This window comes from Phocoena sinus, chromosome 10 (genome assembly GCF_008692025.1).
Source record: "Phocoena sinus isolate mPhoSin1 chromosome 10, mPhoSin1.pri, whole genome shotgun sequence".
Taxonomy (NCBI): Eukaryota; Metazoa; Chordata; class Mammalia; order Artiodactyla; family Phocoenidae; genus Phocoena; species Phocoena sinus.
Window position 1 is genome coordinate 59,521,083 of NC_045772.1, and position 138,823 is coordinate 59,659,905.

The window sequence follows — 138,823 nt, forward strand, 5'->3', positions numbered from 1 at the left end:
TAGGGGTACCACCCAGTCAAAAATCCTTATATAACTTTAGAGTTACCCCTTCTTATTTGCCTGTGCTTTCACCATCTGAGGAATCAAACAACTGTGGACTGTGTAGTATGTGTTTATTGAAAACAAAACAACCCACACAGTTAAACCCATGTTGTTCAAGGTTCAACTGTATATCCCTAGCCACTAACTTTCTAATTTCTGAATTCTGGAACAAATGAACCATTGTCACACAGATAAAATTAGGTACAGCCTTTTCCCATACTTTGCGTGGAAACGTCCTCTCTTGGAACTTCCACAAATTTCTAGGAACCCCTCGTGTCCTGTACATTTTCACCCCATAGAGCAATGTACCATAGAAAGATGCAGGCTGGGTGACAACTGGCTTACCAGCAGACCACAGTAGACAGGTGAATTTTATGAAGGATCTGAATACAGACCCCTTAAGCTATCCAAGTCATGGGCTCCTAGTAAATAAAGTCTTCTGTCCTCCACCAGGGGTATGCACACCTCAGTCTAAATCACTTCCTGATTCAATAACACTCCTTACCCTGCTAGTTCCTCCCTGTTTTGAAGACCCCAGCTTAAGCTACTTGCCAGGTTGAAATAATCTAACATTCACAGATGCCTTAACTCCTCTCCCCAACCTTCAGCTATGCAAACTAGGGAGGCCAAAGGCAGAAATACAAAAGGTTTAACTCACCCGGATAAGCTTTCTCACCCCATGAAAACATCACGTGGCACTCCACAACTGAATACTTGGTAAAAGTAATTAATTCTATGACATACACCCCCCCCCCACCTGACAATACATACTCAACATGCCATATAAAGTATAATTTCTACTTTATTGTCTTTCCAGGAAACAGTATTTCTTTAGTCTTTAAGAACTTAGATCCTTACATGGGCTTTGGTGGAGGTCGTGGGGCAGCACCCTGGAAGATAAAGAAATGAAGAATTTTCAAAAACCACGCACGGAAGAGTCCCCCCTCAAAGAACTTGACCACTACCCTCCCATCACTAACAATGTATTTGGGCCATAAAGTATGAATAAATGTGGAACAAGATTACACTACTCAATCTGTAACAAATTCTTACAGCTATTCTTCAAAAGTGTCTCTAAACAAATGTTTAGGTGTGGGTCTTTACAGACTTAGTTGATCCCACCCACAGGCAGAGATCTTAATTTGATATTCCTTGGGTCCTTCCTTATCTTTTATCCATTACCCCTCTGGCTTCCACATCTTTAAGATACTCACAGCAGGTCTAAATCGGGGTGGAGGTGTTCGGTCCTTCCGGGCTTCCCGAGAACGATTCCTGACTACCTTGCTGTGAATGGCACAACTCACGCAGTAATGCAGTTTCACATACAGTTTGGGAAGCACATAGGCTAAGAAACAAAAAATTAGAGGTGTGATATTAGGTATGGTACCACATTGCACTGTTCTTTCTTGTTCATTCTATCAGTCAAAAGTAAACTTACTCATGGGCTTCCTTGGTGGCGCAGTGGTTAAGTATCCGCCTGCCAATGCAGGGGACACGGGTTCGAGCCCTGGTCCAGAAGATCCTGCATGCCGCAGAGGAACTAGGCCCGTGCGCCACAACTGTTGGGCCTGCGCTCTAGAGCCTGAGCTCCGCAACAAGAGGAGCCACCGCTATGAGAGGCCGGCTCGCCATCACTAGAGAAGGCGGCGCGCAGCAACAAAGACCCAATGCAGCCAAAAATGAATAATAAATAAATTTTTTAAAAAAGCAAACTCACTTAAGTGTCTGTCAGACGTATCTACAAGATTTCACCCCCAAAGCCAAGTGTTCAGTTTCTGGTATCTAAATACATATATATATAAAACACAGTTCCACAAATGAATATTCCCTTACTGAGCGACCCTGTCACCATAGGAACTAAATCCACACCACAGATGTAATATCATCAAAAATCCAGTTCCTTCAGCAATTGCATCAGCCCTAATGCCTACTCCTGTTGCCTAAAAAAGTTAATTCGTCTTAAGAAAAAGAAACGATCAAAACGACATCATATTGCTCCAAACATCACCCTTGTCGACCAAACTGGACTGCTTTGACTCTTAAAAGTCTTCAAAAGACTTTCTACAACTACTCAAATGTTTGTCAACAATTCAAGAGTTGTTACATTTACATTTTCAGCTAGTACTCCCGAAATTTTGATACAGGATAAACACTATAAGTGCTTTTGGAATCTCATCCCCTACAGTCACAAAATAAGGCTCAAAGATTGTGCAGTACGACCAAAAGTCCCCTCTGTCCAGAGAAGACTCAAAACGGCAAACAACATAGCAAAAACATCATTCGCTTCTACCGACAACACTTCTAAAGGTGCAAGAAAATTGTTGGACACGCTCCAATGAACAGAGCCTGCGGATGGGGGGGTGGGGGGTGGGAGAGGAGGCAGGAAGTGGTTTTAGGTATTAAGATACTTGCACAGTTTGCGCGCCAGGAGCTCACTCACCATCGAAAACACTCGCTTCGGAAATGTCCCTGACGGCTGCGGCCTCTACGATGTTCCGAATGACGAACTTCTTAATGGCCTTATCCTTGGGCACGCAACGGGCACAGTTGGTACAGCGAATAGGCTGCACGTGGCCGCGGCCCTTTTTGGCACGACCATTGTTCCTTCTTTTCTTGGTCTGCGTGAAAATGAAAACCCCATTAGGAAAAAGACGCAACTTACCCAGCCTATCTCCTTTCTAGCCACATTCCGCGCCGGCAACTCCCAGAAAAGTGCCACTCAGATACCCAGTCCCTCCACAAATCCCCCCGAGCCTGGAACAAACATACGCTCTTTCCACTCCTCCACCGTGGCCCATGTTTTCAAACCCCCACAATCCAAAAATCTGCTCCTCTCAAGCCTCCACCCGGCCCGCACATTCACCACCAGACAGGACTCACCATCTTGGAAGCGAGGAGGCGAAAGAGGATCCGGCTCTCGGGCCGACTCTCCTATATAGCGCGAGATCCCTACGCTCACGCCGGGAGATTCCTCCTAGACGTCTACTGGAAGCACGCCAAGAACGGAAATCCACTTTACTCAAATTTTCTTTATTATTCAGCGTTTCCGCTGAAATTTAGGGCAGGAAAGTGTTTCTCGAGTTTCTTTTTCCGTGGCACACGGTGACGGTGGGACTATTTAACCAGTTGGCGGAAGAAAATTAGAGTTATACGTTTCCCAGCAACCCTTGCGACGCCCTACCCCGGAAGTAATTCTGGGCGGCTATAGTTATCCTTTTTTGCGATGCTGGGCGGGGAAGTTCCCCAGCGCAGGGCCGCAAGTCGCCTTCCCAGTTAGAGGCCGGAGGGCAAGAGATGCATGGTGGGAGTTGTAGTGCGAGGTTGGCAGGCCCCGGGCCCCAAGCACTGAGACCGAAGGCGACACTATGCCACCGGGGGACGCTCTCGGCTCGTTTCACTGACAGTCCTGTTACTTGGTGCTAGATTGAGAAATGGAAGAAGGCGGGGGTGGCGTGCGGTGGGGGTGGAATAAAGCATTTTGTTCCTTCCTCCTTTCAATATGGAGAAAACCTCACAACGAGGAGACATGGACAAGTGCGTTGGTGCTAGGGTTGTTCCTCGTTCGCTTTTTTATTCCTGGATCCCGATAGCTCAATGCTAGGCGCTGTAGTAAGCACTGTATAAATATTAACTCATTTAACCCTCAACAAGCCTTTAAGGTAGGTTCTATTATTGTCCTTACTTTACAGATTGAAAAACTGAGGTGTAGAGGTTAAAACTGAGGTTGTCTGAAGTCACGTCGTGCAAGTATGAGGTGTTCTGGCTCCACTATACTATGCTGTCTCTTACCTAACAAATGGATGGAGGTATATATAGCCTGGACTAGTGACTTAAGAGATTTGACTCAGACTCCTAGTAGAAATATATTTTACGTTGGTACTCAGTACATACACAAATGTACTCAGTACATAACACACAAAAGTGAAACATAAACTTCATGAAACAATGCCCTTATGACATAAGGTGCACTGTTATGTTCTATTTTCTTTTAATAAGTGTCGATCAATCCCCACCAAGGTGATTTCACCACTCATTGATGAATCTGGCCCCCTACTGAAACATACTTTGTTCTGTCTGAGTTCCATTTACCTCTGGAGAGCCTTCAGAGAGTCTTTAGCCTTGAGCAGGACTGGCTATTCATGGGTAGCCAACCACCCACTTGTCTCCAAAATTGAAGAAATTTGGGTGTCAAGGTGACCTCCCAGCATTCAGACCCAAGATGGTACAGATGGAGACTGACCCTTCATTCATGAGTCATTCTAGAGTCCGAATACACCAGATTCACTCTCCCTCCCACAACCCGTTATGGTTTCCGTTAATTTGTAACCCACTTTATTGGGGTTAAAATTTATTTTCTAACTTTAGTTTTGGCTTCAAAACAACTATGTTCATGGTCTTGAGTTTCAATTTGCTAGTTTCAATGGGTCATGGAAAATGACAGACTCTAGATGGAAGCATCTCCAGTTTTCACTTCAATATAGTCTTATGGAAAACACAAAGCAGACAATATCGTATAGAATGGCAATGAGGTAGACAGAACAGAAAACATTCAGTGAGGGGGACAGAAAATAGTTAATATTTAAGACAGAACCAAGTCAATGTTCCTATGTTGGCTTTTCTTTGGATTTTTATAGCCTGGGGGTTTCACTGGCTGGATTTCTGGGCTTTAAGGGATAAACACAGACTTTGGGTGAACACACCATATCCTTGGGTTCAAATCCAGGTTCTATCACTTACTGGCTTATAAGTCTTAGACAAGTTATTTATTCTCTCTTGGGCTTTTATTCTTCACTAGTAATGGTGACCGTTCTTTCATAGGTTGTCTCTACAATTAAATGAATACTTGGTACAGTGCTTGGCATTTATGAAATGCTCAAGAAGTGGTAGACCCTATTATCATCATTATTCATGCTATTGTATCTTGTATCTCCCTGGGAATATAGTGTGTTTTCACATAGTAGGTACTCAACAAATGTTTGATGAACCTCTGCTTTGGACAGATAGACAGGTTGGGTTTTCTCTCCTTTCCTGAAGGCACTCCTGGTGGGCAACTCTCCTCCACTTCCCATACTAGGTTGAAAATTCTTCTGTTCTTCTGTAGAAACAACTTGAGCACTCTTGTTTGGTTTCCTTTCAGTCTTATACTTGTTCACCTTCAAAATGTTTAGTAGCTGGTACAGTATGCTGCAAGGAGGTCCCCCTCCCTCCCAGCAGAAAAGCAAGGCAAAGGAAGTCTGCAAAAACAACCAGGGGTGTTAAATTACTCATGTTTATTTATAACAGACCTTCAGCCAGTACAGTACAAAACTTACAGTAGTATATCTCCGTTACACAAATATTTACTTACAATATATTACATATACAAAATGCTTTGCAATAAGTCTCAAAAGCTAGTTTAACTCCCCTTGAGAAAGGAGAAAAACTCTTTTAAAAAAAAAAGGGGGCGGGGGAAGGGGGAACCAGAGGAAAAGGAGGAGGTGAAGGGCTAAGGTCCAAGGAGACACCAAGCATAGGCTACAAATGAAACCCTGGGAGAGAGAGAAGAGAGGTGGTATTGCACTTGCTTCTGTGTTTTATTTTTTTTTTCTTTTTGTTCTTCATAACTTCTGATTAAAAATATATATTATATATATATTATGTACACAAGGAAAGAAGCTGCCGGAAGTATTACAAAATCCCATCTGCAGCTTGGACACTGACACGAAAAAACAAAGGTCTGGAAAAGTGTCTATTTAGAAATTTTTTTGTGTGGTGTTGATTTTAAATATCAATATAAAAGGAAAACACCTCTTTTCTCCATGTGGGTTTCAATGTATTTTTTTTTCTTTTTCTTTACTTTTTTTTTTTTTTTTTTTTTTTTATGCAAAAGGCTGCTGGGAGAGAACATGAGGATGTTTGAGGTTCCAGAGCTGGAAGGCTCTGGAAAGTAGGATTTTGTACCTAAGACCCTGGTTAAAGTGCAGTGATGGTCTGGAGAGAGACAGAGTGCCCTTCTCTCCCCTCCTTAGCACCTGGTCTTGCCCTTCCAGTCTCTGCTCTCATGGGCTCAGAGTATGGCCTCAGAGCATAGTCTTTCATGTTCCAGGAGGTTACAGGTGCCGAAACTGACTGGGGGAGGGGATAGGGCACCCTAAGGCTCTGATACCCCAGAAGGGACTAGTCCTTATGAGGTGTCACCAAATACACAGCAGCAGAAGAGGTGGTGAGGGCAGGTCTAACAGGAAGGGGCTCAATAACCAGGACAGTTGAGGGGAACCCCAGATATTAATCGCAGCTCTGCTGCCATTCTGAAACAAGAAGCCAGTTCCCTGGGGTGTTCTCAAGAAGACTCTCCCCTTCTCCAGAGACCACTCTCCTCCCAGATGACTCCCCGATCCTCTGCCCTTGGCAGCATCTGTTTATTGCTACATTGTCAAGGAGGAACAGTCAACCCACGTTGCCCCTCCTTGACAATCTGGTTCTCTTGGGGAGACCACATAGTGCGGGAGAAAAGGAGGAAGAAAAGTTTTTTAGGGTCTCCCTTCCCATAATAGGGTAAGGTAGACTCTCTTAGAGCCCTTAAGAGCCCCAATCCCAGGGTCTGTTCCTTAGCCAACCTTTTACCATCCCCCTAAATTATCCCTGATAGGGAGTGAGAAAAGTAGGAGGCAAAAGAGCCAATAAGGAAAGGACATGTGGAAAGAAAGATGGAAGGGAAGAGAAAAGGGGAGGGAGGGAGAGGGAGAGAGAGAGAGAGAGAGAGAGAGAGAGAGAGAGAGAGAGAGAGAGAGAGGGAAGGACGAAGTGTTACAACTTGTGAGGTGTTGTGTTTGGTTTTTACTTTTTTTATCTTTAAATATAGAAAAACAGGCTTTGGTTTGAATCTCAAGGAAGCAGAGAATGGGATGGCTGTGGCCTTGGGCAGGGAACTCTTGTAGAAAGAGACCTCCATTTGCAGTGGAGCTGTATCTCCTCCTGCCCCCTTCTCACTAACTAGGTTACCCAAATAGCCAGGGGTCTCTGCAGTAGCCAGGAGAGTGTCCCCTCCTGCCCTACATCTGGGAGCTGAGTGTAGAGGGGGCAGTAAAGGATGACCCCCCCAGTTCCGCTGTGCCCATCCCATTCTTGCTGGGACAAGAGTGGAATGGGGAGAGGGGCACAAGCCCTTGCTCATCCTGGGATAATTTTTGGTTATACAGAATATTAGGAGAGAGAAAAGAGACAGTCTTTTCTCCCTGCCACTGATCCTAAGAACAGGGCCCAGGAGCCCGGGAATGAGAGGGTGAATCCTGCTAGGGGGAAAGAAGAAGGCAGCGTGACGCGGGGGGCTGAGGGTACCCCCTTGTTATCAGGTAGCAACTCACCAGTTTCTCATAGGACAGGGACCACAGAGGTCCCTGAGAGCCCAGGAAGGTCACTAGAGTGAAGAAGTTTGAGAGGTGGGAGAGAAAGAGAAGAATTTTGACCCATTCCCTTCCCTGGTTCCCATTTAGGCACCTGTGGCTCCAAACGTGTCAGAGACAGAGGACTGCTGACCTAGCCTTGGCCCCTGAGAATATAAAATTGGGGCACTCCAAGGACAGAAAAACCACCACGGAGTAGACGGGCAGTTCGAGGAGAGAAGAGAGAGATATCACATCCTAGAGGCAGATCCTGAATGTGGGCTTTGGGGAACTCGTATTCCTAGGGGGATGTCAAGAGGACCCTCAGTCCCATGGTGCCTGGGGAGAATGTCTTCGGCCTCTCCTACTTCCAAATGAGGGATTTCTTCATTCGATCAGGAGTAGTGCAAGCTGCCTAAAGTGAGAGGGCACAAGAGGTATGGAGTACCAGGTTGAAGGGTCTCAGAGAGGAGATATAATGTCACAGAGCTAAGGCAGGGCCAGAGGGAGCTATCACCATCGAAACTGAAGAATCAGATGATGTAAAAGATGAGGACTTAAGTCAAGAAGCTCAGGGTCTCTTAGCACTAAGAGGAGCTTCCTACCCCTGGGGCTGTTGGAGTAAGCTGGATCAAAGAGAAAAATGAGGCCTAAAGCAGAAAGGGACTGTGGGCAGGAAGGTGGGGTGTGGTAAGTGACCGATATAAGTTAAAAAAAAAAAAAAGAAAAAGAAAACAAATTATATTAATAAATAACTCAGTGAGTATGGTGGGAGGAGAGGAGAAGAGAAAAAGGAGAAACATAAGCAAAAGACCTGTTTCATCACAATGCTTAGATCAGTCGGGGAAGAGGAGGCGCACAGGTGAGGAAGGGTCAGGGTCAGGTGTGAAGTCAGGTAGCCAGTAGCGGGGCTACACAACCCAACTCCTTGGGACGTGATGGGGACAGGGCTAGACTCCTGTAGGTAGGGCACTGGAGTGGTGGACCGAGGGGAGATGCTTGGTCGCTAGCCCACCTTGTGCTCCCCCCGGACAATGTGGGAAGAGAATTCGTACCGGTCCTGGCTGTGGTAACCACAGATGTTGCACTCGAAAGGGTCTCTGAAGCCGTGGCAGCCCATGTGGATAGTGAACATGACATGGTCCAGGAAGAGGATGCGGCAGTGCTCACATTTGAAGGCCTTCACCGGCTCACCGCTCTCGCCCACCACCCGAAGCACTTCCTTGGAGGGGCCTGGGGTGCCCCGCAGTAACCCCTCCTGTGGCTTGGGGTCCTCTTTGGCGTAGGCAGGACTGGGCCGGCCCACCACAATGGTGGGAGGAGGCTGGGGTGGGGGACCCTGAGGGAGGGATACCACTGCCCCAACCCGATCTTCGTGGTTGCTCTCTGTATCTGTGGAGTCCTGGCAGCCATTGCTGGGGGACGCCCCGGGGTCAGTCAGGGGGCCTCGGGCCCGGTAGAGGAGGGGACCTCCATCAGCCAGATCCTCGGGTCCCTCACCTGCTTCTCGGGACCCTGGAAGCTCCAGTCGACCAGGGAGGGGCTGCATCTGAGTGTAGACAGAGCTGATGACGGGCGTGAGTTCTGAGATGCAGTTGGTAGGTGGAAGGCGGAGGGGACGCAGATGTTCTGCCCCCACAAAGGCCAGAGAACCTCCAAAGCCAGGCTCCAGGCCGTGGTGTGCCACCAACTCCACATCCTTCTCATAGCCACCCGAGTTCACATCATAGGGGAGGTCCGAGAGGCTGAAGCGCATCTGCTTTTCGCCTGCGGAGAGAAGGGTCTCAGCAGGGCTGGCTTTGGATAATTCCTAAGCTCCCCCAGGATTACTTCTTCATTTTCTTTCCCCTGGGGATGGCTGTAACATTATTCACCACCCCTCATTTACTTCCCTCAAGGTCAGGTCCTCTGTGGGGCTACTCCCTGACTCTGGGCTATAATCTTAGGGAAGGACTCAGTCCCAGCCCACTGGTCTTGAATACTTCCTTCGTTGCTCTCTATAAAGCTCCAGGTCCTTAGAGAGCTAATGACCAGGGCCAGGTTAGGGGACTCCATACACACCTCCTCTCTCTGACTCTAAGGGTCCTTCACTCAGCCCCCGTAGACTGAGTCCTTACTATTTTCAAAAATTGGAAGAGCCTGAGCCCCTGACCCTCTCCTCTTACAACCAACCACCTGGAGAGACCTCAACTCTGACCCTTCTTACACCCTCACGATGCGCTCCCTCTTCACTCCCCTCCTATTCTGGGGATAGATTCTGAGCACCAAAGACCACCAGACCGCTTTCTTTCCCCCAAGCAAATCTCCAGACCCAGTTGATCTAAGGGCTACCAGTGCTCAGATTTAGATGAGCTGTGGCTTAAAGCTGATGTCTCCTCTCCAACTGGACTCTTACCTACAAACTTCTGGGGAGTGGAACGCTTGCGTTTGGTGAGGCTGTTGGCCAGACGATCAATGAAAGTTGGCCTCTCAGAGGATGAGTGCAGCATGGAGTCTGGCACCATCTCCAGGTCCCGTATCTCATCACCTAGTGGGAGGGAGGTGGGAACAGGTAGGAGCAGCTGAGTAGGGGTAGCAGGGGCCCAGCTACCTTTGCCTGGAGAAAACCAGCAGGTCAGTAGCTAAGTAAGGTCAAATCCCATGCCTGGGAAATGGGGCCCTGCTTACTTCACCCCATCTAGACCTCACCACAGCACATTTCTGATAATTTGGGGACAATTAAATACATGTGGCCCTTGATTGCATACTTCCTTGTACGCTCTCTCTCTCCCATTAGACTGAGGACATAGATCAAATCCTCCCCCTCCTCTGGATCTCCCTGCAGTACCCACCACAGGGCTCTGCACCAACTGGGATGCTCGGCACATTTACTGGGGTAACTGTCCCTGTTCCATAGACCCCATCCCTTTGTGGGGGAAGGTGCTGGGATTACCCTTGTCCTGCACTCCCTCCGGCCTTGTCCTCAACTCCCCGATGGTCCTACCTGCAGGCTCACCTGACTGGCCAGCCAGAGCTTGGGCTTCAGTGCTGAGACTCTGTAGGTAGTTGTGGCACCGCTCCTTGTGCTCCTCCAGGGTGCTCTGCTGTTTGTAGCTCCGGCCGCAGTAGTTACACTTGTAGGGCTTGCCCACCGTGGGAGAGGAGACTGTGTAGGAGAGAGAAGAGGAAGCACTGGAGTTACTTCTCCCTGTGCCCTGGCTCTGCAAAACCGCCCAGGAGCAAATGTGCACGGGCGTTGCTCAGTCGAGTTCTTCTGCTTGTCTTCCTTTCCCCAACTTCAGCTGCAAACACGGACAGACGACCAAACCTTGGAGAGGAAGGACAACGGGCAGCTATGGGAGGAGAGAGGGGACCCAGGGCACATAGCTTTGGACTGTTGGTGGGCCTCAAGATGGCCAAATTGTTGTTCAAAGGAAGGGAGGACCCAGGGACTTTGTAGGGGGTCATCCCTGGCAGGCAGGCTGGCCCCACCCCAAGATCTCAGAGTCTGGGGCCCAGACTGTGGTTTAACCTTTCTATGTGGCAGGCGGGTATAAGTGCTGTTTATCAGACAAGGGGATTTTTTGCTTACGAACTATCTGTTTCAGTTTGGGGGAAATTGGTGGGCTGGAGTGACAGAAACAAGAGCCCTTAGATCTGCCAATGTGGGGAGGGGCAGTTTTCACTGACCTTTACTTGTACTCTTACTTCCATCCCTGGCCTGGTTTTACTACTCATTTTTCTTTCTCTCTACACTGAGATACCAAAAGAGCCCTAGAAAAACCATCACTAATAGAGAAATTCTGAGAAGAGAAAAAAAAAAAAGAACAGAACAAGAGGAAAGTAAAGGCGAAGAATAAAAGGAAGAGAACACCAACTTTGGGGGTCTTTTTTTTAAAAACAAAGAACAGGTTATGAAGATTTTGTTTCCACTGAAGAGAAAAAGGTTGGAAAAACTGAGATCAACAGTTCCTTTAAAAACAACTTGAGGGCTTCCCTGGTGGTGCAGTGGTTGAGAGTCCGCCTGCTGATGCAGGGGACACGGGTTCATGCCCTGGTCCGGGAAGATCCCACATGCCGCGGAGCGGCTGGGCCCGTGAGCCATGGCCGCTGAGCCTGCACGTCTGGAGCCTGTGCTCTGCAGTGGGAGAGGCCACAGCGGTGAGAGGCCCGCGTACCGCAAAAAAAAAACACAAAAAACTTGAGAGATGATATTTGTGAAAGTATCATTCTACTCTTGAGCAGGGACTCAGGAGAAGGTATCTCCAGGAGGCTGGTAATTACTACCCACCCCCCAACGCCTAAACTGGGCCTAGTCTCAATCAATCTATTGCCCTTTTGCTCTGGCACTGTAAATCCGAGTGGTTGGGGGATGAGATGAATGCCGTGGTCCTCATCCATCCAAGACTCTTGGGGAAATGATCTAACATCTAGGGGAGAAACTCCTTTTTTCCTATAGTGTGGGCTGTGATAGAAAACATCTCACAGAGATGGGATCCAACAGTATATGTGTCCGCTTCCGTCCCTAATAATCTCCTACAGAGCAGCATCCAATATCCACCCAGCTGGCCCTGCTGTTTTGGTAAGAATTCTAGGGGGCCAAACCATCCTTGTCCCAAACCAGCAGGGGGAGCCACCCCTTTTCCTCAGAAAAGGAGCACAACTCCCTGGCACCTGCCGTTAACGGGATTCCAGCGAGGCTGCAGAAGAGCTCTGTGATAATAACATCTACCTTGGAATTGTTACGAGGATCACATGAGTGAGGAGACACACGTGAAATGCTTTGGAGATTATAAAGCATGAATCAATAATGATCCTTCTCCCTGGTTCTCCACATACATAGAGATAAAGAGGTCCCAGCTCCAAAGTGAGAGAATCTAGAACAAGGTAGGTGGCTGGGAGAAGCAGAGGGTGGTGAGGTGATTGCTCTGTCCCTTTAAATCCTGGCCTAGGAGAGTTTAAGAAAAGAGAAAAACAGCAAGGAAGGTTTCCAAGGACAGACCCTACTAATTATTTCCCCTCTGCCCTTCTTCCTTCCTTTTCCCAATCTTGAGCTCCCTCCTTCCTGCCAGCTCAGCTCCTGGCCTCTTCCCAAGTCCAAGCCAAAGCTTAAAAGTTAGCAAAATGCTTCAAAAGTGCTATCTGTCCAGCTGATTCAGAAAGACGTCGACTCAACCCGCCTTGGCTGGGGCTAGGAAACCTGGTTAGTCCAGTTCCCTGGCACTGTTCCAAACACTGACCTCCAGGCACCCTCTGGATTTGCTGTTGCCTCTGGGAAGGTGACAACCTCTTGGGATGGGAAACAGAAATGGGATACTCTTTTCCTAGGCTTCCTTTCTTCCAGTTTGGGAGGCCCATGAAAATTTTCAGGAACCAGCAGGAAGTCAAGGGGAGGACAGACAGAGGGGGGAGATGCAGATGGTGACAGGTGTGGGGCCTGGGGCACACGGGAGTAGAAGGAGGGGTTTCCCTGGTGCTCAGCAGTTGGGGGTGATGGGGCCCAGAGGGTTCTGGCATCAGCGTGAACTTTAAAAACCAAGTCGGGGGACTTCCCTGGTGGTCCAGCGGTTAAGACTCTGCGCTCCCAACACAGGGGGCCTGGGTTCAATCCCTGGTCAGGGAACTTGATCCCGCATGCCGCAACTAAGAGTCTGCATGCCACAACTAAAGATCCTGCATGCGGCAATGAAGATCTCGAGTGCTGCAACTAAGACCTGGTACAGCCAAATAAATAAATAAAAACCAAGTCAGGGAGGGTGACTGTTGAGAGCCAACAACGTCACCCAGGCTCCTTCTTGCTCCCTATTACAGAGAATGGCAGATGTAAAATACCCCATCAAAAAGCCCCAAATCCCCCATGGGGCCTGCTGCCCTGCTCTGTGAGTGCTCTGCCCTCCTCAGTGGCAGACACTGTAACTCCCCCAATACAAGAAAAGTGGCTGAGCTCTATTTGCTGGGTGTCCCGGTCAGGCCACCTACCCGAGTGTGTGCGGAGGTGGCCAGTGAGCGCATCACGCCGGCGGCAGGCGTAGTTGCAGAAGGGACACTTGAAGGGCTTCTCCCCAGAGTGCAGCTTGATGTGGCGCAGCAGGTTGCCCTTCTGGGTGAAGGAGGCACCGCACTGGTTGCAGTGGAAGGGCCTTTCCCCTGCGAGTGGAAGACAGAGCCCAGACGACCGGGCGTGAGGAACTGTGAAGGTTAAACCTAGTCCCTCACCCTCTGCTTCACCCCGCCCGGGGGGAAGGAAGGTGCTCAGAACACATTTCTGAGAGGCAGGGCTGTGCCACACACACAAATCCTGCTTTATAAGGACCCCTTGGGAACAGTCTCACCCTGAGATGTGGACGAGAGGTGTGTGGCAGGGGGAAGGGCACCAGCCCTGGAACTCTGGGCCAAAGACTGTTGTTAAGAACTGAGCCCCGCAGGTCCCACTCTGCCCCAGAAGTCTGAAGCCCAAAGCCCAAGAAAGCTGGGAAGAGGCTTCTGTGTTCCCTTTTTTAAAAAAATCATGAGACAGGGGCTTCCCTGGTGGCGCAGTGGTTGAGAGTCCGCCTGCCGATGCAGGGGACACGGATTCGTTCCCCGGTCCAGGAAGATCCCACATGCCGCGGAGCGGCTAGGCCCGTGAGCCATGGCCGCTGAGCCCGTGCGTCCGGAGCCTGTGCCCCGCAACGGGAGAGGCCACAACAGTGAGAGGCCCGCGTACCGCAAAAAAAAAAAAAAAAAAAAAAAAAAAAAAAAAAAAAATCATGAGACAGGGACTTCCCCGGTGGTCCAGTTGTTAAGACTCAGTGCTTCAACTGCAGGGAGCAAAGGTTCGATCCCTGGTCAGGGAACTAAGATCCCACATGCCTCGCAGCACGGCAAAAAAAAAACCAAAAATCATGAGACAGAAGGGCCCAAACAATACCCTGTTGGACTACAGGACCCTTCTTGAGGCTACCACACCTTCCCCTCCGTCACCTCCTGAGACAAATACCAGCTTTTCTTTGTAACAACAGCTGAGGAAAGTGCCAGGAAGTACAGGTGTTGAGGGAGTCCAAATTTCATCACCAGGCCTTTTTTCATCAGCTAGAAATGGTGCTGGGAGAGACCCTTCCCTTCCTGAGGCTACCCCACTGCGGCATGGCCTCGCAGCACAGCCTCTGCCTCGGAGCACCTGCTGTACTCACCCGTGTGGCTACGCTTGTGCACCATGAGCACGTTGGGTCCGATGCAGACCATGCCACAGACGTCACATTTGAGCTTGCCATTGGGCAGCCGGATGCCACCGGGGGAGTGAGGCTCTGGCCCGCTTCCATCACAGTAGCCCAGGGGCTCCGACAACGAGTCTTCCACGATCACACTGTCATCCTTTTCCAGGAGCCGCTCATCTGGCCCGAGCAGTCTGCTCGACTCCTCATCGCTGTACATCTCCACCTTGATGGAGTTGGCTGGAGGGTGGGAGGGTGTTTAGGATAGAGACAGGCAAAGGGGGGAACCTGCTCGTGGGCCAGAAAGGCCCTCCTAAAGTCGGAAAGGCTGTGTCCAAGCCCTGAGACATTGAGGCTTTAAAAAAGCCAATCCAGAACTTCCCTGGTGGCGCAGTGGTTAAGAATCCGCCTGCCAGTGCAGGGGACATGGATTCGAGCCCTAGTCTGGGAAGATCCCACATGCCGCGGAGCAACTAAGCCTGTGCGCCACAACTACTGAGCCTGCGCTCTGGCGGCTGTGAGCCACAACCACTGAAGCCCTTGCGCCTAGAGCCTGTGCTCCGCAACAAGAGAAGCCACGGCAGTGAGAAGCCTGCACACCGCAGTGAAGAGTGGCCCCTGCTTACCACAACTAGAGAAAGCCCGCGTGCAGCAACAAAGACCTAACGCAGCCAAAAATAAATAAATAAATTTTAAAAAAAAGAAAGAAAGAAGCCAATCCCCTAAGTATCCTGGGTGGTGATATGGGGTCCTGCTGGGACCTGAAACAACCTTTCCTCCTATTCCAGCCACCAGGAAAATAGGTTTCAAGAGAAAAAAAGTTGGGGTACATGGGGTGTCTTCAGTTACTGAGGAGAGGAGGAGGCTAAGGGGAGCTTTCTTCTCCACTCTCTTGTCATTAGGAAAGATGTCTGGCTTGGCCCTGGGCAGGAAGCCAGCGAGTAACAGTGGCGGGAAAATGGTCCTAGGAAGACCAAGACGGTGGGCTGAAGAAAGAGCAAAGCTGGAAGACAGAAATGGTTCACACTATCCTCCCACCCCATAGGACCAAACACCTCTACTCCCCTCCATAAAAATCTGGAGAGGGGGATGGAGAAGGGAGGAGCCATTGAGGAGAGAGCTTTGGCTCTAGCTCTGACCTACATTCCTGGCTATTCCAACCATTTAGAGAATGTCACAGATCCAGGGCCAGCTGAGGAGGGGCAGTCATGGGGACCCTGTCTGGCAGGAGACTGGGGGGTGGTGATGGGGGGATCCTTCTCATCTCTATTTCCTAACTCCAGCTCACGACCATTTCTATCTACTCATTTCTCCAGCTCCAGAATTCCTCTTTGGAGCCTTTACCTTAATCCCACCCGTGCCTCTTTTAATTCCACCCTAGTCACTAGGCAGTGACCATTCACTCTCCTCTCAGAAGTCAGGGAAACCCCGGACTGAGCTCCTGAGTCCTGTTAGAGACTCTGAGCCAGAAACCAGAGGAGGGCAGCGATGGGGAAGTGGCTGCCATGGAAGGCGAACTGAGGGCACGTAACGCCAGGGAGGGCAGGAGGCTGCACTTACCACTGAGTGAGCGGCTGGGAGAAGAGTGCTGGCTGTTGGGGCTGCTCACTGAGGGCCCCACTGGGGCCCCGAGGAATTCCTTCTCCAGAGATGAGTCCCCGCTACCTTGGAGGAGAGAACAAGAGGGGAGGTGAAGTTGCAGCGCGAGCCATTTACTGTCCATTGCCTAATCTCTTCAAAGTTCAGTTAAGTTTCACAAACATTTATCTCGTAGCCATGTACAAGTCAGTGTTGTATGCCTGGCACCATACCTTGTGCCCTCGCCAGCCTGGGTGCCCGGTGCTGACTTCCACGAGCTCAGTGGCTGCGCCTTGCCCACCCTACCTTCATCTAGGCCTGAGGGGAAGAGCATCATTGCCTGACGTCCACAGGAAGCAGGGCTGGGGCTGGGCGGGCCGGGATGGAGAGAAAAATGGGGCCTCAGGAGGGAGGTGGTTCAGGACAGACGTTCTTCCCTACTGTTCCTCTCCGGAGCCCCTGACACCAGGTTCGGGATCTGCAGGAAGGGCAGCTGAAATTGTCCCTGAATCTAATGATAATGATAGTAATCATAATAATAGTAGCTAACATTTTAATTAAAATTTTTTTCTTTTATTTTATGGCCACACCGCACGGCATGTGCGATCCTGATTCCCCGACCAGGGAGTGAACCCACGCCCCCTGCATTGGAAGCGCAGAGTCTTAACCACAGAACCACCAGGGAATTCACAATAGCAGCTAACATTAATTGAGTACTTACTACATGCCAGAAATTGTTCTATGCACTTTAAATGAATCATCTCATTTAATCTTCACAGCAACTCTGTGAAGTAGGTGCCAATATTTTCTTAATTTTACAGATGAGGAAACTGAAGCACAAAGAAGGCTATGTTACTTGTCTAAGGTCAAGTAGTGGTGGAACCCTGATCTGATCACAAACAGTAAGTACCCATGCCTTAACCAACACCTGTATAGCTAATTGGGAGTCACTGTTTCAGTAGGGAAGAGCTGGGCCCATTTGACTTTCTAAAATCAGCAAAAATGTGGCTACTCTAGAAAGCCTCCATCTGATATGATTCCAATCACATATTTACTACTTGATGGTCCCTTGACAGTGAAATAATCAGTTTATTCTCAATATATACATTTTAACTTGTTCACAAATTGCTTTGTAAAAATGCTTTTTAAGAGTGTCATATATGTTTTTAAAAATCAGATAACACACCTGAAGATACGAATCATATCTTTAAAAAAAATCCCTCCTCCCCATAGTCTTCTGCACAAATATACAGGTGAAATAAAACACATGTAGCATGTAGATAAACACACACAGACACGGACACATACCATATATGTAGAGACACATAAAGAGAACATACCTATTGGGAGAAACATAGTCATAGCCTTCAACATTATCTGCTAACATGAACATGCATAGATGTGTGCACACAGGCCTAAATATGGAAGACAGACAGAGAGAGAGAGAGAGAGAGAGAGAGACAAACCCTAAAATTCATCCCTAAAGTCCACCTATTAGTATTTTACCCAATTTCCCAGCTATGCACATACTTACTTTCACAAAATAAAGATTCCATTATAAAATGGTTGGAGTCTTGGGCCTGAGGCAAGAAATCCGGAACACACCCTCCTGAGGGATCCCTCTCCAGCTTTGGTCAGTGGGAAGAAAACAACCACTCAGGACTTTGGGACCATTTCCCATTCATATCCTCTACTAAAAGTCCCATTTCCCCCACTCTATCCCATCAAAGCCTGAGGAAATTTGTTCACTACCTATCGAAGAAGCCTTATGGCTTGAAACTGAGGTTCCCCAGCTGGGGCTCTTTGGATGAGCCATGGTTATCTAAAAAAAGTTGCCCCATATCAGGACCACACACATATCGTGAAGTGAGCATCTCAGAGCTGTGGGTTGAGACTTGTAGACTCAGACCCAGGTTTAAAATATGTCCTTTCAACTAAGAGTAGTGTTTGCTAAGGTTAGAAGGGCTGAAAGGTTATCTTCTCATTCTTTTTCAAATGTTAGTGCTGACTTGTCCTAAATCACTGGATGTTAGTAATGGGGGAAGAACAGGGCTCTGGGCCCTGGCGCTGAGTCCTTGACCCTAAAAGGATGAGTGAGCTTGCTGGAAATCCATTGCTGGTCCCAGCCTACCAGGCTGAGGCTGCCTCTTGGGGCCTGGGGCTTGATATATGGGGAAAATATCCTTAAAGGGAGATCTAGGGACACTAAGGGAAAAACACCCTTTGTGGCTCTCCCTCTTAAGGCCTGGGAACAGGAGGAAGAGCAGTTACCTCCAGAGTCACACCAGTAGTTCAATGGGCTCTTTGATGCCGTTGCCTTCCCTAGGATAAAGGTAAGAGGCAAAACAGGCTCAAGTCTACTTTTATGGGGCTAATACATAAAATAAATCCATTTCAGGGGTCAGAAAGCCTTTTGGGGCTCCAGGGATTTTGAGTTTTAGCTGGAAGGTGAAGAGAACTAGAGTCAGATTTAGGAAGTTCAGCAGTTCCTCTCTCAGCCCCAGAAACCCCAGTGAGGGAATTTCAAATGCCTGGGACTCTCAAGAAATCCCAGACTGTCAAAGCCAAGAATTAGGGCTGCTCTCAGGTCTCAGAGAAATTTTCTTGGTCAAAGTCATCACAGATTGGCTGAACCCCCAGAGGGCAAAGCCAAATCATGAGGTACACATCAGAGGAACCAGGAGGTGGGCAAAGGGCATAAAAGCAGGAGGAAGAGATAGGAACCAGAGCAACATCCCACCAGCTAAATGTGTTTCCCATGTTGAGGGGGTGCAGCCCTCCGCTCCTGCTGCCCTTCCTCCATCCCTTCAAAGAGTGGCCACCTAGGGAAGAGCCGTGAGGTCCGAGAGCCTCCACACTTCTCTGCAAGGGACCTCATCCTAACCGCCTTCCTCTTCTTGACCATGGGTTCCAGGGGGCAGGATGCTAGACTGCTAGCAGGGAAGAGTGGGGTCAGGAGCAAAGAAAGACGCCCATCCCCAGCTCTATTGTGGGGAGGAGGCTGAAGCCCCTCGGATCTCAGTTCCAGGCTGAGGCATCTGCTGCGAGGGCTTCTCTTTACCTCGATTCTTTCTATTGCCCATTCCCACCCCAGCCCGTCTCGGCATTGGCATTTCACCCCAGGCAGCTCTACATCTGTCCCCAAGGCCTAATCAAGATGTCACCACAAGCTCCCACTGTCCAAGTCGCAGCCTTCGCTTAGCAACACCAAACACCATTTCCCATCCTCCGCAAGTGTAAGGAGGAACGCCCCCTCCCCTGCTACACACACAGCCCCCGTCCTCTCCCTCTCCTCAGGCTTGGGAGCTGTTACTGAATTGGCTCCCTAGCCCCAGCGCCCCCCTTCCCCCCTCCACTAGCCACCTTCTGCCTGAACTTACATTATCCTTCCCTTGCCGGTGAGACCCTGGGGTGCGAACGCGGCCGCCGCCTTGGAAACGGCGAGGGAGTGCGGGTGGTGTGTGCATGTCTGCGTCTCGGTGGCAGGCAGGGGTGAGCCCAGCCACTCACCTTCCAGGAAGCGTGGATTCCTGGAAGTGAGGGGAACCGCCGTCATTTCGCAGGCAGCAGCAGCGGCACGGTGAGCAGGGGCCCACGGCTGCAGCCAGCAAGAGCTCAGCCCAGGGTGTGTGTGTGAGCGTGTGTGTGTGTGTGTGTGTGTGTGTGTGTGTGTGTGAGAGAGAGAGAGAGAGAGAGAGAGAGAGAGAGAGAGAGAGAGAGAGAGAGAACGAGGGAGAGAGAGAGGGAGGGAGAGAGAGGGAGAGAGAGAGGGAGGGAGAGAGAGAGAGGGAGAGGGGGAGAGGGGGAGAGGGGGAGAGGGGGAGAGGGGGAGAGGGAGAGAGGGAGAGAGAGAGAGAGAGGAGAGAGAGAGGAGAGAGAGGGAGAGAGAGGGAGAGAGAGGGAGAGAGAGGGAGAGAGAGGGAGAGAGAGGGAGAGAGAGAAGCAGCACAGCTTGGATGTGCCTGGGGAGGGGGCTGGAGAGAATGTGTATGTGGTGATGGGGGCTAGGCTACAGCATCCCTTTCTCAAGCCAGTGAAGGGCTGGGGTTGGGGAGTCCACAGGGAGGGAGGCAGATGCCGTTGCCCTCGTGCCCAGCAGACAAAGAGGAACTGCACAACAAATGCCTGAGAGAGACAAGAGTGTGTGCAAGAGAGAGAGAGATGGATGGGCCCACAGGGTTGGGGGAGAAAGGGGGGGCCCCCAGGGAAGGCCCAATCCTCTGCCAGCTGGGGAAGCCAAGGCCTCAGAGGTCATGGGGCCCAGGACAGCGGGCAGCTTCAAGGCTCTCAGATCGGCAGAGAGCCCCTCCCCCACAGAACTCAGGCTCTCGTATCCCTCCTTTCCTTCCTCCTCCAGGAGGGAGGTCGCTCTCCAGATCTGGGGACTGACAGCCTCCCCCTTCCCAGCAGCCAGAGGGCCCTGCACAGTCTGATCTCAGGCTCGTGTTGCTCTGTGGCCCTGAGCCCTTTCAGATTCCAGGCAAAGTACTGGTATAGTCTCCCCACCTCCCCTCCCCTCCTGTGCCCCTGGGGCCCCAGCAGCCGACAGCCCTGGCTGAATCCGCCCTCTATCAAGACAAGGCCTCTGCTCCCTTCCCTTCCAGAGGAGCTGCTCACTGACGTGCTGACCTACTTTGGAAGACTAGATTTTCTGATTCCAAGAATTTGGGGGTGGGAGGGGCCGTGAAACTTTGGGCTGTCTACCCCTGGATCCCTTTCTGCCAAGGTTCCCTTAAACATTTCAGTCCCAGAAAACTTGGGACAAGCACTGCTCAGTCAGTTAATTGCACGAGCTGCGTTTGAGCAACTCAGTTTCCCTTGAAAGATAGGGAATGGGGGTGGGGAGAGCACCTGTGTAGTAAATTAATGGATTCCTCCTTTCTTCCCTCTCTTCCCCAGGAGGGAATGACCTGCACCTTTAGAAAGAGATAGGGGAAGAAAAGGTGGATTTTCTGAAACAGGTTCTGTGCGGTGGGAAAACCTCTTCGAAGAACAGGAGAGATACCCGCTTCATCAACTGGCCAGGCAAGTGAAGGCCCCCAGGTGTGGAGGCGGAAGAGCTGTGATGACCGTGAGGGGGCCGCCGCATACTTTAGGAGGGGTGTGCACTGCAGCCTTTCCCACTGCTTCCACATCAGTCCGGGAGAGAAGGGTCAGCGACGGGCACTCAGGCACCCCTCCCGTGAACTGTCTCAGCCACGCCCAGTCCTGCAGGGGCTGCTTTTCAGTGCTAATGTTAACCCTGCCTTGATTTTATCCTGTCCCTCTCTAAGGTACAATAGCTGCTGACATCTAGAATTCTCAAAACACAGATGAGGGGTTTCTGGCCTCCACTTTCATTCAAAAACCATCCTGTGCAGAGGACTCTTCTTATCTAGGAAGGGCCACCCTGCTGAAAGCAGGGAGAATCTTGGTTCCATAGCACAGTGAAGCCAACACCCTCAGAAGTTTTCCTCTAATATCCAACATTCTCCAGAGATAGGACTGAAAAGAGCTCCATGGGATTTCCCCAGCCGGCTTCCTAGCTTCTCATTTGCCTGCCTTAGGGCAGGAACTTTTCCATCTGAGTGTTCCCTGGCACCAGTGCAGGGTCCTGAGAACAGGTGTTCCTCAATAGTGGTTTTCTGAATAGGCTTAACTGAGCAGGAGGTAGGAGGACTGGCTGGCTCCTCAGAAAGGCCATGACTTTAGTTCCAATAAAGTCTCTTTAACTAAATCAGTCCACTTGATCCCTGTTACTCTGTCCAGCATGTAACAGGTATCGAATGCCTGTACCCATTCCAACGCCTTCCCTCCTTAAATGAGAAAGGGGTCAGAGTCAACTTCTTACCTTGACATTATGCAGGTGTTGTCAATGACTCTCATATGTGTGTCTGACCCATCTTGCTATCTCCCTTAGCGCATGCCCATAATTCCTCCATTGGTCCCACTTTAAGGTAAAAAAATAAACTATAGGTCATTCCTACAATGGTGCCTGGATTACTGATGGGGATACGCATCACCTCAAAACCCAATTCTGGCTCCCTTACCTCTTACAATCATTTCCTGCCCTAACATTCTAATGGTCCAAAAAATGATTCCTTCCATCGTAGAGACAAACTCTGTCTCAGGCCCTTTCCAGCCAGATGAAGTTCCTCATTTCTTTTCATCTTGTGAAACTCTAAGAGGATCCTGATTACTTTCATATCCCTAAAAGCCACCCATGCTACAAGCAGTGATCTCTTCTGCCTCAGTAAGAGTATTTGGCAGGTATAAAAAGCTACGACGTTATGATCACGGAAAGGATTGGGGGAGAATTGGGCTCTGTACCTCTCCTTCAAAGGTGTAAGCTCTTGGCCCACTGGCTGAATTCAGACCATAGATAAATTTGGCTTCTTGCCCCATGGAACATTTTTTAAAATATGGAGTTATTGTTTTTAAATGGAGACATTTCATATAAAATCCTGATTTCTGATTTCTTTTGAAAAGCTAGAAGTTTTGGCCATACTGGATACACATTCCCACATGGCAATGCCTGTTGGACCCTGCAGAGCTGCTGCTCCTTGAGGTAGGACATGTGCTCTCCAGTCCATGACAGTCCCCATCATTCTCTTCTGCTCATTATCCAAAGCCAGTTCACTCTTTTACATACATACCTGGCCCCTGCAGGCCTTTGAGGTTTGAAACCTGGCTCTGCTCTCTACCTGGCTGGGACAGGATGTTGTGTTGTGTTTAGCTGGTGACCTCAGAGCATAGAAGAAGGACTCTTATCTTCCTTCTGTCTCTTTGTTTCAAATCAGTCCTCTCTCTAATAGTCTCTACTCATATTCCTCTCCTATTTCCTTCTCCTACTCCTATCCTCCAAGATGTCTGGAAAGAGAATCACTTTATAGGGAATGTAAAATGACCAAAATAAATGCACACTACCAAGAGTGAGTGACAGCTCTGTGACTAGGGCACTCAGAGGTCCTGTGCTAGGCTGAAGGCTCTCCACTCTCCTCCACAGGAGAGCATCTGCTCCCAGCCCCTTACAAACAGAATGCACAAGAGGGCATACCAGACATATAGGAGCGGCCATTGCTGTCTTCTATGTCCATCTTAGAGAGATTCTGCTGGAAGAGAAAACAGCTACTATTAGAAGCCAGATCTGGAAAGGGAGTAGGTTTCTCTCTAACATTCTGGAGTTAGCAAGAACCCTAAAGGATCACTTAAGTGTGCTCTGACCCTATCCTAAAGAAGCAAAACCTCATACTTTGTCCTGGAGAGAAAGACGATGTACCCTGACTTAACAAACCCCAGGGTCTCCTCCAACCTCCAACTTCTGCAGGCTTCCCCAGTCTCTCAGGTGGAAACACTGTCTTATTCTACACCGGTCCCTGATTGTGTTGTTTGGAGAGTAGACCCTCTCCCTGTAAGTGGAGCTGATGGTGTAGGAAAGGAGACAGTTTACAGCTCAGCTCTCATGAGGCAAAGAAACAACCCCATAGAGGCTCTAAACCTTGTTAATGATGGGGTAGCAATAGGAGGAAGAAGCTAGATTCAGTCATTCAAGGGATACTTTTTTGGGTGGAAGGAGGGAGGGGGACAGGAAAGTAGAAGATAGAGGAGAGCAGCCCACCTCAAGTTCAGAGAGGAATCCTCTACTGAAGGTGTAATAGTCAAATTAAACCTTTAAGTGTTTTCCCCCTTCTTGTCAATTACTTTGCTATGTTTATTTTTTTAAAAGGGGAGTTGGGGTGGGAACCTGAATTTAAAATACAGGTTAGTCTATTTGAAGGAAGGCAAACAGTAACTGGCAGTAGAGTATTAAACAATCAAAAACTGAGGATAATTAAAAGTGATAATTTGTTGCAATGAATTATCTCAGGAGCCTGTGGGAGGAGAAAAAAAATTTTATTTGGTAGAAATTTACATACATCCAAAATTGCTTTCACCAGTCATCTCATGAAAAATAAATACCCCAGGGGCAGATTTGGGGGAGCCAGAGTGGGGTGAGGGAACAGCCTGAGCTGCCACCCGGATTCTTGGTCTCTGAAGGATCTCACTGAGGCAGATGGATGGAAATCTGGTTTGCTGGTAATACTATATTGATAGAGCTGGGGATGGGGGCTCTGGAGGGCACACAGGGGAAAAGTGTCTATCACCCTGTCTCCCTCTCACCACACTCCAAGTCATTCTTGTCTAGTGCTGAGAGACATCATACTCTAAAAAGTCTCATGAGAAAGCCTGACACACGGGCTCTCCTTCACTTCGCAAAGCAGCTCTCCCTAGATTTCATTAGAGAGATTTCTAGTCTCACCTAGGACGCCTGGGTGTGGAAGAAATAATTCTCCAAGTTTATTTTCAACTCCTCTTTTCTTGACATCCTCCCCGGGATGGACTGAGCTTTGGGACCAGACTGCTAGACCAAGCCACAGTAAGAAGCAGTTCCTTGAAGGTTCCCTTAGGGGCAATGATGAGAAGAGCCCAAGTCCACAGTGGTTAGTGAACTTATACCCTCTGGAACTAGCCATAGAATTTGCGGTGGTCAGAGATGGAAATATGAGGGAACGCTGTCTGGTACTCATGGGGCCCCTCTCATTTCTTAATCATTAGCTCCATAATTGCCCTTTGGGATTTTGCAGAGCTCAAGATACCACACGTGACTTCCCACCGCCCCCCCACCCCAATGCAGGAGAAGCAAGAGTGAGTAGGTTTTTCCCCATTTTCTGGAGAAACTGAGGTTCAGAGCAGCTAAGTGACTTGTCTCAGGGCTCATAGTGAGCCTGGAACAAGGAAAAGAACCCAAGTCTCCTGTCTCTCTGAGGTGTGCTTCCTTTCAAAAGCCAGGGTACTCAAGGCCTTCATGGATCTTCTTGCTTTTCCCTGGTTCTAACATCTTTTCCTTTGGTGTGATCCCCGTGGGAGTGGGGTCTGTTACTTAAAAAGTAAGAGCAGGGACTTCCCTGGTGGCACAGTGGTTAAGAATCCACCTGCCAATGCAGGGGACACGGGTTTGATCCCTGGTCTGGGAAGATCCCACAAGCCGCGGGGCGACAAAGCCTGTGTGCCACAACAACTGAGCCTGCGCTCTAGAACCCGCGAGCCACAACTACTGAGCCCGTGTGCCCCAACTACTGAAGCCCGTGTGCCTAGAGCCTGTGCTCCACAACAAGAGAAGCCAGCACGATGAGAAGCCCACACACCGCAACAAAGAGTAGCCCCCGGTCACTGCAATTAGAGAAAGCCTGCGCGCGGCAACGAAGACCCAACGCAGCCAAAAATAAATAAATAAGTAAATTTATTTATTAAAAAAAAAAAAGTAAGAACAAATTGAGCAGGCTCCGTGGGGAGAAATATCCTAATGCAATTGTGTGTGTTTGTGTGTGCGCGCGCGCATGTGTGTGTATGAACGGGGAGCTAGACAAGCACTAGGTGAGCAGAAGAGTTGAAGCACAGCATTCAGCTATGCTGAATACTGGCTCAGGAAGTGCATCTCATTCTTGGACACCTGCCCAAATGGCCCCAAAACAATTTCCAGAAGGGTCTGAAGGAGTTGTTTTCTGAGTTGGACTTTGTTCCTAGAAGTAAACTGAGCTCTTCTGTTTCTTAATTTTTCTTAACAGGTGCTCCATGACACATCTTGGGCAAAATCAGTCGTTAGCTGTCTCCAACTGGTCTAAATGCCAAGTTGGTAGCCCTGGGAGTGAGACTGGACTGAGATTCTGCTGTTCCCGATCCTGGTATTCTGAGAGCCGGGAGCACATCAGGAGATGTACTTCACTGTTAGTCTCCAGGCAGCATATCCCTCTCCACCTTCCCACTCCCTGCCCCTCAAAGAACCTTCTCCCCTGCCTGGCCTGCCAGGAAGATCTCAGTGTCTCCTTAGAGGAACTGGGTCAAATTAGGCAGTGCCAACTGGAGACACACCACAGCGGGAGGAGGCATAAAGAGGGAGAAGTTAGTGACACAAGACAGGTTTGGTTCAAAGATCTCAAAAGGAAACTGGCTTTAGAGCAACACAGACACCATTCGGTGATGGACGCAGGCACATATGTACTGTAAATTCAGTTCCGTGAGCTGAATACAAAGCAACTAGAAACAGCCAGCCTCCCAATTCAAAAGGAAGTATTTTTATGAGGAGGGAGGAAAGGTTGGTCGTTGTAACCTGAGACAAAGACTTTCTTCCCTGTTCTTTTGAATGCACCTGGCACCATAATAAGAATCCTCCATGGCCCTGGCTTTCTTCCATCAACATGATATCGCATTTAAACAGGAATGGGCAGGAATGGGTATCCCTTCCAGACAGAAGATTTCCCACCACACTTCCTCAGAAGCAGCAGGTGAGACCAATCCAAGGTCTGACTTCCAAGGTCAGGCATCAGCTACCACCCTCATCTCCTCCTCTCCGCAAAAATGTTCCCACAGCTCTAACTATTGGTGAAAAAAATATCAGAAAGTCAAGTTTTCTCTATGTAGTGGCTCTGAAAGCCTGAAAGAATATGGACATCACAAGTAATTAAAGCTCTTCAAATCCTCTAAAGGATCCTGTTTGATCCAGTGAAACGCCAAAATTGGAATTTAAAACACACTCCATGTGGCTTAGTGGGTAGAAAGGTAGTGAGGAGGATGTTGTTGGGAAAGAGGGTGAAAGTGGAGAGAGGGGCAAGGATCCATGCCATCCTTTTGGTTGCAATAGGGAGGAGGGGAAATTTTTTTCTCTGGTCTCTCTTAGGATCTGGGATCTGAGGTGGAGCCCAGTGATTTAAAAAAAAATTTTTACTGGGGTATAGTTGATTTACAATGTTGTGTTAGTTTCAGGTGTACAGCAAAGTGAATCTGTTATACATATATCCACTCTTTTTTAGATTTTTTTTCTCATATAGGCCATTACAGAGTATTGCGTAGAGTTCCCTGTGCTATACAGTAGGTCCTTATTAGTTATTTATTTTATATATAGTAGTGTGTATGTGTCAATCCCAATCTTCCAATTTATCCCTCCCCTCCCTTACCCCCCTCCCCCAGTAACGATAAGTTTATTTTCTACATCTGTAACTCTATTTCTGTTTTGTAGATAAGTCCATTTGTAGCTTTTTTTAGATTCCACATATAAGCAATATCATATGATATTTGCCCAGTGATTATGAACAAGACAGATCTTCCGACCTGCCTGGGATTGAGCAGTGCAGGTACTAGAAGTGGACCAAACTCGAGCATCATCCTCTCCTGTCTGTGCCTTCCTGAACTGAATGAAATCTCAGCCAAAAAAATGTTGGAATCACAAAGCTGGCTCTGCTCTCTATCAGGACTTTGAATAACTGGGGAGGGGGAAAGGGTAAAGGGTTGAGAGAAGAGGTGGAATTAGGTATTGTCTGCAACCTGACTACACGCCCCTTTCCAGGAACCAGACCTAGACATTGAGCGATTTGCAGCTCTGAAGTGATCTTTAGGGTCAACCTAGTGCCCTCTGAAGGAAACCCACCAACCTTTTCTCAGCTTATGTGTCTGTATTTACAGCAGAAAGATCTGACTCATTTTCACCAGGTTGTAGATAGTGACCTGTTTACTTATAACACAGACGAGGACAGCTCAGCTTTGTTATCCAAGTGCTTGGGGAGCAGTGTGGAGGGATGAATTCCCAGGTCACCCTAGAAATGGCCAGTCTCTAAAATAAGAAGGGGTAAGAGCTGGAAACACAACACCTGGGCAGTGGGAAAATATCACCTCATTGTCTCCTTTTAGCTCTCAGTTGGATGCATCTTTTCTCTTGTTCTTTGTGCTTCCCTGGCCTCCCCACGTAGACTGCGGAAGAGAGAGAAGGCTAAGGTTTATGGGTGGGAGGAGAAACAATCTCACCCCTCCCATGTCTCATTTCAGGACTAAGGAAAGGGCCAAACTAAACAGTTTAAATCACCAGGTGTGATGCACATGAGATGATACTTTCTGGGGTTTTTGGGTATACCCTTGAGTACATAAGCCCTGTGTTTATAGAAAGGCTCCACAAGGTCACTGCTGTTCAGCTGTACCTTTTGTCAGGGGTGGGTAAAGTAGAGCAGGGCAGTTCAATTTGAGTTTTATAATAATAGGTTTTGAAGCCAAAGATGCCCAAAACAGGGTTTACCATCTCAAGTGAAGTTTGAAATGACATGGAAGTCTCAATTAACTATTCTGATTGGGGTAGGGTGGCAAAAAGGTGGAAGAGACAGAAACAATTGCCTTTGGTGGCAGTCCTGGCCAGAAGTCCCTAATGCATGGTGACCAAAAGAGCTCACTGTTGTTTGGGCCAGGAAGATGTTTTCAGGCTCCTCTGCTAACAACGAATCTTGCTCTGACAATCCAATTTAGTAAGCCTCTGTTCATTTGGAGGGCCTGGGGCAGGGGTGCTCCAGGACCTAGAGAATCTTGGAGCCAGAATGGAGTTGAGAGATGATCTCCAATCTTTTGGTTTTTAACAGAAAAGTTAAACTAAACCCAGAGTCACCTATCTGGTTAGTGATAGAAGTAGGACAAATAGAACCCAGGTTACCAGTCTGGGCTTCTTTCTACTACAGCACAAAATCAAATCTTGCCATAGCAAGGTCTAGGGCTCCTCTGCTTGCCTTCTTTCTTGGGTGATGAAATGGACAGTTTTGGGGTCTCCATCTTAGTGACTTAAGTCCTTGAACTACAAACACAGGTCTATGGATGGGAAAAGAAATAATCCTCTCCCTCCCATGTCTGTTTTCAGAGATTATGGGCCTGAGGAAAAAGCCAACCTAGACTCTCACTAAATCTCTTTAATGTAGGAACAGGGCTCCTTGGCTCAAGGATTAGACCAGCATATGTATTCCAGCAGAGTCTGCAAGGTCAATGACCCTTGGCAGGGACCAGGCCATTCATATCAGCACTACCCTTTCTAGATGCTTTCCTCTGAAAGACCTTGAACCTGTCTCTCTGTTTCCAATACAGAGTCCCCAACTCTTCTGAGAAAAGGAGGCAAATGAAAGAGCCTGAAATTCAGAGCTTTCTCCAGCAGGGTCAAGAGACCAACAAAGGGAGTCCCTTTGCCTGTGGCATTGTCTGTACCCACAGGGTTCCACACTCCTATTTGTTCCTACGGAGTGAAATGAGGCTAGAAATACCTGCCCTACAATAACTTTTTATTTTTCCTTGACTATTTTTTGTGTGTGTGTGTGTTGCGGGAAGAGAGATGGCCAGTCAGGGAGGAAATAATTTCTTTGTGGATGTTGGGTGGGGAAGGTAGGATAAAAGATGGGCTAATGTTCCTCCCATGCTGGGCAGTACTAAGCATGTACTAAGAGGAAATAAGGAATAAACTTTCAGTTGCATTTTCCACTGGAAAAAAGTCAGAACTTATTTCTGAGCCAAGTCCTCCAAACCTACTGAGAGTAAGGGGATTGCCCAGAAGCTACAATTGAACTAACTAACTGCACTCAGTGGGCAACAAAAACATTATGTTTTGTGCTTGAGACATCAGCATCTATTGAGTAGGACAAGATATAATTCTGAAGCTGCCAAATTGAGGGCAGCTCCCACCATCCTCGGGCCCATCCCAGAAGCTCCACTGAGACCTCTTCTGCTTCCCAATGGTAAGGCTATTTTCTTCTTTAAAGACTTTATTTTTATCTCAGGAGCCACTCTTTTGACAGTTCTCATGACCCAGGGAGCAGTCTGGATTCTCTGAATTAGGCTGTAAGTGGGGAAGGCTGAAGTCCCCCGCACACCACAGAGCAAGATTCACCGACCTACTGGCAGACCCATGAGGAGATGAGGAATTCCCAGCTGGGTATTTCACATACCCCTACCAAATAAGATGCTACACCCAAAGGGTGTCTGATTTGGCCTTTTATCTGGTCTTGTCCTCAGAATCTGAGTTATCTTAAGTGGAAATATTCTAGGTAGTCAGACACCTGCTTTTATTGCTTCCTAAGGACATGGACATGTACCTTCACCCAGACAAAGTGAACAAATAGCATTAAGGGGAAACAGCCAGGCCTCAATAGTCTGCTGCTTGGCCATGATGTCGGAAGGCCTAGAGCTGACCTATGAGCAAGTCACAACCATACCATGCTCACCACTGATGCTTTGAGGGCTCGGACCGGGGAGACTGGAGTATACCTGGAGCTATAAGACATGTAAGTGGGGGTGGATAAATCACAACAGTAGACAGTTTTGCTTATAGAAGGGACTGAGGTGAAAGAAGGTATGCAAATTTTGACACAATGTGGTTTGTAATACATCAAATCTTCCTAGAAGCAGAGTCAGTAAATTCATGACCTTGGAGGGGGAAACGGGGTACCATATTTCCTAAACATCTCATATCTAAAGGTCCATGTTCCCACTAAACATTGTCACCAGACAGGACCAGTCATAATTTTAAAAAAAAGAAAAAAAAAGGATAGAAATCAAACAGTGAGAATCTACAACTACAAGGGGGAAGACAGTAACTGTGGATGGGGCTGTGTGAGGAGGTACAGGGAAGGCTGTTTTAGTTTAGACCTGCTTCCCAAGTCTGTTGTACCCTCTGCTGGTCTGCCCCAGGGCTTCCTCTGTGTTTCTTCCTTAGGGCTCCTACGCAATGAATCTCTTCCTTCCCAACCTTGCTTCTCAGGTTCCCTGGACTTTTCACCCTACATAGTACCCCAGACAGCACTTTTCGCTCCACCCTAAGTTTCTTCTCTACCACATGTTTCTCCCACTCTGCTCACTGCCTCCCAGTCTTCCCACTTAGGCCTATGTCTTTCTCTCTAACCTTCTTGACGGACACCTTGCCCCCACCCAACCCCGCGCCGCCTCTCGCTTCTTTGCCCAGGTACCCAGTCTAATTCTCCTTTCTCCGTCCTGTCCTTCTGTTCTACCCCAGCTGTCCTGTCCTTCTGTTCTACCCCAGCTGTACCCCACGAAGGAGCCTCGCGCACCCCAGCTCCGGCCTGTCCTCGGTCCTCTGCCGTGACCCATCTCCCGCCCTTTTAGGACGCCTAGGTCCCTGCTACGTCCCCCTCAATCCTGTGGCCTCGCGCCAATCCCTCCATGCCAGCTTCCTCCCTTGGGCCGCAAGCCACCCAGCGACCCTCTTCCCGCCTGGCCCCCACCCACGTGTCCCCCTCCCTTCACACCCAAGCCCCTCAGGCCCCGCCCCCGGCGGCCGAGGCCCCGCCCCTCGCGCTTCGCCCAAACCCCGCCCCTCACTCACCTGAGGGAGCTCCGCGCGCGCGCAGGCTGGGTGGGAGAGGGAGAGGGTAAGGTATTGGGGGAGAAGGGGGCGGGGCGGCGGGGGTCCCCCACTCTGGCCCGGGCGGCCCAGTGCGGGGGGAGTGGGGTCACTGAGCCGGCCGCAACCGGGCCGGAGGCGGGACCCGGGCGCTCAGGGGCGGCGGCGGCTCCATCTCCATCAACGGCTTCACCTGAGGAGGGACGGGCCCCCCCCATAAACCCCCCCAGCACTGCTGTCCCCCCTCCCCCGAACAACTTCCGGCCCCACTGCCAGGCGACAGGCGGCGTGGCTGAACACCGAGCGCCCACAAGCCGGGGAGACAAGGGAGGAAGAGCTAGGGGAGAGTAGCCGAGCGCCGAAAGATTCAAGTCCTAAAGGCGCGGTCGCAGGCAAAGGGTGACTAAATGACTGCCCCTTCATCTGCATCTACGTTGCAAACAAGGCCACGGTTGGACGCCCTAGTTGCCGTGGCACATCTGCCCCTAGTGCCAAGTTTTGCCTTTGCCGCCCCTAAGACAATATTGATTTTGACCTCTTAGCATTCTTTGCTTTTCCTGCCAAATGCGTAGGAATTGTGGGGGGGAGGGGCTTAAGGATGCCAAATCAAAAAAAATTTCCTCTCTTGGGGGGTATCCTGAGGTTATTCACCTAAGTAGCCCCGCACATACTGAGACTTCAGAGAAGGAAACCCCAATCTTGACTTCCCTGCCCCTGCTTCCTTTTTCCCTTCCCCCCACCTTGTTTGTTTTGGGTTGTCTCACTAGATATCCCAGTACCAATTCAGTGCACCACCCTCCTGCAACTTGCTCACTCCCCAGGCTCAATAAGTCCCAAAGGTCATAATCTTTTTTTGCTTTTTCAGAGTGGTAGTCTTAAACAGATATTTTATTGATGTATTTAGAAAAGTGGAACAATAAAGGGAGAGAGTTGCGCCCTTCACAACCCCTGGCAACCTAGAGACGTAGTAAAAAGTTGCATATACACTTTTCTTACACATATCCTCACACATTCTCTGAAGCATCCAAGAAGAAAAGCAAAATAAGGCCTCAGTGGTGACAGTCATTAGAAATGGAGATAGGGTAGGTAGAGAAAATAGCACTTACTTCCCAGAATTACTTTTCCTACTTCTAGCCCTTTGCTCCAGCAGCTCTTACCTCCTCTAAGGCACTGGGTCAGCGGCCAGGAGGGGTATGTAACACCTCCGATCAAAGGGGAGCAGGTGCCTGGGTGGACGTGTGCAATGCATGTACCTGTGTGTGGCTTCAGAAGGCATAGTCAGGGTTGTGATCCAAGACATGGAGAGGTGGAGGGAAGGATTTTTTGTGGTAACGAGGCCAAGGGATGGGTGTGGAAAGGGGTTTAGAAGGTGGTTCTGGAGAGTAGATGGTTCCATTTCACTTTCTCATGGAGCAACATGGACATGGACACGGTGCCAGGCATTGCTGAGCACGCCTCGCAGGTTCCAGATTGGGGCCACTGTGTCTGGCTGAACATTGTAGCTGTCATCTACAGCCTTACAAACGATGTTCAATTCTTTCTTCCCAGCTGGCACAGGGGCTTGCAGCTGCCATAGCCGCCAGGCCCAGGCCTTTCGGGCACGCTGTTCCTCTCTATCCAGCTCAGCCACCTGCCAGGTTAGGCCCCCATCCAGAGACACATCCACCCTGACCACAGCTCTTCCTCCACCACTCCATGCATAGCCTTTGACAGTCACCTCCCCTGACTCTATTGTCTCTCCATCTTTGGGCTGTGTGATGGCTGACTGGACAGGAAGTTCCTGAATAGATGGAGCCGAGTCAAAATCTACAGTGTCCCAGTCCACACATGGAGAGAAGCCTTTGTAGTCCCGCCGCTGCCAGTGGCTGTAACTTTCCTCTGGTTCCACGCTCACTTTGCCCAGCCATTTGACATGGCGGGCACCCACCACACCAGGAACCACTACCCGCACAGGGAAGCCATGGTCACGAGGCAGAGGCTGCCCATTCATCTCATATGCCAACAGGACCTCAGCTTCAGGGTCCATGGCCCGAGCCAGAGGGATGGATGCTCCATAGGCAGTCCCTGTGGGGTCTGAGTCCAGTCCCTCAAAGCAGACATGGGCCTCAGTTTCAGAGAGCTGGTGACCAGCCTGGGCTAACACATCACAGAGCCGTGCCCCAGCCCAGCGTGCAGTGCTAATGGCCCCTGCACTCCACTCCAGACCTCTTACTTCTTTGAACCGAGTCATCTCAGAGCGCCGGTTGCCAGCACACTGCAGAGTGACAGTGATCTCGTGCTTGGGGAACTGGTACAAGTCATCCAGGGATAGGCACAGTGACTGACCCCCAGGTGGCCCTACTACATGTAGGCGATAGGTGTCTGGGTCAAGGTTAGGTACAGGCAAATGATTCCGGGTGAAGAAGATAGGGTTGGGTGTGATGTAGTTTTCTGTCAGCAGCTCAGGGGGGGGCTCCGCATTAAAGGGGCGCTGGCTGTTGACCTTCAGGGCTGGGTGACGTATAGGATCATCAGCGTAAGGGTCAGAGGTCTTCAAGATGGAGGCTGCCTTGTCATCGGGGCTCAGCTCCCCAATCTTGTACTGAGCCAGTATCTCTCGCACGTGGGACTGGTTGTGAACAGCATAGAGGGCCCAGAAGGGCTCTAGAGGACCTCCGGCTGCTAGCATCAGCTTTGATGGACCCCCTGGGTGTAGGTCCACAAATTCTGTGACATCAAAGACCTCAGAGCCCAAAGTCACCCAGATCCCAGTCTCAGGGCTGCTGTGGGATCTCACTTCCTCCCTTGTGTATAGGCGTGGTGATTCCTCAGCAGCCTGCAGGCAGGGCAGGGGTGAGGCAAAAGGGAACAAAATGTTAAGAAGAAATCACTCACTTCACCCTGACCCAACCCACAAAGTTGTGGCCACTGGGAAATGGAGGTAACAAATTCCATCTCTACTGTGCATGAAGCAGTGTCACCGTGGGCTCTGTGATAAAGCCTGGGTTGCCTGGGCAGCTCACTATGGCCCCTTTGTTCTGACAGTGAAGTCCCTTCCTTCCCTACTTACCCTGCACCGGTGGTCATGATAGGCCAACACTGCACCAAGCCCTAGAAGAGTCCCCATTACTCTCCATCCCCTGGTGCTGGAGTTATCACCAGAGATGGCATGGCTGGAGCACTGTGGCTGAAATGAATCGTTCGTAGAGCAGGCCCGAATGCAGAGCCTTGAAGGGGCTGACTTGAGTCTGGAAGAGAGAGAAGTCTTCTTAGTAGCACACTTCTGATCATAAGAAAGGGCTAGGGAAGGCCTGGGGTGTACCTCTCCCAGGTTAGCCATTGGTTTCTTCAGTTGGGACTTAGTTTCTCAGGGATGGGTGGGACAAGTGGGACATGGCTTTCCCTTTCCTCCCTGGCCACTACCTCAACCATCTTAATCTGGCAGATAAGAGTCATAAAGGTACAGGGAGTAGGAGATATGGGCTAGGAACTGGATGGCCTACCTGTAGGCCTGTCGGAGCCCTGGGACCACAGTTCTGTGCAGCAGCAGCATTACGGCAGACCTAGGATAGGAGGAAGATTCCAGGATCAAGACAGGGAGTCCTACATCAGGGATGAGATTAGGGTAGCTTGAGGGAATGGGTGGGAGGAGGACACAGAGATCAGCTAGGAGCTCTCTGGACAAATGGGTAAGACTTTTTCTGTGGTAATGAGGCCAAAGAATAGAAGTGGGGGTCCAAATGGGCCCTTAGAGAAAACTTGGAGAACTTCGGAGACAGAATATGCTGACAGGATGGAAAGGAATGGGGGCCGGGAGAGAGTCTCCTAGAATCACCTGTCTCCCATCCTCCACTCTACTTTGTCCACTACAGAGAACAATGGGGGCCAGGGCCTAAAGGGCAGAAGCCAAAAGTCTACTGTCCAGTTTGCCAGTTTATTATTATTATTAATTTATTTATTGTTTATTTTATTTTTGGCTGTGTTGGGTCTTCATTTCTGTGCGTGGGCTTTCTCTAGTTGCAGCGAGCGGGGGCCGCTCTTCATCGCGGTGCGCAGGCCTCTCACTGTCGCGGCCTCTCTTGTTAGCGGCCTCTCTTGTTACGGAGCACAAGCTCCAGACGTGCGCAGGCTCAGTAGTTGTGGCTCATGGGCCTAGCTGCTCTGCGGCATGTGGGATCTTCCCAGACCAGGGCTCGAACCCGTGTCCCCTGCATTGGCAGGCAGATTCTCAACCACTGCGCCACTGGGGAAGCCCTTGCCAGTTATTTCTGAAGTCAGCAGAGGACAACTGCGGGGTGTACTCACTTAGAGACAAAAAGGTGAAAAAAGAGTGGGAGGTGAAGGAGCTCGGATGCTGGAGTCAAACTGCTTTGCTTTTATAAAACCAGTCCTGCCCTTAGCCAGCCCTGCTCCTGGGCAGGATACCAAGCCTCTCTGAACTTGTGTCCTCATCTATGAAATGAGATCTACCTAGCAGAGAGGCTGTGATGAACAAACAAGTAATAGCATTATCATTGAAGGCTTTTCCCTCCACCCACCCTAAAAAAATAAAAATTGAACCTGGCTGGGAACTGGACCCCAATCTGGACCAACCCCAACCTCTACCTTGTCTATGCCATTCCAGTGAGCTCAGCAAATTGAGGAGTTAATGGCCAGGATGTCAGGGGATGGGCTAGAGAAGGAAGAGGGTAATTTTTCTGCTCTGGCCTGCAGCAGTTTCTTCCTTACAGCACTGAGCAGATCACCGACCCCAGGAGGGCCAAAGCAGGGAGGAGTGAGAAGAGTCAGAACTGCTGATGAGATGCTAAAGAGGGGTGCCGGCACAGAAACTGCGAGGAAGCTAGGAATAGGAGCAGAGTCTGCATTTTACTCCTGGGCCTTGGGACCCTCACTCTCCCTCCCACTTTCCCTCAATCCCAGCAGCCCACTATAACCAGACTGGAGCAGTGCAGGTAGAGCTGACTTGTAGGTGAACTCGGTCAGCCCAGTGTCCCAGGTTTGGGAGAGGCAGTCTTCTGCTGCAAAACGGAGGCCACCCCCTTGTGCGGGTGGTGGCCAGTCACTCCGCAGGGTCACTTTGGGTAGAACATGGATATGTCCAGCACCGGGGCCCACGCACCCGGTTCCATGTCACTGCCCAACAGCTGGCCCAGGAGTGTCTTGTAGCAACGCCCCGCCGCGGCCCAGGAGCACAAAGCTAGCGGGAGTGGAGGCAGGTACTGGCAGTTTTGCTGTCCTTAGAATTCGGAGCACTCCTGGGTGCCAAGACCGCCACCGCCGCCGCCCAGGTTACTAACCCTGCTTCCTCCTCTTCCCTTTCCCGGCCCCAGCCTCCTTACCCAGCTCGGCGTCCGCACTGTGGCTCTTTTACCCGCTCAGCGCCCAGCGGCTGCCGGCGAAGGGGCGGGGCCTGCGCCGTGACGTTGTGCCGGAGTAAAGGACCACTCTCTCCCCTCGGCTCGTCCCCCAGCCATTGGCGGGCGGCGGGCCGCCTCCCAGCTGTTGTGCCCGCCTCCTGGAAGCCGAGGCAGGCGGCGCGCCACCTGGGCTCGGAGCTAGGACGGGCTGTTTTTGCTTCCATCCCCGCCAGACGAGGAGTGGGACCTCATGATGTCCGGAACCCGGGCAGTGGGAGGTGATGAGGACTCCAAAGGTTGGGCTGAGAGATGTCCCCGACCCGCCCCACCAGCTGAGACACAAGGTGCTTTCACTAGAGGCCTCGGGATCCAGCAGGCTTTCTCCCGGTGGTGAACTCCGTCTCTAACCTATTTTTTGACAAACGCCTGTGTTGCAACTACAACAGCCCTGTTTGCCTTTTAGAGAAAACAAGATCAAGCGCTCAATTCTTTTATGTCCAGGAATGAGATCAGAAATGGGGCCTAAAATGGTGGTTCAAAGCCTTCGAGATCCCTTGGACCAGCTGCATTTCTCCTCAAATTATAGAACCAACAACACTAAACAGACATCTTTTTAATTTTGCTTAGTTGTCAATTTATTTTAAAAAGTCGTCACTTGACATTTTAACGCCCCAAAGTAGGAAGATTGTAACTGCTCATGTCAGAATAAAGGATACTAACAGAAATTGTTTGCTATTACCCTTTTATCATTTGGTGTGGGAGTGAAAACTTGTCATTGGCTAGCTGTGGACCCGGGGCAAACGTATCCACACTGCCCTCTAGAGACTAGAAGGTTGAGTTACAACCTTACTTTAAGTGAAGATCATTTACCCTGCCTTTCTGCTTTCCTAAACTGAACTAGAAGAGCTTTTTACTAGGAATGAAGAAGCCGTGGGGGAGTCCTAAGAGATATACAGTAAGGGGAATTGACAGTGAAAAGGTGATTTTGGCTCTAAGGTTTTTGGAAAAAGAAAGATTCCCAACTCAACTGTGTACAGTTAAATCATCGGAGAGGCCTGACGCCCAACCTATCCTACCCAGGATACAGAGAAGTCAGTTAAGGACCGTCTGAAGCCATGGGATGAGACTTCTGCCCAATAACAGTGTCACCCTACATAAAGCCACACACATGCTTTATATAATTGACGTTTAAATCTCAAATTTTCTTCATTTTACAGAAGAATCTGAGGCAGAAAGCAGCTAGGTAACTTGATCAAGACCACAGCTGGTAAATTGTCAGAGATGGGACTGAATTCCAGGCTCTGTCTTTCCTGTCCTTCAGATTCTTTGGAATTCAAAACTCCTCCTGCAACCATACCTAATCTTTTCTCTGTATCATTCCCCCCCACCCACTTCCACTTAGACTTTGAGGGACTGAAGGCTTCAAGTACAGCAAGAAACGAGCAGAATTTCCTGTTGAAATTTTCCTGTTGGGGTAGAAGCCACATGATCAATCAATAATGTTAACTCAGTGATGTTTAAAAAACTTTCTTAGGTCATGGACCCCTTTGAGATACTAATTAAGGCAGTGGGCCCTCTCCCTAGAAAGCTGCACATAGATATTTGCATAATACTTCAAAGTATTCACAAATATCACCTCTCCCTCCAATCTCATCAATTGTCTGCCCAGAGGTCCACAGACCACCACCCCCTTCCATGTATACAATGTTAGGATGGCCTAAAAAAATAAGCTAGGAACAGATTTGGTGAGCTCTCTAGTGGCCTGGGAACAGGAGTGATTAAACAGCAATAAAGGGCCTATTTTCCAAATTGGGTTATCTCACTATTCAAGAAAATATTAATGAGAACAAGGAGGTACCAGGATGCAAGGGAGGGTGTGTTTCTGATTCAATAAAACATTACTGGGTTGCCTTCCAAATTTCTAGTAACAGACAGAGAAGTAGCAAAAAAAAAAAAAAAAAAAAAAAAAGCAACACTCCAATACACTTTTTTTTTCTCCTTTTTTACTTACATTAAATACATTGGTAAATCAGCAGTCGCATTCTGTTACCACGATTGTTATGTTGGGAGAGGAAGAAAGGGGAAAAAAGGCAAATGCTTTCTTAGAAGCAAAAAAAAAAATCAGAAGAAAAAAATGAAGAGCTGGGAAATAAAAACTAAGATTCCCTAAGCCCAACAGAGCTCAAAGGAAAGCAGAAGAGCTAATAGGAAGTAGAAGGAAGGCAGCAGATAGGCCCAGAAGCTAAGGCCAATCCTGTTCCTAAGGGGAGGGGAGAAGAAGCCTGGAGAAATGGTTTCCCAGCCCCAAGGCAACGAAACATCTTCACTACTGCTCCATGGGGAAAACTACACAGAGAAAGAACTTCATTTCTAAGAAACTTAAGAGAGCCATCGTAGTTCTTCCACTTGTAAGGATGCACTGGCTGCTCTAGGGGGCTAGTGGGTGCTGGGGAAAGGAGGGGAAAATGTGTATGTGTTTCAGGGCCATGGGAACTAAGGCTGCCCCTGGTAAAGGAAGGGAATTTAGGTGTAAGTGGAAGAACCTAAGCTGGGTCCTTCAGAATCTCAGCTTCATGGATTTCTCAGCTTCTCTGGGACAGAAGGCAGTCTGCAAGCCAAAAGGGCAGAAAGGTTCAATCCTAGGTCACTATGGCCTCTCCTCTCTTATTCCCCCCAATCTCCTCAAAACCCTGGGCTAGAACAAGAAGGGATTTAGAGTTCTCTCTTGCCTTGATGGCTTCCCAAACACATCTTAAAATACCTGATGAGGGATGTGAAGAGAGACTAGAGATTTAGAAAGGACCAACATCCTCTGGTGATGTGAGACAGCTGTGAGGGACCTTCAGTGCCAGTCGTTCCCTGTCCACAGGAACAGGTATTATATTAGGGGGCCACAAGTAGGCCTCTGTGGTACTACCCCCCCTAGTGGTACGTGGATTAAACCACTGGTTGCATGAAGGATGGGTTTGGGGGGTAAGCATGGAGGGACCAAACTGAAGATACTGACAAAGGAGAAAAGAAATAGGGCCTGATGGGAGGTGGGGAACAGAACAGACTGTACAGTGGGAATAAAGGTCATACCTATTTACAGGGAAGTAGAAAAGACATGGTAATGGGTGGATCAAATTGAATGGGAACCCTGGGAAAGGACAGAAAACTCCTCCCTCTTGCTGACTCCTCTTCACTCCCCTACAACGGCCTATGCTATCCTGAGACTGCTCTCCAGTTGCTCAGTTAATTCCTCAGGAAAGGTAAACCTATACCCAAGAGTTAGGCTGCCAAGAATATAGGTGAAGTAACAATCAGAGTTGGAGGAAGCTAGCAGTGGAGACTGGGCTTGAGTAGCTGCCACCGGTACTGTTCTCTACAGCCCCTCCCCTAACCTCATATACACCTCGGATTCCACTTAATTAAAAGTTAAGAGGGCAGGTAAATCAATCAAAACCCCCATAAAACAAGTATCACAACTGAACTACCATCAATTAAAGTGCAAACTGCAGGGGGATATCGTGGCTGGGGCTGAGGCCATCTGAAGGCCAGAAAGAAAAAAAATGCATATGTGTAAGTCAGAGGATGGGTGTTAGAAACTGGTCCCTCCTCCATTTAGATCACAGCAGAGCCAAAGATGCAGGCAACCAGTGAAGATTCTTTGGAGGACTCTGGGGTCCAGAATCTCCCCCACTATGGGGGAGAAGCTACCTAAGAGGCTGGGTGAGGGGAAAGTAAGCCTTAGAAGAGTTCCTGAGCCACAGATGACACTGCATCTCCACCTCTTCCACCTCTGCCCAGTTAGCTAACAAGATTCCAACCTGGTGCCTGAGAGCTTGCCTTCACATTCTCACCTCTACCTAGAAACATCCTCCACAAGGCCAACTCAGTGTTTTCAAATATGAGAAACTCCAACCAAATAAAAACAAAAAGGAAATGTTTCCTTACTCCCCCTTGCTCTGAGCCTTACTTTCCCCCAGGTCCTTAATGTGACTGAACTGGAAACCTCCTTCCTCACTTCCTGGGTTCACTACCCTCTCCATCCTGGGGAGAGGAAGAAAAGGGGATCAAGAAGAGAGACTGACCAAAAGCAGAAGGGGAAGAGGCAGGAGACAAAAAAAGAGTTTTCTGAAAAAATGGGGAGGAGGAGGAAAGATAATTAAGGTCACTGTCTTGCACCTATAATACAAAGTGAAGAAAGTTTGTTTTGGAAGGTAAGTCCTGGGGGATCTGACCCCCAAGCCCCAGAGCAGGGGTAGGAGGCCAGTGGCAACAGCTGCCTGGTGTTGTTGCTGAAGCGTTAAAAAGTGCCATGACGGAGCTGTCAAGAGGCAGCCCTTGGGAGCCAGGGCCCAGTGTGCTGTTACCGTAGGGGCTGTGTGCTGAGCGGTGGGGATGGAGGTTATTTCTGAGCTCTCGTGCTAGCTCCATACTTGTTTGCCGCTAGCCACCCCCTCAGTTGCTACAACACTGGCTCTTGTTCTGCTGGGACTGCTCATGGAGATCCACACCCCGGCTTCGGCCTGCTGCACCCCCCAGATTCTGGGGTTCACTCTTTGGCAACTTCTTAGCTAGAGATAAAAACAGAAGGGAACAAAGTATGGTAGATTTTACTCATCCCCCCAGAAAAAGACTATTGGGGGAAAGTGGAAATGCGAGAAACTAAAAGAATGTTCCGAAGAGGGGAGGGTTCATTGTAAACTACATTGAAGACGAGGGGGCTCAAACTGCAGCCAAAGGATGGAGGTCACAATGGAAAGTTAAGGTATTTCCACACCTGAAGTTTTCATAAGAGGAGACGCTCCCATTTATCCTTATGACTTGGGTTAGTCATCTTGCCTAGAGGCAAGGGAAAACACACAGGAAGACCTTAGGCTGCTCTGACCTTACCTATTGCCAGGAAGAGATCGTTCACGTTCATAGCTGTCTTGGCTGAAGTCTCCATAAACAATAAGCTGTTGTCATCTGCATACGCCTGGGCCTCCTGCAAGGGGTGGGGTGTACTGGTACTCAGACTGTAGGGCAGGAACAAGTACTGCCTTTCCACTCCCACGTAGCACCAGAGCTAGACAATATCCTAGGTTCCCTCCCCTTAACTGCCCCTCTGAGCCAGCTGGCCCTGGACCCATATTTTGGAGGTGACTCCCTCAAGGGATAACCCATGGTCTAAAGCACTTAATCCAACAAATAGATGTCAGGAATCTTAATTACTGGGGAGGAGGTAAGTTGGTTGGGGGCTTTTGGGTTCTGACACTTGAGTATCCCTTACCTCAAATTCAACTGCTCCCTCCTTCCTCTTTTCATACTGGTACCCCCACAGCTGGTACTGGTACTTCCCTACCCCTCTGCTCTGGAATTTTCTTCTGACTCCTCTAAAATCTCCTGGCTGGCATTAGGGTCACAGTGTTGCTGTATTTAACTTGGTGCAGAACTGGGGAATGAGATGATGAATGTCCTGAGATGAGATTTTCAGAAAGGGCAGGTTTGGTAAAAAGAGGTCCCAAGCACAGAGGGAGTGTGTCAGAGAGGGACTCTGTGGCCACCTTACTTCGTACTCCACCATGCGCTTGTTGGCCAGGTCAGCTTTGTTCCCCGCCAGGGCAATAACGATGCTAGGACTGGCCTGTCGCTGTAGTTCCTTTACCCATGTCTTTGCTCGGGCGAAGGTTTCCTAGGAAAACACAAGGATGAGAATGAGTAGGCTGGCTCATTCAGCCTACCGACTGCCAATCCAGGCCCATCAACTTCAAAGCCCAGTCTCAAAACTCACCTCTTCTAAGCAGCCTTCACTCACTGAAACCACCTGTCTCTGGTAATTCATTACCTGTCTTCTCAGCACTTGGAAGCATAATCTGTATTCTTATTTTGCTATTTCAAGAACAAGTTTTCTCTCCCCCACCTATTTTAATTCCTATAAATAAAAGCAAGGACAATCTTCTCAGCCCACTTACCTGATTAGTAATGTCATAAACCACAATTGCAGCTTGGGCACCTCTGTAGTACATGGGGGCCAAGCTATGGTATCGCTCCTGCCCAGCTGTGTCCCAGATCTCAAATTTGACTGTTGTGTCATCTAGACAAACAGACTGGGTGAGGAAGGCCGCTACGAATAAGAGAACAGAGAAGTTGTTGTAAGTGGGAGGATGCATGGGAACATCCCACCCTCCTTCAAAATATCTCTACTTTGGGTCTAAGACAAGTCACCACCCAGGCCATTCAGCTACAGGAAAGGTTTAGCATTCTCCTCCTTACACACAAGAAAGGTTTAGCATTTTCCTTCAGATCTTGGAACCAGAATTAAGCCTGCTCTTGGCTAAGTCCTCCCTGCCAGAAGTTTCTCTAGCTAAGGAATGGGGGAACATCATAAACTCTGAGGGACAGAAAGAACTGGCACTTATACCAGAGTCATCCCTCTTCTAACCAAAATAGAGGAGTAAGAGATAATGACGGAGATAATAAGCTTCAGATAAAAGTCACATCAAGAACTGATTAGAGGGCTTCCCTGGTGGCGCAGTGGTTGAGAGTCCGCCTGCCGATGCAGGGGACACGGGTTCGTGCCCCGGTCCGGGAAGATCCCACATGCCGCGGAGCGGCTGGGCCCGTGGGCCATGGCCGCTGGGCCTGCGCGTCTGGAGTCTGTGCTCCGCAACGGGAGAGGCCACGACAGTGAGAGGCCTGCGTACCGCAAAAAAAAAAAAAAAAAAAAGAATCCGCCTGCCAATGCAGGGGACACGGGTTCAATCCCTGGTCCGGGAAGCTCTCACATGCCGCGGAGCAACTAAGCCCGTGTGCCACAACTACTGAGCCCACACTTTAGAGCCTGTGAGCCACAACTGAGCCCGCCTGCCACAACTACTGAAGCTCACGCGCCTAGAGCCCGTGCTCTGCAACAAGCAAAGCCACTGCAATGAGAAGCCCGCGCACCACAACAAAGCGTAGCCCCCGCTCGCCGCAACTAGAGAAAGCCTGCACGCAGGAACGAAGACCCAACACAGCCAAAAATAAATAAAAAAACAAAAAAAACAAAAAACTGATTAGACAATTTTAAAGCCTGTTGTGAGGTCCCACCATCATCAGTATTATTTGGCTGTTACTTTTTCATATTACCTCTGCTGGTCAAAGTACATATTTCCAAGGTGACTTGGAAATAAGTCACCCCCCCAATAAAAGTGGGGAAGGAGTTAACATGGGAGTTCTCATAAAAGACCCTTTATTGAATTACCACCCTATTTTGGGGTAGTGGCAAAGGGAAGGTAGCAAAGGTGGGAAAAGCAGATTCCTTTACGTTTTGTATTTAGTTCTAACCTCTATTTTACCAGATATGTGCATCAGGATCAGCTAAGGAGCTTTTCCAAACATACATGTCTACACTGCCACCAACCTCACTCTACCTCCAATACTAATCAGCAGATCTAGGGTAGGGCCCAAGCATGCATAGGATGAAAATGCTCCCTAGGTGATTCTGATGTACATCTCTGATTATGAGCCACTGCCCCAAACCAATCCTGCTCAACATGACACTCAACTGAACTTCACTGGCATTAAGATGAGAGTGGGAGGAGGAAAACAGATTAAAAAATTAGTGGTTTTCTTGGTGCTCAAAGGCCAACCTTTCTAACTTTCTTCTAGGAAGTAAGAGGATGAACATGGACTTGCTTTTGGGCATTATGGCAATTTTTTTTGTTTCTTAAAGGATTTCCATTCCAGGGAGCTAAGAGGGCCAGCTCCACAAACAGATCCCTAGATCTCCCTTCAAAAGCCCTTCTAAGCATTGAAACTCTTCTCTCCCTGAAGTACTCACCTCCAATGGTGCTCTCCTGGTACTCGTGGAACTGCCCTTTGACAAAACGTAATACCAGGCTAGACTTCCCCACTGCAGATTCACCCAGCAGGACCAATTTGAACTGGCATATTTTGCTGGCCTGGGGCTGCCCATTGGGCCTGGCTGTGCTTCTGCTAGTCATGGCTAGATTATCAGAATGGGAAAGGGTAGAGGGAGGGGGATGCCACAGAGCGGCAGAGGGGGGAGGGGGGAGGGGAGGGGACTTCCAGGCTTCAACAGTCCTGCAAGAAAAAAAGGAGGTAAAATTAAACACAGGGCCATTACAGCTGCAGTCACTTTTTAGAAAAAGGACAGAATCTCTTCATTTCTTTGCTCCTATGGGGACTTAACTCTTACAATCACCCACCATTAAAAGGTTACACCACTGAGAGGGTCCCAGGCACCTGACACTCACTGGTAAGAGTGGGGAACAGTAAAATAAGAATTGCATCTAAAGTAGAGTGTGCTGAAATGGAGAGACTGAAAACCATGTGAGAGTAGTTTTTAATCTCCCAATCATTCCCCACCAGGTCTTCAAAGAACAGCATATTGATCAACTTTTAGTTGGCTTGAAGAGCACCCAGATCCACCCAAAAGTACCCTAGATCCCTACTATCTCCTTGGTGTCCTGGTGCTGTCCTTTTTTTATCCCCTCTTTTTTCTAGCTTTCAAAATGAGAAATTCACTCTAGGGGTATGGGATAAGAGTCACCCATCCTAAGAGTAGAGGGATAGCTTCTGGTTCTATATCCTTCTTACACGACCATTTCTGAAAATTGACATTTCTGAAAATATAACCAGGGTCCAATGATCAGAAAATCCATCCTTTCTCATTTCTGATCAAAGGTAATAGAGAGGGCTTCCCTGGTGGCGCAGTGGTTGAGAGTCCGCCTGCTGATGCAGGGGACATGGGTTCGTGCCCCGGTCCAGGAAGATCCCACATGCCGCGGAGCAGCTAGGCCCGTGAGCCATGGCTGCTGAGCCTGCGCGTCCGGAGCCTGTGCTCCGCAACGGGAGAGGCCACAAGAGTGAGAGGCCCGCGTACCGCAAAAAAAAAAAAGGGTAATAGAGAAACAGACCACATTAAGTATTAACTCTTTCACTTTTCTTCTGCCACCTCTCCAAGTCTGAAAATCTATTAAGTCTGAGTCAGTAGGCCTGACTTACTCTCAACTTGCAGCTGTCTTCCTGGTGCCTAGGGATTAGACTACCCTCCACACTGAAAGGGCCTAACAGCTGTAGCCCTCTAAGTTAGAGGCAGAGAAAGAAGGTGTACCTTCTAAACACATGCGGGAATCTCCGGTAGATGGTATAGGGGATAAGTCTTCAAGCAATAAATACTTGATGAAAGAATAAAACTGAACCACCTTCTCTACCTTCCAAGCGGCTAGGAAAGCTGGTGGTGGAGGAGGAGACAGAGAGAGAGAGAAAGTTGGGACTTTGAGTGTCCAATCATCCAAACCTGAATATATTTCATCATCCTGACTCTGGCGGGAAAGGAACTGTGAGATTCAAAGAAGTGTTAGCATGATCACAGCATGTAAACCTATCCCCAAAACCTAAGCGTTGCTTGGATTATACTTTGCTTGTTCAAATTAATCTTTCCCTTCTCCAAGGTTGATTCTAGTGACTCCATAAACATCATACTCTGTGACATATACGGGGAAACATTATTTTTTCACTATAGCAAATTGCTTTGGGATCAAATCAGGGTTAAAAATATCTGCAATCCTAGTAAAGACAGAAAAACCATACAGGTGGAGGTGTAGAGGAACAAAGGCTGTGGAGTCCAATTCACTGGATTTATTTTATAGTTCTGATTACTAGCTTTAAATCTTTGGACAATTTACTAAATCTACCTGTGCATTTGTTTCCTCATCTGTAAAATGGGATAATAGCCTATTGAGTACCTAATTCATAAGGTTGTTGTGAGGATTAAATGAGATAATACAAAGAACTCAAATATTTGACAAAAAGTGCTATATCAATGAATATAAAGGTACTAATCATTACTAATATGATATCAAGAAAATTTCTCTGCTGAGCCTTACCTTCCACCTTTTTAAAAAAAATTTATTTAGTTAATTTATGTATTATTTTTGGCTGTGTTGGACCCCCGGTGCTGTGTGCGGGCCTTCTCTAGTTGCAGCAAACGGGGCTTCTCTTGTTGTGGAGCACGGGGTCCAGGTGTGCAGGCTTCAGTAGTTGTGGCACGCGTGCTCAGCAGTTGTGGTGCACAGGCTTAGCTGCTGCGAGGCATGTGGGATCTTCCCGGACCAGGGCTTGAACCCGTGTCCCCTGCATTGGCAGGCGGATTCCCAACCACTGTGCCACCAGGGAAGCCCTCACCTTTATAAAATGGAAAAAATACCTACCTCATAGAGTAGCCCTGAGGATTAAGTGAAACATTTGTGTAACATAGTATTAACGAATAGTAAGACAGGTATTGTTGGGCTTCCCTGGTGGCGCAGTGGTTGAGAATCTGCCTGCCAATGCAGTGGACACAGGTTCGAGCCCTGGTCTGGGAAGATCCCACATGCCACGGAGCAACTAGGCCCGTGAGCCACAACTACTGAGCCTGCACGTCTGGAGCCTGTGCTCCCAACAAGAGAGGCCGCGATAGTGAGAGGCCCACGCACCGCGATGAAGAGTGGCTCCCGCTTGCTGCAACTAGAGAAAGCCCTTGCACAGAAACGAAGACCTAACACAGCCAAAAATAAATAAATAAATAAATTTTTAAAAATAAAATAAAAAATGAAAAAAAGAAACTGCCAAAGTGTTTAAAAAACAAAAAGACAGCTATTGTTATTTAATGACCCTGATTCACAGAAAAGATCAATTTAATATATTAAAGGATATCTCAATATTAGTTGTTATCAATATATGCCTAAAGAGCAGCCATGATATGAAAGAGGTAGAGAAAAAAAACAGGAAAAAAAAAGTGTAAAGAGGAAAGAGGAAGTTAACGGAGAAATGAGATTGAAATGAGAACGCAGACAAATCCCAAAGTAGACCAGAGGACTGTAAGAAATTACTCTGATCCTACTGGGTATTTTGTAGTCCCCTAGGCCACGGAGTCCCAAGAATCCAGATATACATGTGCCACTTTGTGATGAAGTTTTCACTGGTCTGTGATGAAATGATTAAATAAAAGTGATATATTGGGGACCTTCCTGGTGGTCCAGTGGCTAAGACTCCGAGCTCCCAATGCAGGGGGCCCAGGTTTGATCCCCGACCAGGGAACCAGATCCCGTGTGCCACAACTAAGACCTGATGCAGCCAAATAAATAAATAAATAAATAAATAAAAATATTGGGCTTCCCTGGTGGCGCAGTGGTTGAGAGTCCACCTGCCGATGCAGGGGACACGGGTTCGTGCCCCGGTCCGGGAAGATCCCACATGCCGCAGAGCGGCTGGGCCCGTGGGCCATGGCTGCTGAGCCTGTGCGTCTGGAGCCTGTGCTCCGCAACGGGAGAGGCCACAACAGTGAGAAGCCTGCGTACCGCAAAAAAAAAAAAAAAAAAGATATAGCAAGTTCTTCATAAAGCTAAATTTATTCATTTTAGGGGTTTCCTTTATAACAAGATTTCTAACTTATATTTTTTGTATCAGTTTTCCCTCAAAGGTAAATATGTATTTTTTGCATGGATAAACCTCTAAGACCTATTGTTAAAAGTTAAAAAAAAAGTTGGAGAACAAAACATGTGGTTGATCCTATTTCTATAAAACAAAGCAACATTCTGCAGAGAAAAAGGTATGGAAAGATATATACTCATCTGTTAACAGTGGTTACCTCCCTCTAAGGAGAGTGGGATTGAGGAAGACGGTATGTGAAGGACTCAGGTGTTTTCATTCCACATAATTCTTTCTTTTTAACAGGAAATATATATTTTTAAAGTTTCCTACATAACTTTAAAAAAAATTGCTTTTTAAAAAAAAATTACAAATAATGGTGTTGATAGGCAGTAGTAAGCTTTCTAAATATACTTATGTGGAAAAATAGAAACCCCCAAATTTAAATTAATTGGTCCATTAAATCCAAAATTCTGGGAACCAGTACTGCAAAAATCAGTATTAATTAGCTTCTTAACCACTAGTCACAGTTCTTTAGCTCTTTTCATCCTCAAGCCTTTAGAGCAGTGTTTCTCAAACTGTGGGCTGTAAGCCAATAGTGACCTTGAAATCACTTGCTGGATCATGATCAGTATATTTAAAAAAAGAAAAAATAAATAGAAAAAAATCAAATGGATTGCAAATAATAAGCATGAGAATAATTTTGTGAAAATGTTTCACTTGTGGGTGTATGTACATACACTGAATTATGATGTAAAAAAAATTTTTTTTTTAATGAGCCACAATCAAAAAAAGTTTAAAAAACATTGCTTTGGAGAGGCCTGAAACTGAAAGATGGGTTAGTAGGAAGTAGTCTCTGGCCAGCCTAAAAAAGCACTTCCAGGTGAAATTAAGATGAGGGTTTAATATAGCTCTCCAGGGGTCAGAGGTTCTCCAACCCTGCTACTAAAGTTATAGAGCAATTATGAAAATGGAAAGTTAAAGTCGACAGAGGCAGTCCTGAACAGTGGTAAGGGCTCTGGAATCTGCAGGCAAGCCTGAGTTTTATTCTCTGCTTTGCCAATTAACCCACTGTGATTTAGGCCACTCACTCCCTTTGCCTTTCTAAGCTTCAGTTTCCTTACCTATGAGGATCCGGGGATGGGGTAGGGAGTATAATAGGTGAAAGTAGTAAAAGGCAGAATTTGAATTCAATTCCAAAGTTCTGGGTACATTTAAGAAATGTGTTTCTCTTGGGGTTTCTCAGCATCTGCAAGAATTATTTTTATTTTTATTTTTTTTAAGAATTATTTTTTTTTAAAAAACACATTTATGGGGCTTCCCTGGTGGCGCAGTGGTTGAGAGTCCGCCTGCTGATGCAGGGGACACGGGTTCGTGCCCCGGTCCGGGAAGATCCCACATGCCACAGAGCGGCTGGGCCCGTGAGCCATGGCCGCTGAGCCTGCGCGTCCGGAGCCTGTGCTCCGCAACGGAAGAGGCCGCAACAGTGAGAGGCCCGCGTACTGCAAAAAACAAACAAACAAAAAAGACAAAAAAAACCATTTACGTAGTACTTCATATACATTGTTTCATAGGAAAAGAGGATAGGCCATCATAACTCTACACTTTACAACAGAAAACAGATTACACAATAAGAAAAAAACCTCTACAGATCATAAGCTGATCAAGTTTCCTTTAGGTTGACACACATACACTACACTCTTAAAAAACAACAGAAAAAAAGTTACTAGATTCTTCAACTTACTCCCTCACATTTCAAAGCATGTGATCCAAAGAGCAGAACACTAAGTTAGAGTGGACTGAATTCTCATCGGCAGACACGTCTCTCTAGGCCTGGGAAAACAGTAGGGAGTTGGAGAAGTGTGAAGATAGGAAACAGTTGGGAATTCCCTGACGGTCCAGTGGTTAGGACTCTGTGCTTCCACTGCCGCAGCCCGGGTTCAACCTGCAAGCTGCGCGGCACGGCCAGAAAAAAAAAAAAAAAAAAAAAAGAGGAAACAGTCACAGACACACGGATTGGTCACTAACCCCCACAGATAAGTCAACCCAGAGCCAATCGGCAAACTCTATTGAACTGTCAGAGATTAGTAACTATGAGGTTAGAGAAGACTATCTCCCACTCCAATGTTTCAGCTCAAGAATATGTCCTACCCTCTCTGTTCACAGTAATTGATGGGCTGCCCATCTCTGTGCCTTGATCTTTAATCCCAACATGTTAATAAGGGTATCATGTTTCTTACGCAATAGCTAGACTCTCAAAAGATCAGGGGTACAGAAATGGAATAATACATATAAGATTCAATTGATTTCTCCCCTATTCTAGCAGTGATTTTTTTTGCTACCAGTTGACAGTGGTAAAATGATCCATCCAAAGGCAAAAAATAAATCACAGCCAACCAGTCAAGTGGTGTGATGATTATTACCTTCAAACCTGAGGCAAAAAAAGGGAGGTTTTTCTTCCCTTCAACACTTTCAGTTCAGATGAGAAGAAATGACAACTTCCCTCAGAAGTGCAGCCCCACAAGAATGGCTTATCAAATGACCATTAACTGGGCCTCCCTGGTGGTGCAGTGGTTAAGAATCCACCTGCCAATGTAGGGGACACGGGTTCTAAGCCCTGGCCCGGGAAGATCCTACATGCCGCGGAGCAACTAAGCCCGTGAGCCACAACTACTGAGCCTGTGCTCTGAGCCCACGTGCTGCAACTACCAAAGCCCATGAGCCTAGAGGCCGTGCTCCGCAATAAGAGAAGCCACTGCAATGAGAAGCCCACGAGCCACAACGAAAAGGAGCCCCCGCTCACTGCAACTACAGAAAGCCGGCGTGCAGCAACGAAGACTCAACGCAGCCAAAAATAAATAAATAAATAAAATAAATTTATATTAAAAAAATGACCATTAAGGAGAATTAAGGCATGACGTCATCAGTCTATTGGGGAAGGGAGAGGTGGAGGATGAGGGGCAAGTTCTTTAGTGTGAGCAGCTCTCCCAGCAGCACAGGGAAATATGAATAGGAAAGGTTTCTTAGGGACTTTCCTGGCAGCCCAGTGGTTAAGACTCTGAGCTTCCACTGCAGGGGGCACGGGTTCAACCACTGGTTGGGGAACTAAGATCCCGCAAGCTGTGTGGCCAAGAAAAAGGAAAGGTTTCTTAGCCTGCCGAAACCTGAGGAATGGAGTCTGCCTAGGGCAAGACTCCATTCCTCAGATTCCTTCCCACTTGGTAGCTTTGGGTTCCTATGCCAACTATATATGAAGCCTCCAGAAGTCTGTCATCTACCAATAGAGACTGAGTTCAAGGCACAGAGCCACTGGAGTCTAGCCCCCTCCCAAATGTTAGCCCTCTCCCAAATGTTAGCCCTGTAAGTTCAGTTTGCCAGATAAGAGGCAGTTTAGAGGTCATCTAGTCCAGTCTATATTTTACAGAGAGGAAACTGAGGCAAATAAAATGAACCAGCTTGCCAGGTGTTATCACACAGCCAGTTTTCACACAACTGCTTAGTAGCAAGTCTCCTTCTAGCAAGTACTCTCAGCCAGGTACTCCTGCTCCTGTTATACCACTATACCTCTTCAGGAAGCAGGAGATGCTGAACTCTGAACTGAAATCCAAAGAAGGCACCAGGACAGGAACACGAGCTTAGATTGGATAGTTTCTGCTTCTATTCAGTTTAGATAAGTACTTCCTTTGGGACTGAAAACAAGTTAGGAAGGCCCAGGCCTTTGCTGGGAACTGGAATCTACTCCCATATCCTTCTGACAGAAGGACTCACTCATTACTGTGCTTCTCTAAAAGGTCTTGACCAACTCCTGCCAGGACAGTTGAAACAGAAGCGATTCAATGGAAGGTGCTAGGAAAGCAATGGTAATTTCTGCAGAATTCAATGGGCTGTGGGATTAATGTGAGATTTACTGAGCTGGGAAGACAGAGCAGAAGCCAGTAAACACCTTCAACTCTCCAACTTTGTTTAGACCCCAAATTACCAAAATCTTAAACTGAATTCCACTACTTGGCTCATTGTGTTGATCCAATGTTAACCAATGAGTCACAGGCTTAAATGAGAGTCCTTCCACTTCACCCTCTCCCTTTTATTTCCCCAAGAGGCAAAAAAAGCATACTTATCTCTTATCAGCATGGTACTGCAAACTCCCTATTATTGACCTATGAAAGACTGGAATGCCTTTCCCCACTTTGTCTGCCTAGCAAACACCTAATGTGTCTTTTAAAGCCAAGCTCAAATGTCACCTTCTCTGTGAAACTGCATACTTACTCTCTCACCCCAGCAGAATTCATCACTGCTTCCTCTAGGATCCCACAGTATTAAAACTGTATCCTTGGGAATTCCCTGGCTGTCCAGTGGTTAGGACTCAGTGCTTTCACTGCCAGGGCCCGGGTTCAATCCCTGGTTGGGGAACTAAGATCCCACAAGCCGTGTGGCACGGGCAAAAAACAAAAACAATCAAACAAAAACCCTGTATTCTTATCACAGCATTTATTACATTATTTGACTTAATTGTTTGTGTCTGTCTGTTCTGCTAAACTATGAACTTCTCAAAAAGTGTGACTATTTTTTATGTCATCTTGAATCTCCAGAGCAGAGCACAATGCCTGGTCCCTAGTAGCTGTTCATTAGTTAAGGCCAAAGCAATCCTGCTTCCTTCCTCCATCTACTCCTCCCCTTCTGTGCCATCTAAATAGATTCTTACTCAGTTCCATTTGGGAATGTTTTTAACAGGCCAGTTCTCCCTCTTGCCTCTTTGTGATCTCCCCTGGATGGAGGGGCCTCTTGGGACCCAGCCCACAAGGTACTGTTGCAACTCACATGGGCTAACTGCTTTTCCTGTCACCCGTTACTATACCTCAGATGGCCTAATCACACCAAATATGCAGCCCTCCCACCGTAACACTGAGGCAACTGTGGCTAAAAACAAAGTTCTCTGAATCTTCAGTTGATGTTAAATGTTCAAAAAACTTCGGATCATTATCTCTATTAATTCCTGAACTTCAGAAACACAAGTTTAAAAAAAAAAAAAATCATACTACCACTCTGACAAGGTACCCACTGCCCCTCAACAGAAACTACAACCTGGCCCAGAAATCTGCATACACTTTGCTCACCTGGGTAGCTCCTTATTCAGCTCAGTTACTGTTGAGTCAGTGACTAAATCTTTCCTAAAACATTCTTGGGAAGTGGGAGTGTATTGTGTAGGGTTTCAAGGTATCCCTCCTCCAAGACGGCTGTTGCGTTTCCTTATTTTAAATTCAATGTCTCACACTTAGGTTACTTTCCAACCTGAAATGCCTTAGGACTAGGGAGCAGGCTATACACTTGCTTCTCCTACCCCATGTCTCCTCATAAGTCAAATTCGTATCAATGTGCACAAACAAGTAAACTATAAAAGAGCAATCCTTGCTCCTGGGCAAAGTAAGAGTTAGAAGGGATGAGGTATGACTTCAAGGGCAATGGGAAAGTCCTCTTCTCCAAATATATTTTTGTAACTCCAGATCTATGTTTAAAATTCTATATTGATGATTTCCACTCCTTAGCTCCCTCTTTAAGAAGCAAAAACTCTTGGAAGGATTAATACTTTAAGTGACTATTTGTTATTTACACCTTAATATAGAACAATTCCAGATCAGTTTTTGAAAGAAGGCTTTGATTACGGGGAAGGTGGAAAAGACAAGAAGGGATGTATAGAAGAAAGAGACAGGATATCATCAGGATGTAGGAAATGGCAAAGCTTAGTGAGGATTTAAAAAACAAACACACACACACACATCTACACAACTTTCTCTAGGACTGGCTTTGCAGGAGAGAAAATAAAAGCTCCTGGGGGTACAATAATCAAGGTTTCTGAGGGCACTATATAAAGGCTGGGCACATCACAGGGCTTCTAAAGCCAGTAAGGACAAATTCAATTAATAAGGTGGTATATAAAATGTCCCAGCTGTGCTGAGGTTTAGAGGAAAACCAGTTTCAAAGCCAGAGAAATTTGGAAGCTTCTCATATCATTATAGAAAGACAGACACAGGGGCCCCTTAGGAGAACCATCATCTTCTTCTGGGATAATGAAGGGACAGTCATATAATCTGAACATGCAGAGACCATGAACCAGAAGACAGAAGTCCCAAATTCCTCACATTAGCAGAGATGCCAATAATTCTCCAAACAAAATCATTCACTTTAATGTTTCCTTCCTGCCCATAAAAGAGAAAGACGTTTTGGCCATCTATTTGGGCATTTCCTGGGATACCCAGTGCACAAGTGGGGTGTGTGCGTGTGTGTGCACATGTGTGCGTAAGGATGTGAGTGATAACCCAGACTACAGCTCTCTGCTTGTCTGAATTTGATAAAAGCAAGACAAAATGAACCGGGAAAGGAGCATAATAAATAACAGAGTATGGTCCCAGAAGGGAAAACTGGAAAGAATGAGAAACCAGAGCTTGGTGGGAACATGAAAACAGAATTGCCTTTGGTGGCACATCCCCCAAAGTGAAGTAAGATTAGTCTCATCTACTGTCTCTTATCTCTGACCTTTCTGGATGAAATGAGTGAGGTATATGTGGGAGGATCTACACTTTTTACACTTCTATAAAACTTGAATATTTTAAAATACGTACTTATTACTTTTCTAATTAAGAAGAAATGTATTTATAAAATACAGTGGTATAAAAGGTAAAAAGGAGGAAGTATAATAAGGGAAAATCCAATAAGCTCCAATCTATGGGGGGGACTAAGGAGGTCAGTAGACCGTTAAAAATATCTGGGAGGAGGGGATCCCTATGTCTTAGAAATCCATCTTCCTTTTCTCTACTCACCTCCTTTCCCAAGTGCCTCTCTGTTTGACCCAACTTTTTAATAGCTCAGAAACCCAGGCTCCTGAAGAGTAGACAAAGAACAGGGGTGATGCCAACCTTCTGGAATGGAATTTCTCATTCTTCCCCAAATCCCTTCCTCAGTGATATCACCTCATATTTCCAGGCTTGGTTCCACATAACCATTACCTGCCTGTGAAATACCCAAGCCTAAGTGCCACAAAAGTTTCACCAACTATGGTCAGGAGATCTCTGGATGGCTGGGGATCCCTAAGCCCAGTTCCAATGCAGAAAATGAGTCACTGATTGCCCACGTCTAGGTGAGAGATATGGTCTCCAGTACAGACCACATTATTAAGTAGGAAAGAAACGAACAAACATCCCCCAAATCTAACTTCTTAGCTTTTTCACAGGACATGAGAAACAGGAGGTTAGAAGAAACCCAGAGGCTGCAGCCTAAGCCAGCTCGAGGCGAGGCCAAGGGAAAGTGCAGGGGCTGAGTCTGGAATAGCCAAGAGCCACAGAAAAAAAAGTTACTTTTGTCTTCATTGGCTACCCTGGGAGTACCAAAAAACTTCAAGTTGCCACATCTCCACACTAATGGGAACAAAAGCGTGATTACTCGCGAGCCACAGAGCCTCCAGCCCACCCTTCAGCATTCCCAGAAGCTCCCATTACTGATGGGAGGCCCTGCTTCCACTGCCCCGGCTACCTGAGTCTTCTAGATTAGAAAAGCTTCCTTTGCTTGTCTCAGTTCTCCCGCACTGAACCCAAATCCCTCTCAGCTCAACTTTGGGGCACCCTAGTTATTTTTATAAGTCACTTTCCCTGAAAAGAATGCCTCTTACCCAGCTAAGAGCCCTTCCCTGGCCCTTCCAATGAGACCTCTCGAAAGAGCCCCAGCCCCGGTTCCCCTCCGGGCCCGGGCGCCGAATCTGACCCCTCCTTACCTCCGGGAGAATGGACTTACCTCACCCGCCGCCCAGTCCCTTTCCCCCAGTTCCTCCCTCTTCGGCGCCGCTCAATGAGGCCTGCCCCTGCCCGCACACGAGCCCCGGCCTCCCGCGCCGGCCCCCAGCCCGGCCGCCAACACCACCCGGCCGCCTCCCCGACTCACCAACTTCGGGCTCCCAGCCCGCCCGGCCCCCTCCTCAGCGCCCCCATTAGGCCTGCCGGGGCCCGGCCCCCTTCTCCTTTCTCTGGTGGGCCACTCTAACCCCTCGCAGAGGCCCAGACCCGCCTCTGCCCTCAGGCCGCACTCCTCTCCGGGGCGCCTCCGCCCCTGCCCTTGCGGGCTCCATCAGCCCGGTACCTGGGGATCCGTCTCCCCCGTCGGGCCCAAGCCTGTGTCGAACAGACAAACAGCTGCAGCTCAACCAAACCCTCCTGCCCCTCCTCCTCCTCCTCGCCCTGTGGCGGGGGCCCCAGCCAATTGCACGATTACCCGCCTACCATCCAGGGTGGGCTCTGCGCGTGCTAATCCGCCAATCCTCTGGAGAAAGGCAGTGCTGTCACCGAGGCGTAAGAGCAGAGGACTGGACAGGCGGTGCCCCAGGCCAATACAGAGAGGGAAACTTTGAAGATGGACGAGGTGAGGAGCCACTAAAGAGCGAGCTCCCCGAGATAGGGGGCGGTACCCTGTTGACAGGCGTATACTCTAACCAGTAGACTCGCGACACCCTCATGACCCCGCCTTTTAACTCATAAACATCTAATCAGGTGAGCGATGGGGGCGGGTCAAAGTGAAACTTTAACCAGTACTGAGAAAATTCGGGACTTGAATGGCAGGCAAGGCGGGGTTGAAAGAGGCCTTAGGAAGGCCGCTACTGACCTTCGCCCCTCCCCTGGGATTTGGCGGGGCCTGCCTCTGGCGCCCCGCCTTCTATCACAAATTCGCGGGCGTGAAGGGAAATACCTCTCCTAGGGACCCGGAGCCTAGGAATTTAAGCAGCCCTCACGTCGGTGCTTTCGCCTTTTAGTGGGGCCCCAGAGCACAGGAATTTTGGGGATGGCCCGCGGCAGTCTGAGATGTTTTTTGGTGAGCTGAGACAATGGCACCTCCAAGAAGTGGTAGCTTGGGGAGGCTTTAGCCCCTTTATAATAATTTTTCATACAGACGATTGATATATTCTAAATCGCATGTAAATGTGAATAAGTATCTTTAGAAAACTTTTCTGTTTGTGATATGGAACAAAAAGAAAACAAGACGAGGGCTTCCCTGGTGGCGCAGTGGTTGAGAGTCCGCCTGCCGATGCAGGGGACGCGGGTTCGTGCCCCGGTCCGGGAGGGTCCCGCGTGCCGCGGAGCGGCTGCGCCCGTGGGCCATGGCCGCTGGGCCTTCGCGTCCGGAGCCAGTGCTCCGCGACGGGAGAGGCCACAGCAGTGAGAGGCCCGCGTGCCGCAAAAAAAACAAACAAAATAAAAACGGTAAAAAAAAAACAAGACGAGCTTACTGGGAAATGCAGCGTCAATGCGAATTACCTTGGAGCCCTCTTCCTACCATACTGCTGTTCCTGAGCCCTAACATTGAAAATCTGGAACTGGAGCCTTGTGTGTATGTGTATGTGATATGTGTGTCTGGGTGGGGCGGGGGGGGGGGGGCGGGAGATGCTGGTTTAGGGGAAAGTGAAGTAGGAAATACATAAGCTTCACTTTCCTCAGCTGTAAAATGGGGGCAATAATTCCCACTTCACCCACCCGTGGCACTATCCCAATTGCATCGCAGAGGTCGAAATGGAGTGGAGTGGGTAGCCCTGCATAGAGTGATTAAGAAAAGGGGTCTGAAACCTATTATCACATGCACACATTCATATTCTCTCACACCATTCTTTCAGTAAATATGCAAAAGTAAAGGAGGAGAGACATGAACTATAAAACCAGGAACTTTTTTTTTAATCAATTACAAACTAAATTACAAATAATGTTAATAGCAAGAACACTCAAGGACAAAAGGTGGGAGAGACAAAATCATAAAAAAGAAAAAAAGCTTTTTTTTTTTTTGAACATTCGCGTTACAAACCCCAAGGTGCACATGGCAACAAATCCCCACCGATTCCCACTTTAAAAACTGCTATAACCTGAAATATAAATATAATTGTTCATCCTTCTTTTAAAGAAATATTTTTTTCCCAATGTCCCCACTCAGGCACAGCCCTAAAAACGTGTCAGCATTCTCAAAATGAGGTCTTAACCTTAACTTTCACTCCTGTGGGCTGGCCTTCAGAGGGAGATGGAACCTAGCACCTGAGGAACTAAGAATCTTAAAAAGAAGAGAAAAATTCAAACATCTTTCACTTGCCTCATAAGGCCTCGGTGAAGCACAGTCCCTGACCCAGAGCCTCCCAGACACCCCTTGCCTGTAGGAGGGACAGGCAAGAAGACTAGGAGCAATCATTTCTACTGCAGTCCCACCAGGACTGCAGAGACTGGGAGTCTGAGACAGGGAGTCTTGAGTCTCCCAGACTGTTAGGTGAGATGAAGCACTAAAACTAGGGTATAAACTGGTTGGATCTATTTTTTTAACCTAATTCTTTAAAACAGACCCCTCGCCATGTTTTTGTTTTGCTTGGTTTTCAAAAGTTCCAACTTAGTGCCCCTGCTATCAGTTGGCCTTACACAGGGCTGTGGGAGGTTTGGGGTCTCTGTCACCTGAAACACAGAAAATAATAATTGCGGGGCTTTCAGAGACTGGGATGGCAAACTCTATGTGGAGGAAGGAGAAACAGTCTTTTTACTTTTTTTTTAAAAAATACCAGCCCTCCTAAGCAATGACTAAGAGGAAGGGGAGAGCATGGTGCAGATTAAGTGCATGTAATATTGATGCTTCCTTTCAATTTCACCTATTTCTCCCCTCCACCCCCTCTCCCCAGAGTTGGCTGGCTAAGAGGGGCAGGTGAGTGCTAAGGCAGCCAGACAAGATCAGTGAGCTAAGAGCCCTGGGCCAAGCCACATCATGCCCCCACTGGAGGAGAGGGTGAGACTGGGAGTAGGGGCTTGAGAAAGCCATCAGAGTCGAAGGTGAGGTACTGGCTTGGTCACATCCTGGAAGAAAGGGTGAGCCAAAGCTGCCTTTGCTGAAATCCGCTTGTTGGGGTCGTAGTGCAGCATTTGCTGGAGGGAGAGATGTATGCTGACGTCAGTAATGTGATAATGGAGTAAATGGGCAGCAGGTGTTTTGAGAAATCAGGAAACAATTCCTTTCACCCAAGGCAGAGTTCCCATTTCCCTCCTTCCTGTATCTAATGGGTGCACAACAGCGAGAGGGAAGCAGGGGCTAGTGAAATGCTAAGACCAGGAGTCCAGGGCCTCATTCTTCCTTCATCCTGGAAAAACCCTGCCCTGGGGGAGTGAATGAGAGGAAATGGGTGCCCACTCCCCACTCTCACCGATAACAAGCTCCGTCCATCTTCATCCAGGGGGGGCACAACTTTGCTAAAATCTTGCCTGGCCCACTTGGGGAAACTTGGCTTATAATCAGGCATAGAAGTAACTCCTGGCCAAACCACCTCATCTGGGGTCCCCAGAGTCCGAAAGATCCGGAAGAGTTGGTCAATCTCAGAATCTCCTGGGAATAGGGCCCGCCGGGTCACCTGAAAATGGGGAAAGAGGAAAAGCCAAGACCCACATTGACGTCAGTCAAAACTGCCCACTGGATAATGGAGGTTCCCACAGGCAATGGAAGGTCAGCAGGGCCCCATGACTCCCTCCCCAGGGCCTTTCATGGGGTCAGTCAAACAGAGCCTGAGACAATGAAGTCCCTTCATCTGTCTCCTCGCCCCCTCCTTCCTTCCCCCAACCATGGCTTTGCAGATCCCCAAGGCTGGGTGGGGCTGGGAGGGGGTGAATGTCTGGGGTGCCACTGACATGTAGCAAAGGGATCCCAAGCCACTCACGGGGTGTGGGGTAGACACTGCGGTCATCCCCCCTCCTTGTGGTGCAGCCACTTCTAGATAGGAGCACAGCGGGCAGAGACTGTGTCTTCCATTTCTTCTGTGTTCCCCACAGCACCTAGCATGGTGCTGGGTACACACTAGGTGCTTAACAAATATTTTTTGATGAATTGAGAGATGAATATGGGCAATTGTAAAGTAATGCACTGGGGTATAAATGCACATTATATATATGGGCTAATGGTCTCCATGCCCCCAGTTACAACCCAGATAAGGGACCATAAAACATACTGCTGATTTGATTTGGAAACTTAGCTCACTCCACTGTTGTACTAAAGGGGATGAGAGCTCCCTTATAAGACTGGGCCTCAGGGATCCTTCAATCTGAAAAGCCAGAGGTTGAGGGGGGATGTGATGTAAGTCTGCAGTTTAAATAAAAGGTGTGGGTAAGGTGAACACAGTTGGCCTCACCACATTCCTGGTGCCCTACAATAAGGTCTACAGGCCAAATGAAGGGGACACTAAATGGAACTCATTTTCCCAAGTATATGCAGGCTAAAGCTAGAATAGTTGCAGAAATGATTTAGCTCAATTCAGAGATAAGATATGTATACTGCATGCTAAAGCTGTTTGAGGATATCCTAACATTGTGGTTGACATCAGGGATGACAGTCCTATCCTTTCCCCACCACCCACTTTGTGCTACTCTAGAGGAAGGACCCTGTGATAAGAGAAGGGCCATGGGTCTAGGCCAAGAAACAGTTCTGTTGTTCTTGAATGTGGGGAGGAGGGGGCTGGGTAGAACTCGGGCATGCCTCCGTACCATCTCAGCAAAGATGCAGCCCAGGCTCCAGATGTCCACAGCTGTGGAGTAGTATTTGCAGCCCAGAAGGATTTCAGGTGCTCGGTACCACAGAGTCACCACCTGAGGACAAGCGTAGGAAGGGGAGGGGTGGTGTATGGGGCATGGAGATTCCCACATCTCACTTCCTCAGGACTACTCTGCTAACTCAGCTTCTTAACAAGCAACTTCTTTCCCTCCATCCTTCCCTTCCCTCTGATTTCCCCTAAGTAAAATAACTGGGTACAACTTCTTAGCCCAGAGTTAGCCTAGTCCATGGTTCTGGGGGCCATATTTTCTGAACCCCCAATTTGCAACCTTCTTGGAAAACTTGAGGCAATCGGTCATAATTTTAATGGTGTGCCATCCAGCTCTCCTGGCTCGTTATCTATCAAAATATTAACTCCGTGTATACTCTAAGACCTCTTAGGGTGTCAGAGATACTTTGCATCTAGTGAGAGAGAAACTGCTGGCCAGATAGTTACTAAAAACGTTGTGAATGTCCCTGTTAACACCTCCCAGGAAGTTCAGAGAAGACATGCAGAGAGGGACTCACCTCGTGGGTGTAAGTACGAACAGGGACTCCAAAGGCTCTGGCTAGTCCAAAGTCTGCTAGCTTGATGGCCCCCTCTGCGTTGATAAGCAGATTCTGAGGTTTGAGGTCTCGGTGCAGGACCCGATGAGAATGGCAGAAAGCTAGGCCCTGGAGCAGCTGGAACAGATAGCTCTGACAAGGGGAGAGAAAAGAATGTGTTTTTCCATCACCATGAGAACATTAGGGTCTCCTCTGTGCCTCCATAGTTCTACTAAAGCCTTCACTAGTTAGATAATAATTCCATGTTTACAAGCCATTTCCCTGATTGGACTGTAATCCCAGTGAGGATAAGGATCAGGTTTTACTCAGTTTTGCATTTCTTTTCCATATCCTGTGTTCAGCACATTGAAGGTGTTCAATAAATGTGTGTTGGATAAACGTTTGTTGATAGATGGAAAGTAGCTCTGGGAGTAAAGAACCCAGAAAAACAGACAATAGAGACTCACTGGCTATTTCTCCCACCAAGCAGGTGGAAAGGCTTTTTGGAGGGGTCTACCAAGTGCCCTCCAGTCCCATTTATCTGAGTTTCATCTCACCTTCCACCTGAGCTGCTAAGCTGACTCACTAGAGTTTCAACTTCTTTGATTCTCCTGCCCAGCCTTAGGGTTAATAAGTATAATGAGCAGTGAAGGAGCCACAAAAAAGGTATGTGTGATTGTGTGATTGATTGTGTGTGTGTGTGTGTGTGTGTGTGTGTGTGTGTGTAGGGGGATGAGGGCTGGGAAGGAAGCTAAGATCACAAATCAACACTCAGTCTGGATTGCCTGCCTTTAGTCCCCCCAAGACATGCCCATGTTGGGAGGAGTTGATGAGAAGGATTACCTTTATGAGGGGAAGAGGAATGCCAGTGAGAGCAGAGGCATCCATGAATTTCTTGAGATCCTGGTGCAGAAACTCAAAAACCAGGTAGAGTTTGTTTTCTGTATGAATGACATCCAGCAGCCTAGGGAAGGGAGGTCCAGGGATAGAGGTGAGGGAGAGAAATGCCCAGACAACACAAACAGAAGGCATCCTCCTTTACTGTCAGAGCATCTCCCAGATACATACTTACTTGACAATATTAGGGTGGTTAAGCTCCTTTAGCAGAGAGATCTCTCGTATGGCAGTACTGGGTACACCCTCCGTCTCACTTGGAGAAGTTGGGAGAGCAGAAATGGGAGTGTGGTTACAAATATTCCTTTTCTCCCGGCCCAGTGATTCTACCCCACCCCCTGCCTCCCCACAGAGACACCATCCCAGCATCCCCCAGGAAAGTGAGAGAAGAGAAGGGGTGCTTCAGGGGTTCATTCATGGATGGACAGGACTGGCTTTTGGACACATTAAGGTCATTATTTCTTCTTTGCCCAGGGTTAGGTTAGCAAAGCCTCCTGGTGAAGGTGAAGAAGGTAACAGGTAAAAAAAAAAAGGGGGGGACGGGAGTAGCAGCACCCAGCCTCTCTAGAGGGGCCAGTGAGGTTCAACTGCCATTCTTTTGAAAGGGGGAGAGAATTCTAAGATGGGGGTGGGGTTGGGGCAGCGAGGAGGGCTCGTCATTCAAAAAGGTGCTCTTTACAGCTTACTGCAAAACCCAGCTCCACAGGGAGTCCTGGAACCCCCATCTCAGAGGCCTCCTTCCTCTTCCTGAGTCTTTCTGACTGTACATTTAGGGGCATCACCCGCCTTTAGGGAGGAAATTTCCCATGGATTCTACACTACCCTATAGTCTCCCCCGGGAAACCCTCTACTCGTCCTTCAACCCACCTCTCCACTTCAAAAGAAGTCCCTCCCTGCTACCTTCCGGTCCCTGGATGGCCACCGCCGGTTGGGGTGGGGGTAGGGGGCACTCAAGGAGCTCCCGAGTAAGGAGTCCCGGGTACAGAGGCCACTCACGTGTCCAGGCGGATTTTTTTAAGCGCCACCACTTCTCCCGTCACCTTGTTTTTGGCTTTGTACACAACTCCGTACGTGCCCTCTCCGATCTTTTCCACTTTTTGGAAGTTCTCCATGAAGCGCTAGCGAGTCGGGTCAGCCCGGCCCTGGAGCGGGGGCCTGGGAACCCTGCAGAAAGCGGCACCCAGCTCTCGGGGGCCGAGGAGGGGAAACAGGGCCCAGTACCGTGGCCCCCGGTCGGGATGGAACGCAGTGTATCTCTCGCTCTTGTCAATTTGTCCAACTTGAAACAATGTTACCGCCTTCACCCGGTTCCCTACCGCCACCAGAAGCCCCGCCCCTCCTTCCCGCGTTTCCCTGGCTCCGCCCTCAGATCTTCCTATTGGTCAACGTCAGAGCGGGAGGGGCCAGCCCTGCGTCCCTCTCTGTAAACGACCCTGACCCGCGCAAGTTTGGTTCCGAGGGGCATTAAGACAAGCTTCAACATAGGTGGGGAGGCTGAACACCTTTTTCCAAGTATCTGATTTGGGATCGAGTTTCCTACCTGTGTCCTGAGTCTATAGGGGTTTCCTGATCTCTAATTCGCCGTTTTCACCACCCCTAGGAAAATGTGTATTGACCTAAGATTGAATGCCACCTGGTCCAGGGAGCCTCCTCTGAAAGCAGGAAGCTGGGAATCTCATTGTAAGGGTCTCCCGGGCCTCGGAGGAGTCGTTGCCTCCGTCTCTCAGCCTACCCCGATACTGTCTCTCTTTGATTTTGGATACAGGGTCACTACTTCTACAGTCTTTTTGAGAGGTTCCTGGTTTGACTCACAATAAATTGATCCACTCTCCCATGATGAATCGTGTGTGTCCGGTACGTGTTTTGTTTTGCAGCTGCCCTTCAGTCAGTTCTTTCCACGGGGGGATGGAGTGCTTTAAGATGAGCGTGACCCTGTGAAACCAGAAACTGTCACTGAGTAGCGGGATGTCCAGGGACCAGGATCCCTCCTCAGTTCTGCCTTTCTCAGGTCCTCCTGCTCCTCCCAGGCCTCCCCTGCAGGGAGAGGAGGAAGGGCTATGCAAATGAGCATCCGTTTCTTATATAGGGGCTTGTCCTACGCCCTAGCGCCTTTGGTTGCTGGAAAGAAGAACAGGATGGATCTGGTGCTGAGAAAATGCCTTCTCCATGTGGCTGTGATGGGTGCTCTTCTGGCTGTGGGGGCCACAGAAGGTGAGTGTGGGGTGTGTGGACATGAGCAAGTGTGAATTTGGGGTTGCACACTTGCTCTGGTTTTCCCCTCCCTAATGGGAGATAACCAGGCAATGCTTCTGGCATCTCCCACCCATTTGATTTAGTGAGGACATGGGCAACTGAGCTCCCTCCCCACATGAAGATTTGGGACTCAGCCTGAAAATAACTCCATTTGCTTGGAAGGGCAAGAGAATAGTGGGTCTTGGTGGCCCTAATTCTGAGACCCCCTGGGCAGTGAGCTGGAGCGGGGGCTCCAAGGGAGTAAAATGAGTGGGAGACTCTTTTAGGCAATGTCTCAGGCACTTGGGATAGGGTATTTAAAGTGAGGAGCAAGAGAATGTATTGGATAGAGGGTAAAGAGGCACCACATCCCCTCTTTGGGATGGGCATAGGCGAACACAGCCCAGGCTTTTGTTCTGGGGCTGGGAGAGACAGGCAGAGGGGTCTCAGCTGAGCATCACATGAAAGAGCTCTGGGGGATTGGGGCCTCGTGACAGGAGCAAGGGGGGGTGGGGGTGGTGAGAGGGTCTGGAATGTCCCGTGCTGCTCTGAGGAGGGAGGGTTGGGAGTGGAGAAAGAATGGGGCATCTTATAATTCTCTCGCTCTCGTGGTGGGATGCTCAGTGGGATGATTCCAGATCCTCCCCCAGCAGAATCAACCAGGTTTCTGGTACATATTAGAAATGGAATGAGGATAGTCTCTGCTGTGCTGAAATATCTGCATCGTATTCCAGTGCCCCCCTTTCTCTAGATCCCTGGTCTCACAGACTTCTAGGAAGTTCTCCTTGATCTGACTTCCCTCATTCATGGTGCAGTTTCAAGTCTTTTTCTTTTACTACGCTCCGTATTGTACTCTGGAAACATTATGTTCATACGTGTCCACCTGAGGCTCTTAAAATATTGTGCTTACTTTTTGGATCCTGATTTTTTTATTTTATTTTATTTTTTTATTTTTTTTGTGGTACGCGGGCTTCTCACTGCTGTGGCCTCTCCCGTTGCGGAGCACAGGCTCTGGACATGCAGGCTCAGTGGCCATGGCTCACGGGCCTAGCTGCTCCGCGGCATGTGGGATCTTACCGGACCGGCGCACGAACCCGTGTCCCCTGCATTGGCAGGCGGACTCTCAACCACTGCGCCACCAGGGAAGCCCCTGGATCCTGATTTTTAAAATCATAAGAAGACATTTTTAGATATTCATGAAATTTTGTATGGACTGGTTTCAATAATTTTGTCTAGTGTGAACTAGCATTGTGTTTATTCAAGAAAATATTTCTTCTTTACACATACATACTGAATTTGTACGGTTTTAAATAACATTATGTCTGGGATTTGCTTGTGAATGCTTTAGCCAGGGACTTCCCTGGTGGTCCAGTGGTAAAGAATCCACCTTCCAATGCAGGGGTCACGGGTTAGATCCCTGGTCGGGGAATTAAGATCCCACATGCCGCGAGGGAACTAAACCTGCACACCACGACTACTGAGCTTGCGCGCCTCAAGGAGAGAGTCCGCGTACCACAAACTACAGAGCCCATGCGCTCTGGAGCCCCCGCATCCTGGAGCCCATGCACCACAACTAGAGAGAGAAAACCCACATGCCACAACTAGAGAGAAGTCCGCATGCTGCAACAAAAGATCCCACATGTTGCAACTAAGACCTGACACAGCCAAAAAAAATAAAGGAAGGAAGGAAGGAAGGAAAGGAAGAAAGGAAGGAAAGAAGGAAAGGAAAGGAAAGAAAGAAAGAAAGAAAGAAAGAAAGAAAGAAAGAAAGAAAGAAAGAAAGAAAGAAAGAAAGAAAGGGAAAGAAAGAGGGCTTCCCTGGTGGCGCAGTGGTTGAGAGTCTGCTTGCCGATGCACGGGACACGGGTTCGTGCCCCGGTCCGGAAAGATCCCACATGCTGCAGTGCGGCTGGGCCCGTGAGCCATGGCCGCTGAGCCTGCGCGTCCGGAGCCTGTGCTCCACAACGGGAGAGGCCACAGGGGTGAGAGGCCTGCGTACCGCAAAAAAAAAAAAAAGAAAGAAAGAAAAGTACAGCATTAAAAATGAATACTGTAAAAGAGAAAATTAAAAGCTTTAACCAAAAAACAAACCAACAACAAAGGATCGATAAAGCAAATGTGGCAAAATGTTGATAGTTGTTGGATCTGGGTGAGGCATGTGGAGAGCCATCATATCCTTTTCTTTCAGACCTCTCTCTTGGTCAGTTATAATAATTTTGTTTGTCCCCACTCCCAAGTTCTACCTGCCTCTGGTCCATCCTCCTCACTGCTTGCTGAAGTGATCCTTCTAAAACACAAATCTGATCATATTCCAAAAGTTTTGAAGGGTAAATTTTATGGTGTGTGAATTATATCTCAATACAAAAAACAAAATCATCTGAGGTGGACTTGCCTACAAGATAAAGGCCAAACTCCTTCGCCTGGCACTCAAAGCCCCCACCCCATCTTCTTGGCCTCATCTCTCACAGTGTACCTCAACCACATTGCTAGTGGTTCCCTATCATGCCATGTGCTTCCATGCCTCCATGTATCTGCTCATGCTGGGCCTTCTGCCTAGAATGCTTTATGCCACAGGCCAACTCCTCATTGGATCCTTCCCAGTCTACCAGAGTGGAATTAATCTGTTTATTCTGTCATTTTATTGTACATCGTGCATGTTTATTATGGCTCATATTAAGCAGTGCCTTGAATTATAGTAATTTATGCGTATGTCTGTTTCATCTACTTTAACCTGAATCTCTTTAGGACCATTTCTTTTTCATTTCTTAAGTTCTTTGCACCTAGCACAGTGCCTGGTACATGGTGGGTATTGGGTAAATTAAAATGCACTTTGAATGTGAGAATGAGTGATGTGACATGGGACACTGTGGTCCCCTGAGAAGGGAGTGATGACCTGAGGGTCCTCATTATACCTTCCTTTTAGGACCCAGAGACCGGGACTGGCTTGGTGTCTCAAGGCAGCTCAGAACTAAAGCATGGAACAGGCAGCTATATCCAGAGTGGACAGAAAGCCAGGGGCCTCACTGCTGGAGAGGTAGGAACTTGGCAATTTCTGGGGAGGGTATGATGGGAATGGGGTGGGGAGAGGAGAGGAGCAAGAACTGGGTTGAATGTCGGTTGAGAAGACAGAAAGGGAAAAGGCATATGGGGAGGGGAAGCCAAGGAGTCCCAGCTAACGCAGCTGCCCTTTCCAGGTGGCCAGGTATCTCTGAAGGTCAGCAATGATGGGCCTACACTGCGTGGGGCAAACGCCTCCTTCTCTATTGCCCTGCACTTCCCTGAAAGCCAAAAGGTGCTGTCAGATGGGCAGGTCATCTGGGCCAACAACACCATCATTAACGGTGGGTACCACTCCACTCCAGGCCTCATTCCCAGGTCTCAGCTCATGCCCCTTCTCCTTCTTCTTCTTTTTTTTAAACAAATTATATATGTAATTAGATTAGAAAACACAGATAAAGCACAAAGAAAAAAAAAAATTGTAGTCCCCAAAATGGGGGACAGAAGACCCAGTGGATTTAGAAGTTGGACAGACTTGGATTTAAACCTGTTACCAGTATGTGACCCTGGGCAAGTCACTTAATTGTTTTGTGCTTCCATTCCCTTAATCTGTAGAATAGGGATGATACTACTTTAAAAGGTTGTTGTAAGGATTAAAATGTGATAATATATAAAGAATTTAGCATAATGCCTGCCCTAGCCTACAGTAAAGGCTCAATAGATGTTAGCTGGTGCTGTTATTTTTACTTTTATCCCACTAGCCAGAGCAAATCTTTCTAAACATTTTGATACATTTCCAATCTCTTTCTCTCCAATCTCTATGTATATACTTACATAGGTATCTTTTTTTTTTTTTTTTTGGCCGCTCAACATGGAGGATCTTAGTTCCCTGACCAGGGATTGAACCCATGCCCCCTGCATTGGAAGAGTGGAGTCTTTTAACCACTGGACCACCAGAGAAGTCCCTACAAAGGAATCTTTAATTATAGTTTCCATTCTCCCCACTACCACCCACAGTGGGTTATATCAAGGAGAATATATTTTGTAGCTAGGGAGTATTCCCAGAGCCCTGCTCTGGGAGCCATGTTAAAGGTTTTGGTGTATAATAAGGAATGCCAGGGTTTGAGGGTGACTTTGTATCTTCCTTTCAGGGAGCCAGGTGTGGGGAGGACAGCCAGTGTATCCCCAAGAACCTGATGATACCTGCATCTTCCCCGATGGGAGGGCCTGTCCGTCTGGCCCTTCACCTCAGAGAAGAAGCTTTGTTTATGTCTGGAAGACCTGGGGTGAGAGACTCCCTTCTCTGGCCTGTCACCCACACTTGGATTCATCTCTTTCTACCTGATCCCTTTTCTTTTGGTCCCACCCCTAAACTCTGTGAGTTTCCCTAATCTTCACCTCCCCATGACTCTGTTTTCTTCCACAGCACCTAGCTAACTCTATTATACTTCTTTCTGGGAACCCTTCTCCAATTACATCCCATGGAACCCCTCGTTAGGACTCCTTTCCTGCCCTCATATACAAACTTCCAAACACCCGCTGAAATAACCATCCTCTCAATATATCTCCTGACCTTACTTCTCTGGTGCCCTGTCTCTAACCCTTCCCCAGTCCCCTTTGACCAGTAACCCCTTTCTCTACTCTTTTTTCCAAAAACCTCAGGCCAATACTGGCAAGTTCTGGGGGGCCCAGTGTCTGGACTGAGCATTGGGACAGGCAAGGCAGTGCTGGGCACACACATCATGGAAGTGACTGTCTACCACCGCCGGGGGTCCCAGAGCTACGTATCCCTCGCTCACTCCCGCTCAGCCTTCACCATTACTGGTAAGGACTTAGGAAGGGACAAGGCCAGTCTCAGGGCAGAAGGAGGTGGGGAAGCTTGGCTGGGCAGGAAAGGGGAAAGAGGAAATGGTGTGTAGGGGCACCTTATAGGGGCAGAGCCAGGCAGACATGGACAGAGGAATGTGGGGCTTGGAGCCAGTGAAGGGCCAGGCAGCTTGGGGTTAGAGGATGTGGCTGTGAAGGAAGAAGCTGTGGCCCAGACCTGGTTCTCACCTTTTCTGGCTCCAATCTCAGACCAGGTGCCCTTCTCTGTGAGCGTGTCTCAGCTGCAGGCCTTGGATGGAACGAACAATCACTTCCTGAGAAAGCAACCTCTGAACTTTGCCCTCTGGCTCCACGACCCCAGTGGCTATTTGGCTGGGGCTGACCTCTCCTACACCTGGGACTTTGGAGACAGTACTGGGACCCTGATCTCTCAGGCACTTGTGGTCACTCACACTTACCTAGAGTCTGGCCCAGTCACTGCACAGGTGGTGCTACAGGCTGCCATTCCTCTCACCTCCTGTGGCTCCTCCCCAGTTCCAGGCACCACAGCTGGCCAAGTGCCTACTGCAGAAGTCGTGGGCACTACACCTGCTCAGGTGCCAACTGCAGAGCCCTCTGGAACCACAGCTGTGCAAGTGCCAACTGCAGAGGGCACAGGTACCACAGCTGAGCAGGTACTAGCCTCAGAAGTCATAAGTACCACACCTGCAGAGATGCCAACTGCAGAGCCCTCTGGAACCACAGCTGTGCAAGTGCCAACTGCAGAGGGCACAGGTACCACAGCTGAGCAGGTACTAGCCTCAGAAGTCATAAGTACCACACCTGCAGAGATGCCAACTGCAGAGGCCATAGGTACGACACCTGAAGTGTCAACTGCAGAACCCTCTGGAACCACAGTTGCACAGGTAACAACTACAGAGCTGGTGGAGACCACAGCTGGAGAGGTACCCACCCCTGAGCCTGACAGTCCAGATGCCAGCCCATTCTTGTCTACAGAAGGTATTACAGGTAAGAGGGCCAGAATGAATGAGGTTCATTGAGGTGGGGGCATTTGTCACAGCTCTAAAGACCTGAAAGACTTATTCTGGATCCAGATGTTACCCAATCCTTAGCTTACCAGTGGAGTCCCTTCAGAGTCTTCACTGGTTTTAGAGCCCCCCAAGTCCCTCTTAATGGTATGGAAGAGATCCAGAGTTCAGGAAACCAGGGTCTTCACATAGGCCATGGGGAGAGAGCTTGTTGCTCCTGTCTCTGCAAAGAGCTGTTCCCTAAAGTGAAGGTCAGGGAGCAGTCTGTGATCATTTACATGATACTTATATCTCATTTTCTGATTAAGTGTAAATGCATAGAAATCTTTCCCAGTTTCTAACACCATTTCCCACCTCTGGATTCCCATCCCAAAGTAGGTTTACCTGGAATTGTGGTAGAAACACTGAAAAGGCAGGAATAAGATAGTGACACTATAATGAGTTAACATACGTCAAGTGTCTAACCCAGGACCTGGCACAGTGTGGGGTGTGATAAACATTTGGGATTTTTAAAACTCCAGCTCTACCCCTAACTGTGACTCTGGGGCAGTCATTTCTCCTTCTGGGCCTCAGTTTCCTTATCTATAAAATGAGATTTCCCAGCTCTTGCCTGATTCCAAGCCTGGATCCCGTAGCTCTGGCTCTACCTGGAAAAATGCCTGCTTGGCCTCTGTTTCCAGGTGTCATTTGTCTCATGACTTTGCCTCTTCAATCCTCTCCTGCCAGGCTCCCAGAGCCCCCTGCTGGATGACACAGCCACCTTAATCCTGGTGAAGCGACAAGTCCCCCTGGATTGTGTTCTGTATCGATATGGCTACTTTTCCCTCACCCTGGACATTGTCCGTGAGTCTTGCCTACTTTGGGAGCTGGTGGAGGGAAGGCGTGTGCGGCTTAGGGCTGCCCAGTGGAAGCACACCCTGGAAGGAGTTACTCACCTGAACAAGAATACCCAAATCCCAGGGTTTTCATTTGAAGGCATGAGGATGGGATCGGGGAGGTAGCCCGAGGACCTTCCTGTCCGTGGGCCTTTAGGGAGGACTGGTGGAGGAGTCCCAGACTTAAAACCTTGCAACTTTGCAGAGGGTATTGAGAGTGCTGAGATCCTGCAGGCTGTGCCATCCAGTGAAGGAGATGCATTTGAGCTGACTGTGTCTTGCCAAGGCGGGTGAGTGTCCCACTGGTTGCCCCGAGAACTCTCGGGTTGACCGCCGCCCTGCTCTCTGGTGTCTACTGTTCCTTCCCAGACTCCCTGACATAAGCTGACATCTCTCCCAGGCTACCCAAGGAGGCCTGCATAGACATCTCATCGCCAGGGTGCCAGCCCCCTGCCCAGCGGCTGTGTCAGCCTGTGCCACCCAGCCCAGACTGCCAGCTGGTTCTGCACCAGGTACTGAAGGGCGGCTCGGGGACCTACTGCCTCAATGTGTCTTTGGCTGATGCCGACAGCCTGGCAATGGTCAGCACCCAGCTTGTCATGCCTGGTAGGTACTTGGACAAGAGGTAGGATGAAGAAGGGGAGTGGTAGAGGATATGTGACAGGAAGCAGATGCTGACTATAGCTATGTCTGGGATTCTGCCTGTAGGTCAAGAAGCAGGCTTCGGGCAGGCTCCCCTGTTCTTGGGCATCTTGCTGGTATTGATGGCTTTGCTGCTCGCATCTCTGGTATATAGGTGAGAGCCACACCATGCCGCTCACACCCCCTTATCCCTTAGCACCACCGCTCATGGTGGAACCACCACCCCCTTCAAGAAAGCATAATGTCCAGGAAAGAGCCCAGATTTGGAAGTTAAACAGGTCTAGGCTGCAGTCTTGCTGGTGGGATCTTGGGGAAGTAGCTTAACCTTTCTGAGCCTCTGAAAGGTAGGAAAACTGATACCTGCCTTGTGAGGCTGTTGTCAGGATTCTAGACAATGGGTAAAGCACCTGGTTCTGAAGCAAGAGTGCAATAAATGATGATCTTGATGATTTTTGTTATGAATAATATCAAGAGTGGAGAAGCTGGGTGAAGTGGGTTCTCCACCTGCATGAAGGGCAAATCCCTAGGTCTGGGGTGCCAAGGGCCTCAAAGCAGGGAAGCTTGTAGGGTGAGAGGGGAATGGACAGAGGTTACCACAGAAATAAGAGAGGATGAACTCTGTTGGTGAGAAGGAGGGGAAGGAGCCAGGATCAAGGCCAAGGAAACCCGGGATATGATTTATCCTCTTGGTTGGAGAAGCACAAACAGGCTGCCATTGACTACCACTAACCAGTATCCCTGCTTTTCTCCCAATATCAGGAGAAGACGTATGAAGCAGGGCCGAGCTCTCCCCCTTCCCCAGCTGCCACCTGGCAGAACCCAGTGGCTACGTCTGCCCTGGGTCTTCCGCTCTTGCCCCATTGGTGAGAGCAGCCCCCTCCTCAGTGGGCAGCAGGTCTGAGTACTCTCACGTGATGTCATGATTTACCCAGTGTGGACAGCAATGCCTATCTTTTCTCCAGTCTTCCCTTGGAAACTACCATTGCCTGAAATAAAGACTCAGAACCTGGAGCTGTTATTTCCTTACTTCTGGGAGAATCTATGTCAATAAAGGAGTGGAGGTATAAAGGAAGGAGGTGTACCACTTACTTAACAGATACCCCAGTGGGAAAAAAAGTCATTTTATTCAGATGAGGCACTTTCAATGTATTGTTTGTGATGTGTGTGTGGATGTGTGTGTGTGCACATGTGCATGGGGAATAGTGGAGATGGTGCAGGATAATAAATACTGTGAGGGTGAAGGAACACTCCCCTGAGCTGGCAGGAGTGTTTGGCAGCAATGTACAGAGCCTAGGGAGTAGAGTCCAGGCACAAGGAGGTGGGCTCAAGGCTGGCTTGGAGGCTGAGGTGTCCCCCCCTCAGCATAAGAAGCCAAAGAAATTGGAGGAGCGGGGGGGTGGGCCCACAAGCATGGGCATCTGGTTCCTGTGGGTAATCTTGATCTGGAAAGGAAGGAGGCGCATTCAGAGATAAGACCTAGTGCCTTGGGGCTGGAGCAGCAGAGATTTGGGGGAAAATCTGTAGGGTTCAGGGTGGGTTGCCAGGGTGCTAGAGAGGCCATGGTAGGAAGGCCAGGGGCTGAGAAATCAGGATTTGGGAGGAAGGGTGCACAGGGGAACTTGAGGCCTCAGCAGGAAGTAAAGAAGCTGTGGAATGGAAATTTAGGATCCACGGAGGCTGGGGGTTCAGTTTTTGGCGGGCATAGGCAATACTCACTGTACAGGGTGTCTGCATCCAGGGTTCTCCATCAATTTGCATGGGGAGGGTTTTTGTGGTGCTGTGTGAGGTCAAGGCAGATTGGTGGCAATTTCTTTATCAATCAAGTACCAAAACTCTGTTCTTAGGTTGGCCTTGAGACCCTTTGTTACTGAGGAAGGTCTGGTACAGTCCCTCCCCACCATTCCCATACCCTTCTGCTTTCCTGGTCCCACTCCTTCCCTCAGAGCCCCCAGCTTGAGTTTTCCTTACTGGAAGGTGATCTCAGAGCACTTGGCTAGCCGATGTCCAGCATTCTTGAGCTTGGTATAGATCTGGCCCATTTCAATTGCACCCTCCAGCCCTACTACTTCCAGCCGCTTGTCGCTTAGGTCTGGGGGGGTGGAAAGTAGGGAGACAGGTTTTGTAGAAGCAGGGTTCCTCTGAAGAGAGTCACACCTTCTCCTTAGTCCCCACCGCCCACTCAGCTCCCAAGGCTGCTCCTCTTACCTGGTACACAGGTTTTCAGGATATCAGGGTCGGTGATCACTTTGGCCGTAGCACCTAAGGCCTGGTTGATCCCATGGATATCGCTGTGCGGTCTCTTGGTGTCACCCCAGAGGTTGGAGCCCCCATGCGTGCTCGGGATGTTTAGCACTGCGATGCCTTCTAGGGACAGGTTGCTCAGATCCAGTGGTTTCCCACAGATCTGAGGGGAGGAGAGCACAGATCCTTGCCTCACGGCATCATGATGGACGTGACCACTCCCTCCACCAGATAACACACTGGGAAGACTAGGATTTGGAGGTTTGCAAGAGGTGGAGGGAAGTAGGGACTGGTGTATCTTAAGAACTTGGGAAATCGGGATTAGAGAGCAGGGAGGTCAAAGTATAGGTTCAAGAATATGAGAAGTTCCTGAGGGCTCCTGTGGAGGGAGAAAGTAAGATATAAGGGGCTAAAAAGGATGTGGGGTTGGCTCTCAACACACCCACCTCAACTGTCAAAGATTCCTCCAGCTTTTTGCACGTTGAGAAGATGGATTCAGAAGTGGCAAATTCGAAGTACCATAGCTTGTTCTTCATTCTGTGTCGGCCCCACACCAGGCCCAGGAGGGAGGGGACAAATTACACAGTGCTGGCACAGGTGGGCTAAGTGACAGGGAAGGGCATCAACCTCCCAACTGCAGTCCCGTGGGGAACAGGGAAGCTTGGTTGAGGGGCTTCCTAGAGGTGTCACTGCCCGTCTAAGCACTGAGTCAAACTTGGCCACCACGTGGTCCCTGCTACTGTGTATGCCCACACCCGCCCCCTCTCCCTCACCTGCTGTTGAACTTCTCAGGATACTTCTCCCGCATGATGTGAAATCGGTGAGCAATAGAGGCATCCTGGGGAGTCCAGGGCATATGAGATCAGAGGCTGCCTCATTCATCAGCACAGAACCCTCTCTCTCTTTAACTCTCCAGTTTGGGAGTGATACATCCCACATTCTGTTTTTTTTTTTTCGTTCCACATTCTTTTCTTGCAACTCACACCACTGTGTCCACTTCTGATTTCCCTGTGTCGCAGCTCCTTTACCCTCTACCTTCCTTTTCTGCCCTCCTCCAGCCTCTGCCTGCTTAACCCCCACTTCCTCCCATCCCCCCCATGCCCCACTCCACTGACCACACCAATGGAGAAGTAGTTATTGATGATTTGAAAGGGGACTGGGTCACTCTTTTCTTCAGTTTGTTGGGGTATCACCTCCACAGACCATCGATCCATGTGTACCACCTTACTCGTCTCTAAATCCTTGAGGATCTTCCCCAGATTCTGTCCCTCATACCCTAAGGATGGTATGAAGACAGGTTAGCACTGAACCCTGGGTCCCAAATGGACCTCCTCTCAGCTCCCAGATCCACAGATTCCCAGGGTTCCTCTGCCCTGGTTCTGCAGATCCTCCAAGCCCTAAGCAGTGAAAGGGCAGGGTGTTCAGTCATGGCTCCCATGGACCAATCTTAAGGTCAGACTCTTACTGACCCTTTTCTCCACACTGTCACTGTCATGGAGGGTGAAAGTTCCCAATGTGTGTGCGCATCTAACAATAATGCCAAAGTTCATTTGGAAGAGTAAAGAAAACAGCTGGGAAAATGAAAAGTGCCGAAAAAGATAAGTGATGAATGGGAATAATCTCTCTCTTTCTCTGACGCTTCCTCTCCCCATTCTACCAGATAGAACACAGTATAGAGCAAGGGTATCAAAACAGGGCAATAACTGGCACAGTGCCTGGAATAAAAAGTTCAATAGTAAAGAACAGAGTGCCCAGAAATAGACTCAAGTATATATGGGAATTTAGTATATCATGACATTTTAAATAAATGGGGAAAGATAGATTATTCAGTAAATAGTACTGGATGTAGAAGTCACCCCTTACACTAAAATAAATTCAAGATGGGTCAAAGAATTTACATGTAAGCAGAATTTGTACTAGCAGAAAACATGAGTGGATGTTTCATAATCTTCGAGCGGAAAAAGCCTTTCTAAAGCATAGTACAAAACTCAGAGCCAAACAAGAAAAAGACTGAGAAATACAATTATATGAAAATTAAAAACTTCTGAAATCAAACAGAAGTAAAGCAAATATATTTGGAATTTTCAAAATTGCCACAAAATAAACTGAAATAGTTCTGACAAATAAATAAATAAAAAGACCTAACCAAGCAAACAAACAACTTCTGTACAGTTAAATAAACACACACCTAAATAAAAGACAACCTGGGAAAAAATATCTGCAGCACACATAACAGACTAACTTCTCCAACATTCAAAAAGTGCTTACAAATCACTATATTTAAAAAGTCAGGGGGACTTCCCTGGTGGCGCAGTGGTTAAGAATTTGCCTGCCAATGCAGGGGGCATGGTTTCGAGCCCTGGTTCGGCAAGACCCCACATGCCGCGGAGCAACTAAGCCCGTGCACCACAACTACTGAGCCTGCACTGTAGAGCCTGTGAGCCACAACTACTGAGCCCACGTGCCACAACTACTGAAGCCCATGTGCCTAGAGTCTGTTCTCTGCAACAAGAGAAGCCACCGCAATGAGAAGCCCGTGCACCGCAATGAAGAGTGGCCCCTGCTTGCCACAACTAGAGAAAGCCCACGTGCAGCAACAAAGACCCAACGCAGCCACAAATAAATAAATTTAATAAAAAAACAATAATATCATTAAAAAAAAAATTAGGGACTTCCCTGGTGGTCCAGTGGTAAAGAATCTGCCTTCCAATGCAGGGGACACGGGTTCAACCTCTGGTCTGGGAACTAAGATCCCACATGCCATGGGGCAACTAAGCCCGCGCACAGCTACTGAGCTCGTGCACCTCAACTACAGAGTCCACGTGGTCTGGAACCCATGCACCACAGCAAGAGAGAGAAAACCCGCAGGCTACAACTAGAGAGAAGTCCGCACGCTGCAACGAGCGCTGAGAGGAAAGATCCCACGTGCCGCAATGAAGACCGGAGGCAGCCAAATAAATAAATAAATAAATATTTTTTAAAAAGTCAGTAGAAAAATGGCAAATAACTCAAGCCAATCACAGAAGAAATACAAATGGCCAATATTCATATTAAAGATGCTCAATATTACTAATAGTTAAAAGAATTGTAAATTAAAATTGTAAATTAGTTAACTTTTTGTGCCTATCAGATTGACAGACTATGAAGAGACTGAGAAAGCCAAACGCTAATGGGATTATTAATAAACTGGCACTCTCATTTGCTGTTAGTTGGAGCATAAATTGGTATTTCATTTTTGGAAGACAATTTGGCAACTTTTACCAAAACGTTATCAAATTTTATCAAAACATATTCTCTGACACAGCAATTCCACTTTCAGGAATTTCTCCTACAGAAACAAAAATCCACAGAGATGGATGTATAAGGATTTTTGCTGAGGTACTCTGTAAAACAGGAAAAAACTGGAAACAATCTAAATGTCCACCAGGAGGGGAAGGTTATATAAATTATGCCAAATCCATGCTATGAAATAATGTGCAGCTATTGAAATCAGAATGAAATCTCTGTGTAGTATCATGGAAAGTTCTCCAAGACATATTCAATGAAAAAAGAAGTCCCAGGACAATGTATGTAGTATGATCCCATTTATGTTTGTTTAAAAGTTATGTGTGTGTGTGAAAACAGGAAAATGAGTGCAAATAGGAAACAGTTATCTCTGGGGAGGAATGTGGAATTTGGTGAGGGGGTAGGGAAGAGGAAACCTGTATGTGAAGACTCACACATTTTACTTTTTAAAACCTTCCACGGTGAAAATGTACTGATGCATTACTTGTGTAATTTTTTAAAAATAAAATAACTAGTAAAATATTTATACTTTGAGCCAGCAATTCCACTCCTAGAAATCTCTTCTAGAGAAATTCTCACATCTGTGTGCAGAGATAGACTGCAGTATGGTGTGTAATAAAAAACTGAATGCTACCCAAATGTCTATCAATATGGGACTAGTTAGGGAATTCCCTGGAGGTCCAGTGGTTAAGACTCCACGCTTCCACTGCAGGGGGCACGGATTCAATTCCTGGCTGGGGAACTAAAATCCCACATTCCGCGTGGTGCAGCAAAAAAAAGAAAAGAAAAGAAAAAAGTCTTCACTTCCTCACATTCCATCAATGGTTCAACCCACTATAATTTGCCTTTCTCCATACCACCCTGCTGAAACTCTTTTGGCAAAGATTGCCAGTGATTCCTGCCAAAACCAATAGTATATCTTTAGCTCTCATTTTAACACATGAAACTCCTCACTCAGCCTCTAAAATACCACTAAAGTTACAGAGGACCTGTTCTGTTTTTTCTTAGTCTCTGTGGTAAGCAAAACAACGGCCTTTCAGAGGTGTGCACAACCTAATCTCCAGAATCTGTGCATATGTTGCCTTAAATGGCGAAAGAGACTTGGCAGATGTGATTAAGTATTTTAAGATGAGATTATCCTGGATTATCTGGCTGGGCCCTATGTAATCACAGGGCTCCTAATTAGGGAAAGAAGGCTACAAGAAAGAAGAGTCATGGAAGGAGATTTGACAACGGCAGCAGAGCTTGGAAGGATAACATTGCTGTTGGAAGCGGGGGATATAAGCCAAGGAATATAGGCAGCCTGCAGTAACTGGAAAAGACAAGGCAAGGGATTCTCCCCTAGAGCCTCTAGAAAAAATACAGCCCTGCCAACATCTTGATTTTAGCGCAGTGGAAATGATTTTGGATTTGTGCCCTCAAGAACTGTTAAGATAATACATTCGTGTTGTTTTAAGGCACCATGGTGATTTGTTACAGCAGCAAGAGGACACTAATACAGACTCCTTTAATAATTCATCTTCTTCTGTTCAACCCTTAAATAGGGTGTTTACCAGGATCTGGCTGTCCTTATCCACTTTCTCTTCTTACCTCTTTCCCTGGGTAACTCATCTACTCTGAGAATGTCAATTACCTCCTAGAAGTTGACTCTCAAACACATACCTTCAGCCCTGACTTCTCTCCTAAATTCCTAACATCAATTTCTGACTACCCACCACACATCTCCACCTAGGTGCTCCACTAATACCTTAACTCAATACATCCAAAACCAAATCTATATTTCTTCCTTAAACTGGTCCTCCTCCTATATTCCCTATTTTTTTAAAAAAATTATTTATTTAATTTATTTTTGGCTGAGTTGGGTCTTCTTTGCTGCGCGCGGGCTTTCTCTAGTTGTGGCGAGCGAGAGCTACTCTTCGTTGCAGTGCATCGGCTTCTTATTGCGGTGGCTTCTCTTGTTGTGGAGCATGGGCTCTAGGCCCGCAGGCTTTAGTAGTTGTGACACGTGGGCTCAGTAGTTGTGTCTCACGGGCTCTAGAGCGCAGGCTCTGTAGTTGTGGTGAACCGGCTTAGTTGCTCTGCAGCATGTGGGATCTTCCCGGACCAGGGATCGAACCTGTGTCCCCTGCATTGGCAGGCAGATTCTTAACCACTGCGCCACCAGGGAAGCCCTATGTTCCCTATTTTAATAAATGGTATCCCCATTTGCTCAGTCCACAAACCTAGAAAATGTCTTAGACTTGTCTTTACCTCTTCCTCCACAATCCATTAGTTACCAAGTATTGTGGCTTCTACCCCATGACTCCACTGGTGCTGCCTTTGCTTTTGTGCTCATCATCTCTTGACTAGACTATTGCAATCGAGGTCCTGCCTTCTTCTTCCAATCCATCCTCCACAGAGCTCCCATAGCAGTATTCCTTCCATCAGTCCCCCTTTGAATCTTAGGATTTTTTTCAATATCAACACAAGTTTTCATTAGTGCTATATTTATATCATTATTTTCATGATTCAGATGGAATTAGCAGAAACTGCTATGAGAGTCTTATTTGCAAAACACAAAGTGAAGACTCAGGGCTTCCCTGGTGGCGCAGTGGTTGGGGGTCCGCCGGCTGATGCAGGAGACGTGGGTTCGTGACCCGGTCCGGGAGGATCCCACATGCCGCGGAGCGGCTGGGTCCGTGAGCCATGGCTGCTGAGCCTGCGCGTCCAGAGCCTGTGCTCCGCAATGGGAGAGGCCACAACAGTGAGAGGCCCGCGTACCGCAAAAAAAAAAAAAAAAAAAAAAAAAAAAGTGAAGACTCAAAGTTCATGATTTCAAAGTGTCTAACACTGTTAATGAAAACAAAGTCAGATGTTGAGGATTTAAGCATGCCTCCCCCGCAAATGGTCATATGTTTACATACAAGATTTAAATTATATTATGACAGATATTTCTCCTTTCTGGAATAATATAAAAAGTAATTTTTATTATATACAAACTATAATTTATATATATAAAGTATTATATATGCACACACACACACACACACACACACACCTATTTTTTCTTTTAGTTACATCTTTCATGAGTTCCAGAGCTCCCCATGGTTCAGGGATTGCACATTCAAATGCCTCAGAGGCTAGAAACGTAAAGTGAATGACTGGAAGGGAGGTAAGAGGATTGTGGTGAATTGAAGGATACATGACCCACTTCTTAGAAATAACCAAGGTCAAAAAAATTCAAAACACTGCAAGACAAACAATACAAAACACTACACATCATTTCTGTGGGCTGTCAGTTTTCAAACTCTGGCAGGATGAAGTTAAAAACTCCTCACTACAGCATTCATGACCCTCCATTTTCTGGATCCTGCTCAATTCAGTCCTCCCTCTTCTCATTGCCCACTGTGCACCCTATGTCCCAGTCACAATGAACAACTCGCTTTCCAAAATGCACCACCATGTTGTTTGGTGACTCCTCTGGCCTTACACAACTTCTTCCACCTAGAATACTTTCTACTCTCCTTAGCAGCCTCCTATTCCATAATCTCCTGTAAGATCTCAGAGCTGGACTCTGAATCCAAGAGCCCCAATTCCAAGACAACTTCCTCAATTCCAGGACAATTTCAATCTGCCCCACACTGACCTCTTTATCTACCAATTACATCTCTCAAACTTTCTCTTTGAAGGGAAAAAGAGACTAGAAATGGGAGAGCAGCTAGGAGACTGTTGCAATAGACATGGGAAAAATTATGAATGAATGAATGACCCCTGATTACAGCTGACCCTTGAATAACATGGGGGTTAATCTGTGTATAACTTATAGTTGGCCCTCCGTATCCACTGTTTCTCCACATCTGCGGATTCAACCAACCATGGACTGTGTAGTCCTATAGTATTTACTACTGAAAAATATCCTCAATAAGTGAACCGGCGCAGTTCAAGACCATGCTGTTCAAGGGTCAACTGTAATTGGTTGGATAAATGAATGAATCATGGCCAAGCTCCCTGCTAGCTCCATCACTCAGCATCTGGCTTAGCTCTTATACAACCTTCCTTATTCCCACATTGTCCTCTCTACCCCCATATTCTTTGATTCTGAGCCCAAAGACTTGGGAGAAACAGAAGGATATTTTTAGGTTTATAGGGAAGAGGACTGTCACCCTTGACCCTTCTAGGTTCAGACTGTCATCCTTGACCCTTCAGGTCTTTGCTTCTTCCAGAGCTCTCTTCCTTTGGGACAATCCACTTTGGGACACCCCCCCCCCCCCGCCATCTGTGCCTCTCTTTTCCACCAAGGCTTTTTCTTCACCAGATGCCTAAATGTCTTCTCTGTGTGCCTTTCCCTACCTACCCAACTCCCCCATTCCCCAGGAAAACAATTTCTAACCACTTACCTCCTCCCCATCTTAGGCAACGAGCCAGATCATTTCCAGTGCCCAGGGGCAACACAGCAACAGGAGGCACAAAAGGCAAGTTGGCTTTGTCTGTGGAGGCAGGTAAGGAGATGGATGAAGGGAGTTAGCTCTGGAAGGCCACTGCCCCTGGGCCCAGCCCGGAGCCGCTCCCTGCACTGACCAATGGTCTCTAGAATCCAGCCTACTGTGCCATCTCCTCCACACACCAAAACCCGGTAATCAGGAACATCTCTGAAGAATCGGAGCCTGAGACAAAAGGTGAGAGAGAAGATGACGAAGGATAACTGGACTGAGGCTACCCAACTCTTGGACAGGCAGAGTAAGTACTTCTTGTCTCTCGTTCCTTACAACACCCTTCCCCTTTGTCAAGGGTAGAGAAAAAGTACAATGGGGAAATCTTATAGCCACTCCTTAGTGGTGAGGGAGAGATTGGTATCTCCATTCTTTGAGAGCAGAACAGAGATGAGCTGGAGAATTCAGAGGTAGGGATACCCAGCAAAAGCAGCATTCTGAAGTCTGGTTTCTTGGGCCTCCCCTGGCCCTCCCCTCCCAACAGGCACTCTTTCCTGCTCTCTTCCAACATACACAGATAGGCAGACACACACAAACCCTGCGATACAGCCCCTAACCTATACTCACCCTGGCTCAGGACCATCCTTTAGGAGGTTGAACACCTGTCGAGGGTTTAGTAGATACTGGAATTTCCAAAGCACCCTGTGTGGGGAAAAAGGAAAGCTCATGGCAGGGCACGGCATGGATATTCTGTACTCCACTCTCTCTCTCTCTCTCTCTCTTTTTTTTTTTGGCCGTGCCGCGCAGCATGCAGGATCTTAGTTTCCCCACCAGGGATGGAACCCCCGCCCCCTGCAGTGGAAGCATGGAGTCCTAACCATTGGACCGCCAAGGAAGTCCCTGTACTCCACTCTCTTGATGTCCTCAAGGTATGTCCCCTGCATACACACAGATACCCAACCTCTGTCCATCTTCCCTCTCTACTTTACAAGACCTAGTAGAGCTCTTCTCACCTCTCCCCTTGCTTCCCACCACTCTTGGGGTTGACAAAGACCAGAAGTGGGTGGGTGTTAGAAACAGGGTCAATCTGCATTGAGGGAAGAAAACAAGGATAAGGAAAGCAGGATCTTGTCAGAGTTAAGATGGGTCCCGGAGACAGGAGCAGAGGGCTGGCATTCCCCCCAGGTGGCTTTCTCCTCCCCCAGGGAGCAGGAACCAGTCCCCAGGTTCCCCACTTCATTCCCTCCCATGAGGTCCCCACCATGAAGCCCAAGCCTCTCAGCCCTGTACCCGCAGTGCCTCAGAGGTGCTCAAATTTAAATCATCCACGGTCTTCTGGTTTGTTTTGCTAATTTTACGCTCCTGTCCAGAGGCCTAGGAAGGGAAGGAGGCAGAAGGAAGGAAAACTGGATTGTGTGAATCCATAAACAGATGAGAGTCTGACTTGAATCCAAAAATATAGGCTCTCTGCTCTAAATGGCATTGTGTGCGTGTTTGAATTGGGGAAGCATTCCTGTCCCCTCCCAGCCGCTGTCCAGGGATCTCACAAGGACGCTGGGATAGATGGAAGACGGACGCAGGATGTGATCGCGGAGCAGCCCACAGTCACACTCATGGCCCATGGCTGGCAGGCAGTCGTCATGGATCTGAAAGACAAGGCAGGCACGGAGAGATTGTGGAGGGAACCCCGTCACCTCTCAGCTTGGGGTCTGCCACCGAAAGAGAGCCCTTGGGAGTAGGGCAACCAAGGCTGTAAGGGAGATGTGCGCGAGGGGGCCGCCGGAGAGGGCAGCTTAGGGAGGGGCCCAAAGCAAGGCTGGAGGGATAGCTCCCGGACTGACCTCTAGGTGGCACCACACACAATGCAGCCCAACCAGACTGTGGTAGATCCGGATCTTTTTCTGACAGCGGTCGCAGCGTCCAGATTCACAGCCTCCTCGCACCCACACATGTGATTGGACCTTGGGGAGAAAGGCAAACTCTTGTCTGAGAGGGTCTGAGCAGGGACTCGGGGAAGGCCTGAGGGCAGCAATGGGCCAAGAGCCAGGACCAGGGCCAGGACGGGGGTGGTGATCCGGTGGGCGTGGGGTCACTCACACCAATGTCCTTCCGAGACTTGGCATAGGTGCTGACTTCGCAGGGCTGGGCCTTCATGGCACACTGGTCGTGAACGACGTATTTACAGACTGGGCAAGAGTGAAGAAGGTCAGAGGCTTAGCTGCAGCCCCTCCCCCTATTTCTTCCTTACCTGGAGGTGAGACAGCATCACTCACTGAAACATGGCATATAACCCCTTGCTGTGAGGGTGTAGTACAAAACTCACGTTTGGGCTGGGGGCTCACCTCCAAGACCTGTGCCTTTTGCTCACTCTTCCCCCAGAAGAGCAATTGCTACTGCATGCCCAACCCCACTCCATTCATGTGTCAGGAACTGAGCTGGATGATGTAAAGGAGGCCCAGATACAACAGCAACAATAACAGCAACAACAATAATAGCTAATTTCTATTGCAGACGTAACAGTACGCACATGCAGTACATGGAGCACTCTTCTTGCATCAACTTATTTAAAGCTCACAATCACCTCATTCTCAGTTGAAGAAACTAAGACTTAAAGAAGTTATGTGGCTTTCCCAAGGTCACATAACCAGTCACTGGCAGAGCCCAGGATTCAAAGCCAGGTCTCTCTAAGTTCAGTGCTGTGTTCCCACAGATAGCTGGGCTGCCCCCCCGGTTCCCACACTCCCAGGTTACACTCACGGTTACAGCTCAGCCCCTGTTTGCCAAGACCAATGCTCGACTCGCACAGGTTGCAGTAGACTGGTCGGGGGAACCTCTTGGGTCTCCACATGTGCTGCCCATTGTCCTTTAGGGTCTGGGAGGGTACAGCAGATGATGGGGAATGTCTAAGCCCTTAGAGTGCCAACCTCTGGCAAGTACAACCCAAGGCAACTGTTTTGCCCATCCTCACAAGTCTCTCTCACTCACCATCTCCAGACCCAGTAGCACTAGCAGTGGCACAGTGGTGGCCCCAGCCCGGAGCCACTCAGCTAGGGAGACAGAGCCACTGCCATCACAGTCAATCTCTTTCATCATCTCCTGGAGAATCTGAGCAGAGAATGTGGGGAGGTGGACTTCTGGTGTGAGTAACCCCTCAGATCTGACACTTCTCCACTGTCCCCTAGGACAGCCAGCCTAGCCATCCTAGCCAAGGGCACCAGGCTGCCTGTCAGAGATGGGGGGAGGTAGATAAAGGTCTCACTAGGGAGCAGGTACAACAAGGGACATGCAGGAAGAATTGCCTTACCGGCCTCAGCTCAGACACCTCCCAATCCAGGTATTCAGCCACTCGCATCATCTGTATGATGATTTTGTCCACTTCCTGAGGGCCGAGAGGGTAAGAGCCACAGCCATATCCTGCCTCACTACCACCATCCAAACCCTCCTCTAGAAATCAGGGGTCCTGAGTTCCACCCACAGACCCCCTCTCATTCTCAGGTGTCTCTGCCAAGTAAATGAATGTCTATGTGTCTGTGTTTGCAAGGGAGCCCCCAAGTCGTGCCTCCAGCATCCTCTTTTAGGGGTCAAGAGCTTGGGACCTACTCCCAGATTTAGTCCTAGAGGACTCAGCTTCTCCCTCTAGCTTCCTCTGCTTCTTAAGATCCTGGAAGAGTTGTGACGGGGGGCACAGACAAATGAACACATATTCCCTTGCACAGCAAGGTCCCCCAACTCACTGAGCTGTCCAGGATCCCATTTCTGTCCGTGTCGTACAGCTTGAAGGTGACTGTGGGGTGTTTTAGGGGGCCAGGGTCAGTTTGTGAGGGATACCCAAAGAATTCATAACAGAATACAGGGGAAACAAAGAGATAAGGAGAGACTTTTTGGATGAAGAGCCCAGGACTTGGGGCTGGGACTGAGATGGGAGACAAAATCGGAGGGGAAACAGGTCTGGATTCCACCCTTGGTGAACCTGATAGGCGAGACAGTACACACCTCCCACATCCCATCCCGGGTCCTCCACATGAAAATATACAAGACGTGGGAACTAGGGTGACTATGGTGGATGGCGTTAGGTATAAGGAGTCTGGGGAAACAGAGGAAATGGGTCCATTCTCTGGCCCCACCTTTGTCTGGCCTGTCAGCCTTTAGGAATCCTGAAAAAATGAGGGAAGGAAGGCTGGGGAATACCCTCTCTCCCTTCACCTTTCCTTCCCTCTCCCAGTCCAGAATGGTAACTCACACTCTAGCTTGTCTTCTGGCCGGCCACCCTCCAGAAGGGAAAAGTAGCAGGAGACATCACTGAGACACACCACATCTGGTTACAGAAAGTACAGCAGATCTGAGGTTGGGGCTCCCTCCAGTCTGGCTCTTCTCTTTTCCTTTGTTCCAACTCTTCCCTTTAACTTTCCTCCCTCTGGCTCCTAGGCAAGCCTGGCTACCCTCTACCTCTCCCTCCCACCACCCTGCCCCCAACATGTGACTCAATTCCACTCTCACCCCAAAACCCACACTTAATTTCACTTTTCCTCAGGAGGCCCAGCGCAGTCCCACCTACGTGACCATACCTTCTTTTACAGTCTCTTCTAAGCAGTAACTAGTCTGGAAGGATTGAAACAGTGCCAGGCTTAGGCGACTGGGAACATTATCCACTTCCAGATAGATTTTCAGGAATTGCTGGAATCCTTCGTACCCAATGGCCTATGATGAGAGCAAGCATTACCCTGGGGAGATCTGCAGGATGGGAGTTGGGGACTGAATTGGGAGTGGTGGGGACAGTGACAATAAGTGCAGAGCTGAGAAGCACCCAAGGCAGGAGTATGGTTTATTGGGCTGAGTCCTGAGTTACTAGAATCTCTTGTTTTGTCCTAAAGCAATAGTTGCAGTAACAATGGATGCTGGGGAGAGAGGATAGCAAGGGTTGGGCCCAGAATAATCCCTGGAAGTTGGGCATCCCGATGGAGTAGCAAAAACAAAGGTGGGAGGAGTTGGTGAAGCAGAGGATTTCCCAGCTGCCACTCACATCTCCTTGGAGATATTCAGCCATTTCACCATCCTCAAAGAGCTTTAGGACATCACTGACCTTTCTGGTGGAGTCTAGGATGTGAAGAGAGTGAAGAGAGCATGAGTTTGGTTCAGCTCTCCCTGCCCTCTGCCACAGTCCCACCCAGACATCCAACGGGAAAGAAGATTCCAGTGAGATGAAAAAGAAATTCCAAGAAGAAACACAGAAGTACAGAGAGAAAAACATTTCATGTCCTCCAAGGTGGTTGCCCTCTTTATCTCTCTTCTCTGAGATGTGGTGCAGGCAGTCAAGATTCAGAGAAGGTGGGTAGAGAGCTAAGACCACGGGCATCTTCCTATTTCCCTCGCCTCTTGCTCCCAGCCAGGCATATCTCAGGAGCATCCCGTCTCAAGGCCACTGGAGAAAAGAGGGGGAACTTGGGGGAATGAAGAGGAGGAGGTATTGTCTAAGGGTAAGGTCCCCAGGACTGAATGACTGAGAGGAAGACTCACATTCCATGTATTTTTGCAGCTGGGCAAAATCACTGGGGCTTATTAGGCCCCGCTCCTTGGCCATCTTTCTTTTTTTCTTAAGGATGGACACGAAGACAGCTTGGTAGTAGTACTTCTGGCTCCTGGAACTCTGCTTCCAAGGGTAGCTCTGGAGGAAGATGACAAGAACATGTGGCAGGACTGGTCAGCTGTCTGGGTCTCTTTGCTTCTGTATACTCTGTTCATTTTCCACTCCTACTACTATTTCTGTTCTTTTCTTGTCTCTGAGTCCCTCCCTAAGTCTCTTCCTTTCCCTGTGTTCCTCTCCTCTGTGTCTCTATCTCTCCCTGACAGTGTCTGTCCGCTGTCTCTGTTTCTCTGACTCATCCCTGACTTTCTCTCCAACGTTTCTGTATCCTTCTCCAGCTCTCTGATTTCTTCCCCAGCCTGTCTTGATTCATCTCTGACCATCCCTCACCTCCCTGCCCCCTCACCCCTCTTTCCCAGGCTATACACGTCTCTGGGAGTGTGTCCCTCGCCTGCTCCTACCTTTTCTCCCTCCACCCCCAATCTCTGTAGTCTCTGCCGGGCCTAAGCTCTGTCCCATCTCCCTTCTTATCCCGCAGACCCGGCCCTCCGGCGGTTCTCACTGAGATGGCGGCACGCCTCCCGGGCCACTACCCCATCTTGCTCCGCCTCCAGCCCCGGTCCCCAGCTCCGCTCAGCTACCACTCCCAGAGACACCCACGCCCCGCAACGACCTCTAGCGCTCCTGACGCGCGCGACACAGAACCGGCTCTAGCCGGGTCCCCAGCCGCGGCCCCGCCTCGTCTGCGTCCCGCAGCGCTCCACTGGGGAAGGGCGGGACCCAGGCACGAGAGATTGGGGAGAAGGTAGGGGAAGAAGGCTCTGAGCATCTGCCGGGCTTCTCAGCTCCAGGAGGGTTGTGCTGAGTGCGGGAGCCTTCCTTCCACCCTGCTAGGTTAGCAGTGTTTAGGGAGCCCCAACTTTCAGCTATGGGACCCAGGGACCAAGGAGGAGCCATCACGTGGATCATGCTGACCGCTGACCCAGGGGCCAAGCTGCAGAGGGCAACTTGCCTTGCGGATTCAGTAACAGCAATAACAATATCTTACATTAGCATAGTACAACACCACTTTGGAGTCAAACAAAACTGGGGTTAGTCATAGCTGGGTTCCATTCTTAGCTGTGTTACCACTGTGTGACTTGGGCAAAGTACCGCTATAAAATGGCAGAATGATACCTATCTTTCATAGTTGTGAGGATTAAGTCAAATAATGTATGGAAAGTACCTAGTATAACACTTGGCATATAGAGGGCCTACAAGGAATGGTAGTTATTGTATTAACAAGTAAAATCACATTCTATGAGATAGGGAATTATTGGTATAGCCATTCTACAGATGAAGAAACGGGAGCTCAGAGAGGTTGGGACTTCCCAAGGCAGGTGACAAGTGGAGGAGCCAAGGCTCCAACCCAAGAACTTCGTGGTGCAACCCCCTCCCCCACCGCCTCTCTGTCCTCCTCTTGTTCCACTCTCCCCTTCACACACTGCCTTCTAGTCTCACTGCCCTCCTTTCTGTTCCTCAAGCATGCCAAGTTTTTCCCTGCTCAGGGCCATGAGACTTACTGCTCTGTTGGCCTGGACCACCCTTCCCCACTCTTGGCAGAGCTGACTTCTTGCCTAAGCTGAAATGTCAGCTCCTCCAAGAGACCTTCCCTGATCATTCTGTCCTAAGGTAGACCCCCTCCTTTGCGTAGCACCCTCCTTTGTTTCCTTCATAGAATTTATCACAACTGGAGATTATCTTGCCCATTTATTTGCTTCTTTGTTTACTGTTTGTCTTTTCCTACCAAAATGTAAGTTCCACAGGGCAGGAACTTATCAGTCTTATTCACCACTGTATCCCCAATACCTAATGCCCATCATGTTATAAGTGTTCCATATTGGTTGTACAAATAGTTGTATAAAGCTAGGGAGTCATATATGGGGACTCTTAATCCAAACGCGGTTAAATGGGATGCCAGAGTATCCATCTGGACAGTGAGGGGAACATGAGACAATGTGGGGCACATATAGTAGGTGCTAAATTAATATTTGTTAAATGAATGAATGATGCTAAAAAGCACTTATTGTGGTACTCCATCCAAGGCCCTGACCTTCTGTCTCCCCTCTGCCCACTTATTTAGGGTGGTTGGGGCAGGCTTTAGGAGGCAGTTAGGGTCTACTAGAATTTTTTTTCTGATGGTGCAAGAAACTTCTCTGTAACCTCTGCCCTTGGGACATCTCTGCCACTCACCTCCATGTATAGCATTCCTGTTCTGGAGGCTCTCTGGGAACACTTAGAAGGGGGTTCTGAGACACTAATATTGTGGAGAAAGGACTCCACCCATCTGGTCCTTTCAATGACTATAATCTAACTTCTCCTGCCAACAGATCTAATGAATACATAATAGTCTTATGGCTAATGGGGTCTGTAAGGCTTAATTAGCCTCTCTGATTACCCCTGGGGATTCTTAGATGGCTCCAAGGTTCTAGGAAATGGAATCTGAGAGAGAAAGTGACAGGGAGAGAGCAAACAAGAGACAAACAGGAGAGAAGACAGAATACTTCTCTCTTGCCTGTCTTTTCACAAGCCCCCCGGTCTTACATGTAGTATATAGTAGAAGTTAAAAGAATGGACTTTTGAATTAGATAGGCTTGGATTAGAATTCTAGCTCTTGGGACTTCCCTGGCATTCCAGTGGTTAAGACTCCGCGCTTCCAATGCAAGGGGTGTGGGTTCGATCACTGGTCAGGGAACTAAGATTCCACATGCCACGCAGCATGGCCAAAAAAAAGAAAAAAAGAATTCTAGCTCTTGGGCGAGTTATTTCATCTCCCTGAACCTGTTTTCTTATCAGTAAAATGGTTACCTGGAGAAATCAGTCACCATGGGGGGGTTAAATAAGGTAATACATGCAATATACTTAGCAAACTGCATGGCACAGAGAAAGAACTCAGGAAACATTAGCTATTATTATTATTATTATTATTATTATTATACAAGGGTGGTACCTAGAGAAACATATCTGGAGATTAGGAAAAATGATGCCTTGGACCCAGGATGGCATAAATTCTAGGGACTCCCAGCAGCAGTGAACCCCAAGTTGTATACCTTCCCACTTGTGTCATGTCTCAGGCACAGGCATGTAATATCAGGATCCTGCATTTTGCCTCTGGTAGGGTGAGGACGTGGCTATAGAAACTAGACTATCAGGGTCCAAGGACACCCCTGGGCTGGGACCTTGGACATAAAGGCTCCTGGGATTTTTTCAGTTGTGCAGGGCCTTAAAGATCTGGAACAAGTCCAATTTTGTCCTGCTCCATCCCAGCCCTGAGGCTGTAACCTAGGCTAGTCCAGACCGAGGCTAGGGCTGGGAGGGTGGGGTCTGCTGCCCAACCGCCAGCTATTTGTGACTCACCCTTCCCCTCCCTCCTCTGGTTTCCCTGCCTGCCCCTACCAACTTGGGGTGAGAAAGTAAGAAGCTGACTTGGAGGCAGAGAATCCTAGAACGTCCTCAGAGCTGGGAGGCACAAACTGTCTTATTTTACAGAGGAAGAAACTGAGGCCCAGAGAGAGAGCCACTCTCTCAGGGTCACACCCAGACTCTAGACATAGTGTCCTTAGTCCATTCCATTAAATCTTAGTGTCTCTGGTCTTCTAGATCTTATTTTAAACATTAAATACTAAAATTGCTGGTAACTGAGAGATAACTATGATTTCCAAAGCCAGTGCTAACATTTAAAGTTTCCTTTTTCACATCAACACTCATTGCTCACATTCCAAGTCATGTAGTTTACCATTACCCAAGAATCAGCTATGCCCCCAGAACACTCAGGCTGACCCAGCAAGGATCCCCAAGGGGCAGGCACTCCCTTTTGAGGGCCCAGACCTGATTACCTGGACTTCTGAATCCCTTAACCACACCAGGGCTTACATCCTCCTCCTGTTTCTGAAGACTGAGGGAGGGTCTCTTCCTTCCTGCCCATCCCTGCTACCAGTCAGTGGCCCCTGAGAGGGAATCATTTGGCTTGAAGCCTTAATATTTGTTAAGCCTCCACAAACATCGCAGATGGTAGTGTTGCCTGATTAAGGGGGTGGTGTTTGTGTGTGTGTGGGTGGGTGTCATTGTGCAGTACAGGAGGAAGTTACGATGTTGGCACGCTTGGGGGATGTGGGCTCATATGGTTAAGAGGTTGAGGAGATGCCCAGCAATATTTGCATTTCTTCCTCAGTAAAGCTCATTTCCCCCACTGAAAGGTGAAAAGTAGGATTCAGACCCAGGTAGTTTCAGAAACTTCCCGGTGACAGGTGTGGAAAGGAGAGGGGTGGGAAGTTGGGGACCAGGAGGCCAAACAAGAACCCTTCTCCACCCGTGCAGCACTGTGCAGGTTCCAAAATGGACTTTCCTCCAACTCGGGTCCCCAGGAGCCAGCTTCAGCATCTGTCCGAATCATCGGGACAGATGGAGGGCAAGGTCTGCGGGAAACACTGCTTACGGGGTTCTGGGCCAGCCCTCCCGCTGCCCCCCGCTCCTGGCGCAAACGCTTCTAGCTACCCGCTCCAGCTGTCACGCTTCCTCCTTCTCGGCCCAGCAGCCCTACCCTAGCCCGTGGGGCGTCCCTCCCGCGGCCCCCGCCCCGGCCTGCTCCGGTGCGGGAGGGCGGGAGGCGGCAGGGGGCTCGCGGGGGTCTCTACCTTGCCTGCGGAGGGCGCGCGGTCGGAGCTGGAGCGCCGGCGCGGGAGCTGGAGCCCGAGCTGGGCTGGAGGGGACGGGCCAGGCAGACGCGGCCGCCGCGGGGCCGCCCCGCTCCTGACGACACAGCTGCCCGCCCCCCACCCCAGAAGGCCCGCCCGCCGGCGCCCGCGACCGGCGCCGGGCGCCCCTAACTCTGGAAACTTCTAGTTCACCAGACCCGATTCCTCCCTCCCCCGATTATCTCCAGGGCTCTGGTCTGTGCCACTTTCTCCACATTCCTGCGCAGCTCATCTTCCCGCCCCGGTAACAGCTCTGTATCTGTCTTTCCGATCACTCACAGCCTCTCCCCGCATCCCAACCCTGGGAGGCCAAGGTAGGGGGCGGGGCCGCTGATGAGACAGCTTGGCTGTTGCCCACCCAGCCAACTTCTCACCCTCTCCTAACTGCTGCCACCAGGGGACTTCCCAGCTCCTTTCCATCCATCCACCCTGGATTGAATTCACACTCAGGAGGCTCCGCAGGAGCAAGGCCAGAGTTCCAGACTGCACACCCTAAGACAAGACACCTCCCTGCCACCATGGGCTCCACACTGCTTGACACTACTTGAGAGAATCTGCCCATGTTTGCCTCCAGGTTCCTCACCTCCGTTAAACCCAAACCCCAGGTGCCTCAGATTTGTTTTCCCCAGGCTAAGGACACCTCCTTCTCTCAAGACTCAGATTCTTCCCTTAAGTCTGGGGTTGTGATTCAGGTGCAAAGAGCATTCTGGTCTGGGGGCTTCCCTGGTGGCGCAGTGGTTGAGGGTCCGCCTGCCGATGCAGGGGACGCGGTGTTCGTGACCCGGTACGGGAGGATCCCGCATGCCGCGGAGCGGCTGGGCCCGTGAGCCATGGCCGCTGAGCCTGCGCGTCCGGAGCCTGTGCTCCGCAACGGGAGAGGCCACAGCAGTGAGAGGCCCACGTACCGCAAAAAAAAAAAAAAGAGCATTCTGGTCTGAATCCACCCTTTCTCCATGCCCTAACCCTCCCACTTTACCTGCTGGCCTTGGCAGGTGCTGTGGAAGGCCCTGGCCAACAGTCGGGGTGAAAGGAGATCCTTTCAGCTTCTCCTGTCTGGAATCTGTTTGTAGTTAAGGCTCTTGGGGCAGCATGGATGGTGGCGAGGCTGGTAGAGTAAGGGAGAGAGACTGAGGCCTAGGGACTTACTGGTAGGAACTGAAGACCCAGGCATCCTGCTCCCTGGCCCCGCCCCAACTCTGTCTAACCCCCTCCTACCCTTCATTGAAGTAGGGCACAGTAACAAAGGCTTGAGTTCCTGGAATCTTCCCTCATACACCTGGTGGTGGAGAGGGGGAGGGAGAGCTCTGATTGGAAGGGTGTATGTGGGTGTTGTGTGTATATTGTACGTGTACACACATACAAACACAAATGTAATATATACATACTTTTGGTGGAGGTTGGAGAGGAGAAGGAATGAATACACGAGGCCCTCTAGTGGAAACAGAGGGGTCTAAGCAGTTCTTGACTGTTCTGAGACTTGTTGGAAGAGAATCCTCCATTTTTATCAGAAATACAGCTGCTGAGTAATAGGGTTTGGAGTATCGTTGTTGCATCTGAACTGGAGATATGAGGCAGCGGTTGGAGAGGACCTGTTTCTCTGCTCCTGTCTCCCCTCTAATCTTAAAAAGACAAGGACACTCCCCATCCTTCATCTCCCCTTCCTACATGACCTCCTCAGTCATTAAATCATAAGCACTTTTTTTTGAATTAAAAAGTTTTTAAAATTTATTTTTGGCTGCATTGGGTCTTGGTTGCTGTGTGTGGGTTTCCTCTAGTTGTGGCGAGCCGGGGCTTCTCTTGTTGCGGAGCCAGGCTCTAGGCATGTGGGCTTCAGTAGTTGTGGCATGCGGGCTCAGTTGTAGCACGTGCGCTCAGTAGTTGTGGCTCTCGGGCTTAGTTGCTCTGCGGCATGTGGGATCTTCCTGGACCAGGGCTTGAACCCGTGTCCCCTGCATTGGCAGGCGGATTTTTAACCACTGTGCCACCAGGGAAGCCCCAAGCACTTTTGAAGGTTTATTACACACCAAGTCCTGTACTTTGTTCTGCAGGACAGCCAAAGACGTAGATAGCCCAGCTTAAGGACTGCACCAAACAGTGGCTTGGTTGTGTGGGTATGTGTATAAGCCATCCTAAACAAACATACAATATAAGTAAGAACAGGTCCCCTAGTTCCTCTTCCAATCAGTTTTCTGCCCCTGAGCCCCTCATCTAGAAATCCTGGAATGATACCAATCCTTAAGGCACTCAGCTTTCCTTGCAAATAACACTTGCAGTGCTACCACCCTATGTACGACCTGTGTTTTTTCACTCTGTCATCCTCAGCTATGTTCCTACATGAAGTTAAAGATGCTCCTTTTAAGACATTTTTTGAGACTTCAAAGTGGGGCATGAGGTGATCTCTCTAATAAGCAATAAGTTGGAATCGGTCATACTCTAGGCTTGCATCTTCTTTCGGATCTGTGCTCCATCATACCCCAGTCAGTTATTGGTGGGGGTGGGAGGAAGAAAGGCCAAGAAACATCTAAGGAGGAGGCGTCTAATGCCTACAGTTCCAGGTGCTCATTTCTTTAATCAACCACATCATAAAAATCAGAAAGAAAGAAACCGCAATGAACAAAGGGAAAGGAAAAAACAACAGCTTTGTTCTCCCCAGCCTCTTCGTTCCCCTCTTCCTCTTCAGGGTGGTGGGGGACACATCCGGGGTTCAGGGCTGGGTCCCAGGCAGGTCTGCTAGGCAGACAATTGAGTTTCACTTCCCGTCAACCCCAGAGCTGAGGCAGGATGTCTGAAGGCATAGTGGGGGGCCTAGGGTAGGGTGGTCAACAGGGGCCACTTTAGGATTGCTTCTTGCAAAAAGGTTCTTTGATTAGCCCACTAGTACTCCTCAGGTAGTACAGTCAGTACCAACACATCCCTCTAGTTTTTAGATGCTTCAGCTCACTCTTACCTTTAGTAACAAGGCTATGGACAGGATACTAGACCAGCAGGGCTGAAGCACAATTGGTGAAAGAAGAGCAGGGATGAAGGATGGCAGTGTTAGAACATTTGCAACGACAGTGTATTGAATGCAAATCAGTTTTTAAATGAGTCTTTTTGAGATCTTCTGAGTTGGGCCTCTGGTGGAACTCAGGAAGGTGGAGTATGGAAGAGAAGCCAAACTGTGACCCCATAAAACTTCTGAAGCTTCATTTCAAAGCTTTACTAAGTTCCTAGTCAGGCATTGCTCTGTTTTTTGTTTGTTTGTTTTTTAAGTGGGACATGCAGCCTAGCGTTGGAGGTGGTCACTAACTGGTTCTGTTGGACATTAACCTAAGCCAAAGTGGGGGATTTGGAGGAAGGTAAATGGGTTGATGAGGAAAAAGCAACATGGGGGGGGGCAGGAAGAGGGCTGGGCAGACACCTGAGGAGAGGAACTTGCAGTCGGCCCCTCCCAAGCTGTGAGGGAAACGAGTTTAGCAGGACTTAGCCCAGAAGGAACAAGAGCTGCTGAAAGAACGGGGGAGGGAAAACGTTTGGGTTCCTCTAAAGAATAGGGAGGCACGGGGCAGGGTAGGGCTGCAAAGGGAGTGACTGTACGGCTCAGATTATTGGCGCGTTGCCCCGATATCGATCCCCATCGCCCAGATACTTGGATGAGGTTAATTAGAATACTGACTGGGTCCGCCCAGAAGCCTTCGCCTTGCCCTCTGACCCTGGGGCGAAGCCCGAGAAGGCTCCCGGGTCGAAGGCCAGAGCAGACTTGGGCCGTCATCACTTCGCCGCCCGAGTCCCTGGGGCCGCCCCAGGGGCAGGGCCAGGCCCGGGCTGCCCGCCCAGCCCGGCCCGCCGCGCCTCCTCAGCCGTAGAAGCCGCCGGCAACCCTGAGGCTGCGGGGACAGGTGACCGACCGGCAGCGCCTTCGGCCTTGCACTCCCCTCTCTCGAGTCTACGTCCAGAGGGTTAAGCTGAGCGGCCAAGGGCAATCGGCACGCGATTTCGACCTCCCCACCTTCTAAGAGAGGGTTAGTTGGGGTCTTGCGTTCGCCCCCAACATTGGTGCGCCCCAGTGCGTTCCCGGAGTTTGCCTGTCCCGTCCTATGTCCCCAAGCTGCTCTGGGACCTGGATGAAGGCCAGGGCCTGAATATTCTTCTTTTCCTCATTTATTAGCCGCCCCCCTCCCCCCGCCCTTTCTGGATGCAGGTGGGCCTTGCCCCCTTTTCTCCGGCAGGTCCTAGACAGTCGAAGAGTGCCTTGAGGAGAGGGGCTGTGCCTCGGAACTTCTCTCGGCGCCCAGAGAACTGCTGTATACGCAGCAGGCGCTCACTAATGCTATCAGTGGCAGTAAAAGAGCCCACAGCTCTTATTTTTTAGAGTCTTCAGCTTCTACCCCATTCCTCCTCCTTCACTGCTGTCCATGAAATGGTGCACTCTTCCTTTAAGACTAAAATGGTGGCTTGCTACGATCAGGACTGCACTTCCGGTGGGGAGGGGGGCGGGACCCCAGCCCGCTCACGCCGGAAGTGGTTTGCGTTTTCAAGATGGCGACTCCCTATGTAACTGATGAGACCGGCGGTGAGTGCGGGAGATGTGGAGCCGCTTCTCCCCGGGCTCTCGGGGTAGGGGTTCGGACTTGGAAAGGGGTCTGTGCCCCGCCCATCCCGGGGCCCCTCCTTTGCCCCGCCCTCCGGACCGCCTTCCCCATTCATTCTCTCCTACGGGGTGTCACCTGCGCCCCCTTCTGGTCTCGTGTTTGGGGGGTCTTCGCTTCCGGTCACCCAAACCGTGGGGTCCTTCAATGCTGGACCTTGCTCCAGGACCCTCACGGGCCCTTAGCTTTCGTCCAGAAGTTGGAGCTGCCATATCTCTTTTGGGTTTTTCAGGCTTGGGGACTCCTACACTCTCAGTTCCCTCCAATTCCTGCTCTCCCCCTCTTCCCCTCCCCTCCCCCATCTCTCAGTGTACCTGCTTTCTGCTCTACCCTAGCCCCGTTTAAATTCTTTTTCTTGAAGCTATATTTGTTGGAGACCTCCTCATTGCTACATAGTTCTTTTTTCCACTCTCCCTTATTTTCATTGTTGGGTCACTGAGGTACAGAGGTGTGAAGGGAAGAGGGACCTAATACAACTTTCAGCTAGAGTTTTCTCCTTGATGGCACCACCCTTCTGTACCTTCTCTGGCGATGGTGATGGGAGTTGAGGGATCTAAGGTGGTAGAAGGTGAACAAGAAGGTGTCTAGTGGCCTCTCAAGCCGTGTGATAAGTTTACAGAACCCACTGTGCCTTCTGATCAGAGAAGATTTTCCCACCTGGCTGATTGAGATGCTGAAATATCTGTTGTGTATGTGAGGTTTATGTGTTGAAAACTGAAAATCAAGATTTTCATTTTGGCTGTAGCCCATCCTAATTTCCCCACCTTCAGAAAAATGTGTATATCTACCCAGTGACAGTCAAATAAGATAGTATATGTGAAAGCAATTTATAAAACGCTGTGCAAGGCAAAGTATTACTGTTTTTTGTAGCCCTCGTTGTGTATGTGTATTCTGTAGAAGTGACAGTGTGTGTGTGCTTTGGTACATGCGGTCTGTTTTAAAATGTACCTTTTATGCCTCTTGCTTTGCTTGTTTTCCATGTTACTTACATCTCAATCCACCTCTCCTATGGTATCTAATGACAACCCAAGTCTCTGCTACTTCTCTGCAACCTCACCTTTCAAAGTGGTACAACCTCTTCTCTTGCTCTCTACATAGTAGGTACTTCTTCAGTTTGCTTCTTTTAATGTGTGCTTTGGATACTCATTGTCCAGTACACTTCTCTTTATTCTTAATCGTTTTCTTTAAACTGATTTAACGGACATCCAGATATCACATCTCACCCTACCCTCCCACCAAGAGGTATCTTCTGTTCTCTGTGACTGTGTGGAAGAGAAGGAATCACACTGCTTTTTTGCTTTCTCTTACTACTTCCAGATCATTGATCTACCACGGTCACTGTAAGTCTCATGGAAGGTACTGCCATGCAATTATAGAATTTTCTCTAAAACCTGCCCATTCACTGCTCACAAGGACCCTGATGTAGCATATCTTTTTCTTTTTTCTTTTCTTTTATTCTGTTTCTCAGTGTCTCCACTCATTCTCAGTGTCTTCAGCATCTTTGGAATACTCTTATTGTATAGTTCCTCAGCATGAGGCCATTAACTTTCCTTTGAATTTTCAAACCAGCCACACATTAGAATCACTACAATCTGGAACTACATATCCTACCACATAGGACATCACCTATGACACTGCTTCCCCCTTCAGGTGTTCCCCATCACTTATTTTCGCTTCCTTACCCAGTCACCTTTTTTACTTCCACATGCCCATAGAATCAGCTTTTTGCCCTCCTTAGGTTCTCTGGTCCTTGACCTTTCCCATTTCATTGAGTCTACCAGTATCTTCATGACTACTTTTTTGTTTGTTTTTTTTTGCGGTTCGCGGGCCTCTCACTGTTGTGGTCTCTCCCGTTGCGGAGCACAGGCTTTGGACGCGCAGGCTCAGCAGCCATGGCTCACGGGCCCAGCCACTCCGCGGCATGTGGGATCTTCCCGGACAGGGGCACGAACCCGGGTCCCCTGCATCGGCAGGCACACTCTCAACCACTGCGCCACCAGGGAAGCCCTTCATGACTACTTTTGATGCTACCCTGCTAGACCTCTGTGAACAGTCACTATCCTCATTGCTTTCCTCATTCATTTTGATCTTCAATACTAAGCAAGCACTTCTGTTATCTTGAATCATACCCATCTACTGTTTTCTTGGCTTCAGCTTCTAGGCCGCAGCACATGGCTAGAGAAAAGGCACAGACAGTAGCACATTCAGTATAATATAACTTAATGTTAACTTCTGCCAAGATCACAGCTTTTCTCCAATTCTTCTTTGTTGGTTTGCTTACATTCTACCATGGCTATTTCCCCTACCTTTCTCAGCTCTCGGTGACTTTCCCTTTTAATTCCCCTTCTTGTGGCAGATGGCCTCATTTTCTGTTTCATTGAGAAATCAAGGTCTGTTATTTCTGTTTCTTTCCTCTTCATAGCCTGATTTCTTGAATATCAGGTCCACACATACTATTTCCATTTCCTCACTGCTTACTTGTTCCTCAACTTTTTTTTTCTGGCCTTGCGGCTTTCAGGATCTTAGTTCCCTGACTAGGGATTGAACCTGGGCCACAGCAGTGAAAGCACCGAATCCTAAGGACTGGACTGCCGGGAATTCCCTGTTCCTTAACTCTTCAAAATGGTTTCTTTCTAGCACTAGCCTCTCTCCTGAGTTGTCAGTTCTAATTGTTTGGTGAGTAGCTTTCATTCTTGGATATACTGTCACACCTTAAATCCAGTCTGACCATAATCGATATCAGTTTTTCCTTCCTTATTTCTGTTAAAGGCACCATTGTTCTAGCCAACCCAAGATCAGCTTATTGCATCATTTCTCTCTTTCTTTATTTTAAATAGACTTTACTTTTTAGAACAGTTTTAGATTTATAGAAAAATTGAGAAAATGATACAGTTCCCATATACCTTAAACTCAGTTTCCCCTGTTATTAACATCTTATGTTAGTATGGTATCGTTATTGCAATTAATGAACCGATATTCATACATTGTTATTAACTAAGGTCCATACATTATTCAGATTTCCTTAGTTTTTACCTAATTTTTTTTCTGTTCCAGGATCCCATATTAAGTTTAGTTCTCATGTCTCCTTAAACTCCTATTGGCTGTGACAGTTTCTCAGACTTTCCTTGTTTTGGATGACTTTAACAGTTCTGAGGAGTATTGGTCAGTTATTTTTGTAGGATGCCCCTCTATTGGAATTTGATGTTTGTCTCATGATTAGACTGGGGTTATGTGTTTTTTAGGGGAGGACCATAGAAGTAAAGTGAGGTTTTCATCATAGTACATATACTATGTATTGAGGATACATAGTATCACAAAGATTTTTTTACTCTTGATATTTACCATGATCTCCTGACTGAGGTAGTGTTTGTAAAGTTTCTCCACTGTAAAGTTACTTTTTTCCCCTTCTCCTTTCCATTTTGTACTCTTAAGAAAGTCACTATTCACAGCCCACACTTAAAGAGTGGGGAGTTATGCTACCTTCCTTAAGGATGGAGTATTTATACACATCATTTGAAATTCTTTTGCACAGATTTGTCTCTTCTCTGCCATTCATTTATTTATTTATTATTTTTTTCTGCCATTTATTTATTTGATCAGTTATGTGTATCAATATGAACTTCGGGTTATTTATTTTATTGCTCAAATGTTTCAGCTTTGAACATTGGGAGCTCTTTTAGTTGGCCCTGTGTCCCTTTGACATATCCCCATCAGTGTAGGGTTTTTTTTGTTTGTTTGTTTTGTTTTGTTAGCTCTTTCTTACTTTCTGGCACTAGAAGCTGCTCCAGGCTCATCTTGCATATTTCCTGGCCCAGTCCTAGAATCAGCTATTTCTCTAAGGAGCCCTTGTTCCTTTTACTTAAGAATGGTGTGGGAAACCAAGATCAGAGCACTAGGTGTTTTTGTTGTTATTAACAAAATGAACTGGGGTGTTGTTTTTGCATTGACTTTTACTCCCTCTTCTACCCCCAACCCTCCAGTTGTCAAAGTATCATTTTCTGTTTCTGCTGTTGTTACCCTTCTCCCATCTTCAATGCTTGTTAGCTACATGGCCTGGGAATTTTAAGCCTAGGGAATCCAAGGTTTAGTTTTCTCATCAATGAAATAGGAATAATAACTCCTACAACATAGGATTATTGTGAGGATTAAAATTTAAATGAAATAATGTACATGTCTAGCGCATAGAAAGTACCCAAGAAATGGTTCTGTAATTATTACTGTTATAAAGATTAGGGATTAGAATAGATTACATGTGTAAGGTATCAAGCAGAGTACTTGAATCAGTCTAAGTGCCTGATAAAATTCTAGTTTCCTTTATCCTGCAAATATTGCTGTGACCTCCTAAACAGTTGTCCTACCTCTGTCTCTCTCTGTTTCAGTTCATTTGACACACTGTTACCAGATTACTGCTCCTTAAGTACAAATTTAATTATTTAATTTTTGTTCAATATAATTTGTCCACTGTTCAATTTGGCATATACCCTTCTGATCTCTATTTTTCTGTGCATTTTTAAAACATTTTTTAATCAGATGGTATTTACATTTTTATGTGTTGCCTTTTCATTTAACCTCACGACATAAGTATTCTTCTTTGCTATTAAAAACTCTTTGAAAACATCTTTTAAAATACTGGCAGAGTGTTTTATTATTTGGGCATACACCCTCTCTTACCTTTCTACTGTTATTGGACTTCTAGATTGTTTCCAGAATTTTTGTTATAAGAACTCTATGAATATTTTTGTGCATAAATTTTTGTCTGCATTTAGGGTTATTTTCTCTTTTTTTAAAATTAATTAATTTATTTTTGGCTGCATTGGGTCTTCGTTGCTGTGCACGGGCTTTCCCTAGTTGCAGCGAGTGGGGGCTACTCTTTGTTGTGGTGCGCGAGCCTCTCACTGTAGTGGCTTCTGTTGTTGCGGAGCACAGGCTCCAGGAATGCGGGCTTCAGTAGTTGCGGCACATGGGCTCAGTAGTTGTGGCTCGCGGGCTTTAGAGCGCAGGCTCAGTAGTTGTGGCTCACGGGCTTAGTTGCTCCGCGGCATGTGGGATCTTCCCAGACCAGGGCTCGAACCCGTGTCCCCTGCATTGTCAGGCGGACTCTCAACTGCTGCGCCACCAGGGAAGCCCTAGGGTTATTTTGTTAGGACAGATTTCTCAAAAGTCGAATTACTGGATTGGAGGATACAAACTTTTATTTATTTATTTTTATGTAATTATAAAATTAATTTATATTGATTGTAGAAAACTTGGAAAATATTTTCATAACTAGTATAAAATATAAGTCCCATGCATATTTGGTAATTGCAGAGCCCAAAGATAACTACAATTACATTTCCTTTTAGTTTTTCTTTCTCTGCATATATATAGCATATCTATTTAACATAATTTGGATCATACCGAATGGCTGTACTTCCCCAAGTATGATTCTCAGAACACTTAGTAGTCCTGTGAGATGTGCTGTAAAATAAAAAACTAAAATAAAAATAAGCTTCCTGTGGTCAAATAAATTTGGGAAACACTGTAAACCACATTTCCGTTGGAATATTCACATGAACGAGAACATAACTCATTTAAGTCTTGCTGATAAGAACAAAAAATTTTTTTCCTATGTTTAACCCAGAATTTCTCAAACTTATTTAACAATTTTTTGGTAATAACCTTACAGAAGTAGTGTTACAATATCTTACAGAAGTAGTGTTTTATTACATAACAATATTTAGGAAATGCTGCTGTATGTTAGGACTACCTTATACTCTCTCTCTCTTAGTTAGCCAGATTGCTTGCTTTCTTTCTTTTTTTTTTTTTTTTTTTTGCGGTACGCGGGCCTGTCCCTGTTGTGGCCTCTCCCGTTGCGGAGCACAGGCTTCGGACGCGCAGGCTCAGTGGCCATGGCTCACGGGCCCAGCCGCTCTGTGGCATGTGGGATCTTCCCGGACCGGGGCACGAACCTGTGTCCCCTGCATCAGCAGGCGGACTCTCAACCACTGCGCCACCAGGGAAGCCCCCACATTGCTTTCTGAAGGGTTTTACCATTGACAGTATATGAATATACTGGTTTCATCACTTCTTGGACTGCACTGGTATTCTGATCTTTAAAAATTCTACTGCTTTGATAGGTAAAAATGATGTTTTAATTTGTATTTCCTTTGATTACTAGTGAGGTTGAACTTTCTGGTATTCTTCTTCACTTATAACACAATACAGAATAGTGGTGTAAAAAGCACAGCCTTTGGAACCCACAGCCTGGATTCGAATTCTACTGCAGTTTACTGACATTGTAACTTTGGGCAAATTATTAAATTTCTCATCATCTGTGAAACGAATAATCCTTCATGGAGTTGTGAAAATGAAATAATGTATATAAACAGGGACTTCCCTGGCAGTCCAGTGGTTAAGACTTCGTCTTCCAATGCAGGGGATGCGGGTTCAATCCCTGGTCAGGGAGCTAAGATCCTACATGCCTCGCAGCCAAAAGACCAAAACATAAAACAGAAGCAATATTGTAACAAATTCAATAAAGACTTTAAAAATGGTCCATGTCAAAAAAATCTTAAAAAAGAAAAATTATATATATATATATATACAAAAAAAAAAACACTGAGTACTATCCTTGTCATGAAGCAAGCACTCAATAAAGGGTAGCTGCTGTTATCTTTTTGGAATTGACTCTCAAATTTACATATGGACCATTCACTTTTACATTTAAGATACTCCTCTCTAATATGAGCACAAACCACTTTTCAGTACAGTATCATCACATACTATATCTCTGCCTAAACTCTCTAGTGAAACTGGGCAGTATAGTATAAAACAGGTTGAATAGGAATGTTCTGGTATGTAAGCTTTGGCGTCAGGACTGAGTTCAGACTGCAGCTACATGCTGCCTTTGTGATCTTGGACATATCTTCAACCTCTTGAAGGCTATTTCCTCAGCTGTAGATCATAATAATCTACCTATTGTCTAGATTCAGTCAGGTAGTGTATGTAAAGTTCCCGGTGTAAAGTACCCACTCATTAATAAACATTCTTTCCTAACTGTTCTTAACATACTGTGAGTTTTACACTGCCATCATTTTGCTTGTTATTCTTCTTGGAATGCCCTTTCCCTTCCTTTCTCTGCCTGCAAAAATATCAGCCACTGATTTACTGTTGTGATTATTACTACTGCTTCCTACTTTTTGAGGTCAAGTCCCTGAGATTTTCCTAATTTCCTGTCACCTTCCCCCATCAAATGGGGTGTGGTTATTTATTCTCTTGAAATCTTCTATTAGTTATGTGTCCGTGTCTCTTAGGGATACCTAAGACATTTATACTTTTGTCTTATTCTTTGTTTGCCTGACTCGCCCACCTTTTTCCTTACTTAAACTGTAAATTTCTTGAAAGTAGGGGCCATTTTACTGATCTTGATAATCCCTGTAGCACTTCATATAGTATTTTTCTCATAGGAGGCTTTCAATAAACATTCATTGCACTTAATTATAGTCTGGCTTCTGACCACTCTACTTGTCTGAGGCTGTATTCTTGAATATAATTAGGGATTTCCAAATTTCCAAAATCAATAACCTTTTCCTACTCAGTTCTGCTTTTCCTTAATCTCTCTGTAATATTTAATACTGTTAATCACCTGCTGTTACTCCAAACTCTTTTGGTCTCCATGGAGTAGTACTGTCCTGGTCCTTTTTTTCTAAGGATTATTTCCTAGTGTTGCTGACACCTTTTCTTCTTTGAGGAAAATAATCATGACTGTTTTTCCAGGGTCATTCCTCCAGATTGGATCTTCTTTTTAATATTTTCTCTATGTTAGAAACCATGTCTGGATGACTAATAAAAAAAAAGAAAAAAAAGAAACCACATCTAAGTCTTATAATTGTTGGCCCTCAGGTCATCCTCAGGCTCAGATCTGTGACCCAGATCTCCTTTCTTAACTTTGAAACAGGCCCCAGGGATTCAGCACACCTTTAAGAGTCACTTCCACCTAACCCCTTCGAGTTCTTTCAAGCCTTGCTGTGTTGTCTCTTCACTGTCTTCCTGCCACCCCTGAAAACAAAGCCCTTTTCAGTTTAAGGAAATAGATTGAGGATTACAAAATAGCAGATGTGGGGAAATAACAAAGCTTACAAAGTTCTTATAGTAGCAGTCTCTAACCTCTAGTTTCTGGTTCTCTCAAAGATGCTACTGAAAATCATGGTATTCTGCCCATGGTTTTTATTTCTAGGGTTAGGAATCAGCAAACCTCTCCCTTCTTTTTGACTGTACCTTTGGATACCATCAAGGCCAGAGACTGAAACCAGATAACATAAAATAGGTATTCCTTTGTGATAATGGGCTATTTGTATCTCTGAGGGCTTCCAGTTAGGATGGCCATTCAAGAAGCTTCTGCCCTATCTTTTCTCACACTCCATCTTTTTCTTTTGTTTTTTTTTTTTGCTGTGTTTTATTTATTAAATTTTTTTATTGGAGTATAGTTGCTTTACACTGCTGTGTCAGTTTCTGCTGTACAGCTAAGTTAATCAGCCATATGTATACATATATCCCCTCTTTTTTGGATTTCCTTCCCATTTAGGTCACCACAGAGCACCGAGTAGAGTTCCCTGTGCTATACAGTAGGTTCTCATTAGTCATCTATTTTATACATAGTATTGTATATATGTCAGTCCCAATCTCCCAGTTCATCCCACCCACCCTGCCCTTTCTCCCTTGTTTTCCATACATTTGTTCTCTCCGTCTCTGTCTCTATTTCTGCTTTACAGATGAGATCATCTATACCGTTTTTCTAGATTCCACATATATGCGTTAATATATGGTACTTGTTTTTCTCTTTGTGACTTACTTCACTCTGTATGAGAGGATCTAGGTCCATCCACGCCTTTGCCATCTTTACTAGTCTTAAGGCTTCAACTATAATCTCTGCAGTGTACTTAAATGTATGTTTCTAGCATTGTCCCTTTCTCCTTAATTCCATGTAAAAACACTTCCTGTCTAGAATTGAATTAGTTACTTTCACAAGGTTTTCTCCTATGGACTCTTTTTTTTTTTTTTTAAATAAATTTATTTATTTTTGGCTGCGTTGGGTCTTCCTTGCTGCGCATGGGCTTTCTCTAGTTGCGGCGAGCGGGGGTTACTCTTCGTTGTGGTCCGTAGGCTTCTCATTGCAGTGGCTTCTCTTGTTACAGAGCACAGGCTCTAGGCACACAGGCTTCAGTAGTTGTTTCACGTGGGCCTCAGTAGTTGTGGCTCGCAGGCTCCATAGTTGTGGCTCGCAGGCTCTAGAGCGCAGGCTCAGTAGTTGTGGCGCACGGGCTTAGTTGCTCTGCGGCATGTGGGATCTTCCTGGACCAGGGCTCGAACCCATGTCCCCTGCATTGGCAGGCAGATTCTTAACCACTGCGCCACCAAGGAAGCCCTGCCTTTCTTTCTTTCTTTTTTTTTTTTTTTGGTCTACCTTTCTTTTTAATTAGAATGCATGCTCCAAGAAGGCAAGACCCTTGCTTGCTTTATTCATTCATTGTTGTATCCCTAGCTCCTGTTACATTGCCCGCCACAGCAGCAAGTACTCAATAAACATTTAAAATCCATGTGTGAATAATGTTATTACTATACGCACTACATGCCCACAGGGATGTTGTGAAAAATAAGAGAAAACGTGAAAAGCACCAGATTAAATCCACCGTAGCACAATGATTTCCTCTCTCTCATTCAAATCTTGGCAGTCTTCAGATCCTGACTACTTATTCTTCATAATGAATTTCTCTTTCATTTTCTTTTCAACACTTATAGAGACCATTTAAATCAAGTCTTCTCACATTGCAGCTATTGCTTTCATTTTTTTCTACCTTTAGTTTATGTTACACATTTTTCAGGTTAATCTTCTTAAAGCAATGCTTTGTGCAGATCATATGCACTCTCTTAATGGCCTTCAGTGTTCTCCCACCTTCTGAAGCTTGAGTCCAAACTCAAGAGGAGGTTGGATACCTTTCATATTCTGACTAATTTACCTCTAGTCTCTTTTTCCATTACATATGCTTTTTGCCAAAATATACTGGATTCTTGCTATTCCCTAATATGATGCTTAACTTTATTTATTCATTAATTTGAATTAATTACAGTCTTTCATGGACCAGGCCCTTTGCTTCAAAGATCAAAGGCAAAGTTTCTGCTCTTAAGCAGGCAAACAATTATTTTAAACATTAGATCATGATAAAAGGCCACACCAGGTGCTGTGGGTGCACAAAGGGCAACTTCTAAACTGGTTTGGGTTGGTGAGGTCGGGAAGGACTTCACTGAGGAGTTTATACGTGAACTGGACCTTTAAAGACCAATAGGCGTTAACTAAGATAAGAATCAAGAAAAGTCTATTCCAAGCCAAAGGAAGATTGTTTTAAAAGCAAAAAGGCATAGAGAATAAAGACACAGGTGAGATTTGTGACTATTTCAGTGGCTGGAGCAGAGAGTGTGAATGACTGGGTGTGAAGAGGCTGGAGACTAGCGAGAGCTGGGTCAAGAAGGCCTTTGTGTGTGGTTCCATCTTCCATGTAAATACCCTAAGGGCAACAGGAATCCAGGAAGAATTTTAAGTAGTCTGATTTGTCCCTTTGTTTATGTTGTCCTATAAGCCTGAAATACTTCCCTTTCTCATCTTTCCTCATAACCACACTCCGATCCACCTGTCTAAATCCTGCTCATCTTCCAAAGATCACAAAGATGCTTTGTCCTCCATAAAATTTTACTTTACCTGGTCAAAAGTAATTTCACTCTCCTTTGTGTCTCCAAAGCCGCTTGGATTTGAAACCCAAAATGAGATTTTTAAAAACCTACAATATAGCAACAACATTAATTGGAATTTTTAAAAGGAAAAGTTATTTATAAGCCAATCACCAACATAACTTTTCGTATTGCACCTTCTTTTCTAAACTTATGAATATGCATAACATTTAATAATAAATCATAGCGTATATAACTTTATGTTTTTGTTTTTGTTTTTTTTGCTGTACGCGGGCCTCTCACCGTTGTGGCCCCTCCCTTTGCGGAGCACAGGCTCCGGACGCGCAGGCCCAGCGGCCATGGCTCACGGGCCCAGCCGCTCCGCGGCATGTGGGATCCTCCCGGACCGGGCACGAATCCGTGTCCCCTGCATCGGCAGGCGGACTCTCAACCACTGCACCACCAGGGAAGACCTAACTTTATGTTTTATATTCCGTTATATCATATTAATGATTAAAAATTTTTGGTCATTTTTAATGGCTATATTATAAACCACTCCTGTATAACTGGATGTGAAGTTTATTTTTAATTTTTAGCTATTTATAAATAACGCCATAGTTTTCACATGATTACTGTCCCTTTCTTCTTTTTTCTGTTTTCGTTTTTTCCTGTTGGAATTATTTCCTTATGCTAAATTTTCAAGATTGGCATTGCTAAAACGAAGTGTGTTGAAGTGCCTTTGGCTTTAACCTCTTTATGCTTCCCCCAGTCAGTGAATTACCAAGTGAGGTTGATCCTTTGGTGACGTGGCTGGCATCATTCTCTTCCTTTCCATTCTCAGTTAGTTCTGTCTCTCATGCCAGGATTATTGCAGTCGTTTTTTTGAAAGATGATTATTTTTTTAATTTACTTATTTTATTTCTTTTTGGCTGCATTGGGTCTTTGTTGCTGTGCGCGGGCTTTCTCTAGTTGCGGTGAGCGGGAGCTACTCTTCATTGCAGTGCACGGGCTTCGCACTGCGGTGGCTTCTCTTGTTGCAGAGCACGGGCCCTAGGTGGACGGGCTTCAGTAGTTGTGGCGCACGGGCTTAGCTGCTCCACGGCATGTGGGATCTTCCTGGACCAGGGCTCAAACCCGTGTCCCCTGCATTGGCAGGTGGATTTTTAACCACTGGGCCACCAGGGAAGTGCCTGTTTTTTCATTTTTGAATTTTTACTCTTGTCTCTAAACTGTTGCAGCTCAGCAAACAATATTCTCAGTGGCCCTCTTTTTTTTTTTTTTTTTGCGGTATGCGGGCCTCTCACTGTTGTGGCCTCTCCCGTCGCGGAGCACAGGCGCCGGACACGCAGGCTCAGCGGCCATGGCTCACGGGATTAACCGCTCCGCGGCATGTGGGATCTTCCCGAACTGGGGCACGAACCCGTGTCCCCTGCATCGGCAGGCGGACTCTCAACCACTGCGCCACCAGGGAAGCCCCTCAGTGGCCCTCTTTTATTCACCAGATAAATTCCAAATTCCTTGACCTTGTTTTTAAGGCTTTCTAAGGTCTGGCCCCATTTTTAATTTTCAACCTAGCTTCATGTTATTCCCCATCATGAGCTGTCTGGTTCTCCTGGGCTCCTCTGTTTTCTGTTCTTTACATACTCAGGCCATCCCCAAATCCAAGCCTTCCTTGGTGCATGTTTGTTCTTTCTCCCATCCCCTCTACCTGTCAAATCTTACCCATTTTCTTTAACACTTTTTGTTTTAGTTTTAATTTATTAATGATATTTGCCTTTTGAACAAAAACCCAATTCATGTAACAATGTATAATCCCCGTGGGAGGCTCTGGACTGGACTTTTAATTTTGTTAACCTTTTTTATTTTCTTCTTTTTCCTTTTTTTTTTAACAAGTTATACTAAAAAAAGTTACACTAAAAAAAAGAAAAACAAGACTAACACAAGATATAAATATATATATGTGTTTTTTTTAGGAATATGTTATTAAAGCTTAATGGTTTCTACCACCTCTTCTTCCAGGTTATTCCTCTTAAGGTAACCAGCATTAAAGTCTTGGTATCTTGGTATGTGTCCTTCCACACCTTTCTCTTTGCCCCTATACACAAACTGTCTGGACCTCTAAGTGCTGCTCCTTGCCCCAAAAAGAATGGGAGCACCCTCTACACCAGCAGTTCTCAAAATGTTGTCCAGGACCCTTGGGGATTCCCTAAGACCCTATCAGGAGGTCTGCAAGCACAACTATTTTGATAATATACTGAGGTGTTATTTGCCCTTTTACTGGGTTGACATTTGCACTGAGGGTACAAAAGCAATGGTGGGTAAAACTGCTGGCCTCTTAGCATTAATCAAGGTGGTGGCACCAAACCGTACTGGTCATTGTGTTCTTCACTGCCACATGCTTGCAGTAAATAATGCCAGTTTCACTTAAGAGTATCCTTGATGATGCAATAAAAAATTATTAATTTTATTAAACTCTGGCTCTTTAATACACATCTTTTTATCTATTTTTCCAGGTTTATTGAGATATGACTGACATTTAACATTGTGTACAATGTTATAGGTGTACAAGGTGATGATTTGATACACATATATATTGCGAAAGGTTTACCACAATAAGGTTAGTTAACACATCCTTTACCTCACATAATTACCTTTTCATTGATTTATGGTGAGAACACTGAAACTCTACTCTCATAGCAACTTTCAAGTATACAGTTCAGTTTTGCTGACGATAGTCACCATGCTGTACCTTATACCTCCAGAACTTACTCATCTTATAACTGAAAATTAAACATCTTTTTAGAGTTCTCTGTGAATTAAATGGGAAGTAAGCATGAAACACTGCTGCACACTGAAGTGGTGTCTCAAGGAAAAGCACTGGCGCAGTTGTCGGAGTTGTAAGCTAAACAAGCTTCCTTTTCATGGAACTCTATTTTTCCTTGAAGGAACCACTGACAAACTATAGTAATTCAGACCTGAGTACCTGATAGGCATTTTCCTGAAAAATGAAAGAAGTGAGCCTGTCATTTCAAGGAAAACAACTCTCAGTGTTTGTTGCCAGGGATAAGATTCAAGCCTTCAAGTGGAAATTAGAATTTTGGAAAACTTGTAACTGCCACTGGAAGCGTGACAGCTTTTCAGTAAAGGGTTTTCTGATGAGATTAACGGATGTGATTTTTTAAAAAAAGATTGCACAGTGAAATGCATAATATTACAAAATAAGAGCATATGGGGGATTCTGAAAAAAGTTTAAGGATCTTTACACATTATTCTGCAACTTGCTTTTTCACTTAGTGTATCATGAATACCATTCAAGGTCAGTACATCTGTATCTAACATTCTTTTTCATAACGGCACGGTGTTCCATCATGTGGATGACCCACGTCTATTTAGTCACTCATCTATTGATGGTCATTCAAGTTGCTTTCAGCTTTTTGCCAATTTAAATAATGCAACAACATTATTATAATGCAAACATCTTTACATATAGCCTGTGTACTGGTGCTTTTATATCTACAGTATGGATTCCTGAAAGTTGACCTATTTTTCACCATCCACCTTAATAAAACTTCCCCTTTTCTACATCCTGGGTCATTTCTCCTTCCTATGATTCTTGTTTTTGCCCTTTTTAGCCTCTTATTCATGTACTGTCCTTTGATGTCCTCATGCTGTTTTGTTTTTTTTAAACTTCCTCTATGCCTGCCCTGTCTTGCCAACTAGATTATAAAAGTAGAAACTCCCTGAGGGCAGGGATGGTGTATTATACAGTTTATAGGCACTCAGTAAATAATGAGAGTGGGATTGAAGGTTGATATGAGAAAAGAATGCCTTAATGGATGCATTTAGTGGAAGGTGCTGGGGGATGCTGTGTGCATTCATGCATTCTTTCACCTTGGGGGCTCTTTGAAAATTAGAAAGAGTAACTCTCTAATTTAATTCTCCCATTTCAGGCAAGTACATCGCTTCAACACAGCGACCTGACGGGACCTGGCGAAAGCAGCGGAGGGTGAAAGAAGGCTATGTGCCCCAGGAGGAGGTCCCAGTGTGCGTGGTTAGGCGTGAGGAGGGAGTATTTAATGGGGTCCCTACAGCAAGAAAGAACATGTGTGCCTATGAGATCAGGGAAGAATTTCCTGATCCCAGGATCCTAGGAAAGGGAAGGAGGGGGCTGGGATTCAGGGATGAGTGAGGGATGAGTAACCAAGTGACTGACAAGTCCTGTTGCTATGGCCTCTGTTCAGCAGAACCTGTAAATAGCATTCAGAGATCCAGAGCTTTAGGACCTAGGGATCCTACAACCTGCAGAGCAGAGGAAAGTTGGGGAGGGGCCAGAGGCAGAGGAAGGAAGCAGGAAAGTGAAAAGGGTGAAATAAATGACAAGGTTAGGAAAAGGGCTCGAAAGGTCAGTGATTCTTTGACACTGTTCCCCGCAGGTATGAGAACAAGTATGTGAAGTTTTTCAAGAGTAAACCAGAACTGCCTCCCGGCCTGAGCCCGGAGGCCACTGCTCCGGTCACCCCATCCAGGCCGGAAGGTGGTGAACCAGGCCTCTCCAAGACAGCCAAACGCAACCTGAAGCGGAAGGAGAAGAGGCGGCAGCAGCAAGAGAAAGGGGAGGCGGAGGCCTTGAGCCGGACTCTCGAGAAGGTGTCCCTGGGAGAGACAGCCCAGGTCCCCAGTGCCCCACAGGCCTCCCGGGCAGCGCCTGCAGCTGCCTCTGACCAGCCTGACTCAGCTGCCACCGCTGAGAAGGCCAAGAAGATAAAGAACCTAAAGAAGAAGCTTCGGCAGGTGGAAGAGCTGCAGCAGCGGATCCAGGCTGGGGAAATCAGCCAGCCCAGCAAAGAGCAGCTGGAGAAGCTAGCGAGGAGGAGGGCGTTGGAGGAGGAGCTAGAGGACTTGGAGCTGGGCCTGTGAGGCCTTTGGGGAATAGAGGATGGACAGCAGAACAAACCATGGGGCTCTCTGGGGTCCTGGGGAATGTGGGCAGCAGCAGTCAGGAGGGGTACCCCCGTACTGGCTCACTTTCACCTCTCATGGCCCAATTCCGTCCTCCAGAGCCTAGCCTCTCCCTCATTCCTTCCCTTTTTTTCCCCAACTCCTATTTTTTTGGACTTTTCTCCCTCCCATTCCCAGTGTTCAAAATCTCAGTGACTATCCCAGGTACCTTTGCTGCTGATTTGGGTGTCTTGTTTTAAAAAAAATTGGGTGGGTGGGAGTCTCTTGGAGAACTGAGGTTGAGGGTAGGGGGAGTACGCCCAAGTCTTGGAGTCTTGGTTCCTGTTCACAGTGTTTATGGGTTATTTCCCCCTCCATCCCTAACCTCTTTTTTTTTTTTTTTTTTTTTAAAGAACAGAATAAACTCAAGTAGACAACATGTTTTGCCTCTCTTCTTTTCAGCTTCTAGTAGGTGTTTTATCCCCTTCAGTTTGGCACAGGAAGATAAGTATTGAGAGTAATATTCTTTTTGATTTTTAAAAATAATGTGTATCACCAAATTAGCAACACTGACTTCTGTACACGTTTGCTCAGACTTCAGTGAATAGAAATTAGTGATATAATAAAACGAAACAGAACAAATTTAATCTGATATTAATTTACATGTATCATCATTATTGTGCTGCATAGCAGTGGGGCCCTAGTATCTCCCTTACTGTTTACTTCTGAAGGTCATTGACCTGATTTTTTTTTTTTTTGGCCACATCGCAGGGCTTGCAGGATCTTAGTTCTCCCACCAGGGATTGAACCGGGCCACTGCAGTGAAAGGGCCGAGTCCTAACCACTGGACCACCAGGGAATTCCTGGGACAGCTCTTTTGAAATTTTACCTTCTCGGATGCCATCCCAAGATGGCATTGTGGGGCAAACTAATGACACAGGAAGAGGAGTTTACAGCCAAAAAGAGCTGTCACTTAATTTTCACATACCCTCTGATTTCCACACCTTCACTTGTCATAATCTTTCTTTCTAGCCAGCTGCCAGAATAGAAACCCACGGAGGAGAAGTCAACCTTAGTTCTTAGCCTGACTCTTAAGGTTCCACCCAATCTGGCCTCATTTCTTGCCATTCTTTTAACTCTAGTCAAACTGCTTCAACTCTACTGAACTTTCATTTCATCGAATGAGCCATATTCTCTGAGCCTTAGTCCTTTGCCCCTGCTGGTCCCTCTGCCTAGAATACTCTTCCTGTCCCCTTCTCCCTAATCAACTCTTTCTTAGCCTTTGGATCTCTGCTTAAATGTTATCTTCTCTGGGAAGACTTTTGTTACTCTCAAATATTAATTAAGGTGTCTTTCTTAACCTGCTTCCTTAACACTCCACGCTTACATTTGTGGTGGCATTTATTATATTGTCACTTGTTTTCTTGTTAGCCCTTCTCCTCCTTATTAGATCATGTGCTCCTCGAGCATTGGGATTGTGTTTATTATCATTGCATCCCGGTGCCCAATATAGTGAATTCTCAGATGTTTGGCTGAATGAATGAAGACAAGCTATGTGGGGAAACAGAAGACGAGGGAAAATGTATGCCTTGCACATCTGAGCAGTTACTGAGAACTTGACTGGGCACCTCAGTGTGAGACCAAAAGTTCAACTTCCCTTGTGTAAGAAAGGCCCCTATGCAATTATAAAGATTTTAAATAAGATTTTTAAATACAAATTTATTATTTATTTTTGGCTGGGTTGGGTCTTCATTGCTGCGCGTGGGCTTTCTCTAGTTGCAGCGAGCAGGGGCTACTCTTCGTTGCGGTGCGTGGGCTTCTCATTGCGGTGGCTTCTCTTGTTGCAGAGCATGGGCTCTAGGTGCGCGGGCTTCAGTAGTTGTGGCTCTCGGGCTTAGTTGCTCCACGGCACGTGGGATCTTCCCGGACCAGGGCTCCAACACGTGTCCCCTGCATTGGCAGGCGGATTCTTAACCATTGCGCCACCAGGGAAGTCCCTTAAATAAGATTTAATTGGCTTATAAGTGGGTATTTGATGCTTTGTAAGTTCAGATGTTATAGAGGAATCTATACTTTAAAAGTCATTATTAGGGAGAGATTATCTGCTTTGCAAAAGCACAGTATTTACCACAGTAAACCTTTAAATTTCCTGGATCTTTAGTGGCTTGGTTAAAGTTTATTTTGATATCTTTTGGGTCCCATCAATCATTGCACTAGTCTGGAGGGATGAAATTAGGAACACATTTTACACAATTCTACACATTGTAGAACCTTCATTTAAGGAAGCTCTTAAGTCATGTAAATCACTAAGCACTGGTCAGATTTAATTAAGTGCTGTGGTAGAGGTATCAGCAATGAGTTGAGGGAGAGCTAAGAAAGAAACTGTTTATTCTAAGTGCGGGGATGGCGAGCCTTAATGGTGAAGTTGGATATTAAGACCATGACTGGCATCTCAAGAAAGACAAGTAGTGGGGAGCAAGTATGTACAAAGGCTTGGCAGCATGAAAGGTATGTGGTAAATTTGCTTTCAATTTTGATTTTTTTTTTTTTTTTGGCCGTGTGGCATGCAGGATCTTAGTTCCCAGAGCAGGGATCGAACCCATACTCCCTGCAGTGGAAGCGAGGAGTCTTAACCACTGGACTGCCAGTGAAGTCCCAATTTGCTTTCAGTTTTGTAGGGGCACATTTTCTTACATAAAATCAATGTTAATTAACTTGATTAATATTACACTAACTTATGTGCAAATGAAAATTTGCACATAAGTTAGTGTTTTTCTATATGTGGGCAATGAAATCAATTTAGAAACTTGTGACCAGTACTGTTTCTTAAGTAGAATATAATAGAGCAGAGACTGATGCTTAATAAGAGTAAATATGTCTCACGATAATTTTGTTTCAGATATATACTATATGAGTATTGGGTTAGAATGTAAGATGTTTTCCTTACCTTTGTTTGCAGGAAAATAAATTTCAAAGCCACTGATGAAATCAATACTGAGGGGCTGAAGCATCACACACACTTTCCTTCTGGTCTTTATATTTGGGATGGGTGGAATAGAAGGATATGAGTTTAATTATTTCCTCAAGGACCCTTATTGCTTATGGTGAAGTACATTAGCCCCTGGCTTTCTTGTTAATCCTGAGACTATATTACTATTTACTTATCATTTCTTTCCTCCTTGCAGATGAATCCTCTCTCCTATTGTGTAAATAGCAAAGATTCTAGGAATCCAGAAGTGAATTATTTTAGGATTGGCCTTCTACCCTCACAGGCTCAGAATCCATGTGTTAGTTTCTTATTGTCCACTAGGTGGTACTGTGAGGGGTCAATGTTTGCAACTTATCTTGTCCCTAGACTCCAGCTTGTTTTGAAATTAGCAGATAGGTTTACTCAGCTAGAAAATCTTTTCTCTTCAGGCTCCCAGGCACTCCAGGATGGGATATATAGATCTCCCTTCCCTACACAACTATAACCTAGAGCTACAAATTGAGGAGGATAGAGAATCTGGGATCGAGAGGGTACCTTTTTTTGTCAGTAACGCCATCTCTCAAAAGAAACAGTAATGCTTTCCATTCTCTCCTGGAAATCAAAGAAGATGCTGAACTGCAGTGGGAGGGAAGGAGATTATAACCCCAAATGGATAACTGGCTGAGTGGGGTAACAGAATTGGCTGAGAGGTGGGGAGAGAAATGTTAAAGGATCTCTTTTTTGGGGAAAGCAACAAGACATAAATTTTGATTAAATTCAGCAAACATTTTTCAAGAGTCTTCTATAGTCCAGGAGAACACAAAGTTGGATAAATTTTGGTATCTCCCTTCTAGAACCTCAAGAAAAACAAAGAAGAAAATACTCAACAATAATAAAGTGTAAAAGATACTCTATTAGGGGCAAGCCGAGAGGGGACTCCTAAGTCCCCCATCTGTGGGGGTGGGGACAGGCAGGTGGTGATCAAGGAAGGCTCCCCAGAGGACATGACTAGTCTGAGTCTGGAAGGATGAGTCCAACATTCTAGAAATCTACAAGGTTCTGCTGTACTCAAGTCTCCCCTGGTGACTTCATTTACTCTTGTGATTTCAATAATTACCTCTGTGCTAATAACTCCCAAACTTTCTCTAACCCGACCACCTCTAAAACCTGCCTATCCAATATCTCCTATGGATGTTGGTGCTTCAGATTCAATTTGTCTAAAACCCAGAACTGAAAGAAGCTTGAGGCTATTGGTTTTTACAGTAGTCATATAGTTCTTATCCTTATTCATTATCTAGGTGGATATCCTAGTCACTACTTGTCTGAACTACTGCAAAAGCACACTAACTGGTCTCCAACTTATATCTCTCTCCACCATCCACTTCCCCCAGTCAGTCCCACACACTTTGATCTTCAACAAGATTTGCTTCCTTTAAGCCCAATGTTGATGGTGTCATTTCTTCAAACAACAACCTTTAACGCATTCCCTTTGGTCTACCCAATGGAGATCAAGCTTATTCATCAGATAATCAAGGCAGTTACTATGGTCTGAATGTTCATGTCCCCCCAGATTCATATGTTGAAATCCTAGTCCCCAAAGGGTATTAGGAGGTGGGACTTTTGGGAGGTGATTAGGTCATGAGGGTGGAGCCCTTGTGAATGAGGTTAATGCTCTTATAAAAGAGACCCCACAAAACTCCCTGCCCCCTTCCACTATGTGAGGATACAAGAAGTCTGAGATCTGGAAAAGGGCCCTCACCTGACCATGCTGGCACCCTGGTCTCAGACTTTCAGCCTCTAGAATTGTGAGCAATAACATTTTTTTCTTTTTATCAAGGTATGTTTGATTTACAATATTATGTATGTTTCAGGTGTACAGCATAGTGATTCACAACTTTAAAACATTATGCTCCATTTATAGTTATTATAAAATATTGGCTATATTCCCTGTGCTGTACAATATATTCTTGTATTTTATTTATTTCATACATAGTAGTTTCTACCTCTTAATTCCCTACTTCTGCCTTGGCCTTTCCCACTGTGAGCAAAAACTTTCTGTTGTTTATAAGCTACCTAGTCTGTGGTATTTTGTTATAGCAGCCTGAATAGACTAAGATAGCACTCAATGTTTTGGTCCTGAATTACTCTTTCTACCTTATGTTCTGATTCCCTTAAGTGCCTTTTATAACTAAACTCACCTATGCAATATTTATTTTCTAAATACAGCTCTTTATTTCTCAGTGTTTACGTTTTTTTCATTTATTTTTTTATTGAAGTATAGTTGATTTACAATGTTGTGTTAATTTCTGCTGTACAGCAAAGTGACTCAGTTATATACATATATATATTCTTTTTTATATTCTGTTCCATTATGGTTTATCCTAAGATATTGAATATAGTCCCCTGTGCTATACAGTAGGACCTTGTTGTTTAACCATTCTATATGTAATAGTTTCATCTACTAACCCCAAACTCCCAGTCCATTCCTCCCTCCCCCTCCCTACCCCCTTGGTAACCACAAGTCTGTTCTCTATGTCTGTGAGTCTGTTTCTGTTTCATAGATAGGTTCATTTGCACCACATTTGAGATTCCACATATAAGTGATATCATATGGTATTTGTCTTTCTGACTTCACTTAGTATGATAATCTCTAGTTGCATCCATGTTGCTGCAGATGGCATTATTTCCTTCTTTTTTATGGCTGGGTAGTATTTCATTGTATATAAGTGCCACATCTTCTTTATCCATTCCTCTGTTGATGGACATTTATGTTGTTTCCATGTCTTGGCTATTGTGAACAGTGCATGTATCTTTTTGAATTATATGCCTAGGAGTGGGATTGCTGGATCATATGGAAATTCTATTTTCAGTTTTCTGAGTCAGTGTTTAAAGTGCTATCTATTTTGGTCAGGGAAAGGTTTCCTGAGCATAACATTAAAGGCAGAAAACATATATAACAAAGGATTTATATTTTATTATATAAAGAGCTCTTGCAAATCAACATTAAAAGACAACCTCTCCAATAGAAAGACAGGCAAAATCCATAAAGAGACAATTCCAATTGATATGGTCAGGTTTAAGTTCCAACCACCATGCTATTTGTTTTCTACTTGTCCTATCCATTTTTACTTCTTTATTCCTGCTCACCTTGGACTATTATTAGTATTTCATTTTATCTCCTATTATTAATTATATTTCTTTATTTTTTTCAGTAGTTGCTCTAGGGTTTACGATATGTATCTTTTTTTTTTTTTGCGGTACGCGGGCCTCTCACTGTTGTGGCCTCTCCTGTTGCGGAGCACAGGCTCCGGACGCGCAGGCTCAGCGGCCATGGCTCACGGGCCCAGCCGCTCTGCGGCATGTGGGATCTTCCCGGACAAGGGCACGAACCCGTGTCCCCTGCATCGGCAGGTGGACTCTCAACCACTGCTCCACCAGGGAAGCCCAGCTTGCGGGATCTTAGTTCCCTGGCCAGGGATTGAACCTGGGCCACAGAAGTAAAAGCACAGTCCTAACCACCGGACTACCAAGGAACTCCCTAAATTTTTTAAATGTCTCTTATATTTACCCACATGCTTACTATTTCTATGCCCTTAATTCTTTTATGTAGATCTGTTTCCTCTTGGTATCATCTTTCTTCAATCTGAAGAACCTCCTTTAATGGTTCTTGTAATGCAAGTGATATATATATATATATATATATATATATATATATAAAATTTATTTTATTATTTATTTATTTTGGCTGCGTTGGGTCTTTTGTTGCTGCACATGGGCTTTCTCTAGTTACAGTAAGTGGGGGTTACTCTTCTTTGCGGTGCACGGGCTTCTCATTGCGGTGGCTTCTCTTGTTGTGGAGCATGGGCTCTAGGCACGAGGGCTTCGGTAGTTGTGGCACACGGGCTCAGTAGCTGTGGCTCACGGGCTCTAGAGCACAGGCCCTGTAGTTGTGGCTCACGGGCTCAGTTGCTTCGTGGCATGTGGGATCTTCCCGGACCAGGGCACGAATCTGTGTCCCCTGCATTGGCAGGCGGATTCTTAATTACTGCACCACCAGGGAAGCCCGCAAGTGATATATATTTTTTCAGCTTTCGTTTGTTTTAAAATTTCTTCTTTGCTTTCATTTTTAATGGGTACTTCCACTGGGTATAGAATTCTAGATTGATACCTTTTTCATTTAGTACTTTTAAAGGTATAATTCCATTGTTTTCTGTCTTGAATTGTTTCTGAAGAGAGTTAGTGGTTATTCTTATATTTGTTTCCATATACATAATGATCTTTTTCTCTGGCTTCTTTTCAGACGTCCTTTTTCTCATTGGTTTTCAGCAATTTTATTAATGCTGTGTCTTGATATAGTGTTCTTTGTGTTTATACTGCTTGTGGTTCATCAAACATTTTGATCTGGGTGTGTTGATATTTTCTTCATTAAATATGGTGAATTTTTTGCCATTATTTCTTCAAATATCCTTTTCTGTTCCTACTGTTTTCCAGTACTCCAAGTCACATGTATGGTAGTGTACTTGATATTGCCCAACAGGTCACTGAGGCTCTGTTCATTTTTCCCCCTTTCTTTTCTTTCTATGCTTCACTTTAGATAGTTCTTATTTCTATGTCTTCAAGTTCACTGATCTTTCAACTGTGTTGTGTAATTTGTTGTTAGGGCCATACAGTGGTATTTTTCATTTCTTTTGTGTAGTCTCTATTTCTTTCCTCATTTTATTTATTGTTTTCTTTTCTCTTGAACTAATAATAGGTGTTGAAAAATTCTTATCCACTAATTCCATAACTTCTGTCATTTCTGGTTCTATTTTTTTTAAATTTCAGCATTGTGTTTTTTAAAATTTATTATTTTTATACAGCAGGTTCTTATTAGTTATCCATTTTATACATATTAGTGTATATATGTCAATCCCAATCTCCCAATTCATCACACCACCACCACCACCCCCGCCCCCGCCACTTTCCCGACTTGGTGTTCATACATTTGTTCTCTACATCTGTGTCTCTGTTTCTGCCCTGCAAACTGGTTCATCTATACCATTTTTCTAGGTTCCACATATATGCATTAATATGCGTTAATATTTGTTATTCTCTGACTTACTTCACTCTGTATGACAGTCTTGATCCATCCACCTCTCTACAAATGACCCAATTTCGTTCCTTTTTATGGCTGAGTAATATTCCATTGTATATATGTACCACATCTTCTTTATCCATTCATCTGTTGATGGGCATTTAGGTTGCTTCCATGACCTGGCTATTGTAAATAGCACTGCAATGAACATTGGGGTGCATGTGTCTTTTTGAATTATGGTTTTCTCTGGGTATATGCCCAGTAGTGGGATTGCTGGGTCATATGGTAATTCTATTTTTAGTTTTTTAAGGAACGTCCATACTGTTCTCCATAGTGGCTGTATCTATTTTCATTCCCACCAACAGTGTAAGGGGGTTCCCTTTTCTCCACACGCTCTCCAGCATTTGTTGTTTGTAGATTTTTCTGATGATGCTCATTCTAACTGGTATGAGGTGATACCTCATTGTAGTTTTGATTTGCATTTCTCTAATAATTAGTGATGTTGAGCAGCTTTTCATATGCTTCTTGGCCATCTGTATGTCTTCTTTGGAGAAAAGTCTGTTTAGGTCTTCTGCCCATTTTTGGATTGGGTTGTTTGTTTTTTTTAATATTGAGCTGCATGAGCTGTTTATATATTTTGGAGATTAAACCTTTGTCCGTTGATTTGTTTGCAAATATTTTTCCCATTCTGAGGGTTGTCTTTTCGTCTTGTTTATAGTTTCCCTTGCTGTGTAAAAGCTTTCAAGTTTCATTACGTCCCATTGGTTTATTTTTGTTTTTATTTCCATTACTCTAGGAGTTGGATCAAAAAAGATCTTGCTGTGATTTATGTCAAAGAGTGTTCTTCCTATGTTTTCCTCTAAGAGTTTTATAGTGTCCAGTCTTACATTTAGGTTTCTAGTCCATTTTGAGTTTATTTTTGTGTATGGTGTTAGTGAGTGTTCTAATTTCATTCTTTTACATGTAGCTGTCCAGTTTTCCCAGCACCACTTATTGAAGAGACTGTCTTTTCTCCATTGTGTATCTTTGCCTCCTTTGTCATAGATTAGTTGACCTTAGGTGCATGGGTTTATCTCTGGGCTTTCTATCCTGTTCCATTGATCTATATTTCTGTTTTGTGCCAGTACCATGTTGTCTTGATTACTGTAGCTTTGTAGTATAGTCTGAAGTCAGGGAGCCTGATTCCTCCGGCTCCATTTTTTTCCCTCAAAATGGCTTTGGCTATTCAGGGTCTTTTAGGTCTCCATACAAATTTTAAGATTTTTTGTTCTAGTTCTGTAAAAAATGCTATTGGTAATTTGATAGGGATTGCACTGAATCTGTAGATTGCTTTGGGTAGTATAGTCATTTCACAATATTGATTCTTCCAATCCAAGAACATCTCTCCATCTGTTGGTAGCATCTTTAATTTTTTTCATCAGTGTCTTATATTTTTCTGCATACAGGTCTTTTGTCTCCCTAGGTAGGTTTATTCCTAGGTATTTTATTCATTTTGTTGGAATGGTAAATGGGAGTTTTCCCTTAACTTCTCTTTCAGATTTTTCATCATTAGTGTATAGGAATGCAAGAGATTTCTGTGCATTAATTTTGTATCCTGCAACTTTACCAAATTCACTGATTAGCTCTAGTAGTTTTCTGGTGGCATCTTTAGGATTCTCTATGTATAGTATTATGTCATCTGCAAAGAGTGACAGTTTTACTTGTTCTTTTCCCATTTGTATTCCTTTTATTTCTTTTTCTTCTCTGATTGCCATGGCTAGGACTTCCAAAACTATGTTGAATAATAGTGGTGAGAGTAGACATCTTTGTCTTGTTCCTGATCTTAGAGGAAATGCTTTCAGCTTTTCACTATTGAGAATGATGTTTGCTGTGGGTTTGTTGTATATGGCCTTTATTATGTTGAGATAGGTTCCCTCTATGCCTACTTTCTTGAGAGTTTTTATCATAAATGGGTGTTGCGTTTTGTCAAAAGCTCTTTCTGCATCTATTGAGATGATCATATGGTTTTTATCCTTCAATTTGTTAATATGGTGTGTCACATTGATTGATTTGCATATATTGAAGAATTCTTGCATCCCTGGGATAAATCCCACTTGATCATGGTATATGATCCTTTTAATGTGTTGTTGGATTCTGTTTGCTAATATTTTGTTGAGGATATTTGCATCTATATTCATGAGTGGTATTGGTCTGTGATTTTCTTTTTTTATAGTATCTTTGTCTGATTTTGGTATCAGGGTGATGGTGGCCTCATAGAATGAGTTTGAGAGTGTTCCTTCCTCTGCAATTTTTTGGAAGAGTTTGAGAAGCATGGGTGTTAGCTCTTCTCTAAATGTTTGATAGAATTCACCGTGAAGCCATCTGGTCCTGTACTTTTGTTTGTTGGAAGATTTTTAATACAGTTTCAATTTCATTACTTGTGATTTGTCTGTTCATATTTTCTATTTCTTCCTGTTTCAGTCTTGGAAGGTTATACCTTTCTAAGAATTTGTCCATTTCTTCCAGGTTGTCCATTTTATTGGCATAGAGTTGCTTGTAGTAGTCTCTTAGGATGCTTTGTATTTCTGCGGTGTCTGTTGTAACTTCTCCTTTTTCATTTCTAATTTTATTGATTTGAGTCCTCTCCCTCTTTTTCTTTATGAGTCTGGCTAATGGTTTATCAACTTTGTTTATCTTCTTAAAGAACCAGCTTTTAGTTTTATTGATCTTTGCTATTGTTTTCTTTGTTTCTATTTCATTTATTTATGCTCTGATCTTTATGATTTCTTTCCTTCTACTAACTTTGGGGTTTTTTTTTTTTTTGGTTCTTCTTCCTCTAATTGCTTTAGATGTAAGGTTAGGTTCTTCATTTGAGATTTTTCTTGTTTCTTGAGGTAGGCTTGTATTGCCATAAACTTCCCTCTTAGAACTGTTCTTGCTGCATCCCATAGGGTTTGGATCGTCGTGTTTTCATTGTAATTTGTCTCTAAGTGTTTTTTGATTTCCTCTTTGATTTCTTCAGTGATCTCTTGGTTATTTAGTAACGTATTGTTTAGCCTCCATGTGTTTGTGTTTTTTATGGTTTTTTTCCCTGTAATTGATTTCTAATCTCATAGCATTGTGGTCAGAAAAGATGCTTGATATGATTTCAATTTTCTTAAACTTACTGAGGCTTGATTTGTGACCCAAGATGTGATCTATCCTGGAGAATGTTCCGTGTGCACTTGAGAAGAAAGTGTAATCTTCTGTTTTTGGATGAAATGTTCTATAAATATCAATTAAATCTATCTAGTCTATTGTGTCATTTAAAGCTTGTGTTTCCTTATTAATTTCCTGTTTGGATGATCTGTCCATTGGTGTAAGTGAGGTGTTAAAGTCCCCCACTATTACTGTGCTACTGTCGATTTCCTCTCTTATAGCTGTTAGCCGTTGCCTTATGCATTGAGGTCTCCTATGTTGGGTGCATATATGTTTATAATTGTTATATATTCTTCTTGGATTGATCCCTTGATCATTACGTAGTGTCCTTCCTTGTCTCTTATAACATTCTTTATTTTAAAATCTATTTTACTGATATGAGTATTGCTACTCCAGCTTTCTTTTGATTTCCATTTGCATGGAATATCTTTTTCCATCCCCTCACTTTCAGTCTGTATGTGTCCCTAGGTCTGAAGTCGGTCTCTTGTAGACAGCATTTATATGGGTCTTGTTTTTGTATCCATTCAGCAAGCCTGTGTCTTTTGGTTGGAGCATTTAAGCCATTCATGTTTAAGGTAATTATCAATATGTATGTTCCTATGACCATTTTCTTAATTGTTTTGGGTTTGTTTTTGTAGGTCCTTTTCTTCCCTTATGTTTCCCACTTAGAGAAGTTCCTTTAGCATTTGTTGTAGAGCTGGTTTGGTGGTGCTGAATTCTCTTAGCTTTTGCTTGTCTGTAAAGCATTTGATTTCTCCATCGAATCTGAATGAGATCCTTGCCGGGTAGAGTAATCTTAGTTGTAGGTTCTTCCCTTTCATCACTTTAAGTATATCATGCCACTCCCTTCTGGCTTGTAGAGTTTCTGCTGAGAAATCAGCTGTTGACCTTATAGGAGTTCCTTTGTATGTTATTTGTCGTTTTTCCCTTGTTGCTTTCAATAATTTTTCTTTGTCTTTAATTTTTTCCAATTTGATTACTATGTATCTCCACGTGTTTCTCCTTGGGTTTCTCCTGCCTGGGACTCTCTGCACTTCCTGGACTTGGGTGGCTATTTCTTTTCCCATGTTAGGGAAGTTTTCAACTATAATCTCTTCAAATACTTTCTCGGGTCTTTCTCTCTCTTTTCTCCTTCTGGGACCCCTATAATGTGAATGTTGTTGTGTTTAATGTCCCAGAGGTCTCTTAGGCTGTCTTCATTTCTTTTCATTCTTTTTTCTTTATTCTGTTCTGTAGCAGTGAATTCCACCATTCTGTCTTCCAGGGCACTTATCCGTTATTCTGCCTCAGTTATTCTGCTATTGATTCCTTCTAGTGTATTTTTCATTTCAGTTATTGTATTGTTCACCCCTGTTTGTTTGTTCTTTAATTCTTCTAGGTCTTTGTTAAACATTGCTTGCATCTTCTTGATCTTTGCCTCCATTCTTTTTCCAAGGTCCTGGATCATCTTCTCTATCATTATTCTGAATTCTTTTTCTGGAAGGTTGCCTATCTCCACTTCATTTAGTTGTTTTTCTGGGGTTTTATCATGTTCCTTCATCTGGTACATAGCCCTCTGTCTTTTCATCTTGTCTATCTTTCTGTGAATGTCTCTGGGTCTATTTTTATTGTCTGAGTTTTCTGCTGGCTATGGATCCCATTTTCCCTTTTTACGTTATTTATTTATTTATTTGATGGTTGCAAGGAGTATGTCTAGCAATTTTTTTTTTTTTTTGCGGTACGCGGGCCTCTCACTGTTGTGGCCTCTCCCGTTGCAGAGCACAGGCTCCGGACGTGTAGGCTCAGCGGCCATGGCTCACGGGCCCAGCCGCTCTGCGGCATGTGGGATCTTCCCAGACCGGGGCACGAACCCGTGTCCCCTGACATCGGCAGGTGGACTTTCAACCACTGCGCCACCAGGGAAGCCCTGCTTCCACATCTTGGCTATGGCAAATAGTGCTGCTATGAACATTGGGGTGCATATATATATACCTAAGCATGGAATTGCTGGGTAGCATGGTAGTTCTATTTTTAGTTTTTTGAGGAATCTCCATAATGTTTTCCGCTGTGGCTGACCAACTTACATTTCCACTAACCGTTGCTGAGCTTCTTTGAACCCACGTCCCCTGCATCGGCAGGTGAACTCCCAACCACTGCACCACCAGGGAAGCCCTATCTAGTAATTTTTTATTAGATGCTGGACATTGTGAATGTTACATTGTTGCATTTCTGGATTTTATTTCCTTCCTTTAAAGAGTGTTGGGCTTTGTTCTGGCAGGCAGCTAATTTACTTGAATATCAGCTTGATACTTTTGAGGCATGTTTTTAAACTTTGTTAGGGTAGGTCTAGGGTAGCTTTACTCTCAGGCTTGTAGGTGCCCTACTCCTAAGGCATAGCTTTTTTGAAGTCTCTACTGAATACTCTGAGTATTCAACAACGTCTCTTCAGTCTGACTGGTTGGAAGTCTAATTTTCCCATCCCTGTGTAAGTGCCAGTAATTATACACTTTGTAATTCTTCAGCAGTCGTTTTTTTTTTACCTGATAGTTGATTTTTGGCCAGTTTCATGGAGTCTCCCCTCTCACTCCCATTCATGAGCAGTCTATTGTTCAGTCAAAGACTCACAGGGCCACTATGAAAATTTGTGGAGCTCTTTCTTCACATAGCTCTCTTCTCTCTAGTACTCTCTTCCACAGAATCACACCTCTTCAGCCTTCCCAAAATCTAATCTCTGTCCCTTTATCTCAGCAAAACCACTGTACTCTGCTTGGATTTCCCATTCCTGTGATATTGTCTGGAATGTATCTCTGGTAAGATAGTTGGGAGAATTGAAAGGCTCACATAATTTGTTTTCTTTCCTTTTCTCTCACGGACTGTAATCCTGTGTTGCTTTTGCCCAATATCTGAAAATAATTCATCTATTTTGTACAGTTTTCTAGTTTTTTTTTTTAATTAAGTGGTGGGATGGCTAATTTGTCGGATTACTTTACCATGTAGAAATAAACAGACAATTCAATTTTCACTGGATATAGAATTATAGGTTGACATTTTTTTTTCAGTACTTCAAAGATGTCATTCCATTGTCTTCTGACTTGCACTGCTATCTTTGTTTTTCCAAATATAGTGTGTCTTTATCAGGAATGAAAAGTAAAACAACAATAGGATATACTTGATTATTATGTTGTTAAAAAAAAAAGAGAGTATAGTGTTCATAAGTAGCAGAGAAATGGGCACAGTCATACTTCTGCTGGTGCAAGTTGTTAAAGTCTTCTTGTAGGGACAATTTGTCAAAAATATTAAAGGCCTATAGCCAAAAATCAGGAAAAGCCCAAGTTTCCATCAGCAGATAAATGAATAAAGAAAATGTGATATATACATATAATGGAATGTTATTCAGCCATAAAATGAATAAAATTCTAACATATGCCAAAAATGGATGAATCTCGGTAACATCACGCAAGTGAAAGAAGCCAGACACAAAAAAGGACAAATATTATATGATTCCACTTAAATGAGGTACCTATAATAGGAAAATTCATAGAGATAATAGGTAGAGTAGAGATTAACAGGGGCTGGGAGAAGTGGAATGAGGAGTTACTGTTTTATGGGTAGAGAGTTTTTGCTTGAGTTGATGAAAAAGTTCTGGAAATAGATAGTGGTGATAGTTACACAATGTTGTAAATGTACTTAATGCCACTGCATCTTTACTTATAAAATGATTAAAATGTGTATATTTTACAACAAATTTTAAAAATGTTAATGAGAGGCCTAAAAAAGATTTTGTTTTTTGGACAAAGAAATTATTCTTGCAAGAAATTGTCCTAAGGAAAATACAAGGAGGTATGTAGAGATTTAGTCACAAGGATGTTTTGTTAACAGTGTTTTTACAAAAACAAAATGAGAAAAAATAACACAAAAATAAAAAATACAATTGTTTTTTGGCCGTACCACATGGCTTGTGGGATCTTAATTCTCCAACCAGGGCTTGAACCTGGGCCCTCAGCAGTGAAAGTGTGGAGTCCTAACCACTGGACCACCAGAGAATTCCCAAGAGTACAATTTTAATGTCCCCAAACAATCCATTGATGAAATATACTATGATGTATAACAGACTGCCATAGAGAAATTTAAAAAAACAACTATGTTCTTTTTAAGAAGAACAATTGATTACATGGAAAGACTAAGAGGAGATACTGCAAAATGTTAGTGGTGGTTATTTCTGGGTAGTGGGATTATAGATGATTTTTCTTTTCTTTTATGTTCCAAATTTATTACAGTAAATATGCATTTTTAATAAACTAAAAATTGAAGTTTGTTTTATTATTTATTTATTTATTTATTTATTTATTTATTTATAGCTGTGTCGGGTCTTAGTTGCGGCACAGGGGATCTTCATGAGGTATGTGGGATCTTTCGTTGTGGAGCAGGCTTTTCACTATGGTGCACAGGCTTCTTTCTAGTTGTGGCTCGTGGGCTTCTCTCTAGTTGTGGTGTGTGCGGGTTTTCTCATTCTAGCTGTGGCTGGGGGGGCTCCAGGGCATGTGGGTTCTGTAGGTGTGGCGCGTAGGGTCCAGAGCGTGAGGGCTCTGTAGTTCGCAGCAAGCGGGTTCTCTCTTTGAGGCGCACGAGCCCAGTAGTTGTGGTGCACTGGCTTAGTTGCCCCTTGGCATGTAGGATCTCAGTTCCCCCACCAGGGCTCAAACCCGTGTCCCCTGCATTGGATGGCTGATTCTTTACCCCTGGAGCACCAGGGAAGTCCCTGAAGTTTATTTTAAAATGTTTTATCCATCCTTCAGAGATCAGCTGAGAAGTTATTCATCTGTTAACTGTTCTCAGAATCTTCCAGCTGAAAATGGTTGTTTCCGTCTCCAAATTCTATAGCCTCTTATATGTTTATCATGGTACTTATCAAATAGGCCCATGTATTAAAGTAATTTAAGAGTCTGGTTTACCTCTCCTGCTCAGCACACATGAGACTACCTTACCAGGCACTACCTAAATCAGGAATATTGGTCCCCAGCCTTTTTGGCACCAGGGACCGGTTTTGTGGAAGACAGTTTTTCCACGGATGGCAGGGGTTGGAGGATGGTTCAGGCGGTAATGCGAACGATGGGAGCGACAGATGAAGCTTCGCTCACTAGCTCACCGCTCACCTCCAGCTGTGCGGCCTGGTTCCTAACAAAACTACAGTGAGGTATCACCTCACACCGGTTAGAATGGGCATCATCAGAAAATCTACAAACAACAAATGCTGGAGAGGGTGTGAAGGGAACCCCCTTACACTGTTGGTGGGAATGTAAATTGATACAGCCACTATGGAGAACTGATCTAGAGAAAGGCTTGGGTCTTCCTGAGTTCAGGTATTTCTAAGGTTAATGATATTTGAATGGATTATTTAACCTAATTTAGAAACATGAAATTATTGGGAAGAACAACACTTTATAAACTACTTATATATTCAGCAAGCAGTTAACGTAGACAGACATAGAATTAGTTCCAAGTGTGTTTTTGTTTAATGTAAATCCCTCTGCTTAGAGTTCTTCTTCTTGGGTGGCAAGCTTGTTTTAATTGGATTGTACAAACAATATTTTATCTAGCAATAATGTCCCAGATAATAATGTGCAGGCTGTAACAATGCTAAAACACTCAAATACAAACACAGATTCAGTGAATTATAGTTTCTAATGTGCAACGTAAGGTACAGTGATTTCTGGTCCACTTGTTTCTGCCTTTGGTATAAACATTTTTGCATTTTTTACATACTTATTCCTACTAGATTGGAAGCCCCTCATGGCAGTAGAAACAAGACTAGTTTTTTTTTTTTTTTTTTTTTTTAAGACTAGTTTTATTCGTATCTGAATTCCTGGTTCTTGGTACCTAGTGCATAATGAAACACAATATAGATGTTTGTTTGTTGAATGACTCTAGTCACTAGGGTTCAGCCCTAGAAGACCTGGGTTCAAATCTCAGTTCCACTTGCCATGGGCAAAACTTAGTTGATCTGAATGTTACTTTGCTCCACTATAAAAATAAGAATAATGATAGGGCTTCCCTGGTGGCGCAGTGGTTGGGAGTCCGCCTGCTGATGCGGGGGGCGCAGGTTCGTGCCCCGGTCTGGGAGGATCGCATGCCGCAGAGCGGCTGGGCCCGTGGGCCGTGAGCCAGAGCCTGTGCTCCGCGGCGGGAGAGGCCACAGCAGTGAGAGGCCCGCGTACCGCAAAAAAAAAAAAAAAAAGAATAACGATAAAACCTAGTCTGCAACATTGTTATTATGAAAATTAAATGAGATAAGGAGTATGAAGGCTTTTTAAACTGTCAGTCCCATGATAAAGTTATTATTAATGAAGTTTTGAAGTAGAGAACTGATGGTAGGATCATGGAATAACCAGGAGAGACCAGATATATGCCTCTCAAAAGACCTCAACAAGATGGTATTAATTTTCTTGGTGTGTTTACCACGGCCAGGATCTTGCAAATAACCCCACAGGGTCAGACATCTGGTTTTGTCAGCACAGAGAGGAGATCTTGGGGTCAGACTCATATTAGTCAAGCTCACAAGACTTGCATAAACCAGAATATATAAACTATAGTGTCAATTTACCAATTTACACATACTACATCTGCCATGAGAAACAGAATACTTGGGTCAGCACAACCAGCCGTCTACCTTCCCACAAACATTGCTCCTGATTTGGTTCACCAAATTATATTCAGAAGGTCTCTTGGTGAACATGCATGTTTCCCATGCCTGCTGTAACAAATTGCCACAAACATGGTGACTTAAAACAGCGAAAACTTATGCTCTCACAGTTCTGGATCCCAGAAGTTCAAAATCAGTGTCACTGGATCAAAATCAAGGTGCAGCAAAGGAGCACTCCCCTCAGAGGCTGTAAGGGAGATTCTATTCCTGGCCTTTTCCAGCTTCTGGTGGTCGCCAGCATTCCTTAGCTTGTGACAGCATCCCTCCAGTCTCTGCCTCTGTCTTCGCACTGTCTTCTCTTATTTGTATGTGAAATCTCCCTTTCTCTCTGTTTTGTAAGGATACATCTGATTGCATTTAGTGCCCACTCAGATAATCCAAAATAATCTCCTCTTCTCAAAATGCTTAATTTAATCACATCTGCAAAGTCCTCCCCCACTTTTTTTTTGCCGTATAAGGTAATAAGTTCCAGGGATTCAGAGATGGATGTCTTTTTCGGGAGGCACATTTTCCAACCTACTGCAGGATGGAAATTGGGATTTGAAACGTAAATTATACTACTAGAAAGACTGAAGGCATCAGACTACACTATGTGGTGCATTTACTTTCCCAGTAGGAATGGCCTTGTCAAATGGCCTGAATACTCAAGTCTATTGCCAAGATTCATTTTCTCAATACAGTTCTTGGATGGCCATTGCCAGTGTCTGCTTCTGTGACTGCTATTTTTAAAATAATTTTTAAAAAATTAAAAGAATTTTTGGCTGCGTTGGCCTTTCGTTGTGGCATGCAGACTTTCTCTAGCTGTGGCGAGCGGGGGCTACTCTTTGTTGCGGTGCACGGGCTTCTTGTTGTGGTGGCTTCTCTTGTTGCAGAGCACGGGCTCTGGGCTCGCGGACTTCAGTAGTTGTGGCACACGGGCTCAGTAGTTGTGGCTCGTGGGCTGTAGAGCACCGGCTCAGTAGCTGTGGGGCACAGGCTTAGTTGCTCTGCGGCATGTGGGATCTACCCAGACCAGGGCTTGAACCCGTGTCCCCTGAATTGGCAGGCAGATTCTTAACCAATGCGCCACCAGGGAAGCCCCTGTGACTGCTTTTTAATGTCTCCATGACTAACAAAACTCCTTTCGATGAGCCTACTTTTTCTTTCCTCTTTTTCCTTTCTTTCTTTCTTCCTTTCTTTTTCCTTCTTCTTTTTCTTTCTTTTTTCTGTCTTGCCTGGGAACTATTCTGTTTCTTTAATTGGTGGCCTTGCCTACCTCTGTTATGATCCACTATCTGTCAATGTTTATAGTTTAATTCTTTTTTTTTTTTTTTTTTTTTTTTTGCTTCACTGCTCAGCTTGCAGGATTTTAGTTCCCCGACTAGGGATTGAACCTGGGCCACGGCAGTGAAAGCGTGGAATTCTAACCACTACGCCACCAGGGAACTCCCCTAATTCATTTCTCTTTAAATTGAAGTCTAACTGAACTACAGCACTATGTTAGTTCCAGGTGCACAAAAAAGTTTCCATAGTTCTGTATGTTAGAAAATGATCACCACTACAGCATAGTTTTTAAAAATTAATTAATTAATCTATTTGGCTGCTCCAGGTCTTAGTTGCGGTATGTGGGATCTTTGTTGCTGAGTGCGGGATCTTCGTTGCAGCATGTGGGATCTTTCAGTTGCGGCCTGCGGGATCTAGTTCCTTGACCAGGGATCGAACCCAGGCCCCCTGGATTGGGAGCAAGAAGTCTTAACCACTGGACCTCCAGGGAAGTCCCATTAGCATGTTGAACTTTTCTTGTTTAAGTTGCTATGTGGTTTCTCTTTCCTGGTTGGACCTGGACTGATACAATAACTCGTCAGAACTATCAGGCAAGGACTTTAAAGGAGCTATTATAACAATTCTGAATGAAGTAAAGAAAAATATGCTCATAATAAGTGGAAAATAGAAAATAGCAGAAGACTAGAAACTATAAAAAAGTACCAAATGAAAATTCTAGAACTGAAAAATACAGTATTTGAAATTTAAAAATCACTGAATGGACTTAATAGCAGTTTGGAGATAGGAAAAATTCAGTGAACTTGAAGATAGTTCAAGAGAAATGATCCAGTGTGAAGAATATAGAGAAAAAGAAAACACTGAAAAATGTGAACAGAACTTCAGAAACCTATAATATCAGAAATCTAATATACATTTATTTAATTGGAGTCACAGGAGAGGAAAGAGAGAATGGGGTAGAAAACTCTGTGAAGAAATAATGGCTGAACACTTCCCAAATTTGGTGAAAGACATAAATTTTCAGATCAAAGAAGCTCAGCAACGGTTAGTGGAAATGTAAATTGGTCAGCCACAGCGGAAAACATTATGGAGATCCCTCAAAAAACTAAAAATAGAACTACCATGCTACCCAGCAATTCCATGCTTAGGTATATATATATGCACCCCAATGTTCATAGCAGCACTATTTGCCATAGCCAAGATGTGGAAGCAGGGCTTCCCTGGTGGCGCAGTGGTTGAAAGTCCACCTGCCGATGTCAGGGGACACGGGTTCGTGCCCCGGTCTGGGAAGATCCCACATGCCACAGAGCGGCTAGGCCCATGAGCCGTGGCCGCTGAGCCTACACGTCCGGAGCCTGTGCTCTGCAACGGGAGAGGCCACAACAGTGAGAGGCCCATGTACCGCAAAAAAAAAAAAAAAAAAAAAAAAATGTGGAAGCAACCTAAGGGTCCATCAACAGATGAATGGATAAAGAAGATGTGCATATATATGTATACACACACACACACAATGGAATACTACTCAGCCATAAAAAGAAATTTTGCCATTTGCAACAACATAGATGGACTTGGAGGGTATTATGCTAAGTGAAATAAATCAGACCAAGAAAGACAAATATATCACTTACATGTGGAATCTAAAAAAATAAAACTAGTGAATATAGCAAAAAAGAAACAGACTCACAGATATAGAGAACTAACTAGTGGTTACAAGTGGGGAGAGGAAAGAAGGGAGGGGGCAAGATATGGATAGGGGATTAAGAGGTACATATTACTTTGCATAAAATAAATAAGTGGGACTTCCCTGGTGGTCCAGTAGGTAAGACTCCGTGCTCCCAATGCAGAGGGCCCGGGTTTGATCCCTGGTTGGGGAACTAGATCCTGCATGCATGCCGCAACTAAGAGTTCTCATGCTGCAACTAAAAGATCTCGCATGCTGCAAGTAAGAGCTGGTGCAGCCAAAATAAATAAATATTTTAAAAAATAAATAGGACGTCCCTGGTGGCGCAGTGGTTGAGAACCTGCCTGCCAATGCGGGGGACACGGGTTCGAGCCCTTGTCCCGGAAGATCCCACATGCCGCGGAGCAACTAAGCCCGTGTGCCACAGCTACTGAGCCTGTGCTGTGGACCCCGCAAGCCACAACTTCTGAAGCAAGCCTGCACACCTAGAGCCCGTGCTCAGCAACAAGAGAAGCCACTGCAATGAGAAGCCTGCGCACCGCAATGAAGAGTAGCCCCCTCTCGTTGCAACTAGAGAAAGCCCGCAGCAACAAAGACCCAACAAAACCAAAAATAAATAAATAAATTAATTTAAAAAATAAATAAAATAAAAAAAGAAGCTCAGGGACTTCCCTGGCGGCACAGTGGTTAAGAATCCTCCTGCCAATGCACGGGACACGGGCTTGAGCCCTGCTCCCGGAAGATCCCACATGCCGCAGAGCAACTAAGCCATTGCTCCACAACTACTGAGCCTGTGCTCTAGAGCCAGCGAGCCACAATTACTGAGCCCATGTGCCACGACTACTGAAGTCCGCGTGCCCAGAGCCCGTGCTCTGCGAGAAGCCACTACATTGAGAAGCCCGCGCACTGCAGCGAACCACATTTAAGCACGTCACAAACTGTTGAAAACCAAAAATTAGAGGCAATCTTGAAAGCAGTTTGAGAAAAATGACACGTTACTATATAGAGGACCAATGATTTTTTTTTCTTTTTTTTCTTCTTTTTGGCTGCGTTGGGTCTTTGCTGCTGCGCGTGGGCTTTTTCCAGATGCGGTGAGCGGGGGCTACTCTTTGTTACGGTGCACGTGTTTCTCACTGCGGTACCTTCTCGTGTTGCGGAGCACGGGGCTCTAGGTGCGTGGGCTTCAGTAGTTGTGTCTTGCGGTCTCTTCAGCACAGGCTCAGTAGTTGTGGTACACAGGCTTAGTTGCTCCGCGGCAGGTGGGATCTTCCCGGACCAGAGCTTGAACCCGTGTCACCTGCATTGGTAGGCAGATTCTTAACCACTGCACCACCAGGGAAGTCCAGGACCAATGATTTGAATTACCATGGGTTTCTCAACAGAAACTATGGAGATCAGCAGACAGTTTAAAGTACTCAAAGGAAAAAAAAGAAACCTATTGACATAGAATTCTATATTAATTTTACATGGCATAAACATGGCTGCTGGAAGTCACCCATTTGACCCTGTGGAAGGGGGACAGAGAAGGGGTAATCATTGTGAGATGGACAAATACCCTGAGGAAGTAACCACCACAGTTATGTACATACACCTCTACCCTCTACATATTCATTTTCATGATCTATCTGGGAATTTTGGCAGAAAAGGTTTTTTTCCCGGGGTTTATGATATACTTTATTTTTTCAATTTTTTTTTTTTTGGCTGCATTGGGTCTTTGTTGATACTCGTGGGCTTTCTCTAGTTGCGACGAGCGGGGGCTACTCTTCGCTGCAGTGCGCAGGCTTCTCATTGCCGTGGCTTTTCTTGTTGTGGAGCACAGGCTCTAGGCACTCTGGCTTCAGTAGTTGTGGCACGTGGGCTCAGTAGTTGTTGCTCGCAGGCTCTAGAGCACAGGCTCAGTGGTTGTGGCGCATGGGCTTAGTTGCTTCTCGGCATGTGGGATCTTCCTGGACCAGGGCTCGAACCCGTGTGCCCTGCACTGGCAGGCGGATTCTTAGCCACTGCACCACCAGGGAAGCCCCTATTTTTTAAATTTTTATTGGGGTATAGTTGATTTACAACGTTGTGTTAGTTTCAGGTATACAACAAAGTGAACCTGTTATACAGACATATATTCACCCTTTTTTAGATTCTTTTCCCATATATGCCATTACAGAGTATTGAGTAGAGTTCCCTGTGCTATACAGTAGATCCTTATTAGTTCTTTATTTTATATATAGTAGTGTGTATGTGTCAATTGGCAGAAAAGTTTAAAAAGCGCTGACAGAGTCAATAAGTAAAGCAATAAACGACAGCTGAATACTCATTCCTTATATTTGTCTAGTCAGAAAAGCAACTTTCAATTTGCCTTCAATACATGACCTTAATCTAAGCTGGGTTTGGTTTCATGTGCTTCTTCAGCTCCCCAACCTGATTGCCCTTTTCTCTTGCTTCTCTTTTACACTCTTTTTGCCACTGGCCACCACAATTGGCCTCACGCTGGCCTCTTGCCAACCAGTTCTTTCTGATCTTATTGATCACCACGGCTACTCTGGTCAGTCGCCAGCCTTACTTTGTGGCCAGCAATCAACTGGATAGTTTTCCACCTGTTCCAGCTTTTGGTTTTCAAAGATCTCTCTGATTTTTCCTCCCAGTGTGCTTCCATCCCATCAAAATCTGGCTTCCTTTTTGAAAGCAGGCAGATAGTTATGTATCATCCCAATTTTTTATAACATAGAAGCATCACTCCTGTGATAACACACACGTGTTATAGCACACACACACACACACACACACACACACACACTAGGGGTCTTACAAAACTGGGTAACAGGCAAGCACACATGCGTAGGAATAGCTTCTGTATAAAAAAAAAATCCGAGAATACAGTCTTCCTTAGGATCAATGGTCTTCTTTCTCAGCTATCTTTTCCTATTTCCCTTTCCAGAAACTTCCTTCACAGCTGAGGAGTGGTGCTCCCTATGCCAAAGCAGCTCCAACTCAGGCTGGAATATGGTGTCTCTGTCACTTTTAAGTCCTTGAGCTCCTTCGTCCTCACTCTGTGCAGGATACACTTGTAATCTGTCAGTGCTTCCCCCATTGTCAAACTAATGAGCTCACTACAAAGCAAAAACAAAACTACACTGGTGAACACCCACTATTTTTCTGAAGTAAGTTAGGGGCAAAACAGGATGCAGAAGAGAACTGTCTCCCTACATACCCCCTCCACCCAGGTCAAGGGCAGCCTTCTCACCCCAACATCCCTCTCCTCCGCAGTTGCTGCCCTGACAGAAAACAGAGAAACTTGTGTCTTTCCCAAGGTCTCCATCCCACATCTAGTTACTACCTTCTTCAAAAGGGGAAGTCAGTGTTGAACTCCTTCCCTGGCTAACCCCCTATCAAACACTTTTGCCAACACCAAAGGGAGCCAAATGTGGATTTTCCAGGCCCATGACAGTCCCCAAACATTACGGCAGACCTGGGGTCACAGAGTGAGGATAGAAGGCCAAATTGCTCCCCAACATCCCACTTCGCTTGGGAAAATCAATAAAGATCAGTTTGGGTTTTGTTAAGGAAAAGGCTGCCATTCCCAGAAGGAGGAAAAGTCCTTTGTGTTACCATCATTTCCTTATCATCCCAGATGCTGAAAGAACACTTACACTCATTCCTCTACTCCCTTCCTTATTTCAGATGCTAGAATTTATCCTCTCATGCAGCCCTTTGGCACTGTGCTGGGTAATGGGACCACCAGCAGAAGCCTCCAGCATCTCCAGGGGACTCCTGTGGGATAACATCTTTGTATGTGGATTGGAGAAGGGGAGCAGGCCTTGGTCTCCCCAACACTTGACAGGAACCGAAGAGCTCAGGGATTTGGGTCTGATGTCCTCTCAACCGAGCCAGGTTAGGCCAGTGCCTGTGCGGGTGGGAGGGAATGCCAGAAAGTGTTTGTAATGGAGGTTGAGGAATTTTGGGGTATCCTGGGAACAGAATATGCTGGCCCAGGCCTGAGCCATCCCCAAGCCCCTCCCACTTCCCGGTTAGTAACCAGATCCAGCTGTGCACAATCCTGGCCATCGCTTCCCATCTGGCTTCTAGGAACTCATAACTAATTAAAGGAGTGTGTGTGTTTGTTGGGGGAGGGGTCCTCTTAAAAACAGAGGTTTCCAAGATAACAGCTTGGCGAGAACTCAATCCCATTCAGCCAGGCAAACTGCCCTCTCTCCTGACCCCCCGAGGGCTCTGAGGGGAAAACAGGCCAGAGGCTGACACTATATTTCTCCCACGTTTCTCTAGATCAAGAGCAGTATCTAGGCCAGCCCTAACTTGGTTACACCCTACGTTTTTCTCACCTCCAGTTTCCAGTTTCAGACCCCAGACTTGCTCTTTATATACCAGAATGTCCAGCCCTCCAGGTCACCCCGTTAGGGTGAGGATGCTGTCAGAGGGGGGTGGGTGATGATTCGGAGATTGGCTTCTCCTGGGCTTAGAGACCTCTGCCAACCTTTGCCCTTCACCCACAGCCCCATAGCTCCTGAACATGAGAAAATACTCTCAGAATCTTACCTACTTCCTGCCGCTACAGTTTAAAATATTTTAATTAAAAATATTTCTATACCAACTCTTCTCCCACAATCTGTGGGCAGAGAGGGAAAGCAGTTTGTAGGATGGGAGCAAGCCCGCCAAAGAACCCAGGAGTTCTTTCTCTCAGACTCAAGTTCTCTGGGGCAGGCAGACCGCATGTCCTAACCCTTCGCACACATTCACACATGTCCCCCAGTGAGAGATGACAAATTCAGAGGGAAAAAGAGCTGGGTCAGCTCGGCTCAGGGGGTGGGGACTGGCGGAAATGGAGGTCATTATGCCGTTATGGGAACTGTTAGTCACGCAGTCTTGCACACATGCCCAGCTTGCAGTTCCTGGCTCTAAGGGGTTTGTTTGGGGGCCTGTGGAAACTCTTGGGAGACTGCAAAGATCATAGCTTGGGCCTGAGGCTCTTCTGCTTCTTCCTAGCTGTGTGACCCAAAGTAACCTGTTAGAGACTCAGTCTCCTTTTCCATAGGTGATAATACCAGCCCACAGGGCTGTTGTCGAGATTTAAATGAGATAAACTATTTGGCAAACTTTACTGTTTCACTCTGTTCTTTCCCTGGCTCCTTAGTGTCTAGAATGTGGCTCTGAGGCCAGCGTGAGTGCCCACCCTTTACCTTTTATAATAACCATTATCTCCTCACTAATGTACTAACATACACTCCTAAGCATTCTTCCCCGACCCCCGCTTTTTTTTGTTGTTGTTGTTGCTATATGAGGTGCCCAAGGGGAGGGAGTAATCTGCTATCACATTCATCTTACTTTACTCCTTTCCCTTTCCCCACACCCTTCTCAGCTCCTGTCCCTCCCCCACTATGCTCACTACTTCCTTTCCTTTCACTCATCCCACCCACAGTCTCCATCCAGGGGCTGAGGCTGGGCTGGCAGAGCTGGAGCTGAACTCTGAGCCACTGACAGTTCCAAGTAAATGCATCAAAATATTACTAGTGGTTTTCTTCTGGGTAGAATTTACTGGTGGTTTTCATTCTCTTCCTTGCTTATTTTGGTATTTTCCAAATTCACTATAATGAGCAATGGATATCTTATTCAGAAAAAAAAGAAATAGAAGGCTTCCCTGGTGGCGCAGTGGATAAGAATCTGCCTGCCAGTGCAGGGGACACAGGTTCGATCCCTGGTCCAGGAAGATCCCCCATGCCGCAGAGCAACTAAGCCCGTGCGCCACAACTACTGAGCCTGTGCTCTAGAACCTGCAAGCCACAACTACTGAGCCCGCGCACCTAGAGCCCGTGC

General features: G+C 46.4%; 8 protein-coding genes across 27 annotated transcripts; 2 read left to right on the forward strand and 6 right to left on the reverse strand.

The window, feature by feature from the left end:
- Positions 1-826: 826 nt before the first annotated feature.
- RPS26 (ribosomal protein S26) lies at positions 827-3,077 on the reverse strand. The gene is made up of 4 exons (XM_032647118.1): positions 2,923-3,077; positions 2,483-2,660; positions 1,257-1,387; positions 827-932 (listed from the first exon to the last, which is right to left on the reverse strand). Exons 1-4 carry the CDS (start codon positions 2,923-2,925, stop codon positions 897-899), a joined length of 348 nt encoding a protein of 115 aa, XP_032503009.1. The 5' UTR covers positions 2,926-3,077; the 3' UTR covers positions 827-896.
- A 2,218-nt stretch (positions 3,078-5,295) lies between these two features.
- On the reverse strand, positions 5,296-31,468 carry IKZF4 (IKAROS family zinc finger 4). Of its 5 annotated transcripts, none has more exons than XM_032646757.1 (8): positions 31,305-31,468; positions 23,190-23,241; positions 16,136-16,240; positions 14,555-14,815; positions 13,362-13,529; positions 10,399-10,548; positions 9,799-9,930; positions 5,296-9,170 (listed from the first exon to the last, which is right to left on the reverse strand). In XM_032646757.1, the coding sequence occupies exons 2-8, from the start codon at positions 23,227-23,229 to the stop codon at positions 8,410-8,412; spliced, it is 1,617 nt and encodes a 538-aa protein (XP_032502648.1). In that variant the 5' UTR covers positions 23,230-23,241; positions 31,305-31,468; the 3' UTR covers positions 5,296-8,409. The 5 variants fall into 5 exon arrangements, with proteins under 5 accessions (XP_032502648.1, XP_032502649.1, XP_032502646.1 ...); XM_032646758.1 differs by having other exon boundaries at positions 23,190-23,244; XM_032646755.1 differs by lacking the exon at positions 31,305-31,468 and adding an exon at positions 27,836-28,031.
- Positions 31,469-32,179: 711 nt separating this feature from the next.
- On the reverse strand, positions 32,180-38,522 carry SUOX (sulfite oxidase). The gene is made up of 4 exons (XM_032645120.1): positions 36,641-38,522; positions 34,805-34,864; positions 34,372-34,549; positions 32,180-34,137 (listed from the first exon to the last, which is right to left on the reverse strand). The coding sequence occupies exons 1-4, from the start codon at positions 36,880-36,882 to the stop codon at positions 32,728-32,730; spliced, it is 1,890 nt and encodes a 629-aa protein (XP_032501011.1). The 5' UTR covers positions 36,883-38,522; the 3' UTR covers positions 32,180-32,727.
- A 121-nt stretch (positions 38,523-38,643) lies between these two features.
- On the reverse strand, positions 38,644-56,266 carry RAB5B (RAB5B, member RAS oncogene family). 4 transcript variants are annotated; one of them, XM_032645124.1, is made up of 7 exons: positions 56,165-56,266; positions 45,744-45,863; positions 44,448-44,710; positions 42,598-42,749; positions 42,195-42,317; positions 41,537-41,630; positions 38,644-41,217 (listed from the first exon to the last, which is right to left on the reverse strand). In XM_032645124.1, exons 3-7 carry the CDS (start codon positions 44,608-44,610, stop codon positions 41,102-41,104), a joined length of 648 nt encoding a protein of 215 aa, XP_032501015.1. In that variant the 5' UTR covers positions 44,611-44,710; positions 45,744-45,863; positions 56,165-56,266; the 3' UTR covers positions 38,644-41,101. The 4 variants fall into 4 exon arrangements, with proteins under 4 accessions (XP_032501015.1, XP_032501016.1, XP_032501013.1 ...); XM_032645125.1 differs by lacking the exon at positions 45,744-45,863 and having other exon boundaries at positions 42,598-42,719; positions 56,165-56,238; XM_032645122.1 differs by lacking the exon at positions 45,744-45,863 and having other exon boundaries at positions 56,165-56,235.
- A 1,455-nt stretch (positions 56,267-57,721) lies between these two features.
- On the reverse strand, positions 57,722-63,998 carry CDK2 (cyclin dependent kinase 2). 6 transcript variants are annotated; one of them, XM_032644584.1, is made up of 10 exons: positions 63,863-63,998; positions 63,591-63,646; positions 63,047-63,214; positions 62,229-62,306; positions 62,000-62,120; positions 61,139-61,309; positions 60,565-60,666; positions 59,745-59,888; positions 59,238-59,441; positions 57,722-58,962 (listed from the first exon to the last, which is right to left on the reverse strand). In XM_032644584.1, the coding sequence occupies exons 3-10, from the start codon at positions 63,160-63,162 to the stop codon at positions 58,858-58,860; spliced, it is 1,041 nt and encodes a 346-aa protein (XP_032500475.1). In that variant the 5' UTR covers positions 63,163-63,214; positions 63,591-63,646; positions 63,863-63,998; the 3' UTR covers positions 57,722-58,857. The 6 variants fall into 6 exon arrangements, with proteins under 6 accessions (XP_032500475.1, XP_032500476.1, XP_032500477.1 ...); XM_032644585.1 differs by lacking the exon at positions 63,591-63,646 and having other exon boundaries at positions 63,863-63,965; XM_032644586.1 differs by lacking the exons at positions 63,047-63,214; positions 63,591-63,646 and having other exon boundaries at positions 63,863-63,979.
- Positions 63,999-64,070: 72 nt separating this feature from the next.
- PMEL (premelanosome protein) lies at positions 64,071-72,662 on the forward strand. Its single transcript, XM_032644582.1, has 11 exons — positions 64,071-64,261; positions 67,206-67,316; positions 67,477-67,623; positions 68,431-68,565; positions 68,942-69,103; positions 69,356-70,114; positions 70,861-70,977; positions 71,215-71,299; positions 71,410-71,615; positions 71,718-71,805; positions 72,411-72,662. Exons 1-11 carry the CDS (start codon positions 64,108-64,110, stop codon positions 72,550-72,552), a joined length of 2,106 nt encoding a protein of 701 aa, XP_032500473.1. The 5' UTR covers positions 64,071-64,107; the 3' UTR covers positions 72,553-72,662.
- Positions 72,663-72,740: 78 nt separating this feature from the next.
- DGKA (diacylglycerol kinase alpha) lies at positions 72,741-93,052 on the reverse strand. Of its 8 annotated transcripts, none has more exons than XM_032644575.1 (24): positions 91,841-91,948; positions 87,101-87,248; positions 86,607-86,680; positions 86,152-86,284; positions 85,827-85,901; positions 85,321-85,370; positions 84,891-84,965; positions 84,572-84,691; positions 84,344-84,458; positions 83,684-83,772; positions 83,428-83,547; positions 83,134-83,232; positions 82,877-82,960; positions 82,600-82,673; positions 82,214-82,288; positions 81,735-81,820; positions 81,554-81,643; positions 75,008-75,168; positions 74,666-74,730; positions 74,339-74,429; positions 73,857-74,055; positions 73,620-73,740; positions 73,368-73,428; positions 72,741-73,093 (listed from the first exon to the last, which is right to left on the reverse strand). In XM_032644575.1, the coding sequence occupies exons 2-24, from the start codon at positions 87,162-87,164 to the stop codon at positions 73,010-73,012; spliced, it is 2,205 nt and encodes a 734-aa protein (XP_032500466.1). In that variant the 5' UTR covers positions 87,165-87,248; positions 91,841-91,948; the 3' UTR covers positions 72,741-73,009. The 8 variants fall into 8 exon arrangements, 7 of the variants coding, with proteins under 7 accessions (XP_032500466.1, XP_032500465.1, XP_032500468.1 ...); XM_032644574.1 differs by lacking the exon at positions 91,841-91,948 and adding an exon at positions 92,877-93,052 and having other exon boundaries at positions 72,745-73,093; XM_032644577.1 differs by lacking the exon at positions 91,841-91,948 and adding an exon at positions 87,629-87,775 and having other exon boundaries at positions 72,745-73,093.
- A 3,354-nt stretch (positions 93,053-96,406) lies between these two features.
- PYM1 (PYM homolog 1, exon junction complex associated factor) lies at positions 96,407-112,606 on the forward strand. The gene is made up of 3 exons (XM_032644589.1): positions 96,407-96,452; positions 111,180-111,273; positions 111,663-112,606. Exons 1-3 carry the CDS (start codon positions 96,419-96,421, stop codon positions 112,144-112,146), a joined length of 612 nt encoding a protein of 203 aa, XP_032500480.1. The 5' UTR covers positions 96,407-96,418; the 3' UTR covers positions 112,147-112,606.
- Positions 112,607-138,823: the final 26,217 nt, after the last annotated feature.

Coding starts and splice junctions, on each gene's coding strand:
- RPS26 (XM_032647118.1), bottom strand. Junction 1,388..2,482: donor CGAAGCGAGTGTTTTCGATG/GTGAGTGAGCTC, acceptor TTTGTTTCTTAG/CCTATGTGCTTCCCAAACTG. Junction 933..1,256: donor CACCCCGATTTAGACCTGCT/GTGAGTATCTTA, acceptor TTTATCTTCCAG/GGTGCTGCCCCACGACCTCC.
- IKZF4 (XM_032646759.1), bottom strand. CDS start 19,620: ATGCACACACCACCCGCACTCCCTCGCCGTTTCCAAGGCGGCGGCCGC. Junction 17,782..19,533: donor ACCGGCAAGGGAAGGATAAT/GTAAGTTCAGGC, acceptor CACTGACCAAAG/CTGGAGAGGGATCCCTCAGG. Junction 9,931..10,398: donor AGCTCTGGCTGGCCAGTCAG/GTGAGCCTGCAG, acceptor CCCTCCCACTAG/GTGATGAGATACGGGACCTG.
- SUOX (XM_032645120.1), bottom strand. CDS start 36,882: ATGGAAGCAAAAACAGCCCGTCCTAGCTCCGAGCCCAGGTGGCGCGCC. Junction 34,865..36,640: donor CAGTGCGGACGCCGAGCTGG/GTAAGGAGGCTG, acceptor CTCCTATCCTAG/GTCTGCCGTAATGCTGCTGC. Junction 34,138..34,371: donor ATCATGACCACCGGTGCAGG/GTAAGTAGGGAA, acceptor CCCTGCCTGCAG/GCTGCTGAGGAATCACCACG.
- RAB5B (XM_032645121.1), bottom strand. CDS start 56,016: ATGGGGGCGCTGAGGAGGGGGCCGGGCGGGCTGGGAGCCCGAAGTTG. Junction 44,711..55,969: donor GGGCTGGGAGCCCGAAGTTG/GTGAGTCGGGGA, acceptor TTTTTCTTGCAG/GACTGTTGAAGCCTGGAAGT. Junction 42,750..44,447: donor CCAGGAGAGCACCATTGGAG/GTGAGTACTTCA, acceptor TCTTATTCGTAG/CGGCCTTCCTCACCCAGTCT.
- CDK2 (XM_032644584.1), bottom strand. CDS start 63,162: ATGGAGAACTTCCAAAAAGTGGAAAAGATCGGAGAGGGCACGTACGGA. Junction 59,889..60,564: donor GCTGCATCTTTGCTGAGATG/GTACGGAGGCAT, acceptor ATATTTGTTAAG/CACCTAGTGTGTACCCAGCA. Junction 58,963..59,237: donor ATGGACGGAGCTTGTTATCG/GTGAGAGTGGGG, acceptor CTCTCCCTCCAG/CAAATGCTGCACTACGACCC.
- PMEL (XM_032644582.1), top strand. CDS start 64,108: ATGCAAATGAGCATCCGTTTCTTATATAGGGGCTTGTCCTACGCCCTA. Junction 69,104..69,355: donor CTCAGCCTTCACCATTACTG/GTAAGGACTTAG, acceptor CTCCAATCTCAG/ACCAGGTGCCCTTCTCTGTG. Junction 70,978..71,214: donor CCTCACCCTGGACATTGTCC/GTGAGTCTTGCC, acceptor GCAACTTTGCAG/AGGGTATTGAGAGTGCTGAG.
- DGKA (XM_032644578.1), bottom strand. CDS start 86,990: ATGCTCCTGAGATATGCCTGGCTGGGAGCAAGAGGCGAGGGAAATAGG. Junction 84,966..85,320: donor ATGGGATCCTGGACAGCTCA/GTGAGTTGGGGG, acceptor CTCGGCCCTCAG/GAAGTGGACAAAATCATCAT. Junction 75,169..81,553: donor TTGCCTAAGATGGGGAGGAG/GTAAGTGGTTAG, acceptor TACCATCCTTAG/GGTATGAGGGACAGAATCTG.
- PYM1 (XM_032644589.1), top strand. CDS start 96,419: ATGGCGACTCCCTATGTAACTGATGAGACCGGCG. Junction 96,453..111,179: donor TGTAACTGATGAGACCGGCG/GTGAGTGCGGGA, acceptor CTCCCATTTCAG/GCAAGTACATCGCTTCAACA. Junction 111,274..111,662: donor CCCCAGGAGGAGGTCCCAGT/GTGCGTGGTTAG, acceptor TGTTCCCCGCAG/GTATGAGAACAAGTATGTGA.